The sequence below is a fragment of the Cryptomeria japonica genome, chromosome 7 (assembly GCF_030272615.1).
Source record: "Cryptomeria japonica chromosome 7, Sugi_1.0, whole genome shotgun sequence".
In the NCBI taxonomy this organism is placed as follows: domain Eukaryota; kingdom Viridiplantae; phylum Streptophyta; class Pinopsida; order Cupressales; family Cupressaceae; genus Cryptomeria; species Cryptomeria japonica.
In genome coordinates this window covers 286280935-286425113 of record NC_081411.1, presented here as the reverse complement: position 1 = coordinate 286425113, position 144179 = coordinate 286280935, and the positions used below count along the sequence as shown (strand labels likewise).

General features: G+C 36.9%; 2 protein-coding genes across 5 annotated transcripts; one reads left to right on the top strand and one right to left on the bottom strand.

The window, feature by feature from the left end:
- Window positions 1-51797: 51797 nt before the first annotated feature.
- On the bottom strand, window positions 51798-119445 carry LOC131067288 (WAT1-related protein At3g02690, chloroplastic). Of its 3 annotated transcripts, XR_009358430.1 has the most exons (8): window positions 118597-119445; window positions 117963-118010; window positions 90161-90283; window positions 60402-60593; window positions 56023-56194; window positions 53624-53680; window positions 53427-53498; window positions 53241-53281 (listed from the first exon to the last, which is right to left on the bottom strand). XR_009358430.1 is itself a non-coding variant. In XM_058002241.2 (7 exons), exons 1-7 carry the CDS (start codon window positions 119251-119253, stop codon window positions 52512-52514), a joined length of 1368 nt encoding a protein of 455 aa, XP_057858224.1. In that variant the 5' UTR covers window positions 119254-119444; the 3' UTR covers window positions 51798-52511. The 3 variants fall into 3 exon arrangements, 2 of the variants coding, with proteins under 2 accessions (XP_057858224.1, XP_059063954.1); XM_058002241.2 differs by lacking the exons at window positions 53427-53498; window positions 53624-53680 and adding an exon at window positions 51798-52626 and having other exon boundaries at window positions 53221-53281; window positions 118597-119444; XM_059207971.1 differs by lacking the exon at window positions 53241-53281 and having other exon boundaries at window positions 53432-53680.
- LOC131060732 (uncharacterized) lies at window positions 63635-67240 on the top strand. 2 transcript variants are annotated; one of them, XM_059207970.1, is made up of 7 exons: window positions 63635-63937; window positions 64219-64864; window positions 64960-65192; window positions 65287-65439; window positions 65540-65940; window positions 66094-66499; window positions 66623-67240. In XM_059207970.1, exons 2-7 carry the CDS (start codon window positions 64251-64253, stop codon window positions 67108-67110), a joined length of 2295 nt encoding a protein of 764 aa, XP_059063953.1. In that variant the 5' UTR covers window positions 63635-63937; window positions 64219-64250; the 3' UTR covers window positions 67111-67240. The 2 variants fall into 2 exon arrangements, with proteins under 2 accessions (XP_059063953.1, XP_059063952.1); XM_059207969.1 differs by having other exon boundaries at window positions 64216-64864.
- Window positions 119446-144179: the final 24734 nt, after the last annotated feature.

Genomic DNA, 144179 nt, shown 5'->3' with positions numbered 1-144179 from the left:
GAGGGAAGACCAGTAGCCTTTCATAGTGAGAAGCTAAGTGATGCCAAGAGGAAATATTCCTCTGATGATCTTGAGTTGTATGCCTTGGTGCAAGCATTGATAAAATGGAGACACTGTCTCCTACCCAAGGAATTTGTGGTGTATACAGATAACCAAGCATTGAGTTTTCTGAATTCCCAAGACAAACTCAGTCACAAACATGAAATGGGTGGAGTATATGCAGGCCTATACATTCACCATTAAGCACAAGAAAGGGCAGCTAAACTGGGTAGCTGATGCACTAAGTAGGAGGCTCTTGACAGTCCAAGAAATTCAGTTGAGAAGCATAGGTGTGGACAGTTTTAAAGACTTGTATGCAGAGGATGAAGACTTCTCAAGTGCCTACCAAGTATGCAAGGAGTATCAAAATCATTTCCATAGTGAATACTCAGATTTCACTTTACAAAATGGGCTATTGTTCAAGGGTGGGCAGCTTTGTGTGCCTAAAGGCTCAATGAGGGAAAATCTTATACAAGAGAAACACAATGGCAGCCTTAGTGGTCACTTTGGAGTCAATAAGACTCAAGAGTTGGTTTAGAGGTTCTATTATTGGCCGAGGATGAATCAAGATGTGAAGAGGCATGTGGAGACTTGCATAGTTTGCCAAAAAGACAAGGGTACTTCAACAAATGCCGGTTTGTATCAACCACTTCCCATACCAAGTAGACCTTGGGAATGCATTAGCATGGACTTTGTGGTAGGTTTACCAAAGACAAAGCAAGGAAATGACAGTATTTATGTCATTGTGGACAGATTTAGCAAAATGGCTCACTTTGTGCCGTGTAAGACCACTCATGATGCATGCCACATAGCTCAGTTTGTTTTTTAAGGAGATAGTAAGGATACATGGTTTACCATTGAGAATAGTTTCAAATAGGGACTCCAAATTTATGAGTCATTTTTGGAAAACATTGTGGCAAAAGCTTGGCACAAACCTCTCTTTTGGATCAGCCTACCATCCTCAAATAGATGGACAGACCGAGGTGGTGAATAGAAGTTTGGGAAACTTGTTGAGATTCCTTACCAAGGAGTATGGGTAGACATGGGATCAAGTACTTGCTCAATCTGAATATGCATACAATGACACCATCAATAGGACTACCGGTAAAAGCCCTTTTGAAGTAGTCTATGGTGTGCACCCAAGAGGCATTTTTGAGTTGAGGAATTTAGGAAGTGCAGCAATCAGAAGTGGATATGCAGAGGACTTTGCTCAGTCCATGAAGGAGGTCCATGAATCAGTTAACAAAAGTAAAATCAAACAAAAAGTTGATGAAAAGAGGAGAAATCTATAATTTTAAGTGGGGGATCTTGTCATGGTGCACTTGAACAAAGCAAGACTATAGCAAGGAGTTCCAAACAAGTTGCAGATGATGAGGATAGTTCCATGTGCCATTTTAGCTAAGTATGGTGAAAATGCATACAAAGTGGATCTTCCTAGTGACATAGGCTTGTCACCGGTTTTTAATATAGCAGACTTGGTTGCATACAAGGGGCTAGTCCAAGGTGTAGAATGCAGTCCCACAGAGGTTTAAGATGATGTGCCTAACCTTCAGTTACCGTCCAAGCCTAATCCTAAGGCCAAGAAGGTATTAAGTTCAAGAATTGCCAAGAAGACTAGGTATGAAGCCTATTGGGAGCACCTCATTAAATGGCAGAGAAGGGATGATTTCGAGGCTACATGGGTGATGGATTCAGAGTTCCAGAAGCGTGGCATTGATCCAACATTGATTCCTCAAGAGGTGACATGATCTCTTTTTGTTAGGGAGAATGGTGCAGGAGCACCTAAGTCCTAGTTTTCTTGATTTTACAAATTTTGGCTTGTACTGACCTTAGGCAAGTCAGTAGTGAATAAGGACTCCAGGAGGGTCCAAGAGTGAGTATTTTGTCAATTTAGGTCTAGGTGGAGTTCATTTTACCTAGGTTTGCATTTTTGTGTAAATAGTGAGTTTGAGTAGGTGTTTGACCTTTATGTTGGTCAAAAGTGCTAAAAGTTGGAAAAAGATTTAGAGAGGGTTAAATAGGCCTTATACATGTTTGAAATGTCATATGAGATGATTGGATATAGGTCTCTTAGGTGGGAGAGTTCAAAAGTGCAAAAATCATAAAGTTGCAAAAAGTTGTCATGACAATTTTTGTCCTGAAATTGGTTAGAGGTGGATTTAGGGATTTCCCAATGCCATGGAAGGACTCCACATGTGGGAAAGCTATATAAACCCCCTCTTGCACATTTATCAAGGTTGGTGTACTTGTATTTTGAAAGCAATAATCAAAATACAAGATTTTGGACTGCATTTTTTATTGTTTTAGTCAATTTTTGCATTCTTTGAAAGTTTAATGGATTGAATCCATGAATCCAATGATGGATTGAGGTTTATTAGTGTGTTTCAGGGTAGGATTTTCATTTTCAAGCTTTGTATTTAGCATTTACTACTATTTAAGTGATTTGATTCACAAGTAGCCAGTTTTGGCTTGTAAATAGCAATTTCCTTGTAAATATGATTGCCCCATGAGTCCCACACGTGTTGCCATCACAAATAGTTGGGGTATGGTTGGAAACCTCCTATACATTGTAAATATGTAGTTTCAAGTGCTGGAGAAGTGTTTGGATATGACTGTCACCTCATTCTTGGCGAGTCCAAGAGCAACCCGGCTAGAGAAGAAGAGGTGAAAAAGTGGTGAAGAGTGCAGGGGTGGATGCAAGATCACCATTTCTGAATTTGGAGGAGTCCATAGGGTTGGGGAAGAATTTTATGTACAAGGAGGAGTCTTGAAGAATCCATTTAATAGTAAAACCCCAAGTTGCCTACTCACTGCCGGTTAAAGGCCTTTAAAACCCTACAAACCCTCATTTTGGGGTTCAAACCTTGTACGGTCAGACTAGGGCCTAAAACCACAAAAATCTATTAGGCATGGGTGTATCATTGAAGAAAAGTTAAACTTGTTTGGGGGTTCTTTGATTCATTTTCCTCCAAGCCCTAGAAAACCGGTCTTGGAGGCCTAATTAGGCCTAATTCCTTGTAGCCCTTTTCCGAGCAAGATTGTGAAACCGGTAGGAAATCTTAAGGTTGCAACCCACCAATGGACTCCATATGCACTAAAAAAATGTTAGAAGACCTTATTACACCTCTGCAACATCTCATATCAATTGGGGTTCATTATGACATGTTGAGGCTAAAAGGCTAGAATTGAGCACCTGAGAAGCACAGTGAATTGATAGGGTTCCTAACCAAAACACCTAAAGCAAATACCCTATTAGGGACAAGAATCAAGCCCTAGAAGAGAGTGAGAGGGAATTGAAGGCCTAGAAAGAAAATAGGCTTGGTGATTTGGTGGAATTGAGCAACATCAACTTAGGGAAGTGTTGAGCAGGCTAGGTTAATCCTATCAATTTTCCTTTAGGTGTCTGATGTTAGGATTCATCGCATTCATAGGCAAAACAAATAGTTTACTACCAGGACCTTTCCTCTTCCAATTTACATTTGGTAGTCTTGAGCCATAATCAGAAACAGTCACAAAAGGAAGGCCCTTCCAACCCACCTTCTTTCCATTCTTTCTAAAACATTCCTAGCCTTGTTTTCCAATGGAAGTGTTCTGGAAATTGTTTTTGAGGCCTTTTGCTCCAGTAAGGCTAGAATAGCTCGGTTTTTCCAGAGTTTTATCATGATGAACACTGTCAAGATCTTTCACATTGGCTCATTGAAGACTGGAAGATTCCTTCGCCACTAAAGGGTGGACCCCCTTTACTCAATTGGGACTTTTGTTAGCCCAAGAGTTGCCTCGGGACTGAAGGGGAATTCTATTTGCCCTAGTAGCCACCCTTTTTGCCCAAAATGAGAAGTCATTCATGCTCTTTTGACCATTTGAAGAGATCTTCAGATTGTTCTCGTGCTTAAAGAAATATTTCCACAAGCGGATATTAAAGCCAGAGGTATTCTCTCTGAAATGCCAATTGGGATTCTCTCCGAAATACCGGTTGGGATTTGTCGGCTTATTCCGATCATAAGAGAAAAAATTAGGCCCGACATTAGAGTGGAAACCATGAACAAAGGAGAAGCGCAAATGGAGTGGACACTAAGAGCTCCTCGTCATTCTCAGTTGGACCTACTATTCTATCTTTCTCATTGACATGCATTTTTTGACAATGTATGCTCATTAATAATTAGTTCAAATGTGAATTGTGTTGATAATGTGGATCGGGAATCAATATCAAGATTGATTAAAGGTTTTAGTGATTTAAAAAATATCTTTAGGCTGTGGATTTTTAGATACGGATGTGGACAACTCAAATGATAAAATGAATAATGTTGAATATGGTTATTTCCTTGTTGACTTTGATTACATAGAAACAAATCATAGTTATGAGTCTAAACATATAAGTGTTGCTAATTATTTAGAGACACTGTTGGATCAAATGAAGACCAATGCCACTAATAGAGTTCTTTGTAGTAGGGGTCCAAATCAAAAAACCATTTATGACAAGGTTTTCATGAAGATATTCATAATGAGATGTATTTAGATTTTCTTGAGCCAATTGTTAAATTTATTCATGTGGTAATTAATGAAGGATGGAAGTATAAATCAAGTTATGCAATTGAACTAGAGATGAAAGCATGTGTATATACATCAAATGCTAATGATGCAATTATGTCTTGCTTGCACAATATTGGAAGGAGTGAACATGTGGTTGGGATAATATGTATTGATGAATGTTCTTACTAGCATGTTGAAGTGTGCAGTCTCAGAATGCACCTATGTATGATTGTTTGCATTGTCATACACATGAAAATGGTTTGCATGATTTGTAGCAATGTTCTCTTGAAAACTCTATTTTTAAAGTGCAAATCAAGGATGCTAGCTTTGTAGTGGATTGCAAATGTTTCTATATTCAATCCAATCGAAAGTGTTTCTAGTGAAACATGGCAATGAGCTAAACAATAGAGAATGTTGTATTCAATGTTAATGTGTTTTACACAATGAATATTGCATGTGTTTGTCATGTGATAATGATGCAGCCATAACCGGTAAAACCCTCAAAGAGAATCAATCGGCTTATGCAGCAAGTAACACAATGAAAGAAACAAGAAAACATAACGAGATCACATAAACAAATCATATTATTGCTTTATAACTTTCGGCAACCATCTGATTGTCATCATATAATCATCAAAGAACATCTGGCAATTAATCGGTTATAAGCAGGCTATCAGTTAGATACAATCTAATCTAGGACTCTAAGAATCAACCGGATCACAAAATGTGAATCTCAATTCTACTTTCTCTCTCCCTACAAATGATTACATAATAACATATTTATACCCACCGAAACATATTTGGGTCGGCCTCATAAGATTACATTTACCAATGCAGGAAAATGAAACATGTAACTAGGTCGGGCCTAAGAATAATAGAAATCTTTCCGGAAAATAACAACCACGAAGTGCGGTTCACCAGGAAGGTCGGCCACATGCCAAAGAACATCAGACAAGACCCAATATATATCCACACGCCAAGAATCATGTCGTTAATGAAGGAAAACCAACCGGTAAGCACAAGAACTATCCTGGAACCCAAAAATAGTCAACCGGAAGCGATGACTGACCAAAAAAGAACCCAAATGAATTGAAAATCTGGAATTAAGCACACAAACCAGCCTGGAAACCAAAAATAAGTTCTGCCATGAAAAGAAAACAACTACCAGTACCAACCGATAAGAACACAGAAAAACTACATAAAGAACTAGACAAGAACAAAACTGAAAGGAAATATTTTTGGTTGATGCAAGATTGCTCATCGACCGAGGATGCTCCTGCATCAGATAATGAAATTTTTTAGCCAATGCTTATTTTAAATTGTAGATTGATAAAGAATATGATGAGAATACTGATTGTAATAAACTGATGTATGATATTGGAGATTGTGTATGTAATCAAGCTCAATGTAGTGATATTTGCAGATTGAATGCCATGCACTCAAATGAGAATCAAATATTTCATAGAGGAAAGTATTGGTAATTAATTCTTGTGGCTTGGGGCCACCAAATGAAGTTTGAGTTTGGTTATCAAAACAAAGTATACATTGATTGAGTCGCCCAATGGACTAGCCACTTGGTCTGCATCCCAAAGATCTACATTCTCACCATGCCCACAAGGGGTATGCGTCCCCAAGCAAAAGCCAATGTTGGAATCTTCAAATTTTTAGAATTTGATGTGCCTATGCATTTGCAATCTGGTTAGAACCTCCAGGATTACCCTTGACAAATCTACCTAAGTGGACCACTTTGGTGATTGATAATTTGCAGCCCATTGATTTTCATGAAAAACCCTTTGGTATTCATAATTTTGTGACATATGTTAGTTCATTGGTTTAGTTTCACAATCCCAGGATTAGATTTGATACATTTGCAATGCTTAAAGTTGTTAAGGTTAGGAAGAGATTTAATGTCTGCACTTTGCTAAATCTACCTCGGGGCCCATCTTTGACCTTTAAAATTGTTCCACTCAGATGGAATCATGCAAATATGTTTGGTAATCAGATTTTCATGACATACGTGAATGTGTCTATCCAATCTTGCAACTCTCGAATGAGGTTTGACATATTTTATAATTGCTTTCCTATTGCAGCCTGGCCTAAAAAGCCCCAAAAAGGGTTCAAATTTGCAAAATCTGAGAGCAATATTTGACAAATGATGAAAAAGGTAGAAAATTATGCAAATATTTTTTAATGATTTAAATGTATAATTGGATTAGTTGATGATTTAATTTTAATGGTATTTGAAGATTAAAGGCAAATCTTTTAACTTCACATGGCAAAAGGCTTTTCTTCGATGGAAGTTAGAGAGGGTTCCAACGATGCTTATTGTATTGATCGGGGAAGACATCTTTCGATTGCTGGAGTAACACAAATGCTCTAGCGATGCTTCATACCTCCATCGATATGCGAAAATGGAGCCCTAGATTGCTTGGTGCAACATCTGATTTCGTTGTGGAATTTGCAGTGATAGGGAGATGAAGTTGTTGTTTAGAGGGGCGTGGAAAAGGTCTATGTTAAGCACATGTCGTTGGATTGGTGAAAGCCTTGGAAGCCTCCAATGATGACCACAGTTCCAATGATATGGAAAAACTATGCCAATGTACAATATGCAAGCTACTTCTGGCAGCAATTATACCTTTGGAGAAGTGTTATGATTTGAGTTGCAAGATAAATTGAGAGGAACGAGTAATATGTCAAAATCTCGAATGACTAATAAGTATGATGGAAATAAGTCATACATTCTATTAGTATTAGCCGCACAATATATGAGAGACTTTGTTATGACTGGTATAAAGATTGAGAGGATACTGAATTGATTTTGAGGGCATCTCAGTTTACCAGTAATAGTTGACTCGACAAGTAAAAGACAGTGGTATGCATTATTATGGCCACAGTATGAGTACATGGTTTTTGTCTAAGCTTCTGGGTATTTGAAAATCGAACCATATATGACTGGTTTGAATGCTTGTACATCTAGTAAACTTTTGTCTTGAACCAGAGTGACAAAATCTTATGCTGCAAATTTTAATGATGGGTCACTGGTCACTTATGAGTACACATGGAAATTTTGGTTGTAGATTTAAAATCTAGGGTTTTCTATTTCTTGCCAGTAGTGATTGAAACATGGGGATTGGGGAGCTATCAGATATGTCCCTTTCAACATGTCCCTTTCAAGACTCTGAAGAGTTGAACAAAGTGTAAGATTAGAAAGTTTGAGGTAAGCATATTATAGTTCCTAAATCTGCATGATTGAAAATATCTAAAAATAAAGGTTGTAAAAATGGAACTTATTGTTCTTTTGAGGACATAGGATAGATTAAAGGATTCAAACAATGTCAAATGACCATTAAGTTGTGAAGCAATCACCGGTGAGGAGGGACCTCAAGGAGATCAATCTAGACCAGTCAGCAAGAGTAAACACAACGGAAACACACAGATATGATGGAGGCAATGAGAATAGATATTTTTATTGCATGAAACTTGATTACATCCAACCGGTAACAATTGGGTTACATCATACCGACACACAGGCTTGGTAGGATAGGTCACAACCGGGACCTTGAGTCGAAAGATCTATCTTCTAGGCATAGTCTATCTATCCGATACTCTGATTGATTCTAATTGATTACATTCTAAAGCACGATTACAATATATATATATATATATATATATATATATATATATATATATATATATATATATATATATATATATATATCCAAAGGATCCAATCAACCCAAAAAGGATCAAAACCCGAAGAACAAGACCTAACGTGCAAAATGAACAAGGTCGTCCTCTGCCAAGAGATTCCTCCGGAAAATCCAAAGGATGAAACGTAGAAGGTCGTCCACACACCAAGAAACATCAAGATCAACACTCAAGGCTCTGCAAGCTTCGGAATGGGTTCTATTAAATCACCAGAATAGGTCTCAGGCAACCGGTAACAAAGGAACAACCGGTAACAAGAAATTGTCATGGAAACTGGTAGTGATATCTTGCCGGAAAGTAATCCAAATGAGATGTGGTTTGAAAGAAAGAAAGATGATCAAGTTTTCGAGTAGAATCCAACTCCACAGGATCCGGTGAGCCAAAACCGGGGCACATAGAAAGGAAAACTGAAACTACAAACAGGAAAACAAAATAGAAAGGAAAATGTTTTTTTTTTTTTGGTTGATGAAAGATTCATGTGAACCGGGGATTCTCCTACATCAGACATCTGAGGTTAATGAAAAAGTGAGCCTCTCACTTTGCTGGGGTCAAAGGGAAACCAAGGCGATCTACCTCTGCCTGAGAAATCCAAGATGAATCTTCAATTGGTTTGCTCTTCCACTTCACAAGATATTCTTTGTACTGATTGTTCTGGGTACTATGCCCAATCCTACTGTCCAAAATCTCTTCAATCTGATCTAGTTCCTTCTGGGGCAATTGTTTCTCCAAGTCTGCAACACTAAACTCATTGAATTCTGGTCCATGGTACTCATGAAGATATGCAATATTGAATATAGGTGAAATACTTAGACTATCTGGTAGCTCCACTTCATATGCATTTCCAGAATTGAACTTTCTCAAAATCTTACAAGGTCCAAAATTCTTCATCTGCAACTTATTATAAGTTCCAACTAGGAATCTCTCTTTTCTCAAGTATACCATCACTTCATTGCCAACTTCAAATTCCTTATGTCTCCTCTTCTCATCTGCCTTCTCCTTATATTTGTTGTTCATGTCTTCCTAATTCTATTTAACCTGAATATGCAATGCTTCCATGTGATCTACAAAATCTTCAGCTTTTGAACTCTTCTGGTCTTTACTGCTAATGTGTCTCAATTCTACTATTCCTCTGAGATGTACTTCGGTAACAATATCAAAAGGTGTTTTTCCAGTACTTCTATTCATTGAATTGTTATAGGCAAACTCTGCTCGTGCAAGGATCAAATCCCAACTTTTGGTTTTATCTCCCACTAAACATCTCAACAAGTTTCGCAAACTCTGGTTAACTACTTATGCCTGTCCATCAGTCTGTGGATGAAAAGTAGAACTGAACTTCAAATCTGTCTTCATCTTCTTCCAAAGTTTTCTCCAAAAATAGCCAACAAACTTAGTGTCTCTGTCTGAAACTATTCTCTTAGGTAATCCATGCAATCTCACCACTTCCTTGAAAAATAGGTTTGCTACATGCAATTCATTTGATGTCTTCTTATAAGATATGAAATGAGCCATCTTAAAAAATCTATCCACTACCACAAATATAGAATCATTCCCTCTCGGTGTCTTAGGCAATCCAAGTACAAAATCCATGCTTATATCCTCCCAAGGTCTTACTAGTACTGTCAAAGGTTTATACAATCCCACATTCTGACTACTACCTTTTGCAACTTGACAAACTCTACAACTTTGAATATGAATCTGGGGCCAAAAGTATTTATCACTCACCAATGCAACTGATTTGTCAATGCTAAAATGTCTAGCTAAACCTCCATTATGTTTCTCTTTGATTAGGTTCTCTCTCATGGAACTCTTAGGTATGCATAACTGAACTCCCCTGAATAACATCTCATCCTGAATGAAATAATCCAACCATTTACTCCTATCAACCATAATTGGTTCTCTACATGCTTTCCAAGGTTTTGCAAAATTTGGGTCTTGTCTTCATCATACAAGGTCTTCAAATCTTCAAAACCTAATACTGTCACTCTCATTTCTGTCAGCAAATTTCTTCTCCTACTCAATGCATCAGCAACTTTGTTAGATTTCCCACTTCTATGCTTCAACACAAAGGTTTAACTCTGCAAGAATTCTACCCATCTCATATGTCTCTAATTCAACTTACTCTAACTGTTCAAATACTGCAAAGCTTGATGATCTGTATACAATACAAACTCCTTAGGCAACAAGTAGTGTCTCCATTTCTTCAAGGCTTGAACTATGGCATAAAATTTATGATCATACACTGAATATCTCTTGTGGGTATCATTCAATTTCTCACTGAAATATGCTACTGCTCTCCCTTCTTGACTCAAAACTGCTCCTATTGTTGTTCCTCTTGCATCACAATCCACTTGAAATACCTTATTGAAATCCAGTAAAGCTAACACAGGTTGCTCAGTTACTTTCTGCTTCACTTTTGTTTGCTCTGGTGGTCCACTTGAATTCCTTCTTATTTCCCCTCATGGTCTCAATCATAGGGTTACAAACTGAACTGAAATTTCTGATAAACTTCTGGTAAAAACTAGCCAATCCATGAAATGATCTTACCTCTCCAATGCTTTACAGTGTAGGCCACTCAACAATGGCTTTCACTTTCTTAGGATCCATCTTCAAACCATCCTCAGATATCACAAATCCTAAATATACTAACTCATCCTTCATGAAAGTACACTTCTTGATATTGATCAGAAACGTTTCTTCTCTCAACCTCTGTAAAACTTATCTCAACTACAACAAATGCTCCTCTTTTGTTCTACTAAAAAATCAGAATGTCATCCAAATACACAATAACAAAGTTACCCAAGAATTTCTTTAATACCTCATTCATTAGCCTCATGAAAGTGTTTGGTGCATTAGTCAATCCAAAAGGTATCACCAATCATTCATATAGTCCTTCATTTGTCTTAAATATTGTCTTCCACTCATCACCTTCTCTAATCCTAATCTGATGATATCCACTCTTCAAATATATCTTTGTTAAGTATTTTTCTCCACTCAAACAATCCATTATGTCATCCATCCTAGGAAAAGGAAACTGGTATTTCACTGTGATCTTGTTTATTGCTCTTGAATCAGTACACATCCTCCATTCTCCATTCTTCTTAGATGTTAATACTGTTGGTACTACACAAGGGCTCAGACTCTCCCTGATCAAAAAAATTTTCAATAACTCCTACACTTGTCTATTCAGTTCTTCATTCTCTGTCGATGTCAACCAATATGCACCTTTGTTAGGACAACTAGCTCCAGGAACCAAGTCCATGCAATGACTAATACTTCTAACAGATGGAAATCCATCAGGTACATTATCTGAAATGATATCCTCATATTCTGTCAGCAAATCTCTTATCTCTGTCAGGTGTTCTCCTTCTTGTTCTGGTCTCTCGGTCTTCTTAGGAATTAAGGAAAAACACACATTCTCATGTCTCAGTCCATCCATGAATTTCCTTCCATCTACCAAATAGATTCTGGTATTTGTACAAACTTCACTCTTCAAAGGTTCCTCCAAAGGTAACAAGGTTTGCTTCATCCCATTAGCCACAATAGTGTATATATTCTTCTTCCCATCATGTATTGCCTGTCTATCAAACTACCAAGGTCTTCCCAACAAAATATGACAAATATCCATAGGCATAATATCACACAAAAATTCTTCATAATAATTCTCAATTTTCAATTTTACCAAACATTGTTCACTTACTAACAACGTATGTTCATCTTGAATCCATGCTATTTGATAAGGCTGAGGGTGTTTCAATCTCTCCAATTTCAACTTATTCACCATCTCTTTTAAAACAAGATTATCTAAACTACCACTATCATTAACAACTTTACAACACTTACCGTATACCTTACATCTGGCCTTAAACAGGTTCTTCCTCTATAAGGGTTCTTCATCTCCTCTGGTATGACACAAAGCTCTCCTCATCATCAATAGTTCTCCATCTTATGGTTTATTGTCTGATCTGGTGGAGTTTTCTTCCACCATTGTTGCTCTTCTGGTAGCCTTTGTCTTCTTACATTCAAATGCACACTAGACTCCTTCTATCTCAAGTTCTGCAATTTTCGGAACAAATCCACTTGATAATTCGTCGGGACAAACTTTGATTTTAACTTAGCAATCATCTGATCCCATGTCTTAATCTTTTCTTTACCTCTCTTTTTTCTATCAACTTGCAAATTCTCCCACCAAAGAGATGCATGACCTTTCAACCGGCTACAACCATATTTCACCTTCCTCTCTTCTGCAGTGTTTTCAAAATCAAAATACTTCTCCATCTCCAAGATCTAGTCCATCAATTCATCAGAATCTAACTTCCCATTATATTTCGGTGGGGTAAAATAAGGTTTAGTGTTCACCCTACTCAAAACCCTTAAAAACCTTTCTTCATTCGGATCAACTGCCGGTAGGTTCACTTGTTCTGTCGAGGCTTCTTCTCGTTCATCTTCGCTCACATCCTCAATATGTCGACCTCTTCTTTGGGCTGTCTCCACGACTTCTAACTGGGCTTCTCTTCCTTGCAACATCTCCATCACAGCAGGTTCTACATTCCTACGCACTCAACCATTCCTAGTTCCTCTTCACGCCATTGATTCATGCTAGTCCTCTGCAATTGCAGGTCGGATCCACAATCTGCCACCCTACAACAAAATTCTGGACATGCAACCTCCAGAATAAAACTTCACTCTGATACCACTTGAAGCAGTCACCGGTGAGGAGGGACCTCAAGGAGATCAGTCCAGACCGGTCAGCAAGAGTAAACACAATGGAAACACACAGATATGATGGAGGCAATGCAGAACAGATAGTTTTTATTGCATGAAACTTGATTTCATGCAACCATTAACAATCGGATTACATCATACCGGCACACAGGCCTGGTAGAATAGGTCACAACCGGGACCTTGAGTCAAAAGATCTATCTTCTAGGCACAGTCTATCAATCTAATACTCTCATTGATTCTAATTGATTACATTCTAAAGCATGATTACAATATATATATATATATATATATATATATATCGATCCAAAGGATCAAATCGTCCCAAAAAGGATCAAAACCCGAAGAACAAGACCTAACGTGCAAAATGAACAAGGTCGGCCTCTGCCAAGAGATTCCTCCGAAAATTCCAAAGGATGAAATGTACAAGGTCGGCCACATGCCAAGAAACATCGAGATCAATGCTCAAGGCTCCGCAAGCTTCAGAATGGGTTCCGGTATATCACCAAAATAGGTCTCAGGCAACCGGTAATAAAGGAACAACTGGTAACAAGAAATTGCCATGGAAACCGGTGGCGATATCTTGTCGGAAAGTGATCCAAATGAGATGTGGTTCGAAAGAAGAAAGGTGATCAAGTCTTCAAGTAGAATCCAACTCCACAAGATCTGGTGAGCCAAAACTAGGACACGCATAAAGGAAAACTAAAACTGCAAACAGAAAACAAAGTAGAAAGGAAAAAGTTGTCTTTTTTTTGTTGATGCAAGATTGTTGTGAATCGGGGATGCTCCTAAATCAAGTTGTGTGCAGTTCTGCATTATAATATATATGTTCAAATGGTTTCTTGGGAGATGGGTGATCGATATTGGTTATTTATCAGTAGCTATCCTTGTCATGCTTTTTCTCTATGTCATGTGTGGAATCAAGTTTTGAGGTAATATGAGTAATGGATAATGCATTGTGTGATAGTAAAGTGTAGTGCAGAGGGTTGCTGACTTAAATATGTGAAGTTGAGCATTGCAAAGAACTTTTAAATTTTGGAAAATTTAGTTTCAAAAGTAAGAGGGCTATTATTTTCATTAGTGAAGATAGTGTGCAACCAAAAAGTGAATATTTTCGCCTAAAGTAAAATTTGTTCATGGAAAAGGGTCAAACAAAGGACCAATAAAACTTCACTTAAAAATAAAAGAGAAGGCAGATCAAAGGCAAAGATGAAAGGAAAGGGAAATAAAAGAAGAATCAGATGGGCAGGAAAGGTTAGGTGACAATTGCAAATTTTATTTTGGGTTTTATTTATTATTAATATTCTCCTTCTCATTCAGTCTAAAGGGTTTTGAAACTTTGTATTAGACATGTAGAATAGAATAGTGCTAATTCTAAGTTGTAGATAAAAGATGCAGGTTGTAAATATATGATTTTATAAGTAATGTTAGCCAATTTTTTAAGGTTCTATAGAGTTGTCTCCAAATTTTACACTCCAATTATATGAGTTCAATATATATACAAACAAATGAAATTGAATCAATCTTATACAAAAAGGGGAATTGTGGCGAGCGAAAATAGGGGAGCAAATGGACAAAGGGGTGGAACCCTAATATAGGGGTTCTCCACATGTGGTGTAGGAGGGCATTGACCTGCTCCACACAGGTAAGAAATTTGTCGTCTACCTTGGAACTCTACATTTATTTCCCTTTCTGAATTTGTTGTGTTTTTTCATACAATGAGTTAGTGCATTGGCATAGTAAATGCTCTGTACCCCTTCTTGACAACTTTGGCCATTATGGATGGCAATCCACTTGGAGCGGGCATTGATAAATTTAATAAGCAAGCATTTGATGTCAAATCATTCAAGGATGCATTGATTGATGTGCTAGTAGCAATTCCAAAGGCTGCAAATTTTGAAACCATTCCAATTTTCCTAACTAAAGGTAATGGACAACTAGGAGGAAGAGGTAAGCAACCTACCCTTGTTGTTTTCAAGCTTTCTATTGTCACTAATGCTAATATCAATATTGTTATAATTAAAGAAAAAAATAATCTTAAATAATATTGATATCTTTTTAGCGGTTGTGGATATTAGTAAGATCTTAGCCCATAAATTCTTAGATGAATGGTTAAAAAATGTACAAACTAAAAAGCTAGCATTTCAATTCTCATTTTTTAGAATGATATAGAAAGTGATTTTTCTCACCTTTTTCAAAGATGCAAAATCATCAAAGGTTGTGGTTGAGAGACAATATTGGTATGTTGGTGATTGTAAATTTAGGACTCTTAAATGGTTGTTTGAAGCGTCAATGATAAGATTATGGCCCTATCTTTCCCTCATTGGATTGTCATCGAGAACTTCCACCCTCTACTCTAAAATTTAATCTTGTAAATATTGGAGCTAGTTAGGAAAGTACTAAGGATTGATAACACCCAGTATATCCTACTACATATGGATGCCAAAGTTCTCATCTCGGTTAATATTGGTTATGACCTTCTTAGGTTCATTGAAATTCTCACAAACAATGAAATTGTTACTTTCATTATACAAGTACTTGGTGGAATTAATGCTTGTTTTTTGTGTCATTGTGAAGGCCACATTAGGAGAATTTTCCCTATCCTTGCACAATGTAAACTGTCCACCAAAGTTGCAAAAGGGGTCAACCCTTAATCAAGTGAAGCTACCTTGCCTATTCAAGAAAATATACCTCCACCATCAACCTCTGACACTTCAACCACCGACAGTGATCAAGGGCCTCTCATTGATAAGCTTAAATCACTACAAGACACTATTTGAGTTGCATCTAAGGACCATCCTACTAAGATACCCATCTTTCACAAGTCTCTATAGATTGGAAAAATCAATGTTGATCTTCCTCCCCAGTTTTTTGTATGTATCTCTCTTTCCTAGATTAGGGGAGCCCCAAAAGATAAACTTGGTCAGTTTGGTATGCCCAAACCTAATAAGGTTAGGAGAAGAAATGCTCAACAAATTTATTTGGAGAATATAAAGAAGAATATGGTTATCATAATGGATGTGACTACATCAAATAATATCGATATAGACACTTCCCCTACCAAAAGTGACACCACCCAGTTGGATGTTATCTCTCATCTTCGGCCAAGTGTGAATAATGTGTTTGAAAATAATAATGACTCTTTTGTTAAGTCTATGGTTAGGAATTTTGAGAACAAGGATCATAATAGTATGGGGTTGAATGGGTTTGATGGTCTAATTAACCCCAAAGGGAGAACCTCCTCATTGAAGTTGTCCAACAATTTCAATTCTCTTGTGGATTATTTTGCTGAGGAGACCCACCCCAATGGTTGTTGATGTTTTATAGCTTCGGTTGGAGAAGTCTCATATGTATACGTTATGCATATTATCGTTGACATATATATATATATATATATATATATATATATATATATATATATATATATATATATATATATATATATATATATATATAATAAGTGTCATTATTATTATTATATATATGAATATCTATATATACATAATGAATATTTATTACTGTTTATACAAATCAAAATATGAGCGTCGTATCTATAAGTATCGATTTTATTGATCATTTCATTTGATCAATATGAATCGACTCTCTACATAAAATAAATCCTATATATATTTATCATTGTGCATATCGACTTAAGTCGATCTCTTTTCAAAGATGATTATGAAAATCATTCTTGCATCTAACAATAATGATTAACAATTTGAAGAATCGTTAAACTGCTAAACGATAAGAGGAATCGGTGTTTGATTATTAGTCGAATGAATAACAATTAGATATCATTGTCTTGCATTACCTTAGGGTAGAGACATCTCAATGAAGAGACATGTCTCCATGTATGTAGAGGCATGTATGTCCATTGACATGCCTATACCGTAAGGTATATATTATGGTGCAGTTTGACTTTAATAGGTAAGTATAGTAATTATAAGTGCAAGCCTTTTAGATATCGATATGCTTCATTTCAGCAGACTCTCATTTAAATTACGCATTAAGTTGTGTTCCCTTCATATGTGTAGCAACCTACACTCAAGAGTTCATTGTCATATAGTTTAGTAAGAACTAAGTATTAAAAAAAAACTATTTACAAATCTAATCTGATCCAAACATTAACATGGTATCAGAGCTAGTTTGAAGAAAATATCTGATCAGATTTATAAAAGGGAAACAACCAGACTCCATTAAAAGTTCAAGATTTCTATATTTGTTAAAATGATGAATGGAGTTAGGCCTGAGGACCGACTTGAAGGAGCTGCGGATTTTGTATCTTGGAAGTTTAGAATGATGCTCGCATTAAAGGAACATTAATTAAACACCCTTGTGGAAAAGGCCTTACCCATGTCTGATGAAGAAGACAAAAAACTCCTATGGACAAGAAATAATAATAAAGCTATGAAACTATTGGTGGATGGAGTAAAAGATCACATTGTTCCTATTATCTCAAAATTAGATACTACTTATCTAATGTTTTCAACGCTAGAGAACATGTTGGAGATAAATAACACTAGTAGGGTTCTTGCTCTAAAACAGCAACTACACCACATCAAAATGAACCAAAGTGAAACCATCACTTCATATTTCATGAGGATAACAGAACTAAGAAACCAATTATCTACTGTTCGTCACACATTTGATAGCAAGGAGTTGACTATGCTAGCACTCAACAGACTTCCGACTTCTTGGGAATCGTTTATTCAAGGAATTAGTGCTCGATCCAATTCCCCAAATTTGATGGATTAAAGAATGATTGTATACAAGAAGAATCCATATTGATCACTAGAGGGACTGGAATTAACTCCCAAAACGAAGAAATGCAAGCCCTAAATTCTCAATCTCACAAAAGAGGAAAGAGGAATAACTTCAAGAAGAGGAGAAGTAAAGACTCAACTAGGAAGAAATCCTTCAAAAGGAAGAGGGACCTATCTAAAGTACAATGCTTTAGATGTGATAAATATGGTCACATTGTTGTAAAGTCTCCTGACAAACCTAAGCCTCAAGCCTCAATTGCTGAAGTTAGTGAGCCCAACATGGACTCTAAAAGACTTGTATTCTACTCTGCTCTATCCAGTCAGGTATCAACCGGCCTCAACATTTGGGTAATAGACAGTGGGGCATCTCGGCATATAATAGGGTTCAGAGAGCATATAATAGAAAAATATGATGAGGAAGTCACAATTGGGGATGATTCAAACTACCCAGTGAATGGGATTGGAACTTGTACTATTCAACTAAAATTAGGCATTGGCCTTCAATTAACAGGTGTACTATTCGTGCTAGGCATCAAACACAACCTAATCTCAATATCAGCTCTTGAAGACAAAGGATATAGAATCACCTTCATGGATAGAAAAGTCTTAGCCTAGCCTAAGACCTCAACCATCAAGAAGGCTCACACCATTCGAGTTCAACATGGTTGCCTATACAAACTTTGCATCTCTTCTTCACAAGAACTTATTCATGAATCTTCTAACACTTGTGAACTATGGCATAGAAGATTAGGGCATCTTCATTTTCATCTTTACCTTCTATAGAGAAAATGGTGACAGGGATACCTAAGCTGACTCAAGAACATGAAGGAATCTGCAAAGGGTGTGCCTTAGGAAAAAATACCAAAGTCGCATTTCATAATAGTGAAAGTAAATTCAAAAATGTATTAGAAATTATTCATTCTAATTTATGTGGACCCATGTCAGTACCCTCCTTAGGAGGATTTTTGTATTATAATTTTTGTAGATGATTACTCTAGGAAGACATGGATATATTTTCTAAAGTGTAAAGAGTCTAATGAAGTCCTTAAAAGGTTTAAGGAATTCAAGGCTTTAGTAGAAAACATATCAAGTAAAAGTATAAAGACTCTTAGATCAGATAATGAGGGGGAATACATCTCTAAAAACTTTTTAAAAAATTATAATAATGTTGGGATTAAGAGGGAGTTCATTGTTCCTTACAACCCTCAACAAAATGGGGTTGCAGAAAGGAAAAATAGAACTATAGTAGATTCAGCCAAAACCATGATGCATGACCAGAACCTTCACACCTCATTCTGGGTTGAAGCCTCTAGTGTTGTTGTGTATATCCAAAATATATGTTCACATTCCTTTCTTGATAACAAAACTCCTGAAGAAGCATTCATAGGAATAAAACCAGACATAAGTCACTTAAGAATTTTTGGTTGTCATGTTTACATTCACATCCCTAAAGAGAAAAGATCTAAATTAGAACCCTCTAGGAGAAAGGGAATCTTTGTTGGGTATAGTGAAACTTCTAAAGCCTATAGGGTCTATATTCCAGGTAAAAAACAAATTGAACTAAGCAGGGATGTAATATTTGAAGAGGATGTTGCATTCAAAAGATCTAAGGATGTTAATGAAACAGAAGATGAATCCCCTCAATACAGTGAAAAGGATCACTCCTCTGAGATTCAAAATGAGACTCACAAAACAATTGAAGGAAACACTCACATTGAACCTATGTACTATATGATTGAACCTAGGGACACTAATGTGACAAAGAAAAGACCACTATGGGCCAAGAAGATGATTGAGGAGGCTGAAAATTATGCAGCTCCAAAAGGAACTTTCAGGAAAAGTAAAAGACCTAATAGATTCTCTAGCTACATTGCTCTAATGAGTGAAATAATTAATTCAGAACCTTCTACTATTGAGGAAGCCTTCCAACATCAAGCCTGGAAAGAAGCCATGATAGAAGAGTATAAGTCTATTCTCAAGAATGATGTCTGGGACATTGTGCCTAGGCCTAAGATCAAATCAGTAGTGTCTTCTAAATGGATTTTCAAAATCAAATATGTTGCAGGTGGAAGTATTGAAAAATACAAAGCAAGGTTTGTCGTCAGAGGTTTCTCTCAGAAAGAGGGAATTGATTATCAAGAAACTTTTGCTCCTATTGCCCGATACACTTCTATCAGAGCTGTGATTTCTATTATTGCATCTAAAGGATGGAAAATCCATCAAATGGATATAAAGACTGCATTTCTAAATGGTGTAATAGAGGAGGAAGTCTATTTGGAACAACCTAAAGGATTTGTAGTATATAAACAACATTCTCATGTTTGCATATTGAAGAAAGCCTTATATGGGCTCAAACAACCTCCTCGAGCGTGGTATGAAAGGATAGATCACTATCTATCAGGACTTGGCTTCTCAAAGAATTATGCGGATCCGAATCTTTATTTTAAGGTAATAAATGGAGATATTTTAATTCTTATCATTTATGTTGATGACTTTTTAATAATAGGCGAAGAGCATCTCATCATCAAATGTAAACAAGACCTTGCAGTTGAATTTGATATGAAGGACTTAGGGCCTCTACACTATTTCCTCAGTTTAGAAGTGTGGCAGCAAACTAATGAGATCATTAAAAAAGGTTTGGAATGATGGATTGTAAGCCTATGTTCACTCCCATGGAAACAAACACACACAAATTAAGAGAAGCAACTACAAGTTCTGAATCAGTAGATTTCACCCTCTACTGGTAGATGATTGGATCATTGATGTACTTGGTCAATACTAGACCAGATATTTGTTATGTTGTGAATGAACTCAATCAGTTCATGTGTGAGCCAAAGCAGTTATATATAGTTGCAGCAAAACACATCTTGATATATCTTCATGGGACAATTGGATATGGCTTAAAATATAAAAAATATATATCTAAACTTATACATATATACAGACTCAGATTGGGTTGGAAGTGTGGTAGATCGAAAAAGCACATCAGGGTGTTGCTTCAGTTTAGGATCAACCATGATATCCTGGTTTAGCATAAAGCAATCCTCAGTTGCTCACAGCTCCATAGAAGAAAAGTACATTGTGGCATCTATGGGAGCACGAGAAGCAGTATGGTTGAGAAAACTCCTTGTAGGGTTGTTTGAACAATCCTTAAGTCCTATTGTTATCCATTGTGATAACCAGAGTTGTATAAAGCTTTTAATAAACCCAGTATTTCATGACTAGTCCAAACATATTGAAATACCTTATCACTATGTTAGAGACATGGTGGATAGAAAGGTAATTCAACTGAGATATATTAGTACTGAAGATCAAACAACAAACATTATAACCAAGCCTCTAGCCAAAACAAAGATAGAACACTTCAAAGGTAAGCTTGGTATGGTTGAGATGTAAATTCTGAGTTTTGAGTCTCAACATTATTATTGTACTAATATATTCTAAAAGATGTTTAATATAAACTCAGTCTGTCATTTTGGGCACCTGTTTACATCATTAAGAAGTGATGACCTTAATGATAATCACTTGTATTTCTAGTAGTTATTGGAAGGTGACGACTTTACAATAACTCTACAATCTATCATGATAGATATCATATGGTTGATATCTATGAACATGTCATGATAGTGCATATCTCTTAGAACAATTTTTATCATAAGGTTGATATCCTAAAATTGTTGAGATATGTCATGGAGGATATTAAGTGCTTAATATCTGTGAGTATGCCATGATTTTGATACATCCCTATGGTAGGCATTATATGGTTGATGCTAGTGCACATACCATATTGGGCATGTTGAGTTCTGGTAAGTATAATAAGTCTTGATACTTGTAGACCATTGCTCCTAATATCATATAAAGATTTCTACTACACTATGTGTAGTTTCTTCTATATTAAAAAAACAACTTGTAATCCTCCTCCCTAGCTAAGAGGGAGTGTTGATATTTTATAGCTTCAGTTGGAGAAGTCTCATATGTATAAGTAATGCATATTATCATTGAGAATATATATATTAATATATGTAATAATAATGAGTGTCATTATTATTATATATATGAATATCTATATAGACATAATGAATATTTATTACCGTTTATACAAATCATAATATGAGCACCGTATCTATAAGTATCGATTATATTGATCATTTCATTTGATCAATATGAATCGACTCTCTACATGAAATAAATCTGACATATATTTATCGTTGTGCATATCGACTTAAGTCGGTCTCTTTTCAAAGACGATTATGAAAATCATTCTTGCATGTAACAATAATGATTAACGGTTTGAAGAATCGTTAAACTACTAAACGATAAGTGGAATCGGTGTTTGATTATTAACCGAATGAATAACGATTAGATATCATTGTCTTGCACCACCTTAGGCTAGAGACATCTCAATGAAGAGACATGTCTCCACATACGTGGAGGCATGTCTATTCATCAACATGTCTCCACGTACATAGAGGCATGTTTGTCCATTGCAATGCCTATATTGTAAGGTATATATTATGGTGCAGTCTGAGTTTAATAGGTAAGTACAATAATTATAAGTGCAAGCCTTTTAGATATCAATCTGCTTCATTTCAGGAGACTTTCATATAAATTATGCATTAAGTTGTGTTCCCTTCATATGTGCAGCAACCTGCACTCAAGAGTTCATTGTCATATAGTTTAGTAAGAACTAAGTATTAAAAAAAAAACTGTTTACATATCTAATCTGATCCAAACTTTAACAATGGTTTTGGTGAATACTACTCCTCCCCTTCCCATGAGGAGAATCAAATCGTCACCCTTAAGCAATCTCATAGTATTATGACCCCTGGTTCCATTCTCCATAACTTTAGAAATCAAGAATTTACCCCCTGGGCCTCCTAGAGACTAGGGATGCAAAGAATGAATGTTATCCCAATATGATCAATGTAAATCTCATTGTGAGTAATGAGGATGTGAATAGGTAGATTGATCTAGCCATTGTTCCTTATGAAAATGATATCATGAGCTCCAACATGGATATGAAAGAATACCACCCTATAGAACCTAATCAGAAAGCATAGATAAGTTCCTATGATTTTATCAATAGGAAGGGATAGCTTCCTAGATGAAACATTTGTAAGCTCTCCAAAAGGAGAACTTTGATAAACTAATTCCTACTAGAAGTGGTCAGTTTGTTATGTTCAAGAAAAAGAGAGGAAGACCAAAAAATAATGTCTCCTCTACCAAAGAAATGGGATAATTACAAAAGAGGGGGTCTACCTTTTAAATGGAAAAGTAATGAGAAATTCTATTGGACCAAGATGAAAGAGAAGCCTAGACTATTTGATCCCTTAGAAGTAAAAAAGAAAGACTATAATTCTATCTGGTATACATGGTGTAACTTTAAACAATGAAGAAGAAGGATATATTCCAGGCTTGACATAAATTATGCCAATAGGGATCATTGCTCCTTCAATAAGGGGGAGGGGGGGCTGATGCTACAAATGTTAAGAGTGTGTCCATATACTCTCTTTGATCACCACCCTATCAAGGCTTTGGTTACTATGAGCAGTTCTCTCAGTAAGCCTCTTGTTAGGAAAGATAAATTCATTCTCAACATCAACCTACTTAAAGATCAAGATATCATGTGTGCAATCTAAATGATGAGATAGGTTAACAAATGGGATAACAACACCCCATCTTCCACTAACAAATAAAACAAGAATGTCAATAGTTGGAAAATATTATATCAATAAAAAATAGATTAATGATAATCTTTTCGCTCTTGAATCTGAAGTCCAATCGGATCCTACCAATCTAACAATTTTAGAATCTTTGGCTCTTACCAGAAACCAATTGAGGAGTTTGCAAACTAAGAATATACAAGGCCAAAAGGTAAAAGAAAGAATAAATTGGTTGCATCAAGGAGATAATGGATCCAAGTTCTTCTTCAACTTGTTGAGACAGAAATATTTCAAGGATTGAATAGATAGAATATGGGAGGAAGGTAGAGAATTGGCAGACCAAGATGACATCAAAAATGCCTTCCTTGCATATTACCAAAAACTTTTCTCATCTGAATGATACTCGCCTAACAGCCAAAAATCTAGAGAGATATGTAAATCACTCATTCCTAGGAAGATATTTGAGGAAGAAGAAAGTGTTCTTAAGAAATCAATTGCATTGTAGGAAATCCTCAAAGCCATTAGCACCCTTAATATATAGCACCTAGCCCTGATGGACTACCTATTGAGTTCTACAAAGAGTCTAAGAGATGGATTGGTAATGATTTGTTTCAAGTATATGAGGGAGTTATTAGAGTAGGTTCATTGAGAATTAAATTTAATAAATGGGTCATCAAACTCCTTCCTAAGGATGGGGACAAATCGCTCATCAAGAATTAGAGACTAATAACATTGTTGAATGCATCTTACAAGATTCTTGCAAAAATTATGGCTCTAAGACTTGTTAATATACTTCCCAAGTTTGTTAGTAGCACTCAAATAAGGTTTATCAAAGGCAGTTACATCCTTAAGAATCTCATTCCAAGTTGGGAAGCTATGAGCTAGGCTAATAGAACTAATCAAAAAGAAGTCATGTTCTTGTAGACTTTTAGAAGGCATATGACTAGGTCAAGTGGAGTTTTTTTATCACGATGCTGGAAGGATTTGGTTTCCCCTTGAATTCTACCAAGTGATTTGGGTCTTGTTGAAGGATTCTTTTGCACAAATTAAAGTCTATGGATTTGTACCCACAGCTTCACCCAAGGGAGATCCATCAAAAAAGGATGCCCCCTTGCACCAACACTATTTTCCATTGTGTCAAATACAATTTCATACCTTCTTAGAGACTCCTAATATTCCCAATAATACAGGGTATCTATCTTCTTGACAATGAAGACTTGATTAACATACAATTTGCAGATGATATTGGCCTCTTCTTGGAGCTTGAGGAAGAAAATATGGACTCCCTACTTAAAAAATTAGATCTATTTTGTGAAGCCTCTAGGGAAAAATCATCCTCATCCAATTCTATTTTGTTAGAATGGGATGAATCCCCCCCCCCCCCTAAATGGTGCAACAAATATAACTATCAATAGGGTGGTCCCAACAAGAAAATAAGATACCTCGGTATCCTTTTTGCATTCAACCCTATATGAAAGACATGTGGTTATGGATTAAGAGTAAGATTGACCACAAGCTTAGCAAATGGAACAATCCGTACTTATTAATGGTTGGGAGGATGCAAGTGTTTTAGAAAATTTTATCATCTTACAATATCTCTATTCTTTGGTTTGGCTATTTAGTAACTACCAAATTATTGACATTCAGAAATAGATTAGGAGGTTTGTATGGTCTTATGGAAAAGGTAACAAGAAATGTCATTCAGTCAAATGGTAGTGGGTGTTGCTTAGAAAAGAATATGGGAGGCCTAGGACTTAAGGATATCAATTTACAAGAGATTTCCCTTTTTGCCAAATGGACTTTTCATTCTTTGGATGGAAATGAGCCATGGAAGGTGATCATTAGAAACAACATCAAGTTACTTGCTCCCAAACAAGCCAAGACTTGGAAGTTGCTCCCCTTTAGTGACTTGATAACTAGAAAATTTATTGTTTCCCCTACAAGTTCTAGTGCCTTCAAGGCCATATAGAAGGCCTATGAGGTCATTCATGACCTGATTTCTCACACTGATATCTAAATTAATGATAACACCTTATGTGGGGAGAGGTCCATTTGGCATAACCTTACCTACAAAGGCAGGCCTCTTGCCCTTATTCGAGGTTGCTCGGCTAAGAGTTGGAATATGAAATGCATTAGTTGCTTTAATAATATTATCCATGATGGATAGTTACTGTCTTGGAACACTCTTAGTTAGCATTACCAACTTCCCTCCTCCAATTGGAGAACTTACTTCATTCTGAGGGAGGCGTTCTCTAGTCTCTTGCTCCCCAAGACATGTTCTTGAGTAGATGATATATTTAAGTTACTCAAATGGAAGGATGGTACTCCTCTTCTAAACATCAATGCTAAAACTATTTATGAATCATTGCTACTATAAGGAATTAATATCTCACCTTAATAATGTGTGGAATCTCAATCATTCTAACAAATATTGGCAATATATTTTTACTACTTTATTGGGCATTAATGTTATGCCCAAGAAGAAATGTTTCAAATGGTTGCTTCTCTTACAAAGGTTTCCTATGAAAATAGTGAACAGGGCACATATATCTTTAACATTTGCAGGGTTTCTGAATCAACTACTCACATTTTTTTTAATGTATTGTGGCTAAAGAATTTTGGAATATATTTGGTATCAATATTACTAATACTATGTCCATTCACGATATTGTTTATGGCTTTTTAAAAGGGCTTAAAAAGAACTGTAATCTTTTCTGGTTTATTTTATCTTGTGAGATCTTATGGCAAATTTGGACTCTTAGAAATGAGAAAAAATATAAAGGTAAGGGTAGGTTGCTTACTGAGTCTTTAAGAAGACTCATATTTTTTAATGTTGATTCATAGGCTACCATTGTCATGAAGTTGGCCAAGAATAAGTTTGAAAGATTTGTACAAGATGGAACTACAAGAGTATATACCTCATATTTTTCACATGGATACACCTGGTCACAATATAGGGAAGAGAGGACTCCATTCATTGGAGAACTTGATACTTTCATGAATGAACTCAATGAAGGTAGAAAAATAGATAGAAATCAGCAAGAGACCCTGATAGAGGAAATCCTAGGCAAACCTACCGGACCCACACTAGTACCAAATCTGGAAAATTGAAACAAGACCATAATGTGGATGGAAGGACCACTAGGATGGAGAACTTGGATGGAGGGGATTTTCTACCAATTAATTAGATATTTTTAGTTAATATTTTTTTGGTATAGTCCTTTAATATAAGAATTTTACTATTGTTAACCCTTTGTACAATTTTTGTAAAGTTGCAAATCATTGTAATTATGTAGTATTTCTCTAGTATCTTAGAAGACCTTCTGATACATTCTTCGTAAAGGCCTCAAGCTATGATGTATAACATTATTTTTCTAGACTTAATATATAAAAATTATATACAAAAAGCTAGTGAAGAAGACTAGAAACAAAGAGAATTTCCAATACTTAGTCAGGTGGAAAGATCATCCACTTGAAGGTGATATGTGGATGAAAGCTTCAAATATATCAAACCACGATGGCAACATAGAGAACCTCATGGGTAGGAGCCCATGAACAAGGTTTTTGTTCCTTGGAAGTTTGATTCAGGTGCATCATTTAAATATATTTGTTCTATTATTAATGTTCATTCTAGGTACCTCTAGAATCATAGTTAGGAGTTATTTTATTATAATGTCTTGATAATCTCTCAAATCAACTTTTTTTAACTTAATTATAGAGAGATTAAAGTAATTTTGGGGGTTGTTTTTATTTCATTAAATAACGAAATATTTTTAACAAGTTAATTTTATCTTTAGTTGATGTATACTTGTATCCAACATTTGCAACAAGAGAGCTTTGTGAAATAGAATCATATGTACAAACTCTCACTACTTATATGAAGTTGTATTTTATGAGATTGGTTAAGTGTTAAGTGATTTTGTTCCATTATTGTGGCATTAGTTCTTACAAGTCAATAAGGACGTTTCATATCTGCATCAGATAGTGTTACCAAAGCTAGATGGAGAGATGATAATCATCTCGGATGTAGATTTAATTATATAAACACACACAAAGAAATTGAGGACTAGAATGGACTTGCATCTCCAAGATGCCACATAGTAAGATGAATATTTTATCTAAAAGCATCCATAATTGATCAATATTGAGGACAACACGTGTACAAAAACATAATGTTATACCATTAACATAGAGTGTGCATAGGTATGTTTATAGTAAACTTGTGGATAACATTAACTCTTAAAAGATGTTATCATTAATATAGTTTTATATAGGTAACTTTAAGTAGATCTAGGTGGCATCTTTGGCATAAGTATGACATATATAGGAGGTAGTGGTTAGTTTATAATCATTAAGTTCCAAATTGTATTCTTGTTAGAGACTTTTGAAGGTTTTCCCCCTCAAAGTGACTTTTTATTTTTAATTATTATCAAGTATTTAAAGAATACATCCTACTATAATATTTCCTTGTACATGTTATATCATTACATAAGAAAGGTGTCTTACTTATGCTATAGAAAAATATATGTTGTTGACGTTGCAAAAAAAGAAAAAAGAAAATGGACGACCAAGTGGAAAAATTAAAATAGCACATGGATTACATTCTCACAAGGATAAACATGTGGACCAACTAATGTGCCACTTGGATTTTTCTTTCAATGAGTTTAAGGGGTTGATTCCTAAAAATTCTATTGAACAACAAATCTATTTGTTGCTTGCTTCCCCATTTGAAATATAGGTATATATTGACAAAGCATACTAGATGTTAATGAGATGAAAGACCAATTGCAATAATTTTTGGAATGTGGTCATAAGGCCTAGTACGTTACCTTGTAGTTTTACAATCATGATGGTGCCAAAAAATGATAGATCAACGCAAATGTCCATCAATGATGGAGCTTGAAACAAGATTATAATAAAAAACCAGTGTATTTTCATACATATATGATTTAATTGGTCAATCATAGCATAATAGATACTTCACAAAAACAAAATTGAGATCAAATTGTCATTAAGAATAGAAGAGGATTTTTATAAAATTATGTTCAAGAGTATACAATGTTTGTCTGAATGGTTATGGTGTGTTATGTAATTCACTAGCAACATTTTTCCATTTTATGAATGAAGTGTTGTGTGTGATTGTTTACTTGGGTGATATCCTTATTTTCATGCAATTGTATGAAGATCATGTTGCACATGTAGAAATATGTTCCATATTTTGAAGAACAAGCTTCAATTGAATGGTTAGACATATCAAAAGAAGAAGCTTCATTGGGTAGTGAACTATTTGCGTAATTTGAAAAAAAAATATCTTCTATTTCAAATGTAACGTGCAAACAAAATTTATAGTAGGGGCTTTAGGTGGGGCAACATGCAACAAAAATATTTTGAGGAATTAAAGAAGAAAATCAACAATGCAACAAAGAAGATATATCGACTATCATACCAAATTGTTTCATGGGTCTATACTTTGGTGATGCAAATATGACAAGAAGCTTTATGGAGTGGCACAAGTCATTTAGAAGTAAAAGCATTCATTTTTATTTATTTTTTAGCAATGAGACTATAATGAAACAAAATAAAGATAAATGCACTCCAATACAAAAACATGAAATTTAACATTTCTAAAATTAACTAATTAAACCAACAAGTTCAATTGACTTAATTTAAGAAAAGAGTGAAGTAAACAAGAATCTTAAATAAATTTAATTAAATGCTATTTTTTATTTTAAGTATGAAAAACAAATTATTTAAAATAGAAAAGAAATTGTGATAAGAAAAGAAATTGTTTAAAATAATAAAGAAGACAAACAAAGTGACCCTAATTATAAAGCTTACTGATTTGGATGCCAAATAAGGACTCTATAGATTTATAGAGTGGGAACAGGTTCTAATACAAAATAGGTGTTGATGACACTACCAATATAGTAGATTATGTCTAGTTGTTGTCATGTCCTAAAGTCATACAAACATGAAACTTTCTTAGCAAAGATGTCTCGACCTATAGAAACTTGCAAGAGTTGCATAAATGAAATCTAATATGTGCAAAGATAAATGTATATTGGAGTTATATGTCTAGGACAAGAAAGTTTCTTGGGAATGCTTGGGATCCTAGCTTTGGTTAGAATCTTGTTTAATTTTTCAAGCCTATAAGATTTGAAGTGTATACTTATCCTAGTTAGAGCAATATTTTGTGTGAGGAAGGATTTATGAAAATGAATGTTACCAAGATATTCTAAATGGATAGTGGAAGAAATAAGGGTATTAATACTATACAAATTTGCAATAAGAAATATAAAGAAGAAACTTGCACAGAATTATATTCATAGGAAGAAAATGAAAAAGTAGACAAATGAATATAAAAAGAGATTGATTTCTTGTGGTTTGAATACGCAAGGAAAAAAAAAATTTAATGAATAGACCATCAAAAAAGTTTAGAAAAGTCTACTAGAAAGCATGAACATGAGATTTTTCTTTTACAATGGATTTAAATGTTAGGGGTACATCCATGATTATGGTGGAGTCTAAGACACTGCCACATTTGAGGTGGAATTTGGATAAGAAAATTATATTGAATTATAGAAAATATTTAGGCCAAGAAAAAGGTGTATTTTAACATCTTGGTAATGGTAAATAGGCCATGGATTTTGCTAAATATTAAAAAAAAACATGTTGATGAAATGCACACTAGAAATGAGTGTAATAGATAGAATAAAAATTCATGAAGTAGGCAATTTTCTAACTCTAAATATAGTTCATACATATGATTAACTACTCCAACACCTTCGATCTCAAATGAAACTTAGAAAACAACACATGGCAATTAGATGGGATTTCTACAACACATCCACTTGGCTATCAAGACAAGAAAATAAAACAAATAAACATCTTGATTTATTGATGAGGCTACCATTGATTTCAACAATTTCTACTATCTTCTTGAATCTTCTAGAAAGGAGATTTGTGCATATAATTATGAGTATAATAAGGATTTTGGATATTTGTATCAATAGAAAAAGACATCAAGAAATGATGTGGAAGATTTTTCAATTTTGAAACAAGATCATAAAAGTACCTTTTTTCTTCATTTTCCATTCTACATGAAAGTGTATTTGGTGGTCAATGTTTGAACCTTCTATGTTGAACAAGGAAGAAAATTTATACTTGTGATGCATGGAAGATCTTAGTCCATGTACATTGGAAGAGCTTGATTAGTATTTGGTCCTACAAAAGGAAGAAAAATAAACATCATGGGGATTGTAAGAAACATAGTTGGTTGAGTTGAAAGGAAAGCTCCCAACCAAGGCAAAATGGTACCCTTAAGATGATGTTGCAAATAAATTTGTACATCTTATGAGTCCTTGAGCTTTTTGGGACAAAAAGTATTTTAATTGGGAAGGAGTGATCTTAAATGTAGGTCTTTACTACAATCATCGGGTCATTTTTCTCCATTAGAGCAAAATAAGCTCAATCAAGAGTTCTTTGATGTGGATAGGTTGTTTTTCGTCAATGTTGGCATATTAAGGGTATATGTGCAAGGTTGATGATGACATAAGGTGATTGGAGAATCCTAGGAATCAAAATTGACTTACAAGTGATTCTACAAGATATCTTAATTTGTTACTTTTGGTGGGTTTACTACTTATAATAATGAATACGCGTACCTTAGCGAACATGTTGGTCCTACGAATCAATGAATCTAAAAGTAATAAACAATATAATGAGAATTGGTGAACTCATTATTTGCATTTTGACATGGAACTTGGAAGGTTTTGATTGTATATTTCTACTTTATAGCATCAAGATTTGTGTTTTCATCCTTGTGGGATGTATAAACACTTAGTTAAGAATGCTTCCAAATCTTCATTTGTGCTAACTGTTGGATATTGGTTGATTTGTTATTATCAATCAATGTTAGCATATTAAGGGTATATATACAAGGTTGATGATGACATGGGGTGATTGGAGAACCCTAGGAATCAAAATTAACTTACAAGTGATTCTACAAGATGTCTTAATTTGTTACTGATGCTCTGTGAAATGGACAAGTGTTAGAGTAAAGCCTGTGGTGGAATAACACACAAAAACAACAAGAAACAAGGATCAAAGGTAGTATTATTCAACCAAAAACTAATCTAAGCAGGCATATCAAAAGAGACACTAAAAAAATGCTAAAGTATTTAACTAGGGAAACAAATATCACAAGGCATCTTCAAATGCCTTCTAACATGCTCTTAGCTCTTTCTCCTTTGTTCCTCTCCTCTCCAAGTTCCAAATTAGTGTAGCTCTCAACAGCTTTTTGCACTATGGATGCTTGTGGAGGTTCAAGATTGTAGATGATTAACTATGCTATGCAAGTGTAAAACAAACTAATTAGATATATTATGAAATGAACTAAGATTTATTTTAGTCCAAAATGACAATATATGTGATTTATGCTAAATGCTCTCTCTAAAATTCACTATAGATTAAATGCATACAAGTTTTCAAGATCTGGATTATGAAGAAATGGGCTCTATTTATAGGAAAAATGAAGCAATGGATGGTTGAGATTGAGTAAACTCAACAAGGGTCGGGATTGAATGATATTCAATCCATGTGAGGGCTTTCAACCCAATCCCAGGATGACAAGTGTCAATATGAGATAGGTTGAGAGGAGAGGGAATAAGCATTAAATACTTGACATGACCTGAGAGTTAATTTGGGAGTTAAGGTCATGGTTGGGTTGAATGAATAAATTCTTTATTCAAAGAATAAAGCTTTTATCCAATGGACAAACTCTTGTGCAAAGGTTAAAGAGATAACCATGGTCAAAGCAATAAATGCTTGAGGAGACACATGGGTCACATGAGGGTTGAGTTCAGGGTTAAATTCCTTAACCATGGGTGCAAGTGGAATTAACCATAAATGGTCATGTAAGAGCCATTAGTGGTTTGGAAGACCTTGGAGGTTAAATTGTTGAACACGCAAAGCATTTAATGCTTTTCAAAGACTTTGAAGTCTTTGAGAAGTGACTCCAAGTTGATTAGGAATGTGCCAATAATTAGGGGATGGATTAGGTTAATTAGGAAGGGTTTAGAAGAATCTAGAAGGGGGTTTAGGAATGCAAGTGGGTTTGGTGGGTGAGGGAAAATAGGATTTTAATTAAAATAAAATTAATTTATTTCAACTTGTGGTTGCAACTTGCATTTGTAGGAAAATACAAGTGGGGGGGATTTATGATTTAAAATATGTTTTATTTAATTTATTTAAAAGAGGAAAGAGGATTAAATTGAATAAATAGAATTTATTCATTTAATTAATTGTGAATTTGGTTTAATGAATTAATTAAAATAAATTGAATAATTTATTTAATTAATAGGAGAATGTTTGAAGATGAATTAATTAAATATTAATTTAATTAACTGATGGCTAGTGGATTTTTTTTAATTAAATAAATAGCAAATATTCATTTAATTAAAATGGATAGATTTATGTGACTACGGTTACTTTTGGTGTGTTTACTACTTATAATAACAAAATACACGTACTCACATACCTTAGCGAACATGTTGGTCCTACAAATCAATGAATCTAATAGTAGTAAACAATATAATGAGAATTGGTTGATAGGTTGTTTTTCATCAATGTTGGCATATTAAGGGCATATATGCAAGGTTGATGATGACATAGGGTGATTGGATAATCCTAGGAATCAAAATTAACTTACAAGTGATTCTACAAGATGTCTTAATTTGTTACTTTTGTTGGGCTTAATACTTATAATAATGAAATACACGTACTCACATACCTTAGCGAACATGTTGGTCCTACAAATCAATGAATCTAAAAGTAGTAAACAATATAATGAGAATTGGTGAACTCATTATTTGCATTTTGACATGGAACTTGGAAGGTTTTGATTATATATTTCTACTTTAAAGCATCAAGATTTGTGTTTTCATCCTTGTGGGATGTATTAACACTTAGTTTAAGAATGCTTCGAAATCTTCATTTGGGATCATTGTTGGATATTGGCTGATTTGTTGGCATTGATGTCAACATATATGAATTCAATATGTATTTCAATATTGCAGTCAAATTGGTTGAGTTGGTTGAGCCTGTGTGTTGTAAATGAGTTGATACAGTTTAATGGGTTTTGAGATACTTATCTCTCGTTGATTCAATAGAAGTTTCAGTCATCTACATGAAGAATTGATCGAGTTATGAGATCTGGTGTTATGGTTGGTTATTCAGTTGCTCAGTTTTGGTCGTTTTGGTAAATCCATTTATTGTGCTCTGGAATTGTGCTATCTTTAGTTGTGGATGTGTGGGATGTATTTTGGACATTGATTTGTGTCATCAGTTTGAGCGGTTCATGATTTGGAGATCCATAAGCAAATCTTTTAGTTTAACAGTCAGTTATGTTGATGTTCTTGAGCTCCGATAGAGAGATGATAATGTTTCTAGTAATGCGAGTTGTTGCAGTATGATTCAAGCTGCGTATGGATGTTTCTAGATCGTGTGCTATGCATATTGGTGGTTCGCATTGATTTTTGTGTGTTTTATTGAATATTTTCTTAATTTGATGATGTTCTTCGTGTTATGCGACATTCACTATGATGTAGCGTGTTGTAGAAGATCGAGGCATAATTCTTGGAGGTGTTTCATATTTGCGGTGGTAGTTTAGGTCTGTAGTATGTCTTAGCCGACATTGTTTTGGTCTCCATGCATTATTGTAGCGTGTGTAGTTATATTTTTGTAATATGTAGCGTGTGGTGAGTTGACCTATTTCATAGGTTGATGTCTTGTATAAATATATGTAATAGTCATTGACAATAGTATAGCTATGTGTGAATATTATATCAATCATTTTGTAGCTGGGATATTGTGCAAAATTGTGAGAATTTGTGAGAAGAAGTGTTGCAAAGCATAACTGACACTGAGCTTAACCGGAACTGTACTTAGGCATGTGAAGATGTTATTTCATCAGTTCGTGATTCTCTAGATGTAATCAGAATTTTTTTGTAAGTCAGTGAGACTTCTTGTAAGGTAGTGAACCTTCCCTAAAGGTTGTAGCCTTTCTCGGTTTCTTGTTTTGAGTAGTGAGCTCTAGGCAGTGTGCCTAAATGCATGTTCATTCCCAATTGTAATATTTCACTTACTCCTAACAAGGTATTATCTCATTGTGGGTAGGTTCCCACCATGGTTTTTCCCTTAGCCATGTTTTCCACGTCAAAAATCTTGGTGTTATGTGTGTCATTGAAGTAGTGTTGTTTTATGCTTTAACTATTAATTATCATATTAGAATTGTGGTTTAAGTTGTAGAAGTTTTTGTGCAAACTGATCCACCCCCCTCTCTCAGTTTGTTGCATTGTTGCCAACAATTGGTATCAAAGCCAAATCCTCCGAAAGAAGCTTGACCACTTGAGGAGATCTGATATGGAAACCTTTGCTTTCAAGAAGGATAGTCCAAGATTTGATGGAACGAACTACACTCTCTGGAAGAGATGGATGCAATGTCATTTGAGATGCATTGGAGAGGAGTACTGGAAGATCACTAAGAATGTATATAATGTTCCTCAGAATGGTCCTACTACTCTAGATGAGATTAAGAAAGTATAACTTAATATTAGAGCCAAGGAAGCATTGATAAGTGCCTTGACAGATTCTAAGATGACTAATGTGATGGATCTTGAGACCGCTCATGAGATCTGGGTAAAGTTGGAGACCTTGCATGAAGGTGGCAGTCATGTGAAAGTTGCTAAGTTGCAGAGCTTGAAAGGAAAATAGGAGAACCTAAAGATGAGTGAAGATGAGAATATTGTCTATTTTATGTAGAAAGTGAATGAGCTTGTGTGTGGAATCAAATGTGTCGGTGGAGTTCTTGAAGAATCTGAGATTGTTACTAAAGTGTTGGTATCCTTGCCTCCTGCTTACAAACATAAGGTTGTTGCTATTGATGAGATCCGGACTATGACAAATGTGACAAAAGACATGCTGGTTGGTAAACTTGTTGCTTTTGAGTTGAGTGAGTTTGGTGACGCTCTTCCTAAGACTGAATCTACATTCAAAGCTATTATATCTGGGAAGTAGAGATATAATCTAGGAGAAAGTTCTACAAGAGTGTCTAGATATGAGAAAGAGATGAAAGATATGGAAGATGAAGAGAAAGAGCTTGAGGAGCTTGAAGCACTTATTGCCAGAAGACTACCTAAAGGTGCTAGTAAATATGAAGGGAAGCTACCTCTTAAATGTTTTTCATGTAATAAGATAGGACATTTTGCATCAAGGTGCCCGAAAAGAGATAGGAATCCTAAGAAGCCATTTAAGAACTATAAGCCTAAAATTAGAAGAAGTGTTATTATGTTGTTGATGAGGTGTGATGGATGATGAGTCTGATAAAAAAAAATCTGGAGATGAATTTGTGTTCAGTGCTATCAAGGGAGATGATCTGGTAACTATAGATTCTACAAGCTGCATTAATGAGGAGAAATCTCTAGCTGCAAAAGTTGAAGAGAAAGATGAATGGGTTATTGACAATGGTTTCTCTCATCATATGACAAGTGATAAGAGTAAGTTTTTAAATATGGAAAAGTATGATGGCGTTGTGGTAAGATTTGGTGATAACAAATCTTGTGTAATCCTTGGTAGAGGTTCTATTTCTCTTGATGGTAAGCATAACATTGATGATATCTTATATGTTGAAGGTTTAAAGCATAATCTTTTGAGTGTTGGCTACATGGTTGATAAGTTTTATAACTTGCAATTCAAGAATGGAAAATGTAAGATCTTGAGTAGCTCTGAAACTGAGATTGCATCAGGTACAAAGACTTAAGGTAATATCTTTCACTTGAATGTTGGTAGCAAAAGTTGCTCAATTGCTCAGATTGATGAAATTGGGTTATGGCATAGAAGGATGTGTAATGTAAATTTTGATAGCATGGTTAAAATAATTTCTACTCAAGCAGTACGAGATCTACTAAAATTAGTAAAACTCTCTAATCCGTTATGTAAGGAATGTCAATTAGGAAAGAAGACAAGAGTTACATATAAGAAAAAATAGTATAATTCTAATGGATTGTTGGATCTTGTGCATCCTGATTTGTGTGGTCCTCCTAGAGCGAGAAGCTTGCAGGGTGACAAATATTTCATGATGTTGATTGATGACTATTCAAGGATGATGTGGGTTACATTCTTAAGGGAGAAGTCTGAAGCATTGGAGAAGTTCAAGATTTTCAAAGCTATGGTTGAGACTAAGACTAGACTGAAGTTCAAATTTCTGAGATCTAACAAAGGTGGATAGTTCACTTTTGATGAGTTTAATGCATATTGTGAAGAGAATGGGGTTAGAGACAGTTATATGCTCCTAAACCACTTCAACGGAATGGAGTTGTGGAAAGGAAGAATAGAACAGTTCAAGAAGTTGCTAGAACCATGATGATTGAAGGAAATGTGTCGCATGTGTATTGGAGAGAAGTTATGAGTACTGCAGTATACACTCTTAACCGGGTAAATGTCAAAGGTGATACTGGTAAGACTCCTTATGAGTTATGGTTTGGTCATGCTCCTATTAGATATTTCAGAATTTTTGGAAGTAAATCTTACATTAAAAGAGATGAAGATCTTGGAAAATTTGATGCTAGATGTGATGAATGAATCTTTCTTCGTTATTCAACTAGAAGTAAAACCTACCGGTGTTATAACAAAAGGTTAAGAAAAATTGTTGAAAGTGCTAATGTGAAGGTTGATGAAGGAAATGAGAGACGGATGAAATCTTGCAGAAATGATTCAGATGATGAAGATGTCAGTGTGGATAAAGGAAAGCAAGTGCAGATTGATTCAGAAAAGATAGAGAATCAAGGAGAATTTGCAAATGCTAATACAGATGAAAGAGTTCTAGAGCCTGAAATTCAAGAAAATCCTAAAACTATGAGGTATGTGAGATTGAATCATTCAAAGAATCAGATAATTGGTGATAAGAATAAAGGTGCGATGACTAGAAGAAGACTTATAGAATAAATTTGTTTGATTTCTAAGATTGAGTCTAAAAATATTGATGAAGCATGTAAAGATGAGAATTGGGTTAAAGTTATGGAAGAAGAACTTAATCAGATTGAGAAGAATACTCAACATGAGAACTTGTACCTAGAACTAAGGATAGAAATGTAATTGGGACTAAATGGGTTTTCCACAATAAGCTGAATGAATAGGGTGAAGTTGTCAGAAATAAAGCTAGACTTGTGTGTAATGGATACTCTCAAGAAGAAGGAACTGATTATGAGGAGACATTTGCTTCAGTAGCTAGAATTGAAGTGTTAGATTATTTCTTGCATATATTGCTCACAAAGATTTCAAGGATGATGCAGGAGCATCCCCAGTTCATAGCATTCTTGCATCAACCAAAAATATTTTCCTTTTTGTTTTGCTTTATGTTTGCAGTTTCAGCATTTATTTCTGTGTGTCCTGGTTTTGGCTCACAGGATCCTGTGGAGTTGGATTCTACTTGAAGACTTGATCATCTTTCTTATTTCTAGACCGCATCACATTTGGATCATTTTCTGGCAAGATATTGCTATCGGATTCCTTGACAGCTTCTTGTTACTAGTTGCCTGGACCTATTTTGGTGATCTATCGGAACCCCTTCCAAAGCTTGCGGAGCCTTGGGCATTGATTTCGATGTTCCTTGGCATGTGGCCCGCCTTTTCCTGTAATCTACACTTCATCCTTTGGATTTTCCAGAGGAATCTCTTTGTGGAGGTCGACCTTGTTGATTTTACACGTTAGGTCTTGTTCTTCAGGTTTTGATCGCTTTTTGGGCCGACCGGATCCCTTGGATCGTATATATAATTATAATTGCATGTTAGAATGTAATCAATCAAAGAATCAAGTAGCGAGACTGAGCGTAGAAGATGGATCTTAAGTTTCAAGGTCCTGGTTGTGACCTATTATGTATGTTCTACAAGGCCTATGAGTCGGTTATGTTGTAACCCGGTTGTTACTAGTTGGTTGTAATTAATTTTCATGTTATAATACAATTTATTCTGCATTGCCTCCATCATATCTTTGTGTTTTCTTTGTGTTTACTCTTGTTGACCAGTCCAGATTGATCTCTTGAAGTCACTCCTAACTGGTGACTGGTTCAGCTTACCAGATGGATGTCAAACCAGCCTTTCTTAATGGTGAGTTGGAAGAAGTCTAAATTGAGCAACTGGATGGATTTCAGTTGACAGATGAAAAGGACATGATTTGTAGGTTGAAGAAAGCATTGTATGGATTGAAACAAGCCCCTAGAGCCTGGTATGCCAAATTGGATAAATATTTGATGAAGCTTAAATTTAATAAAGGTACTGTTGATAGTAATTTATATTTCAAGATTGACCAGAATAACATTTTGATTGTTGAAGTTTTTGTTGATGATATTATTTTTGGAGGAAATGAGTGCTTGTGTAAGAAGTTTGCTGAAGATATGCAAAATGAATTTGAGATGTCTATGATTGGTGAAATGAAATTATTTCTGGGATTGCAAATTACTCAGTTGGATAAAGGTATCTTCATATCTCAGAGCAAGTATGTGAAGGAATTGTTGAATAAATTTGGCCTAGATGACTCAAAATTTGTTGGTACACCTATGGTGACTGGATGTAAGTTGACAAAGGATGATGATTCTTTGAAAGCTAATAAGACCAGATATAGATCTATGATTGGTGGATTGTTATATTTGACTCAGACTAGACCAGATATTATGAATGTTGTATGTCTTGTTGCTAGATTTCAAGATGATGCTAAGGAATCTCATGTAACTATTGTGAAAAGATACTCAGATATTTGAAAGGGACAATTGAATTTGGTTTGTGGTATCCTAAGAATGATGACTTTACTTTGAGTGCTTATAGAGATGTTGATTGGGCAGGTGATGTTGATGACCAAAAGAGTACTTCTGGTGGTGCATTCTTTTTGGGTAAGAAGTTGGTGTCATGGGCAAGTAAGAAGAAGAATGTTATTTCCTTATTTACTGTAGAGGTTGAATACATTGTTGGTGCTAACAATTGTACTCAGGTAAATTGGATGAAATAGATGTTGAAGAATATAGGAGTTATTTATGATGAACCTGTTGCTATATACTATGATAATTCAAGTGTTATCAATAGCTCTAAGAATCGGGTAGTTCATTCTAAGACAAAACATATATCTATCAAGTATCATTTCTTGAGGGAGAAAGTGAATAAGGAAGAAGTTAGAAATTGTTGGTTTTTGGTTTTTGGCATTTCTGTTTTGGCACTTTGATGGTTTTTCCATCTTGTGTTGCCATCAATGCCAAAGGGGGAGATTGTTGGTATTTTGGTATGGTTTTGTCATTGATGTCAACACCTACTAAAACACTAGCACTTTGGCGATCCAGCAACATTCACCGGCAAGCAAGTAACTATTGCACAGATACTGGTATACAGTTCACCGGCAGGATATAATGTTCACTGGCACTTGGAATGATATGGGAGACACTTGGTAATGTTGAAGACATCGTGTGGACACTTTGTTTTGAAGAATTAATCATTGGTATAATCATATTTGCATATTTGCTTTTACCGACAAATAGGTCCAGGGTAACCTAGGGTTACACCGACGGGTTTATCTTTTCCAGATCAGCATGGCACGCTATGGAGATGATTTATTATTGTTGTAAATGCATTAAGCCGACATGTTTAATCGGTTATTGCATCGGATATTATATTGTTTGTAAAATGTTTTTATTGTAATATCTTGTAGAGCCGACCTACTAAAATTGGTCTTAGGTTATGGTATAAATGTAAGATCTTAGTTGTAAGATCGAATGTGGAATGCGAAAAAGAATTGTGAGAAGATATATATGAGATTAAGCAGAGCTATACATGAAGACATCTTTTGAAGGTGAAGTTAGGTTTTTGTGGAAGCATATCAACATTACACCGGTACTAAATCCAGCATATGAAGATGCTATTTTGTGCAGTACATTCTTATTGGATTTAACCATCCAATTGTAGTCAGTGTGACTCCCATTCTATGATTGAGCAGTGAGCTCTAGGCTGTTGGCCTTTCTGCATGTGCAGACCCCATTTATGTACACTTACTATCTGCAATAGTATCATCTGATTATAGGTAAGGTTTCCCACCGTGGTTTTTCCCCTTACAGGGTTTCCACGTACAAATATTGGTGTTATGTGTTGTGGATGACTTTATGTTTATGTTTCATGCATTAATCTTTACCAGTATAGCAATTAACTGTTAACACTGTCTACCGGATACTAAACTAGTTTACCAGTATTAAGCATTAAGTTGGTTAAGTTGCTTTTGGTTTAAATTTATTTGACAGCTGATTCACCCCCCCCCCCTCTCAGTTGTCTCCGGGACTTAACAGTATCCACAAAGGAATAGATTGCAGATATCTTTACAAAACCCTTGCCTAAAGATACTTTTGAGTATCTCAAGGAAAAGTTAGGGGTAATTGCCCCTCCTAATGAAAACCAAGATGCATAGATTTGCATCAGTCCAGTGAACTTAACAAAGATATCTTGTAATCTAGATTGATGTGTTGTGGCTACTACTCAGGGGGAGTAGTCAGTGTGTTGTGATTCAGATGTTCAGACTTGTGTGCTACTTCATAGAGGGAGAGAATTTTGATTTCCCTACCTTTGTCATTAATGTCAAAGGGGGAGGAGAAGCATGTGAAAAACCCTGAAGCGATTTTAGGGGAGAGAAGCAGTGAATCAGAGATTTGTGATTTGAGTTGTTTGTGAAAGGGGGAGCTGATCTTTCTGATTTTGGGGAAGATTGTCGAGAGTTGATTTCTTTCTTTGCATTGATTATTTTTCACATCCATATGTTACCATCAATGCCAAAGGGGGAGATTGTTGGATATTGGATGATATGTTGTCATTGATGTCAACATATGTGAAGTCAATATGTATTTCAGTATTGCAGTCAGACTAGTTAAGTTGGTTGAGCTTGTGTGTTGCAGATGAGCTAATGCAGTTTAATGGGTTTCGAGATATTTATCTCTAGTTGATTCAGTAGAAGTTTTAGTGGTTCGCATGAAGAATTGATCGAGTTATGAGATCCAGTATTATGGTTGGTTATTCAGTTGTTCAGAATTGGTCGTTTTGGTGAATCCGTTTGTTGTGCTCCATAATTGTAATATCTTTAGTTGTGGATGTATGGGATGTATTTTGGACATTGGTGTGTGTCATCAGTTCAAGTGGTTCATGATTTGGAGATCCATAAGAAAATATTTTAGTTTGACAGTCAATTATGTTGGTGTTCTTGATCTTCGGTAGAGAGATGATGATGTTTCTAGTAATGCGAGTTGTTGCGGTGCAATTCAAGCTATGTATGGATGTTTCTAGTGTTCAGACATGGACTAGTTAGGACTTGAACCTAGGACCTTCCATACATTATTGGAGTGCTCTACCACTGACCTATTGGCCCCTCTTGGACCAGTCCATCGTCGGTCTAGGTATGGTTTATTTCCAACACCAACACCCCCCCTTAAGCTACACCTCTCGTGTGCTTGGGGCTCCTAGCCTATACCTAGCTCTGATACCATGTTGAGACATGGACCAGCTAGGACTCGAACCTAGGACCTTCCATACGCTGCTGGAGTGCTCTACCACTAGGCTACTAGCCCCTCTTGGACCAGTCCATCGTCGGTCTGGGTGTGGCTTATTTCCAACACCAACATCTAGATCGTGTGTTATGCGTATTGGTGGTCCGCATTGATTGGTGTGCATGTTATTGAAGATTTTCTTAATCTGGTGATGTTCTTTGTGTTATGCGACATTCACGGTGATGTAGCATGTTGCAGAAGATCGAGGCATAATTCTTGGAGGTGTTTCATATCTGTGGTAGTTGTTTAGGTCCAGACTATGTCTTAGCCGACATTGTTTTGGTCCACATGCATTATTGTAGTGTGTGTAGTTATATTTTTGTAATATGTAGTGTGTGGTGAGCCAACCTATTTCATAGGTTGATGTCTTGTATAAATATATGTAATAGTCATTGAGAATAGTATGGCTATGTGTGAATATTGTATCAATCATTCAGTAGCTGAGATATTGTGCAAAGTTGTGTGAATTTGTGAGAAGAAGTGTTCCAAAGCAAAATTGACAATGAGCTTAACCAGAACTATACTTGGGCATGTGAAGATGTTATTTCATCAATTCATGATTCTCTGGATGTAATCTGAATGTTTTTGTAAGTCAGTGAGACTTTGTGTAAGGTAGTGAACCTTCCCTTAAGGTTGTAGCGTTTCTGGGTTTCTTGTTTTGAGTAGTGAGCTCTAGGTAATTTGCCTAAATGCATGTGCATTCCCCATTGTAATATTTCACTTACTCCTAACAGGGTATTATCTCATTGTGGATAGGTTCCCACCATGGTTTTTCCCTTAGCTGGGTTTTCCACATCAAAAATCTTGGTGTTATGTGTGTTATTGATGTGGTGTTGTTTTATGCTTTAACTATTAATTATCAGAGCATAATTGTGGTTTAAGTTGCAGAAGTTTTTGTGCAAAGTGATTCACCCGCCACCCCCACTCCCACCCTCTCAGTTTGTTGCATTTTTGCCAACACTAACATTCTTTCTTAGCTTTAGTACAAGTGATTTGGTATATTATATACTTATAAGAGTAAAGTGTGGAGCCAAACAACATAGAGATGGATATTTGGCTATAATGTGTTAAGAAATTGTATTGATTGTGTTTAGACTAACATTCATAACCATTGGTTGAACTTGACTATCGATAGTGGAGTTAGAGAGCAATTTTCACATCCAATTGGGTGTTTTCTCCCTTCTAGGATTTGTCCTAACTAATCTTTTGCATATTAGTTATTGCCAATGTATGTTATTCTATTTGCATGATTTTGTTGCTTTGTGATATTGTTTAATTTTTGTGAATGATAACCCATTCTTTCTGAGGATTGTAACACATTTTTTCATGCACAATTTGGAGGTTGTTTAAGTAGTCAATAAGTTAGAATCCATAATTGGTGAACTATTTGAGAGTATCTAAGTAGGGATAATTCAAAGGCTATAGGCTCTACACAATATTTACAAAGTTTGGTAATTACATTTTGGAAAAAAAAAAAAAAAAGATAATTATATATTTCCTCTTTCCTATTTAAATTTTTTTCTACCTTTCCTTGTATCTCTCTTTTCCCTTTTTGAAATATCTAGTAGTTTATAGTTTGGCATTAGAATGAATTTACGTTAGATTTCATTTCTATGTATGCACTTCCATGATAAATTGCTCAAGTTTATTTAAAATTACAAATACACATAGAAGAATTGAACTATAAACCATTAGAATACATATTTGATAAACAATTATACTCACATTTTTTAATAATAAGAACAATTTAGATACATTAGATTCACATACACCTCTAAACTACATGTTTTAGAAGGTGGTTTTCCCCTTTGCAAGAGGAATGAAATGTTCCACAAGTTGATGTATCAAAACAAGCATCAACAAAACTTGGATTATATCACTTAAATTTCATTAAGTTATGATAATTTTAACAAAGAATTTACATTGAAACATCCCCAAACTATAATCCTTTAAACTATGTGAAAGATGATTTATCATATCAATGATATCAAAGCCATAGTGCTTTTTTTTTTCAATATGTCAATTCTTATTAAAGGCAACTAACGAAGATATCATTAAGGCAAAGTTAAAGTTACCATTATTTGGGTAAACTTCTTTGTATCTTTATATAGGTGTGTGATCCAACAACACGATGATGAAATGGCAATTACATGGTGGAAGGCTCCATCCTTGCACCATCCTTGCTAGTTTTGATTGTTGAGACATGAGAAATATTTGCTTGATTCACATCATAAGGGTCAAAGTCAAAAAAATGGAAGATGGAGAGAAGAAAATAAGATTTTTAACTACATGAAATGACTTTCAATCTCCTTCATTCATGGGAGAAGAAAACACTCTTGTAAACTACAAGAAACTTCAAAGAAAAATATTGAGGATGACAAGAGCATTTGGACTCCTCGTCAAGGATTTATTAAGTTAAATTTTGATGAGGCCTCCAAAGATAATATAAACAAAGTAGATGGCAGATTGGTTTTGAGAATTGTGCATGTTAATTTCTTTGTATAGTAGATATTTGGTCTGTGGCAATAAAAGTAGTAATAAGTTAGAACAAGAGGCATTAATAGCTAGGATTGGTATACAAATAGCTCACCATTTCAAACATGTAGTAGTAGAGGGAGTTTGCCTAATGTTCTGAAATGGCTCTAGCCCTAACTGATGCTTTGATTATGTTGTAGAAGAGGTGCAAAATTTAAAGGACAATTTTTGAGCTATAAGTTTAATTCATTATCAAATAAGTGAAAATGTTGTAATAAATTATTTAGCAAATGTGGGGATGGAGCAGGATCCTTGAATGGTTGTGAGTATAGCCTTAATGTTGATTGTTGGCAAGATTTAGAAAAGCATATTGTTAGTCATTATCGAACAAAAGCAAATTTTGCAAACAAATTAGTTAGCTAATGTAGGGATGGAACATATTCCTCTACTCGCTTTGAGTATTCTTCACCCAGACTCTCAGCAAGATTTAGAAAAACACATTCATCAACTCCCTCAATTAAAGACAATTGTAATTTCGGATGGTTGTGCGTAGATGTTAAAATATAGTCTCAGTCGTAACACACAGAAAACTAATTTTGTTCTCTAATTGTCTCAGCACGCAGAATAATAATTATGTTATTTGTGATTTAATTAAAGATTGGAATTTAGTTAAGAGTTAAACTAACAAACTTGTTATCCAACGTCATTAGTTTGATTAAGGTAATAGCCAGTGTAGAAGGATCGTGGCTCCACACAGGGGTCATGACCCTATATGAAACCACGTGGTTCCACATAGGATCACGACCCCCTGTGGAGGCACGATCCCATGGAAAACAAACAATATATATACGCCACCCTCCCTCATGAATATATAGGGATATACATAGCGATCAGTGGAAGATATATTCAGTTGTTTTTCGTATCTACAGAGGCAAATCGATAAAAGACACAAATCGGTTTTACATTCCTTCAATCATATGCTAACATTCTAAACTTGACGTCATAGCAAATCAGATTGCTCAGTAAATCTATAATAGTCTATTTACATTTGCATGGTATCAGAGCCCAACTATTTAAAGATCCGAATAGACTAAAAGAAAAGTTTTACAAATTAAAATCGAAGATTTCTCAAATGGCGAACACAATCAGATTCGAGGACAGACTCAAAGGAGCAACAAATTTTGTGGCTTGGAAAGTCAGAATTATGATCGTATTAAAAGAGAACAAAGTAATCAAATTCATAAAAGAAGACAAGCCCGAACCTGCAAACGAACCTGAGAAAACTGTGTGGAATGAAGGAAATGATAAAGCTGTAAAAATCATGATAGATGCAGTAAGGGATCACATAATACCACTTATATCAAAATATGACAACGCATATGAAATGTACAAAACCCTTGAAAGGACGTATGAGATAAACAATCCGAGCAAAAACCTAGCTCTAAAAAGACAGTTGAACCACATAAGTATAAATAAAGGTGAATCTATAAACTCATACTTCATGAGGATAGGTTCACTCAGAGATCAACTGCAAAAACTTGATTATCTTGTCGAGAAGCAAGAACTATCAATGATTACCCTAGACGGATTACCTGAATCCTGGGAATCATTCAAACAAGGCATAAATGCAAGGGATAAATTCACAGAATTTGATCGACTAAGGGATGACTATCTCCTTGAAGAATCAAGGCAAATGAAAGGGGGAAATCATAAAACCAAAGATGAGGACCTACACATTTTGAATACCGACTCCCGTAAGAAAGGCAAGAAGAGAAACTTCAAGAAAAGAAAATCCCACCATGGGAAAAGCTTTCATAAGAAAGACATGTCAAAAATTCAATGTCACAAATGTGATCGGTACAGACATATGTCATTTAATTGTCCTGACAAGGTAAAACAGCAAGCATCATTCGCCAAAGTAGAGAGGAACACAAAACTTGAATCTGAGAAGTTTGTATTATATTCAGCACTATCAAGTCAAGCTTCAAACAAGTCTAACACCTGGGTAATAGACAGTGGATCGTCAAGACATGTCACCAGATTCAGAGAATTATTAGACTCAATGGAAGAGGGATCAAATGAAGAGGTAACAATAGGGGATGACTCTGCACATCCAGTAAAAGGTGTCGGGACATGTACAACCAAACTAAAGTCTGGAATCTCAATTCAACTAACCGGAGTCCTATTTCTACCAAGTATCAAAAGGAACCTAGTCTCTATATCTGCACTTGAGGATGATGGATACAGAGTCTCATTCATAGAAGGAAAGATAATGGCATGGCCAAAAACATCCACCTTCAAAAGAGCACAAGTGATTGGTTACAAACAAGGAAACCTATATGAATTGTGTAATGAGCCAAATCAAACCTTACTTCATGAAGTCACAGATCAAACAGAAATTTGGCATAGAAGACTAGGGCACTTACACTTGTGCTCTACCCTCTATGGAGAAATTAGTCACAGGACTACCTAAACTAAGCCAATTCATTCAGATGTTTGTAAAGGATGTGCACTAGGGAAAAACACTAAAAGCTCTTTTCCCTACAGCTCTAGAAAAACTAAAGGAGTACTAGAACTAGTTCACTCTGACTTATGTGGGCCTATGTCTGAACCATCACTAGGAAACGCATTATACTATGTAATCTTTGTAGACATTTTTTCTAGGAAAACTTGGATTTATTTTCTTAAAAGTAAGGAATCTGAAGATATTCTTAGGAAATTTAAAGAGTTCAAATCTATTACAAAAAATCACTCTGGTAGGAAAATCAAAACTCTAAGGACTGACAATGGTAGGGAATACACATCATATGTATTTAAAGAGTTTTGTAAAGATGTTGGGATTAAGAGGGAGTTCATTGTACCCTACAAGCCTCAACAAAACGGGGTTGCTGAAAGAAAGAATAGAACAATAGTAGAAGCGGCAAGGGCTATGTTGTTGGTTCAAAACCTTGAAACTGCACTTTGGGGAGAAGCCACTAACACCGTTGTATACATTCAAAACAGATGTCCTCACTCTCATATTGGTGACAAAACTCTTGAAGAAGTCTTTACTAGAATTAAACCTGATATTAGCCATCTCAAAATATTTGGATGTCCTGTTTATATTCATATACCTAAGGAGAAAAGAACTAAACTAGAACCTACTGGGCAGAAAGGGATTTTTGTAGGATATAGTGAAACATCTAAAGCCTACCGAATATTCATCCTTGGACAAAGACAAATAGAATTAAGCAGAGATGTCATATTTGAAGAAGATGTAGCCATTAACAAAACAAGGAGTTCCATCACACCTGAGATCCCAACTAATTCCATGAATTTGGAAGAAGATTCTCTTTCTGAAACTCAGAGGGAGCATCCTAAGGAAAATACCTTGGAACTTGAGAACACTACAACAGAGAATCCTAGGAAAAGACCACTATGGACCACCAAAACAATACAGGAAGCTGAATCCTTTGCAACACTCAGAGGAACATTTAGAGAAAGCAAAAGACCTTCAAAATTTGCTAGCTATGTTACTCTAATGACAGACCTCATAAATGTTGAACCCTCAAATGTTGGAGAGGCTCTTAAACAACAAGTATGGAAGGATGCCATGATAGAGGAATATCAATCTATCTTAAAGAATGATGTATGGAAAATTGTGCCTAGACCTAAAGGAAAATCAGTTGTATCTTCTAAATGGCTCTTTAAAATTAAGCATGATGTTGATGGCAGTATAGAAAAACATAAGGCAAGATTTGTTGCTCGAGGCTTCTCACAGAAGGAAGGAATTGACTATGAAGAAACATTTGCACCTGTTGCACGATACACTTCTGTCAGAACAATCCTGGCTATAGCAGCATCTAAAGGATGGAAAGTTCATCAAATGGATGTAAAAACTGCATTTTTTAATGGAACAATTGAAGAAGAAGTATTTCTAGAGCAACCTGAGGGATTTGAGGTAAATAATGCAAAAACACATGTATCCAAGTTAGAGAAAGCATTGTATGGGTTAAAACGGGCTCCCAGAGCATGGTATAAAAGAATTGACAGTTACTTATTAGGGATAGGTTTCTCTAAGAACATTCCTGATCCAAATTTGTATTTCAAAACAATCAAAGGTGAAATGTTGATACTGATATTATATGTAGATGACTTATTAATTACAGGGGAAGATCATCTCATTGCAAAATGCAAATAGGAACTAGCTTCAGAGTTTGAGATGAAGGATTTAGGTCTACTCCATTATTTCCTTGGATTAGAAGTATGGCAAAGATCAAATGGTATTTATCTAAATCAAGGTAAATACACCATTGACATTCTGAAGAGATTTGGAATGATGAATTGCAAGCCAATATCATCTCCTATGGAAACAAACCTTCATAAACTAAAAGAAGCTATAGCAGATTCCAAATTTGCAGATCCAACATTATACAAACAAATTATTGGATCACTAATGTACCTAGTCAATACCAGACCTAATATATGTTATGCAGTAAATGCACTCAGTCAACACATGGTTGAACCCAAAGAAATACATTTGGTTGCAGTAAAGCATATATTGAGATATCTACAAGGTACCTTGGACTATGGACTTCATTATGAACACAGTGCATTGAACCTACATGGATACTTTGATTCAGACTGGGCTGGAAGCGTGATAGACAGGAAGAGCACTTCAGGATGTTGTTTCAGCTTAGGATCAACTATGGTATCTTGGATCGGCAGAAAACAATCATCCGTAACTCAGAGCTCCATAGAAGCTGAATATATAGTTGCATCCATGGCAGCTAAGGAAGCCGTATGGTTGAGGAAACTGATAGTAGGACTGTTTGGTGAAAGTCTGAAGCCTACAATCATTTATTATGACAATCAGAGCTGCATTAAACTTTCAGTGAATCCAGTTTTCCATGATAGATCCAAACACATTGAGATCCCATATCACTATGTGAGAGACATGACAGAAAGAAAAGTAATAAGACTGGAATATGTCAATACAGGAGATCAGACAGCTGACATTCTCACCAAACCTCTAGCAAGAGTGAAAATTGATCACTTCAGGAAGTATCTTGGTATGGTTAAAATGTAATTGATACATATAAAGATGTTTAATTTATGTAAACTTCTTGGTCATATAATCAAGTATATGAAGTATGTAACTTTTCCCTGTGTACATTTCTAAAGGATGACGATTCTTTAGTTAATGAACACTTGTAGTTCAACATTGTAAGGTGATGATCTTATAAATGTTTGGAAGATCATATAAACTGAAAATCAGACAACTTGAATATCAGTAATATGATAAGTTATAGTAGACATTATATAAGCGAATTAATGTCAGTGCACATACTATAACAGGATATCAAAGTGAGTATATCCTTAGTATCATAGGCCGATACTTAAACTTGGATATCAAAGTGAGTATATCCTTAGTATCACAGGCTGATACTTAAACTTGGATATCAAAGTGAGTATATCCTTAGTTTCACCTAGGTGATGTGATTCTCATGAGCTCAGTTAAGTTTTAGGTCTATACTCCTAAGGCTAAGAGGGAGTGTTAAAATATAGTCTCAGTCGTAACACATAGAAAACTAATTATGTTCTCTAATTGTCTCAGCACATAGAATAATAATTTTGTTATTTGCGATTTAATTAAAGATTGTAATTTAGTTCAGAGTTAAACTAACAAACTTGTTATGCAACGTCATTAGTTTGATTAAGGTAATAGCCAGTGTAGAAGGATCATGGCTCCACACAAGGGTCACGACCCTATGTGAAACCACGTGGTTCCACATAGGATCGCGACCCCCTATGGAGGCACGATCCCATGGAAAACAAACGATATATATACACCACCCTCCTTGATGAATATATAGGGATATACACAGCGATCAGTGGAAGATATATTCAGTTGCTTTTCGTATCTACAGAGGCAAATCGATAAAAGACACAAATCGGTTTTACATTCCTTCAATCATATGCTAACATTCTAAACTTGATGTCACAGCAAATCAGATTGCTCAGTAAATCTATAATAGTCTATTTACATTTACAGTAGACGACTCCACATTCCAATTTTGTTTGAAATTTGTCTACAAATGAAGTAAATACTACATTTACTTTAATGTCTTTTGGTGATTATATTAACTAATCTGTAGCTTATTGGAGAGGGTTTTGACCCTAGTAGGTCAAAGTATGCTACAACTATGCATGGGCAGTAAAGGATCTTTCGGTAGTGAATTTGCTTGGCTCTTATATAGTGCTCTCAGCTTTATTGTGGAGTAATGAGGATCTGGTTGTTTGCTATGAGGTGGAGAAGCCTTGTTTTATGAAAGCATGGGCAAAAAGAGGTGTAGACAAAGGCGAGGGATTTATGAATGGAAGGTGTATCTTTCATTGTGACAATAAGTGGCACTAGTATTTGTTCAAAAGGTCTTAGGAAAATGCAGATTGGAGGCAATAAATAGAAAGAAAATTACTTTGCATGGCAATTTTATCACAAATTTGGCACTCCTTGTTCTTGACATCAAGGGATTCTATTTGTTGTAGATGTTTATCACCAATCAATTCTATGATATGGAGATCGCTAATTATACAAAGGATCCCAAAGGAGGTATGTGTAACAAAGCATTAGGACTAATGAAAGCAGAGTCAGTAGACTCATCTACTACTATGGTGTATAGGAATGAAGAAATGGAGGAACTTTGTCAAAGAATAAGCATTCTACAGTCATTTTGCTATGATACTAGTAAGGTTTGCAAACGTACATATGACCTATCACAACGGCTATGCAAAAGAAGAGTGACTTTTCCAACCAATCTGTGGTGGCAGTTCTATCCATTGTGCTTGACTTCACTGAGATATGCATTTTTGTATATGTTTTCTACCTCTTTTAGGAGAAATTCAACTCAATGTAAATGAGGACAGTGCTCCAAGAGCTTTAAATGAGTGGAGAATAATGTAGTTGATCAAGAGGAGGTTGAGTGAAAGAGAGGGGTGAGGGTTTGTGAGATTGTTCATCATTGCGTGTTTTTTAATTGTTACGAAATCATATATTGGCAATTGTGCCTTTTGTTGTGCATTTCCTTATAGCTTGATAGTATGTACTAGTGCTTTTTAGTATATTCTTCAGCTATAGTTTATAGTAATCATGGCCATCTATAGCAATATTATATGAACAGCTGTTATGCTTTAAGGTTGAAGCCCCTATAGAAAGTCCAACTATTCTATCTTAAACGAAGCTTTTAATCTCCTTTCAGAAGTATGTCTCCAAGAAAAGCATAAGATACAAGAAAAAATCTCTAACTAATCAAATGCACTGGCCAAAAAAAGTTGTATTCAAAGAAACAGATCCACAATAAGTTATCCTTCAATACAAGTTCTTGATCTTATAATAGTTTCTGTCATCATCTTTCATAAAACAAGTTTGTGAGGTTCATATGCATTCATGGCTGCTACATTGCTCAATGCCATTGTTCAAATGATGACTGTTCAAGGATCAAAGCCTCAAATTCCCAGCCCAACTCCTGCATCTTTCCTGACAAATTCCCAGTCCAGCTCCTGCATCTTTCCTGACATAAATTCCTGGACCAATTCCTTCATCTTTCCTGACAGTATGACTATGAACTAATCATCTTTACTTGATGCAGAAATCTAATTAATAAGCTCTATCAGAAACATTTTGTGAAACACCATGGACTACATCTGTAATAGAAATATATCCTTAGGACTTATATATACATACTTCTGAAATAGAAATATATCCTTAGGACTTATATACACATACTGGTAAATTTTGAACTCAATTTGTCATTATGGTATTACTGTTTTGCATGCAGGTTCAACGACTTTGTGTATGTGTTCCTCAAGCATAAGAAGTTGCATGATATAAGGGTATTGCTTCTTCTATTTCTTTTGTAGATCTCCAAATGCAAGTATATAAAACATGCTCAAATGCTGTCAATGAATTTGAACAGTTAGTCCCAATCTGGAATTAACCTGCATTAAATTTCTTGGTTATTCACTTTCTGCTTGAACTTTAGCCCGTGAATTAACCAGGTAGATGGCAACAACTGTTATCAGTGCCCCTAGCAACTGAATTGGAGAAAATGTCTCGTCCAAGAAGAAATATCTGTTATCAAAAAACAGTAATAAAGGTCAGTCAGAATAATAAGCTCCATTCAAGCCTTAAGCATTATACTTGTAATTTTTAATATCTGCCTTAGGTTTGGATTAACTGGATAATTTTAAAATTTAAGGAATAGAAGGGAAAGAAAAGAATGGTGAAATGGAACCAAAGAAGGTGGGAAATGGTGCAAAAGATCTTAAATACTTCAGCAGTACTAAAATTCCAACCACCTAATAAATTTTCAGGAATAAAAGAAAAATAGCCAGTGTTAAACTTGGAGGTTGAAACATGCAGACTCATTCAGGAAATTTTCATCCAAGGAGATCACATACACTTAGTATCTGAAGAAATATACTAACTAAAAAAAATTGTAGTCCATACCTGAGAAACTGTATAAGTTTATAGCCATTAAAATATTGTATACAAAAGCTTGAGTGATGGTTTCAGCTATTTTCATCTTCAAATTACTTTTAAAAATAACTTCTGATCAATGGAAGTGGAAAATTCATTTGAAAGGAAAGTGGAATACAATTGGCAAAAATATTAAGTATCAAAGACTCAAAAAAATCCATCACCCAATAAGGTTTAAAGGCTTACCCAAATATAGAAGCAAACATTGGCGTAAGAAATGTCAAGGAACTCAATTTGGTCAAGCTACCTGCACGGTTCAAAAAGCATTTCAAAGCTTTAATAGTATCAAAGATGTTTCAGATTTTTGCACAGCTACAAAGCATTTCAGAGCTTCAATAGTATCAAAGATGTTTCTGATTTTTTGCTCTTCTTTTTAGAAAGCAAACTATTACTTTAAATTAATAAAGTCTCTATGAAGTCAGAAGATGGATCCACTGAGACTTAACATCCACGCAAACCATCATCTGAGATAATCACAAAAACCAAAATTGTAATATTGTAAAGGACAATGCCCCAGAAAGCATAAAGTGATGAATAGATAATTCCAGATGGGAAAACAGAGAGTGACAGAAACTCTAGGAGAACTCAGATGTATTAAGGACCTAAGATGAAAGTACACTGTCAAATATTTTGGACTTCCAAAGCCCTGTACCAGAGATTTGAAAAACAAAATAAGAAAAGACTCCAGACTTGTAATCCAATATTACCAAATGATTTCCAACAAAATACTGGAGCATAAGTAAGAAAATAGTAGACACAGTTATCAACTTTTCCAGCAAATGTTTTATCTGAAAAATATGTTTTTGTAAAATTTAGCTGTACCTGATATTATGTCATTTACATATCCAACAGAGACGTCATCTACAAGTTTTATGGTTGAAAGACTTAAGAGAAATTTGTGTTGCTGATAAACAAGGTCAAGCTATGCATACAAATTCAGTAACTCCTGCCACATTGACAGTCAGATTGTGCATAGAAGGCTTTAATTAATAATTTCTAACATTCACAGCATTCGATGGGCATATGCAGACTCTCTCATTTTTGGGACAGTTCAGCAAGTATTATTTGGAGACAACTGAGCTACATTTTCTCACGCAACATGTTCCAAAGATAAAAAGAAATTACCTTAGCTTGCAAGATGCATAACATCTTCCTAATGGCACCTGATTGATTGATGTGCATCACAGGAGCCATCCAACAATGCTTTGTAATATTGTATCATAGTAGCTTCAATTCAACAAAACCAAAACACTAAGACAACTTGGACATACAAAGACAAATAGATTACTTGTTTTAATCCTTTTATTGGAACATTATGCTATCATGAATTGATACAGGAACATACATGGGCTAAACAGCAATCTTGCTTCACTCAAGAAAAATTGGTGAGTTGCAGAAAGAACCAGCAATGGGATTTGTTCCATAGCGGTGACTTTATCTGTAGAAATTCAGTGTGTGGCAGCCTTCCAGTTGTGGAAAGCCACCTGCAAAAACTCGACTCTTTACAAAGAGGAGCATCATGAAGATGTCATAGGCAGGGTAATGATAACATAGAAAATACAAAACATTTTCTATTAGTTAATATTTAAACAAGTACATAAATTGTTATGTATTACCTCATTTATTCAACTAGATAACAAATACTATTATTGAAATACTAGAAAAGCAACTACTACATTGCATTTGTTATATTATAATATACTCTTTATTATTTTTCAATTAAATATTAAATATAGACTTAAAATTAACTACAGATTTAATAATGTTTTTAATATTTATTGCACTCCCAACGAAAAATTAACTGTATTTTTTAATGGTTAATGTTTGCCCTAGTTTCAAGTTCAACTATCTTAACTGTGTTTTTTAATGTTCATGCTTACCCTGGTTTAAAGTTGCAATTAACAAGGAAAAAAATGGCATGAAATGTTTGTGTTTAATAAAACAATATCCATAAAAAAATGAACTTGAATCATCAACCATTCACTGCTGCAAATAGATGAAATGCGTCTTTCGCTTAACCACAAAACTAGAAAAAAACCTTTTGCATTCGCATCTCGTGGAACAAAAAAATGAGGAAAGTCATCGAATGGGTCGGTGAAATGCTTCATTTTAGGTTTTTTTTTTTTTTTTTTAAAGTCAGACCAAACTTAGAATAGGATTGGAAACGCCACATCACTACTCAAATTGTGTGGGTAATGAGAAGATTTTGACGGATTTGTTTTGGCAACCAATAAATTAATTCCTAAACGGATCCACAGGCATTTCAGTTCAGATTCCAATTCTGGGATGTTCACAACTTCACATATGGAATCGCCAAGGAAGTACGCCAATTCAGCAATGTAGCTATAATAATGAGAGAATGTTGTGGGTGTTGTCCAAAGTGACAACACACCCTAGGGGCCCCAATATTTAACTTTTTTCTTGTTTTTCCAGTTTCTCTAATTCATAATGTTGTCTCTTTTGTGAGGGTTAGTGCACCCAATGACTATTAATTATGAGATACATGAATGATGGTTAATGATGATATTGCTGTTAGAAAGTGTATTACTGGTAATTCTGTTAAACACTAGTGTTTCTGATTTTCAGATAGGGATTTAAGGACTAATGTAGTGTTCCTTTTAGGGCTATTTGGGTTCGGCTTTTCCTTCAAATCCATATTTAGCTCCAATGTACTGTTGGAAAGCCTCAAGACATCTGTTACATTAGTTTGTTTTTTCTTATATATATAATATAAATATTGCTTTTAACTGTTTTTCAAAAAATATATCATTATTATGACATAATGATTGAAAACCATAAGTAGGCTTAATCATTGATATCCATACTTAGACCTAATCATTGAGAACCATACCCCCTCAAACTAATTAGTTGCCAAAACATTTTGACACATCCAATGTGTTTAAGTTGCATAATCATGTAGTTTATATATGCTGAAAAGCAGCACAGTAAGAATTTACACATGCAGACAATCAAGGATGAGTAAGACACCTCTAGTTGCATTGTAAAAGTAAACACCGTAGCTAATGGCACTCCCAAATATAGAGGTGTATGTGAGAGCCAACCAATCACTGAGTTCAAGTTCTTGAATGCTTCCGTTCAAGGCAGGATCATGTTGAATTACTGACAATGCCAACAAAGGAAGCCCTCCTATAATCATGTGCTGCAAGTCAGAATCAGAATAAATCAACCCAATATACATATGTAGACTTTATTTTACAATATATTTTCTAAGAAAACAATTATATCAAGACACGCATGAACAAAAAGACAAGGATAAATTAGATATGTGGTGCTGAAATACAAATAAAATTGTTGTCAAGATCAGGAAGAATTATTATGGTAAAAAACTAAAAATAAAAAATGCAAACTAAACTCCACTAAGGATGCATTTATCTCACTTTCAAATTTATTAGGAATTAATAGTTGTTACAGAAGTGCTTTGACATAAATTTAAGACAAAAAAACATATGGCGATTTGTCGTTAGCATATTGTTTCCACTAATCAGGTTTGTCAATTGGTATTACTATTTCCACAGTGTTTGCTAAATTTTTCTATTAAACATATACTTGAATTGGCCATATTTACAAATTTACAAATATTTATGGTTGCATTGATTAACCCATTACAACTCAATCAAACATTAACAAATAACATGAATACCCTATTGCAGGGCAAGGAAAGAAGATATGGGTGGCATTGATCTCTCAGGTGGGTGCTGCTATAGGGTGCTGTGGGGGTGTGGATGAATGAGGAGACTATCCACTCTAATGTTTTCTTTCTTTTTCTGGTTCCTGGCTGCTTTTGGCTTCTCTTGGCCCATCAGTTTTTGACATGTTTTTGGTAGTTCTGTTTTCCTCACTGCTTGTTTTACTTGTGTTAGCTTCATCCCTTTCATTGTCGTTTTGTTTTACCTAGTAAGATATTGATGTTTAGTTAGTCCTTTGGTCTTGGCTGGCCTTGGGCTGGTATGGGCTTTGTCCCTTGTCATAGGCCTTTCACTGTATGGTGTTATTATCTGCATGGGTGTCAGCTCAAACAGAATCCCCCCATAAATTATCAAAAAATCAGTTATTACCCATTAATTTTTAACTCATCGGTTTTACTTTGTGATCTGCACTGAAATACTTCAAGTATGATTCCATACAACAGAAATTAACTGTCAGACCTGCTACAAGGACCCTACAAATCTGCTGTGCTGGCCAAAAAAATAAAGCTTTACGTTGTTGACCATTAAAGGTTGCTACATCCATTCAATTGCCATACAAGCTGTTAACTGCTGACTGAAAACTCTGCTACATTGACTAGATTATGTATACCATGACTTCCAACCTGGAGAATAAATGAAATGAGATAAAAGAAATTTAATGAATAAAAGAGTTAAAGTTAATAATTATGTACAAAGAGTTGGATTCTTTGGATGAAGATAGTAAATTTGAAAGATATAGAAGTAACCCTAAAGCATATTTGCAGCTCTGCAATCCACTGCCACTGGAGCACAATACAGTTGTGGAGCTTGAGCAGGAAAAGTCAATCGATAAGGAGAATGTATTTCTAATATACGGATGGGGAGGATCATAGCTTGGCAAAGGAAGACAATAGTGTTGGTGTTGGAAATAAGCCACACCCGGACCGACAATGGACTGGTCCAAGAGGGGCCAGTAGCTCAGTGGTAGAGCACTCCAGCAGCGTATGGAAGGTCCTAGGTTCGAGTCCTAGCTGGTCCATGTCTCAACATGGTATCAGAGCCAGGTCCAGGCTAGGAGCCCCAAGCACACGAGAGGTGTGGCTTAAGGGGGGGTGTTGGTGTTGGAAATAAGCCACACCCAGACCGACAATGGACTGGTCCAAGAGGGGCCAGTAGCTCAGTGGTAGAGCACTCCAGCAGCGTATGGAAGGTCCTAGGTTCGAGTCCTAACTGGTCCATGTCTCAACAAATAGCATTCTCCAAGAGGTACCTCTTGTTGGTAAAAAATACGGTGCCAATTACTCCAAACAAGATGTAGGGAGGAGGGAAATGCAAACAGGTGTCAAGGCAATGTATGGGCCATGTTATGCAGAGATAGCGAGCAAGCATGCCAAAGGTAAGGAGAGAAAGATGCCATGGCCACAACATAAAAGTTTGGAGACAAAGATAGGGTTTGGTAATCTCAAATAGCAATTCTCTGGAACTCAAATAGGAAGAAATAGAAGAGATGGAGCATTACTCAAAAATGGGATTAATAGGAAGGTTCAATTCTCTATGGCCTATAGGAGTGGATTTCTCATGAAAGGTTTTGGATGGTCATAACTCTTTCCTTACCTATGTGTTTTGGGAAGACATGTTACCTAATGACTCATAAATACATAGTTGAGTAGAGCAGGATAAGATAGCTTGCATTACCTCTAGCACAAAATCTCATTCTAGAATTTTGATCTATGAATGGTTCTTTTCAATGATATTCTTTCCACAAAATTGTTCAAAGAGGTATGTATCTATGGGCACATAAAGTTGTTCCTCTAACACAAAATCCACTTTAAAGACTAACAGCTCTTGCAATTCCAAATATTTTCACCTATAATTGTACTCTTTTAAGAAACATATATGCAAATTTAACCAAACAATTGCATATTACATCAGGTTCTTGAGAAGGATGATCATTTATTTGTATATTTGATTAATTTGCTAAAAGCAAAATCTTGATTATGTCCTTTGTTGTGAGCATTCTTTTCGCGTTATAGCTATCACAAATGAACCCTGTATAAGGAAATTGTTCCCCATACCCTAAGTAGAAGATAGACAGCTTTTTACTGCACTTATTATTCTTTCAGTCTATTGTTGAGGGGGGGCTGAAACGGCTATATGTAATCAACACAAAGTCATCTCATTTCTCAATATTTTTGCACTGAATTTTCCATGCTTTGCTACCATTCTGTAGGCATCTTCATCTTTCCATGTTATATTAATGCATCTTCTATATGATATTTTTTACCATAAATTTTAAAGATGATTTTAAATCTAATTATTATCTGAGTATAACCTGAATGCATGCATTGTTGCAGCTTGCATCATATAAGACAAAGGACCTATTCTATAGTACGACTAAACCTATGCATTACGGAAAAATTATGCTTGTTGATAAAACAAGGTGAAGTGAAGCATTTGCATGACATAAAAGGTCCGATGGCCTTTGCTGGTTATTTATCACTAGTTTGTGTGTGCGAGGCCTTTCATACCAATGGTAAAAAAACTTTGATTATATAATTCTAACTTCTTATAAATCAATCACCATTGGACTTGGCAAAAATGTTATACATATGAAAATTTATATGTTTAAACATTGTATGCAATTTATCCAGAAAAAATGAGAAACAATAATAAGCTGCAAAGATTACGAAAAACATTGATATTTATGTATATATCCATTTTTTATTGTTTTTGTAGATACATGTCAGTATCATGCAAGGTCAACATTGGTTTGTTACCAGGCATAAAAAAATGGCTTCGGTAATGAGAAAATTTGACTTGGGATGAGGGACAAGCCTCTCTCCGACATGAACTCCACTATAAATGCATGCATATTCATGGGCATGCGTGTTTCCCTTTGGGTAAGGGGTCAGGGACACTAAGGAGAAGAATCATGTACCCATAAAATTACAATATTGTGATGCTGAGAGTAAGCCACTGCTAGTTAGAGGATGGTAATATCCATAAGGTGTAACGATAGGTGTAGCGGGTCATGAAATGCATTTTATAAGACCTAGGCCACCATGATAATAGTAGGAGTGGAAAGACAATACATTGTTCCACTCAATTCTGCACAGTATTTTACTCTTGTACTGTGCGAATCATGCAGTCTTAAAAGCAATTTTTGCTTGGGCACTAAACTTTCTCAGGGAAGTCACAGAAGTAGCAAAATAGTATCATTGTTAGTCCATTTAATTTCAATTGTTATTTTGATTACTCCAAAAGAAAGAAAAAGCCTTTAATACAGTTGGTATTAAAAAAATGTAGATAGCCTTTGACAGTCAATAGGGAAACAAAATATCCACACATTCAAACATAAAATAAAAGGGAGACGAAAAGAAGGGTATTGAAATGTATAGAAAATACAACAAAGAAAACTGAGAGATTGAAAATGCAAATGTCATAGTAAGACACTGGAGTAGGCTTTGTGTTACAATTATATTAATCTTTATTCTCCTATTAATGAAAGGGCTTCCCTAGAATATAATGCCTTTAATTAATATCTTCAAAATATAGTTGCACAAACAACAACACTCATTGCAACTTCACGAAGTTCATTCTCCCATATAGATCCACATAGTTTGGAATTGCTATAGTTTTTAAGTATTTAGATGATTTTATTGGTACAGCTTTGAAACATACCCATCCTGTGGCCATAACAGGATCAGAATACTTGCACACCCAACGGACCATGACAGTTCCTACAGCCATGCTTTGAGCTGCAAGAAGCATCCACCACTCCCCACTTCCCCAAAGAGATGAAAAATTTTGTTCAAAAACTGCATTTTGAAATGCCATTGTTTCAGAGAAATCAATACCATTAAGTGTAGGAACCTGCCAATGAAACAAATCAATAGTTAGATGAATATGAATAAGTACAGATATAAGTTAAATGGTCTACATAGTTTATGCTTTTAGATCTATTTTTATATTCTTCAGGGTTCATCAATCTGTGTGTAATGGTATTAACTGCTCTGCTGAATTACTAATTGTCGAGATTCCTTTAAAAATTGCGTAAAGCAAACAATGTGAAAAATCAGATACAGTGGAGTGATAGCATGATTTTATTTCAGAATCAGCTCATTATTGCAAAATGATATCTTACTAAAGCATATATAGAATGAATCAGCTTTTGTGCTTCAAGTATGATAAAGAGCTTCACTATTCCGTAGCCTTTTCAATATTTTTATCTTCTTAACAAACCCTGTAGAATAGTTGAGAATGTCAACAGTTGCCTTCTTTTATATAGTGCAGGAGAAAAATATTACATGATGACACATGGAACAGTTTTCTTACTATCCATCCATATATTCTACTGCTCTGTAAATTCGTAGCCTGAAATAGAGTTTGTCCACATTATCACTAACCCAATCAAAGTTGGGCAGCTCTCAATATTTAACTTATCATTGTTAAAATAGGATTAAATTTATATCAGACTAATATTATTTGTTCAATGCGCAGATTTAATATCGAGAATTCTAATCCTTCAAGATGAAAGTCAACAATATTTAATGGTGCTGGAGTTTAATTTCTAACACTGTATTTGCTGATTCAATGGAGAGAGCATAATTTTCGATTTCTATTATTTTCTCCTTTGAAATCAGTTTGTATTTATATCTTCAATAGGGGCACGTTATGTGGGGACATGACTCCACAACGTGGAGGCATGTCCACACACAACGTGTCCCAAGGGATGTGTTTGCCTAAAGATTTGTTAACTATCATTTAACTAATTCACAAACACAACCGCCGATTTATTTATAAGTTCAATACTAATAAATGCGAACATGAATGTTTGATCAATCAATACGATCATGCAACCTTGAACTCGTTGGATGCCTTGGATATCCTTCCACAATTCAAGGCAGGAGAAAAGACAAGGATCTGATCACATACATATCAGAATGGAGATTCGTTCAGGCATAGAAAGACGGCATGAAATATGATTATGTTTTATTCACACAAGAATGAAGTATGTGTGTATGTATGTCAGTTCACATGGTGGACTGACATACATACATACATACATGTTTATGTAGGATTCATATTAATTCGTCATTCCAACGTCTGACCAATGCTATCATTCATCAACACTCCCTCTTAGCTAGGGAAGATGATTAAGTATGGAGATATCACCTAACTCGTGATATTGAAAGATGAATTAAGAACATCAAGTCACATGACATTCTTCACATAAACATCCTAGTTATGATATGTGCACTGAAATCACGTCTCGTGATGTCTATCATAACAGGTCATGGCGTTTCGATGGATATTACGTCACATAATACCCACCATGATCATCTCACAAGAAGCATAATGATATTCAACTGACATCAAGTCTCGTGATATCTATCACTAAGCCCAAGAGATATAAACTATCATGACATGTCCATGAATATCAAGTCACATGATATTCATCATGATAGTGGATAGATCCTTGTAAAGTCGTCACCTTACAATAATCAATACAGGTGTTCATTATTTGAAAGATCGTCACCTTTCAATAATGTACACAGGGCAGGCCCATAAGTCATCGAGTCACACATATGACAAAAGAGTTTACACTTTAAACATCTTTATTTATATTAATACAATAGAAATTTAGAAATTATTTCAATAACTTACATTTCAATCATACCAAGTTTCTTCCTGAAGTATTCAACTTTTACTCTGGGGAGAGGTTTGGTAAGAATGTCAGCCGTTTGATCACTTGTATTAATATACTCCATCTGGATCACATTCCTTTCTACCATGTCTCTCACATAGTGGTAAGGAATCTCTATATGCTTCAATCTATCATGGAACACTAGATTTACAAACAATTTGATGCAACTTTGATTGTCACAGTGGATGATAGTAGGCTTTAGAGGCTCTCCAAATAATCCCAAAAGTAGTTTTCGAAGCCATACTGCTTCTCTAGCTCCCAAAGATGTTGCAATGTATTCGGCTTCTGTTGAGCTTTGTGCTACTGAAGACTGTTTTCTGCATATCCAAGAAATCATAGCTGATCCCAAACTGAAGCAACATCCTAATGTGCTTTTCCGATCAGTCACACTTCCAGCCCAATCGGAATCAGAGTAACCATGTAGATTTAGATTATCATTTTTATATTTGAGTCCAAGTCCAATAGTACCTTGAAGGTACCTTAATAACAAGATGTATTTCTCGAGGTTCACACATAAACTGGCTCAAGGCATTCACCGCATAGCAAATATTTGGTCGAGTGTTAACCAGGTACATCGATGACCCAATTATCTGTCTGTAAAGAGTGGGGTTAGCAAGTCTGGATTCTGGTACTGCTTCTTTTAGTTTATGTAAGTTGGTTTCCATGGGTGTTGACATAGGTCTGCAGTCCCACATTCCAAATCTTTTCAGAATATCTATGGTGTATTTCCCTTGATATAGAAAAATACCATCTGGTTTCTGCCAAACTTTCAATCCAAGGAAGTAATGTAAATTGCCCAAGTCTTTCATATCAAATTCTGATGCCAGGTCCTTCTTACATTGAATAATATGATCTTCTCCAGTAATTAGCAGATCATCAACATATAGGATAAGTATCAATATATCACCATTAATTACTTTAAAATAAAGATTTGGATCTGCATCATTTTTGGTGAACCCTAGACCCAACAAATAGTTGTCGATCCTCTCATACCAAGCTCGGGGAGCCTGTTTAAGTCCCTATAAAGCTTTCTTTAATTTGCACCAGAGTCCCCAAACTCGCCGCGAGTCAGGCGAGTTCGCCGAGTTGGCGAGTCGAGCCAACCTCGGCGAGTTTTGCCGACTCGCCGCTCGGACTCGGCGAGTTTTGGGCAAAACTCGCCTGACTCGCGAGTCAGGCGAGTTTTGCCAAAACTCGCCGAGTCCGAGGTCCAGGACTCGGCCGCGCGATAGGCATAATTCGAACTTAAAAAAACAAAAAAAAAAAGAGCTTTTTCATTTGTTTTTTTTTTCCATTCTCTTTGGTATAACCCTAAAAGGTCTTTTAATTGTTATTTGTGAGAAGAAGAGAGGAAAAGTGAGAGAGAGGAAGGAAAACAAGAGGCCATAGGTTTGCAATCAGCAAGGAAGAAGAGCATCAAGGAGACCACAAATCACATTGGGGAGGCCATAGGCTTGCATTGAGAGCATCAAGGAGTCCAAAGCAAGACTTCTCAACTCATTTGAAAGAGGTAAGGTAGATTTTGCTTGTTTTTTTAAGTATGTTAATGGATTTTTTTCATTTGTTTGTTAATTTTTTTTTAGTTTAACAGTTAACTTTCCAAATCTTGAATGTTTTTATTTTTTTAGCTTAATTACAATGAGAGAAGTAGAATAATGGCAAAGTGCAAACCCTACATTTTTTTAGAAAAAAATTGTGAACATGTATTTACAATTTTATTTTTTTTTAAAGTAGGGTTTCCTGATTTTTTCTATTAGTTTATAACTTTATTAAATTTTCTTATTGCAGCAGCTTTCACGTTTAAAAAACATTCATTTTTCACAATGCCTAAAAAGGATGAGGCTTGGAAATATACTGAAGACTTTATTGGCAGACAAAAAAATCAAACAAAATGTTTTTTTTGTAAAGAAATTAATTTTGGTGGCATCAATAGATTTAAATACCATATTGCCGGCATACCTGGCCATGATATTGAGGTATGCAAATTACAAACTCCTGAGGCAAAACGTTTCTGTTATGTCCAATTAGAAACACATGAACAAGAAAAGTTAACCAAGAAGAGGCAATTGGAAGAGTTAAGTGCTATTGGCTCCCATGCACCCACATCCGCATCTGCATCCGCATCCGCATCCGCATCCACATCCGTAGGCTGTGTTGGAGAGGGTTCTTCCATGCCTCCCTTTCACCCTAGTGCTTTTGCTAGTGCTAGTGCTTCTGCTAGTGCTAGTGCTTCTACTTCTACTCCTCCTGGTGGCACTATTACCTTTGGCCCTAGAGTTCGGAAATCCAGGTTGGATAGTTATTTTGTGCCGCGTAGTACTCCTGGGGCACAACCCTCGCTTGAGGGTATGGGTTGGAACAAGGAGGTTCATGATGCTGCAAGAAAACAAATTTGCAAGTTTTGGTACTTTTGCAACATTCCATTTATTGCAGCCAGGTAATTCTTTTTGATTTGATTGCTTTAAGTTTAAAAGTAAATTTATAGTTTGAAGTTGAATTTTACTTTGTCTAATCATAATCTATTTGTGACAGGTCTCCTTATTGGCAAGGCATGGTAGATTCCATAACCATTTGTGGTGCGGGGTTTAAAGCCCCTACCGATGCTGAGTTAAGTGGCCCCCTCTTGTTACAAATGGTTGAGGATATGAAAGTTGAGCTAGAGGACCACCGACAGTCTTGGAGAGAAAAGGGTTGCACCATCATGACAGATGGTTGGACGGATAGGAGGAATAGAACACTCCTAAATTTTCTTGTTTCCTGCGGAGGTGATTGATTATGATTCATTCTAATTTGTACTTCCCTAAATGCATTGAATAAATTAAATTTTGATTTGTTGAAAGTTTGAAACTCTATTTTCAGGATCTACCATGTTCTTGAAATCTATTGATGCTTCCTCACATGTGAAAAATGCCACATACTTATGTGAGGCTATTGAGGAAGTCATACAAGAGGTGGGGGAAGAAAATGTGGTGCAGGTGGTGACAGATAATGCAGCAAGTTATGTTGCTGCAGGTAAATTTTGAACTTTTCAAGTCTTGATGGAGAGGCATCTATGATTATTTAAAATTTTCTTAACACATCAAAATTTCTAATTAACTTAAAATTGCTGCAGGTAAACTTTTGATGGAGAGGCACCCGAAAATTTTTTGGTCTCCTTGTGCGGCCCATTGCCTTGACCTCATGTTGGAGGATATTGGTAAGCTTGAATGGGTGAAATCAATAGTTGAAAGGGCCAAATATATCAGCAAGTTTATCTACAATCATGCATTGGTCCTTAGCATTATGAGGCAATACACGGGGCAAAAGGAGTTGGCTCGTCCAGGCATCACGAGGTTTGCCTCAAACTTCCTCACACTGAAATCCTTGATAAAATCAAAGGCGGCTTTGAGGCGTATGTTTGTTGGTGAGGAGTGGACTTCCTCATCCTATGCTACAACCACTGCAGGGATAGATGTGGTAAATTGCATTTTTGATGAGTCAGGTTTTTGGACCCCCTGTGGAGAAACCGTGCAGGTAAATTTATTACAATTTAACATTTAGTATCTACTATCTAGTATCTACTATTTAGTAATTTAATTTTAATTTATTAACAATTTAACTTTGCAATTTTTCTTTTTTTTTAATTTAATTTGTGACTTAATTGTTTTTGTTTAACATTATGTGTAGGTCACTGAGCCCCTCGTAGTTCTCCTACGAGTTGTTGATGGGGAGAAGCCCTCTATGGGCTATATATATGAGGGTATGGATAGGGCCAAGGAGGCCATTAGGTCCATATATGCAGGAGATGAGGATAAGTATGGCCCCATTTGGGAGATTATTGATAGGAGATGGCAGAACCAGCTTCACAGGCCCATCCATGCAGCAGCCTATTACCTCAATCCGGCATTTCGATTCCGTGATGACTTCAAGGCAGATGAGGAGGTTCTTAGTGGCCTGTATACAGTGGTTCAAAAGTTGTGTACTGATGGCACAGCCTCAAGAACAACGCTCCAGCTGGATAAATATAATAATCGAGAAGGGGCAATCTTCTCAAGCAGCATGTGCATAGAGGCTCGAACACAATTGCAGCCAGGTAGAAATATATGTAAACTTAAGATTCTTAAGTTTATGGCTTATGCATTTTAATTTTTGATTTTATAATCTAGCCTTAAAGTTGGAAATGAGTTTGATTTTTTTTTCTTTTTCGTTATTTCAGATAGATGGTGGCAAATGTTTGGGCCCTCAACCCCAAACCTTCAAAAAATTGCCATCCGTATTTTGAGCCAGCCATGCAGTGCTTCTGGATGTGAGCGCAATTGGTCAATGTTCGAGCACATCCATTCGAAGAGGCGTAATAGATTGTCTGTGGAGAGGTTGAATGATCTTGTTTTTGTTCATTACAACCTCCGTCTTAGGACCAGACAGATTTTGGACACTGACTCCTCTCCGATCACTTTAGCGGAGATCGATCCAGAGTCTGAGTGGATCACTGAGTCTACCGATCCCGTCTTCACTGAGGAGGACCATGAGTGGGTTGACCAGGCAGACAGAGAGGCTGAGGCTGTGGCTATGGCAGAGGAGGAGGATAGAGCACGATCCGGCATAGGCACCTCACAGGCGGAGACTATGGCTTCTCAGTCATCCAGGACCTACCTTAGACGCATTTGTAGGAGGCAGACAGACTACTCTGAGGCTCAGGATTAGCTAGAGCCTGAGCCATAGACTTGTTTTTGTTTACAGTTATATATATGTTTGGGAACATTTGATGTCATGGATTTTATATACATTTGACAACATTTATAACTCTATATATCTATGTTTTCTATTTCCTTCAGCTACAATTTACATTTCTACGCATGTGATGGATGTATGTTTATGTATGTGATCAAATCAGCTTCTATTTGATGATGTTATAGTGTCTTTAAGCTTTATTCAATAATGGGTGCATGAAACAAGTTTTAAATCGTTAAAAATCTCTAAATTTCAAGGGTTTTTTATTTTGCCGAGTCATAGCCGAGTCGTCGCCGAGTCATAGCCGAGTCACGAGTCGAGTCGGCCTTGCCGAGTCCGAGCCGAGTCCGAGTCTGGGAACTTTGATTTGCACACATGTGAAGCTGCATTATGAATCACAAAGCCCTCAGGTTGTTCTAGATAGACTTCCTCATCAATAGTCCCATTTAAGAATGCAATTTTCATGTCCATCTGATGGATCTTCCATCCTTTAGCAGCTACAATAACTATGATTGCTCTAACAGAAGTATACCGGGCAACAGGTGCAAATGTCTCTTCATAATTGATACCTTCTTTCTGTCAGAATCCTCTGGCAACAAAATGTGCTTTATGTTTCTCTATACTGCCATCTGCAGCATGTTTGATCTTGAAAAGCCATTTGGAGGAGACAACAGATTTCTCTTTTGGTCTAGGAAATATATCCTAAACATTATTCTTTAGAATGGATTGGTACTCTACTATCATAGCATCCTTCCAAACTTGATGATTGAGGGCCTCTATAACACCAGTAGGTTCAGAATTTATGATTTCACTCATTAATGCATCATATGTCAATTTTTGAGGCCTCTTGTTCTCTCTGAATGTTCCTTTGGGTTCTGCAAGGATTTATGCTTCCTGTATCATCTTTCTGGCCCAAAGAGGTCTCTTGTGATTATTTTTTGGTTCCTCTTCTTGAGTCTCAGGTGGAATCTGACTTTCATTTGTAGTTTCATCTGTATACTCCCTCTAAAACTCAAGGGAAATATCTTCTTCCATCCTTTTATGTGAATCAGGTGTTTCTACCTCATCTGATCTCCTGGCCTTCTTAAAGGCAATGTCTTCTTCAAAGATGACATCTCTACTTAGCTCAATTTGTCTTTGTCCAGGTATATATATTTTGTAAGCTTTTGAGGTTTCACTGTAGCCTACGAAAATTCCTTTTCTCCAAGAAGGTTATAGTTTCAGTCTCTTCTCTTTGGGCACATGAATGTAGACTGGGCACCCAAATATTCTTAAGTGACTAATATCTAGTTTTACACCAGTAAAGGCTTCTTCAGGAGTTTTATTTTCCAAATGTGAGTGAGGACATCTGTTTTGAATGTATACGGCTGCATTTGAAGCTTCGGCCCAGAATGAAGTTCCTAGGTTTTGATCATAAAGCATAGCTCTGGTTGCTTCTACTATGGTCCTGTTTTTCCTCTCAGCAACTCCATTTTGTTGGGGATTATAGGGTACAGTAAACTCCCTCTTAATCCCTGCATGTACACAAAACTCTTTAAAAATTTTAGAAGTGTATTCTTTTCCATTGTCAGTTCTAAGTATTTTAACTTTCTTTCCGAAAGAATTCTCAGTGATAGCTTTGAATTCTTTAAACCTATTAAGGATCTCTTATGATTCTTTGCACTTTAGAAAGTATATCTAGGTCTTCCTAGAGAAATCATCAATGAAAATTACATAATACAAAAATCCCCCTATGGAGGGTACGGACATGGGTCCACATAAGTCAAAATGAACTAATTCTAACACAACTTTAGTTTTACTCAAACTATTAAGAAAAGTACTTTTAGTATTTTTACCCAAGGCACATCCTTTACATGCCCCATTGTGAGTTTGATTCATTTTAGGTAGTCCAGTTACAAATTTATCCATGGAAGTTAGGGCACGAAAGTGAATACGGCCTAATCTTCGATGCTAGATCTCGTTAGAGTCAGAAGTCTCATGTATGAGAGCTTGATTCGACTCAGTGCAAAGTTTGTAAACGTGTTCTTTCCTTATGCCTATAGTTTGAGCCTTTTTTATGGTTGAGTTCTTTGCCCATGCGAGGACTTTTCCTTCCATGAATGTAATTTTGTATCCGTCATCTTCAAGGGCTGATATAGATATTAAATTTCTCTTAATACCTGGCACATATAGTACTCCAGTGAGTTGAATAGTGACCCCGGATTTCAATTTGATGGTACAGGTTCCAATTCCTTTTACTGGATGTGCTGAATCGTCCCCAATTGTAACTTCTTCGTCAAATTCTTCCATCATGGTCTCTAGGTGATCTCGGTATCCTGTAATGTGCCTAGATGATCCGTTGTCAATTACCCATGTATTTAATTTGTTTGAAACTTGATTGGATAATGCTAAGTAGAAGGCAAATCTCTCAAAAACATGGTCTATATTTGTCTTCCCTGTTTTAGCAAATGAGGCTTGTTGTTTTGTCCTATCAGGGCACTTGACTGCATAGTGTCCGTATTGGTCACACCTAAAACACTGAATTTGAGATAGGTCCTTCTTCTGCTTGGATGAACCTTTTCCATGATAATTTATCTTCCTTTTAAAGTTCTTCTTCTTCCCTTATGAGAACTTGTGTTGAGTACATGGATATCCTCATCTATGGATTTCTGCTTTCCCTTTGTTATTTGCCTTGACTCTTCTTGTAGGCAGTCAGATCTTAATCGATCAAACTTGGGGAGCTTGGATCTTGCGCTTATTCCTTGAACAAAAGATTCCCATGAGTTTGGAAGACTACCTAAGGTTATTAGAGTCAATTCCTTGCTATCAATTTCATAACCAACTGTTGATAGTTGATCCCTTAGTTCAGTGATTCTTATGAAGTATGCATTGACAGATTCTCCCTTGTTCATACTTATATTGTTGATTTGTCTTTTTAGGGCAAGGGTTCTGCCTGTATTGTTTATTTCAAATGCACTTTCAAGAGATTTGAACATAAGGTATGCAGTTTCATGTTTTGCCAATATAGGTACAATATGATCTCTGACTGCATCCACTATAAGTTTCATGGCTTTCTCATTGCTTTCAATCCATTGAGTTTTCTCAGGTTCATTTTCAGGCTCAATTTTCTTTTCTTTCACGAAGGAGTCTAATTTATTATCCTTTAGAAGCATCATGATTCTTAGCTTCCAAGAGATGAAATTGTTGGCTCCTTCAAGTCGATCTCCAAATCTGACTTGACATTTTGAAGAGTGAAGTGTGACTGTAATATTGAATAAATAATGGTCTGATATCTCAAACTTAATCTTGGATCTTCCTTTACCAAAGCTCTGATACCATGTTAAAATAGGATTAAATTTATATCAGACTAATATTATTTGTTCAATGTGCAGATTTAATATCGAGAATTCTAATCCTTCAAGATGAAAGTCAACAATATTTAATGGTGCTGGAGTTTAATTTCTAACACTGTATTTGCTGATTCAATGGAGAGAGCATAATTTTCGATTTCTATTATTTTCTCCTTTGAAATCGGTTTGTATTTATATCTTCAATAGGGGCATGTCCACACACAATGTGTCCCAAGGGATGCGTTTGCCTAAAGATTTGTTAACTATCATTTAACTGATTCACAAACACAACCGCCGATTTATTTATAAGTTTGATACTAATAAATGCGAACATGAATGTTTGATCAATCAATACAATCATGCAACCTTGAACTCATTGGATGCCTTGGATATCCTTCCACGATTCAAGGCAGGAGAAAAGACAAGGATCTGATCACATACATATCAGAATGGAGATTCGTTCAGGCATAGAAAGACGGCATGAAATATGATTATGTTTTATTCACACAAGAATGAAGTATGTGTGTATGTATGTCAGTTCACATGGTGGACTGACATACATACATACATACATGTTTATATTAATTCGTCATTCCAACGTCTGACCGATGCTATCATTCATCAACAATCATAACTGACGATGAGGTTTCCAGATATGATAGTGCTATTTACATATCTCAGAATTCCTTTCTTAGCCTTACAATGATGGATGGAGAGATCACAACTGACATCAGATCCAGTGGTAGTCAAATAAATAAGGCTTCTCACAAATTGCTATTCAAATTACTTTATGCCAACTTCCGAGGAGTAGATATGAATTTACAATAGAATATGAAAGTTCTTCAATAACAAGCCAATTGATACAGATGGAAATTCAGAACCAAATTATAAAAACATATCCAATAAACTTGTGGGTCACCTTGTCAAGGGCATAATTTATATACTAGTATGCAGAATCCAAAACAGAGATACGCATTAAGAAGTTTAGGATGAGCTACAAATCTAAAATGAAAAGCATATTAGAAGGAAAGAAACCCTGATAATACTCCGAAGAGCCCAAAATTGTGGGGTACAAAAATATAGAAAATTCAAAAAAAAAAATTGGAAATTCAAAGTATTTTGTTTCAATTGTTTCATGTTGTAATGTAGCTTTTCAGATTCTTCGGTCATGTCGTTGTCTATTTTTTAGCTAAGAATATAATATGTTCCACCAAGTTTCGAGGATGGGGATGGCAGGAAATGGGAGAATGCATTTCTGGGATGACAAGGGGAAAGAAACCTTTATATAGAGGACGGCAGGGGATGGGGCCTTTTTTAGGGGATGGCAAGGGACAGTAATTACAACATTAGAGATAATTTAAAAAAATGGAAAATTGCAAATATTCATATGATAAGGCATTCACCTTATTCATTATATAACAATATTATAAAGCATTAGAGCTAAAATAGAATTCACAGGAATCAACATGCAAATTAACAAAAAACGAGTGTCTAATCATTTAAGTTTTCATTGCCAATGTTTAAATATGACAAAATGAAAAGGTCGAAGGCCTCAATTACAAAATGACAAAATATAGACAGCTAGCTTCTACAATCTCTTCTTATAAAATCCCATTAGGATGTGTCTAAGCAGATTTAAGCTACAAATTTTAGCATTCCCCAACCCCTCCGTCTAGTTCTTTTTATTACTTTCTGAAGTTGTGGACCACAAAAACTAAGTAATATTTTTCTAAGCACCCCCACCTTTTTGTAGTTACCTTTTTATTCTTTTTTATTAATATTCTTGTTTTCATTCTATACCCAACCTTAATCACATCTATAGACCAGCATATACAATTCCAACATCCATCAATCACTCCGCTATATTGTTTTATCACTGACAATATATCATAGTTTGATCCAAATCTTGCTGCTGTTTGCACAACACCTCTTGTACATGCCTTCATGGTCGAAACTCCGGCAAAAGTAACTCCCATAACTCAAGGGACAGCAATTCTGCTGTGGAATTTTCTTAAGGCTTCCACTGCTTTCTTCCATAGCCATAACATAATTGAAAATTGTGAGTGTGTCGCTAATGAGCTGTGTGAGATGATCCAGCATCTGCTTCATGTTTGCTGGCCTATTCTCATCCACATTCTAAAACCCTTCAATACACGTGAACAAATATGTGAGCAATGACAGTTGGGTGATGTCTTTACCTTACCTACAGTTTTCTGCCATTTCCAAACAATTTTAGGAATATTTTCCAATAGATATCAGGGTGAGGGGACAGCTTGAGGATGTTTCGAAGACTTTCCCATGTCCCCAAAATGCCCCAGGTACAGGGATGCCTGAAAAAGTCCTAGGGATGTGTCCCCAGGGAACATAGATATAAATGATTTATCATCCAATCGAAAAATCAGTGTTGTAGCTTCACATCTCTTCTAAGAGATTGTTACCCTCTAATTAACTTCAATCTCAGTGCATATTTCATTTGCATTGCAGTATGATATGTATTTATTGGGTTTATTTCCTCCACTTTGGTTCATTGCTTTCATGGCACATTATTTTCTGCAATTTCGAGTGTTGTTCACTGGATTGCCAATTAAGCCTGAATCAGTCATATCTAACTGGTTTTATCCATGTTTGTATGTCCCATTGAACAAGGTCAGACTACAGGAAGTACAGTCCCAAGACAACCCTTCAGATTATCTTGTTGGTCCAAAGGATTTTAGAAGCCAGAAAAAGGGGATAAATAGATGCTTTCAAACTATATCTTGATGAGGCTCTTGAAAAGCAGAGAGAGATGATGTAACAATTTGCTTATGTCCTTTTACAAATCATACCTGAAGCATCCACCTCTTCCACGTGTACATTTTGGAAGTTCAACATTCTTTAGCATACACATGAAATTTACAATCCATCTCTTTTTAGTTAAAGTTGGTGCAGATGAGCTAGACAAATGGATTAATTAATTGGAATTATATTTCTCTACAGCTAGTTTTTCTGACAATGAGAAGGTAAGAATTTGTACTTTTAAAAGTTATTTTCATGTCAAAATATTAAAAATCCTATTGTCTTCAAAATAGCCAATTGTAGGATGAAGATGAGGACAAGGTAATGCTTAGCAACAAAGATGCTCCAATTAAAAAATGGAGAGCATTTGTAGAGGCTAACAGAAAGGAGTACAACCATGTGGAACATTATGATCACTTGTACAAAAGATGTAAAATCTGCATTAGGAATGAGAAAAGAAAGTGCAAGATTATACAATATCATCAAAGAACACTAAAACAAACTGCCTCAATGCTTCCTGAAAATATGATTCATACATGATTGAGATTAGCTACAGCATTGGTTAACCCAAAAGGCGTAACCAGGAATTCCAAATGACCATAATGACATCTAAAGGCTGTTTTGTGTACAATGTACATCCATAAACCTAATTTTTTTTACACTTTGCATTTTGAAACAACAATAGATTTTATTCCAAACAAAACAATACAACTTGACCATGACACATGTATCTCCTTATAGACTAACAATAATTAGACAATAAATAGTAATTTAACTTAAAAACTATAATTAATCCACAAACGTAGACTAATGACTTGACTCGATGCTAATCAACTTTACAAAAGCTAAACTCACCCTAGTTAACATAATGTTACATTCCATGCCACCTAGTTAAATTTTGACAAGGATAGAGTTTATCATGCACATCAAGAAGGTTCCATTCTTTGTTGCCCTAGCTAAAACCCTAAACCCCTGGTCTTTATTGCTTTTGTTCTAATCTGTTGACTTGCTGGCAACCATTCCCGGTCACTTAAGATGTAACTTAGGTTTTTATACCGTCAAAGTGACCAGCCCCTTTTCCTAGTGCCACTACGTATCAGCAATTGATTGCGTGCCCTAATAATTCTTAAGTCATCTAGGTAGGCAGCCAAACTATTGTTCCCACTTTGTTCTAGTTGGCATCCAGTTGTCAAGTTTTGATTCTAGTGCGTGTTGTCACAATATGGTGGGCTTCAAAGGGTTGGCCCAACTCAAGGTTGTGACATTGCGGAATTGTGTTGGGTGTCCCTTTGTCAAGGCCAAGCCCTAATGTTCCTTCTTTCTTTGGCCAAAGGAAGCAGTCCCTACTTGTCCACGTGGTTCCTTTTTGCATCATTGCAAGAGGAAAGGGGCTAGAGAAAGTGTTCTAAGGAGATTGCCTGTCGTGTGGACCCACACCAATGAAGTGTAAAGTTGACTTCTGTGTAGTGATTTCTGATTAGTCCATTGCTCCTAACATGTTGTGTCCTCCAAGCCAAGATATTCAATTCCAGTCAAGACACATTGCCATTGATCTTGTGCCAAATTCAGTTTGAAGGACCCCACTCAAACTCAAAAAACGGCTACGTGCAAACCTTCTATTCATAGGAATAAGCTCGAGAACATAATTCCAGAGAATAGGGATGCCATAAGTGCCCAACGACCCATTCAACCATCGATTCCTCAAGCCTTGGGAGTTGTAGAAGGTCTTATATGTGCCCTGACATAGATCAATCAAAAGGACAAGACCCATGCCCACCTAAGGTTCATAGATCTCTCCATTATATAGGCCTGAGGTTGTAGTGTAGCACCATAATTGTCCCTGGATGCCCTGCGAAAAAATTTGCATGCCATCATGCCCATTAATTGTTGCAAGGTCCACTTAGTAATGTCGCCGGCATCTTTCTCCTGTCAAAGGACATTCTCTACACTGTTCCATCGGATTGTATGTGCAAAGATCAGATTTTCTTCTTCCTATGTGGGCAGCTAGGGTTAGGATTGGTTGCGACATGTCCTATCTCTTTCTAACATCCAATAATGATAAATACGTTGGTAAGCCACATTGTAAAAGGTTCTTTCTAACATCCAATAATGATAAATACGTTGGTAAGCCACATTGTAAAAGGTGGTTTCTTCCCACTTTCTTTGGCAGACACTATAATTTTATACTCTACAACTATAAATAGGCTTATGCCTTTGTATTAATAGAAGACAATCATTTACCTCTTCTTGTTGTTGGATGTGTTGTGTATTTCATTCGTAGCTTTATTTTTTATTATGTTTTTCCATTTATTATGTCTATATGCTATGTTAATTAAATTTGTAGCTATCGGCTATGAATCTCTTCTTTCCTTCCAATGCCCTCTCAAAACTTAACCTCCATATATACCTCTAGAAGCTAGTAGGATAGAGAACTATGTAAGTTCTGATGGTTTCATTGATGCATTGTGTTGTTCCATGCAAGACAACAACCATCTGATCTTGGTGCATCACCTCCCCTTTTATTTTTTTGCATTTTGCCTCTCCCTTTTTCCTTCAAAGTTCATAGAATAGGATTAGAGTACGGTTTCTAAGTGTTGGGTTGGACAAGTACTCTACATCTAGATTAGAAAGGAAGTTGTCCTTCTTGGGAGGTTCAACCTCACTTGCAAAGGTCCCACACTTTGAGGTTGTTTCCATTGTGTCATTAGAATGTTGTGCTTGGCTCCAATAGGGTGCAATTTCATATGACAACAGTTTCTAGTATGCCTGATGGGACCAATCAGAAGATTTTATTTCAGAATATTGAGAAGGTGGTGTTGTTCTTAGCATATATAACCTTGAAGAGGCACAAAGCAAGTTACTTCTAGAATGCCTGATGGGACCAATCAGAAGATTTTATTTCAGAATATTGAGAAGGTGGTGTTGTTCTTAGCATATATAACCTTGAAGAGGCACAAAGCAAGTTACTTGGCAACTTTGCACGCTACCATATATCTTGGTTCTAGACCAGATTGCAAAATTCAAGCCCAAAATCCACATGAGCATCGTTTAGAGGTATTTTTCAATACACTGAACTATCATCCTCCAATTTTAGCAGTAGACATTCTTTATCACCACTAAGGAGAGTCAAAGATTCTATAAGTCCATCTCCTAGATCTCAATCTACACCTTCATTCAATATACTATCACAATCTAGATCTCCTACCATTCATATAAATAGAACATTATTTCACATGATTATTCCTAGGAAACAAGTGTTTGTCACCTTTAATGGTAGTAGTCCCCTTATATTAGCCCAAAGAAATGATATACCACTAGCTGCACTAGTAAGTATACCTTACTTCATTGGTGAAACAACCACTACCCCAACAGAGCATACCAAGATATTGCCAATATTTGCTCTATTCAAAATGTTATTGAAAATGATGTTGCAATTAGGCTCCTTGCTACATCCTTAAAAGGAAAGGCATTACAATGGTACAAAGGTTTACAACTTTACAACCTAAATACATTCACAACTAGGATGGGCTAGGTGAGAAGTTGTGTGAACAATTTGAAGACAAAAGTTAACACCTATCACTTGTTGATCAATTAACAACCATCAAGAGGGTTCCTCATGAATTCATGGGAGATTTCAAAATTAGATTTTAGAAAGCTTGGGATATAATCCCTACTTTGGTGAAACCAACTCCTAATCACATCTTCTTATACTATCTAAGAGCACTTGACAGTGATGTGGCAGTTATGATATAATCCATGGGTGGGGTGACCCTGCTAAATGCATATGATATTGCCCTCGGTGCGGAAAATTGTCTAATACAAGTTGAAAAAAATAGCTCCAAGACTAGCAATACCTCTATTCTCAAATTTCCCTCCCCAACAACTTGTTTTGGCACCTATCCCTATTGTATCTACCAATTATCCATCTACTTATGCCATACTTTCAAATGATTTGCATGAGGTTAAGGCCTTACTATAAATTTTTGGTAATGACTTGGTAACAATAAAGAGGCAACAAGCATAAAATAATAGACCCTATCAGTACCAAAACCAAAGTTACCAACAAAACAAACAACCATATCAAGGGTAGAATCAGTGGAATTATGCCAAGTCCTTGAATAGTGTAAATTCAACTGCCAACAATAATTCAAAGGCTCTTGTTCCAATACAAAACAATCTAGCTCAAGAGAATGATTGGTGTCATCCATGCAACCAACCTCATAACTAGAATATTTGCCAAAATGGAGAGCTTACACAAGCTCTAGTGGTGCAAATGCAAATCAAACGACTGCTGATAGGCAAGATCACATGTCAGGAGACTCCACTTTAGTCAACTGGTGAGGCAAATTTATATGGTTTAAATCAACCAAATAATGATGTAGTGGCACAAAACACAAGATCAAAGAAAAGAGCAATGGAGGATGGAACATATTCTGTAAGGCATCAACTTCATAGTCAGCCCAAGACACCACAATTCCTAGCCCATGAGATAAAACAAGTGCTTTTCAACCAAATCAGACTATTGCCAAAAGCAATAAGACACAAGGTGATACTCAGGGCAACCCATCAACAAGCTCAAATACTCCTTATTCAAAAGGCTTCCTCAAAGGTTAGTAGTGTTCCTTTAAATATAGTTGACCAAATGAAAAAAAGCTAACCTATATGTGACTATGTGGGAGGCACTTTCTATCCCATCTTAAAAGGATTTGCTCCAAGAAACATTGAAGGGCATCAATCATTCAAATGAGGTAGTGTTGAATAGACTATTCTGACCCGCTTGGTTCAACATAAGGAGGAAAAATATTCAAGTAAAATCAACCTCCTTTTTATATGTCCTTGATCATTGGAGATCACATAATGCAAAATCGATCTATGCCGCAAGACCAATACACAAATCATGCAACTCAACACCAATAAGTTGCCTAAGGGTCTTATCACCTATGTCCGAGTGGATGGCGTACTTTTAAGAAAAGACTCCAATGGAGTACTATTGAGATGTATTGAACAAAATCAGGTAAGCAGAATATTAGGAGAATTCCATGATGGCTCCTCAGGTGGCCATTTCTCTACAAGGACAACTACTATTATAATGAGGGGTTGTTATTATTGGCCATTTTTGTTTAATGATGCTCACAAATGGTTGAAGAACTGTAGGAGATGTGCTTTCTTTTCTAGAAAGAAAAGGGCGGTTGCCCTCCCTCTTCATCCCATCCAAGTAAAGCAGCCATTTACACAATGAGGGTTGGATTTTATTGGCATGATAAATCCACCATCTAGTGTTGATCATAAGTGGATTTTAGCAGCCACCCATACTTCACGAGGTGGATAGAGGCAATTGCAATGAAAGATGCCACTGAGGTTTCAGTTCTAGAATTCTTTGATGGAACTGTGACCAAGTTTGGTGTTCCTACCACCATCATCTCCAATAACACCAAAGCATTTGTTGGCACCCAAATCAGCATTTGGGCGATTAAGCATGATATATACTTGGAAACCTCATCGAATTATTACCATAAGGGTAATGGCTTAGCTGAGTCTTCCAACGAAAACCTCATCAAGATAATCAAAAGAACCATAGAAGACAATAAGAGGTCTTGGCATAGCAAGTTAAAGAGAGTCCTTTGTGCCGATAGAATTACTCCCAAGAGAGCTATCAGCAACTCCCCATTCATGTTGGTCTATGGAAATGAAACAAGACTTCCATTTTCACTAAAGTTACCTTCTCTTGAGTTAGCACATCAGCTAGAATTGACAAAAAATGATGCCACGACAGTGAGGCTAGTTGAGATAATGGAATTAGAATAGATAAGGAACAAGACCATGCAGACCCTTGAAATTCACCAAGCACGGGTCAAAATGAATTTTGGCAAGAAAGTTATCGACAGGGTCTTCCAGGAGGGAGATTTGGTGTTGAAATGGGATGCAAACAAAGCCAAAGTAGAAAAGCATACCAAATTTGATGCTATCTAGAGTGATACATATATCATCACCAACTGCAACAAGGCAAATGCATTCCATCTCTCTAGACCAGATAGTGAAATTCTTCCAATCTCAATCAATAAGATTCCTCTTCTCATCCAATTTTTGACTTCTTTTCTTGCCGTTGGCGAAGAAGAAGGGGAACAAGTACACTTGGAGAGCGCAGTACAGCGAAAAATTGTATGTTGTGATTCACCTTAAACCCTAATTCTAAGAGGTTGTTGTAAATGTATGTAAATATTAATTAGTTGCTCTCATGTCCATGAAGAGTTGCTACACATTTTGCATTCCCCTTAAGGGAATGTATGCTCTAGGTGTTGTCTTCTTCCAAGTGCAAGCCTATACAAGTTTTTTGTGTTCTATTTTGTTCCAAGGCAAGCCTTAGTTCTTGCAATTCCCTTCCTGACTCTATGCCCAATGAACTGCTCGGGCTACTAAATTCCATGTTTAGCAAGCAAACAACTCGCAAAGGTTGCCAAAATGTTGACATTCCATGCCACCTAGTTAAATTTTAGCAAGGCTAGGGTTTATCATGCACATTAGGGGGGTTACATTCTTTGTTGCTCTAGCTAAAACTCTAAACCCCTAGTCTCTATTGCTTTCACTCTAATCCACCGTTGACTTGTTGGCACTCATTCTTGGCCACTTAAGTTGTAGCTTAAGTCTTTTATACCTTCGAAGTGACCAACTCCTTTTCCTACCACAACCACCTATCAGCAATTAACCACATGCCCTAGTAATTCTTATGTCATCCCTTTAGGCACCCTGACCGTTGTCCCCGCTTTGTCCTAGTTGGCATCCAATTGTGAAGTTCTAATTGCAACGCACACTATGGCCATATCACAAGTGCCAAAGGGTTTGCCCACCTCAAGGTTTCGACATTGAAAAATTGCATCATGTGTCACTTTGTCAAAGGTGAGCCAAAACTTTCCTTCTTTCTTTAGCCAGAGGAAGTAGTCTCCATTTATGCACATGGCACCTTTTCATCTGATCATAAGAGGCAAGGGGCCAGCCCAACTATTGTTGTTATGGCACGATAGACCAACGTGTGTCCATCCTACTCTGAGGAGATTGTTGGCCATTTGGACCCAGACCAATGAGTGCAAAGTTGACTTCCACGTGTGATTTCTAATTGGTCAATTGCTCCCTATGTGTTGTGTCCTCCAAACCAAGATATTTCGGCATTGTTTGGGGGTTTGGTGCAACATATTGAGCTCCAATCCAATTTTCAAACATCCTCCAATTGGAAGCTTCCAAAGAAAACTTCACATCCACAAGGTTTTTATTAGAAGAGGAAATTCCCTCCGTACATTTCATTTGAGCACAATCATCATTTGAGAAGTCATCTATGGTGATCGTTGAAGCATCACAAGCCTTGGATAGCAAAGTTAGAGCCGCAAAGATTTTCCCGGTATTAAATAATTTGCCATCAAGGCCTTCAATGAACAACTCTACCTCTATCATGAATGAATAACTAATATACGCATAACCTTTGGGTCGTGTAGAAGATTCATTTGAGATAGATTTGAATTATCAACCTATAATGAATGTTAACCATGATGGTAGAGAAAATAGATAATAGCTCATACTTGAGATCCACTTGGAGTAAGTGCACCTCCACAACACAAACATTTTATCATGCCCATGATCAAACCCTCATCAAAGAAGAGAAACAAAAATCCTCCCACTCTAAAACTTATTGCAATGTCTGAGTTGTACACATCATAGTTTAAAAACTCGTGGACTTGTTGGTGTCTGTTTTATCATCTACCAAACATTAGGATAGGATACCCGGAGGTATTCTATCCTCTCCTGAAAAATCACTTCTGATTCCAAGGTCTATATGTGCGAACAAGCGACTTTAGTGGAATAGCTTCTTGGGTAGTGTATGCTGAAATTTCAAGGGGGACTTACGTTTAACAAGTATCTTGAACTGCTGGACTTAGATGGATTTAGCAATTTTAGGCTCTTCTTTTTGGGGGAATTTTCTGGGATTTAGACTTTCAAAAGAAAGGGAAAAAGAGATAGGGTTTAGGAAGGCTAATCTAATCCTACGAATTCTGGAGACGGTATCAACTGGTTGTTCTCGAGAAACCAAACCTTGCTTCGCCACACTGGGGACAACTACACAAGGCCGGTGCAATCTTCGATGGGTTGTGCTTATGATCGAGATGTTGGGATGCACAGGGGATGGGCTCAGACTAACTTTGCACGGTAAGATGGAAATCATCCATTTACCAAAAGTATGAGCGGAGATACACCATCAATTGACACTTATCAAATCCTTCATTCAAATTAACAACAATGAAAGCAAATCTAGATTAATTTTAACTAAGTGTTGAGGCAATTGAAACCATGCAAATCATTCAAATAATAGAGATTACAAAGCAACGCACATGCAATATATTATCTGGAAATGACCTTAAGCAACAATACATCAAAAACCTCACACCCTCCAAATGAGAGGAGGTAGCCTTATATAGTTTCTCGAAAATAAATGAACGACCGAGATCAAACAGTGATCAAGGGCCCAAATTGAAAGCTACAAACCCTAATTAGGGTTTCCCAAAACTAACTACCCTCGACCAATGAGAAAATTACATTTGGGACACTTGTCCTTCTTGCTAAAAATGAACCATCAATGAAAATAGAAGGTTGTTGCATTGTGAAGTGTGCCCTTCTAGAAGCTTCTGGATAAGTCAGGTTCATCAAACCTGGACATGCAAACTTGAAGCGATCTGATTGGTTGGAAGATGACAAGGCGCCACCTCAACGTGTTGAATGTCTTCCTTGAATTTTCCAATTTGTGTCAAGAAATCGCCTAAGTATGGAAATTTGATTCCTTCTTGTCACCATTTGATTCTGCTTGGGAGCTTGTCTTTTTCTAATTCCTTCAGGAGATGAAATCCTTCAAAAAGTTGGAAGTTTATCTAACTTTTCCATATTTTCACCAAGTCTAAGAACTTTTCTTTCTTGATGCCTTGAGATTCTTTCAAGTGCCTCGAATTTGGAGAAGAAATCTCCTCGTGAAGTTTTTCTCATACTTAGCCAAATTTTGGCCCTCTCTATACTCAGACGAACCTTGCTCATGGTTCATCTTCAATTTTGAATTTGGCTTGAAACTCCATTTGTGTTTTCTGTGATGATCTTGCCTTCAATTGCCAATTTACGTTGCGTGGGAGGAGGGTAAAAACTCTAGATAACCCCTTGCAAATATGAAATGATGGGATCAAGTTGTTCAGGCATTCGCTGTGATCATGTCCTTCTCGATACCCTGACATGCCTTCATCATAATTGAGGAAATTGGAATTTTCTTTGTGAAACATTTCTCATACTTAGCCAAATTTTGGCTATCTTCAAGCCCAGATGAACCTTGCCTGTGAACTTGTCCTCAATCTTTCGTTTGGCTTGAAACTCCAACTGCAATCTCTATGATGATCCCGCTTCTATTTCCTCCTACGACCTGTAAAACCAAAGGAAAATAAGTTAGAAATCTATCTTGGATTAAAGAAAATCGAGGCTGCGAACAGCTAAGTGTTTGGAAAATTTCACTTCATTTTCATACTTAGCCATGAGAATGGGATTTTCACATGTAAATTCTCCAACCTTCAAGATAACTGTGATCACAATCCAACACCAAGTGTTATAACTCCGAAAAATTTCTTATAATTAGCCAAAAAAATGAATTTCCTCCCTTAGAAATTTGAACAAATTCACTAAAAATCATTTCTCAAACTCTGGAAAAACTCAGAAAATACATAAATCTGCATCATGAATTTAATTTCACCTTCAAAAATACTCAAAAATTCAGGAGAGATTCAATGATTTGTCCTTATACTAGATGTCTTTCTCCAAAAATCTATGAAACTTTTGTCAAAAAAGTTTATCCAACTTCTAGCAACTTCCAAAACTTTCTCCAGATGAACTCCAAACTGAAAGTATTTTACTATGCTCTCCTTAATATTTTCGAACTTCTTGGTGTAGAAATGAGGTTTACAATGAAGTATTTGTAAATAAAGTTAAATCCTCAATCAGAAACCCTTAAAATCTTCCAACTCATGTTTCCAATTTTAACTTCATTCTTTTGGAAAGTGTTATCATGTTTCCAAATTCGAAGAAAATATCTTCCAAAAGTTTCCAATTTGGCTATAAGTTCGAAATATTTATTAATCTTCCAATATTCTCTTTAAAAAAACTTTCTATTTTGGATTTAAGTTCGAAATCTTGAAGGATTTTCATGACATCACTTGCATTTTTATTGATTTTGCTTGACTTTCATGTTTAGACGGACTTTTGGAGGCTTACCTTCACATCCATCAAACTTGGGCGGACTTTATACCTCTTCAAGGCATGGCGGAGTTTAGGAAGGTCTCCATATAGCGGACTTTGATGCTACCTCCACCAAGGCGGACCCTCCCTTTCCCTCTTCAAGGCGGACTTTGGGAGGATGACTACTAGGGCGGAGTTTGAAGCTCTGGCAACTTGCTTGGAGGGCGGAGTTTCTTGAACCTCTCTCACAACCTTTTCAAGGCCTAGGGCGGAGTTTTCTTAAGGCTCTTCAACATTATGCTTAGCACCAAGGGCGGAGTTTGAAGACTTCTCCTTCAAGCATAGCGGACTTTGGACATTCCTCTAGCTTAGTCATGGTTAAGTCAAGGCGGAGTTTGAGGGCATCTTCCCAAGACATGGCGAACTTTTGCTGGTCTTCAACCAGCATGGCGGACTTCTAGAAGCTCTCTATCATCTCCTTTTGGATAGGGCGGAGTTTTGATGCTACCTCCACCAAGGCGGATTTTGGTGTTACCTCTTCAACATTTGAAGGCCTAGGGCGGAGTTTTCACAAGGCTCTTCATCATCATACTTAGTATCTTGGGCGGAGTTTGAAGACTTCTCCAACATGGGCGGACTTTTGGAGACTCTCCCTTGGGCGGACTTTGGTGACTCTTCATCAAGAGCGGACTTCTAACTTAACCTCTATATGGCGGACTTTATGGAGGTCACCATCATCTTGCTAGGATAGGGCGGACTTTTGAGTGTTGGCCAAGGCGACTTGCACACCATCATGGGCGGACTTTTCACTACCTCCTCAAGGCGGACTTTAGGCATCTCTCAACATAGGGCGGAGTTTAGAGCTCTCTCTTCAAGGCGGACTTTTTGAAGGCTCTCAAGAGGGCGGACTATATATGAAATATAACATTTAAGTATAAGAAAGAGAATCTTTCTTATACTTTAAGTTATATTTCATATATATTGTCAGGATGTTTGAGAGTGGTTTCAGATCTCTAGGACTAATAATGCAAAATCAAGTTTTTGGAGGATTCTCCAATTTTCCAGACAGTCAAATTTCAGGATCAGGATGACATTCCAAACTTAGCCAAATTTCAGGACATTTGAGGATCAAGATGATTTTTCGAGCTGATTATCCTTTGAATGTGCCATGACCCCCTAAAATATAGGAACTTAACTTTTTGGGTCAAAACTTGAAAATTTTCGATCACGATCGGAGCAGGTCAGTGGTATCAGTGCAAACCCTAGGGTCCCATCCCGAAAAAGCAAGGAGCCTAAAATCTAGGGATTTAGCTTTTTAGGTCAAAACTTGGAAATTTTGAGTCTCGGTCGAAGCTGGTCAGTGGTGCAAGTGTAAACCCTAGGTTTGCATCTCGAAAAAGCAAAAAGCCTAAAATCTAGGGATTTAGCTTTTTTAAGTCAAAACTTGGAATTTTCGAGTTCTGGTCAAAGCTGGTCAGTGGTGCAAGTGTAAACCCTTGGTTCACATCCCGAAAAAAGCAAAAAGTAGGCATCCCTAAAAAATAGGAAAAACTTTCTAAAAATAGCCATACCGGGGATCAGGCTGAAAATGCCAAAAACCAAACTTCCTAAAAAATAGGAAAAAGCAAAAAAGCAAACTTTCTAAAAATAGAAAGTTGTCCAAATTCGTCCAAATCAATTGCGATCTTCGTCCTTTGGCCTTTCTAAGCACTCTGGTGGTGTCTAAACTCTGGTATCACTTGGCTTGCAAAAACTAGCTTTCAATCCTTAGGACTCAAACCGTTCAAAACTGAGCAAGGCTTGGCAAAACTGAGGCAGAAGGCCACGAGACACTAACAAAAACCCTAGAAAGCAGGAAAAGAGAGGGTCCCCATTTGCAATGGGGCGATGTGTGGAAAAGGTCACAACAGGACTCACCATAGACTCACGAGTCCAGTGGCGCCACAAGTCAACTCACCAAGGACTCCCGAGGTGAGTCCTGGGGAGTCTATTTGAAAGACTCACGAATCTTTCTGATGGACTCGCGAGTCAATTAGACGGACTCACGCGACCCAAAAATTACGCCCAGCAGCGTTATAAAGTGTTTTTTTTTCAATTTTTTCATTCATTTGCCTTTGTTTCTTGGTGAAAACAGGTTTGTAGGGTTTGAAGGAGGAGAGCAAAGAAGATCAAATCAGCAAAAGAGATCTAGGTAAGGATTTTTCCTCTTTTTTTTTTTTCATTTCCATGTTTTGAAAATCCAAAAAATCTTGAAAAACAAGGGGATATGCTGCCAAAAAAAATTCTATTTCCTTTCCTAACTTATTTCTTTATATTTTTTTCTTGTTTTTGATAGCTATTTTTCCCAAATGATTCATTACCATTTTTATTGTTGATTTTCCACAAAACCCTACTGATTTTTTTATTTTTTCATGTTAAATCAGCAATGGCAAGCTCAACTGCAAGGGCAGCCCCAAGGCCAGGAAGACAAAGAGTTAAAGCATGGAAATATGGGATTCCTGGAAGCAAAAAGGGGGAAGTCACTTGCACAAAAAGTACAAAATGGATGACGGGTGGAATCAATAGATTAAAATACCACCTTGCACAAATACTTGAATATGGTGTGGAGATATGCCCAAAAAAAACTACTGAGATTATTATAGAGATGAAGGCCCTTCTTGTTGAGCATTATATTAAAAAGGAAGAAAGGCAAAAAACAAAAGAAGCCATGGCAGCTGCAATGAATCCCACATTGTCGACTTCTGGCCCATCGGTCACACTCGTGGTCGTCAGTCACATTCATCTTTTGGTGGCAATGAGGGTGAGGCCAGTGCCACTCCTGTTAGAATAGACCCTATTTTTTTTGTACCACACAATGTTCCAAGTGCACAACCTTCACTTGAAGGTACAGGATGGAATAGAGAGAAGCATGAACAAGCAAGGATAGCAGGATCAAACTTTTGGTTTTACAATAATATACCTTTCAATGCAGCAAACAATGTGTATTGGGAAGCTTTGATTAATGCATTTACAGTTGCGGGTAAGGGGTTTAAGGCCCCAACAGGTTATGACTCCAGTGGGCCATTGCTAGAGCAAGTTGTAAGAAATACACAAGCTGTGGTAATTGATTAGAAAAGATATTGGAAGAGGAAAGGATGCAGCATTTTATCCGATGGATGGACAGATGGACAAAATAGGACTCTTCTCACCTTCTTGGTGGCTTCAAATGGTCCAATGGTATTCCTAAAGTCTGTTGATGCCTCGAATGAAATAAAAATGCAGAGACTTTGTGTAATCTATTGGATGGGGTGGTTCAGGAAGTTGGAGTTGAAAATGTTGTCCAAATTATCACGGAGAACGTAGTTGTATATGTATTTGCGGGTAGAATGCTTATGGAGAGGCATCCTACGATAACATGGAGTCCTTGTGCTACACATTGCTTGGACTTGATGCTAGAGGACATTGGGAAGATTACATGGGTGAAGAAGGTAGTTGAAGATGCAAGAAGTGTCACCAAATTCATCTACAACCATACTTGGGTGCTTGCTTTGATCAGGAAACGCACAAATGGCAAGGACCTTGTGCGACCTAGAGTGACATGATTTGCTAGCCAATTCATCACTTTGAAAAGCATTCTTAGCGCCATTCCTCATCTTAAGCAGATGTTTGTGTCTAATGCTTGGTTGGGGTCTACATACGCCAAAAACCTTGAAGCAGAGAAGATTGTAAGCATTGTTTTTTATGAAAGGTTCAACAAAACTAGATAGGAATTGACTGTGGTAAGTAACAAATACAAAAGTAAATTTTATACAAGATAATCTATTTGCTGATTTTATTTTTTAGGGGTTAATTTTGTACTAATTTAAAATTTGTTTTCATTTCTTTAGGTGACAGAACCTTTGGTAAGGGTTCTTCGTATGGTGGATGGAGAGGGCATGCCAATGGGTTTCGTTTATGAGACCATGGATAGGGCCAAAGAGGCCATTTCACATTACAATCATGGAAATAAAAGAAAATGTGAAATCCTTTGGCGCATCATTGATCGTAGGTGGACAAACCAACTCCACCAACCAATTCATGCTTTCGCCTACTTCTTCAACCCGAAGTTCTACTTCTGCGATTCATTTAGGGCTAATGAGGAGGTCATGGCAGGTGTTATTGCATACATTGATAAGATGACACCTGATGCTAAGTTGAGAGACAAGGTTCTTAATGAGTTGGAGGTGAGATTTGGCATTTGCAATTGCTCTATCTTTATTTATGAATTTGGAAATGTTCATTATTGAATTTGAGTTTGACACTTTGAATATCTATTTATGAATTTGGAAATGTTCATTGTTCAAGATCTACAAGAGTGTAGAGGGGAGACTCTTCTCATCACAACTAGCAATTGATAGCAGAGGAAAACAACAACCAGATAAAAAATTAACTTAGTTCAATATTGCAAGAAAAAAACTACAAACTTGATTGTTACATTTATTTCTCAATTCTACTATTTCTAAATGTCTTTTGTAGATTTATGGTGGGAGAAATATGGTGCTAACACACCTAATCTTCAAAGGATAGTCGTTCGTGTTTTGTCTCAGCCATGCAGTGCTTCTGGGTGTGAACAAAATTGGAGTGTATTTGAGAGCATTCACACAAAGAACGGAAATAGATTGACACAAAAGCGGCTCAATGATCTTGTCTTTGTTCGATACAACCTTCGCCTTCGAGTTAGAAAGGTGGAGGGTGTTTCACATGAGGCCATTGACTTGGATGAAATTGATCCATATGGTGATTGGACCGTGAATGAACAAATGATGGTGATGATGTCCTCCTTACCGAAGAAGAGCTTGCAGAAATAGAGAGAGGAGCATCACAAGAAGCAAAAGGAGCAAGATTGGAGGAAATGGAGGAGGATGAAGATGAGGACAAAGATGAGGACTTTCATTTAGAAGAAGAATTATCTCACCATTTAGATACCACAACACCCACTACTACTACTTCTAGCTCAAGGCCTGAAAAATTGAGCTATATTAGGAGAAGTGCAAAGAGGAAGATGTAGACTTCTCTTTAGTTTGTTTATTGTTGTTTTCCACATTTGGAGTTGGACATATCATTATATGTAATTTTGTAAACATTTATAAACTTATGCTGCTATTATACATTTTAGAGTTTGAAACTATGAGTAATGACTATGATTCTATGAGTATGAATGATGAAATTTCAAATATTGAGTATTTGGAGATCATATGACATTTGTAATGTTTCAATTATGGCTAATATGTTCTCTAAATGCATTAATTTTTTTATGTTTTTTTTGTAAAACTACAGTTTTTTTTTTTTTGCCGAGTCTTTCGCGAGTCTTTCAAGAGTCCGAGTCCAATTTTTTGGTTTGCCGAGTACGTGGCAAGTCCGAGTTTTAAAACTTTGGTACACATAGTAGGTGACATCGACTTGGATCCTATCAAGATTATGTCCAATGCTTTTCTATGTTCTGTAGCTATGGCAGAGGAAAATGCAATAAGTTGAAGCGCAATTAGAAGTACAAATACCAACATGGATGGCTTCCTGTCTGCCATTTTTGCAATGCAAACCACTAGATTGGCTTCTCTATGCTCCAATTGATTGGATATGACATCTCCTTCTCATTATAGATCTACCCGCCTGGATATGCATTTATCTCTCCACAATTAATATCAATTGCTCCTTGAATATTCTATCACTGCCTACATAGGAACTTCATTATCTCTCTATTTCTTGAACTCACACAGTTGAAAATCTCATCCTTGTGTAGAGAAATGATGGCTACTACAGAACATAATCAGCTAGAAGATAAGCTCACCAACCCATCTTTCCAACCTGCTCTGATACCATGAAAAGAACAAAAATTTTACATGCAAATATTATTCTTTATTTTCCTTTGTTTTGTTCAATAAGCTATTACATATTTATAGGATTTTTATATCCTATATTTTAAGAGAGTTGTTGTATTTCCTAAAACTACTTCAATACATAGACGAGTTGTTCTAACAACTCATAACTAAAAAATACTTATTTAATTATTTACAAATTATTTTATCTAACACACTGACAAAACTAATGATGTAACACCCATAATAAATACATGAGTTGTTATTACTACTCACCAAAAACCTCATTCATTTACACAATATTAACCCATGTGAACACTAACTCCTAACAAATTGTTCAACCAAAAATAAAACTATAAAAGCAAATTTTATTTAATCTACACCAAGGTCGACTAACAAAACTTGTGATTCTGACAACCAAAACCTGATTCAATTATATAAGGAAAATACTTGATTTCTTCAAAACAAAAGGGTTTTCCACATAGAGAACAGCATAAGTAATTTTATCCTACATCCTGCAAATACAGAAAGATGGAGAGCATTTGCTCTAGCCAAAATGTTCATCCAAAGATGACGATCCCTCAATCTACAATATAGATGATGCCAATCAGTTGTATGTAATATGTCCACCAAGGAACAAAACATAATTGTGGAAAAAGCCTGAAAAGAAACAGTGAAACTAACTTTATGGCACAATCTTTATGGTAAATGAAGTGAAAACTACTAAATAATGAATAAAGAAGACCCATCATATTTACACCTAAAAACAATATGAAGTGTATGTAACCATTTAAATCCAAATCCCATTCTGCATTTACAATTATGTAGCATGCTTACCTCCAGAAGCAAGAGACCTATAACTCCTAGCACAAGGCCTGCAACACCAACTCTGCCAATGGATTCCCCAAACAAGATTGCTGCAAGTATAGCAACTGTCAAAGGCTGGGAATCAATAATGACCTGGACATAAAATGTCGGTAAGGAATTAGTTATGAATAGTAATTAGCAATAAATACAATGTCAAATTTCCGAAGCCCAGTAGCCGATGACACATCCATCCAATCAATCACCCATAACATCCATGCAACCTTATCATGTCACAAGACTAACATTCATGGTGTTCAATATTTGTAACAAGTATCTACACAAGCATCTTACAAATTTAGATTACTGATTGATATCGAGAAAACTATAGATACATTTTAGATTCATAAATCATGTTAACTGCATATTCAACCTTTCTCATCAACCAGTGGATGGTCTAAATAACTGTCAAAAGCAGATTAAAGTCTACAAAATACAATTCACAAAGGTTCTATCAATTTTGAAACCTAGAAGTTTTCTTATTTTGACCTAGAGCTTTTTCTTTTAATTATAGCCCTTAAAAGATGAGACATATAACTATGGTTCTTCCCAAGTTCAATCAACAGGAGTTGGGAAATACAGAATCCTCCTTTTCCTTCAGAGTGAAGTAGAAGCAGAAATTTTACTCAAGTGGCATTGAGACATATATGGCAAACTCACAAATATATATTTGAAGCCAGAAAAGCATAAAGGTAAAGGTGGTTCTTTAGGGCACCACCAAGTGAGATACCAATTTAGTGTATGACCCCCATGTGAAGGCCTACAAGGGAATGTCTTTTAATTTACTTTATGTCATTCAAAAACTCAGCATATTAAAAAAAAAAAAATCATTTAATAAATTTAGATGGCATGTGAAATAATGAATTTAAATAACTCATAGGTACTGTTTCTATTAGATTTAAACCAAATAGTACAATGCACACCATAGTGTCATATGTGTTGAGATCATCCATAACCCCCTCATCATCCTTTAAAGAATCGAAGGAGAAAACTTTGTTGACTCAAGTAATAAGTTGTTACATGTATGTGTTGGTAAAGTTAATTGTTCTACCTCCAATTTATGTGTCAAATGGGCTCATATTTTCTTTCATTGGATCCATAGTAACACTATATGGCCTCCTTCATCTTGTTCATGGCATCACTCAAATAATGCATAGAGTCATTTTACCCATTTACCAAGTCATGAGATATCAATTTAGTGTATGACCCCCATGTGAAGGCCTACAAGGAAATGTCTTTTAATTTACCTTTTGTCATTCAAAACCTCAGCATATTAAAAAAAAAAATCATTTAATAAATTTAAATGGCTGTGAAATAATGAATTTAAATAACTCATAGATACTGTTTCTATTAGTTTTAAACCAAATAGTACAATGCACATCATAGTGTCATATGTGTTGAGGTCATCCATAACCCCCCCATCATCCTTTAAAGAATCAAAGGAGAAAACTTTGTGACTGAAGTAATAAGTTGTTACATGTATGTGTTGGTAAAGTTGTTTGTTCTACCTCCAATTTATGTGTCAAATGGGCTCATATTTTGTTTCATTGGATCCATAGTAACACTAAATGGCCTCCTTAATCTTGTCCATGGCATCACTCAAATAATGCATTTTACCCATTTACCAAGCCTAGGAACCGTAACCAAAGATTCTAATACCCAAAACAAAATATTATGGCTTTTTTTAGCTAGAAATAAAAACAAAAAAACCAACATCAACAAATGAAAAGTTTATAATTTTCTTGAGCAATGGAGTTGATTACCATGTGAGTTCATACGTATTGATTCCAAAATTACCTTGAGGATCTCATATGTGCTCTTGGCAAACACACCATTAAACAACCTCTTTAAGACCCTTTTCTCTTTGGCTTCTTTGAATATAAGACTCCACTTACCAAGTGCTCACAAACATCTACTTAAGAGACATTTATGAGTTTGTAATGCTTTGCAACATGCGTTGGTATGCATCAACAATGAAGAAATGAGAATAAGAAAAGAATGTGGCATTGCCCAATGTATGTGGACCTATTTATTTATTTTATTATATCAAATGGGGATTACAAAGTGTTTATGTTGTTTGCAACATGTCCATAATTTCTCATGGAATTAGAGGCATCCTTCTCTTTCACTTAGGTGTTTTCCCTCGTTGTTGCCCTAGTCCCTTTGAGTGCCTATAATTGATATCCGTTGGGAGATTCTCTTAAATGGGTCCCTGTTGATGTGTATTTTGTACACAACCAAACACAGAATTAAATACCCAAAGGTATCTTACCCTCTCTTGAATAAAGCCTCCGAATACTGAAGATGTCGCGAAAAGGATCAATCAGGATGACTTCAAGGTTCTTCGTTGCAGGATCTCTACGTGTGGATAAGCACCAATGGTCGTTGTATATGCTGTTCCTTCAAGGGGCCTTACGTACTTTCAGAGAAAGCTTGTCCGTGTTACTCTCTTTTCGACTGCAGGAACAGGATTTTCCTAACACTAACAGATTTTCAAAAAAAAATGTCAAAAGGATAAGGGTTTCAAGGAAGGAATGCCAATCTAATCCTAAGAATGACTCAATGAAGGCTAGACTTGGTAAGATTCTACCAATTTCAGTATCGCCAAGAAATTACAACTCTACTGGAATTGATGCAATCTTCTAAGGTGATTCAGTAACTTTCAAATCATTAAGGATATAGATACTATCATAGAGATACATATCAATACTTCCAAAAATGATTGAATTTTTTTAAGCAATCTCAATATTTCCAGTTGACCACACAAGGCGTCCTTACAATCAGTAAGAAGCTAGTGGTTTGGAACGTGAATCTCACCAAAGATCAAGCACAACACTTAGTCCTTCAAACTTAAACTTAAATACTACTTCAACTGAGAGTAATTCAAGAAAATAAACAATCATGAAGATAGCCACAAGTATTGCAATAAAACACCATAACTTCAATATTTTATTGATCTCAAAGCCAAATAGACAACAATTGTTCAAAATTATTTCTTCACTACTCAAGTTTGCTACACAATTACTTTTTCTCTCTAAGCTCTCTCTCCTTTTTTCTAACTTCTAACTATCAAAATGAAAATGAGTGAGGGTATATATAGCACCCTCAAATACAATGAAAGGCCTAGATCGAAAAAAGATCAACGGCTGAGATTTTGACACCTAAACCCTAATTAGGGTTTGTTACAAAAAGGTCCCCATTTAGATAAACATCATTAAATGCATAGCCAATAATTAATTGGCACAAAAATCGAGGAAACATAGACCAATAGGAATTAAGCTGCCACATCATCCTATAACAACTTTTCATCTAGAATTTTGTTCCCTTTCCTATGCTCTTTCTTAGCATATTCAATGAATCTGGACACAGCTCTCTCGATCTCAGCAATGGGAATCTCAGGAAGATTCTTCATTCGTTCTTCCAAGTGAAGGACTTGATCAAAAGCAGTGAGAAGAGCTGTCTCCCATCCCGGTTCAAGTTCTTTGGTCTTCTCAATCAGAAACATAGTAGTGTACATCTGATCTCGTTGCTTATCTGTGATGATGTTCTCCTCTTTGCAAAAGATAACCTTGACTCTCTCCTCCAACTCTTGGATGTCCATATCTGTCTCAATCTCGATCCGCCTACCAAGAATGGTACATAACACTTCAAACACCTTGTCTTGAATTGGATGAATGATACCTTCAATTTGACTGCATCTAGTGTTGATGTCTTCAAAAAGGACCTCTTTCATCTGGAGCAGAGCTGACCACTGTAGGAGATTATGGGTTCCTCCATCCATTATCTTTTCTTGTGCCAGAATCCGGCTTGGTGTTTGTCTTATCACTTGTAAGACAGGAATGATAACATCTCTAGTGTGAGTGAATGCAGCTACAGTTATCATTAGATTATGGATAATCTCAAGGACCTGGATAGCTCGATGAACTGTCTTCATCATTCTTGTTGCAAATTCAACAGCTACCGTGTGGGATTTATCAATCCAAGAGCTCATAAGTTGAACCAAACTCTTTACCCTTTCTGCCTCGCCTACTGATTCAAGAGGGAGTGCCTGTAAAGGGGATACTGCTGGATCCTGACATCTCAAGGATTGATTGAGATGACTAAAATAGCTTCTCCAAGCACTGACCTCTCTCTCAAGCTTCTTAGTTTTTTCCATTTCTTCTTTAAGTTTGTCTTTAAGTGCTTCAAATGAATCGGTTGCATCTTCCATTGCTTGTTCGGAGGTAAGTGGACCAAGCTCAAATGTTTCTAAGTCATACTCATCTGCAAGAATCTCACCCTCATATTTGTCCACTACTGGTGTAGCTACTTGCAATTTCCTGGATCCTGTCTCATCTCTAATTATCTTGGACATCCTTGTGGCTTTCTTCTTTTCCATTACCTCTTGAGAGTTTCCTATAAGGCTTTCCAAATCAAATACATCTTCTTCCTCTTCAATCACAACTACCCTTGTCAGTCTCTCTTTTAACCAATCCGGAATGGCAGATCTTGTTTCCTTTACTTGTATTTCTTTAAGCAGTGGTCTATCCTCTCGGAAAGGAGATGTCGCTTCATCACCATTCTTCTCTTCATGTAGCTCATTAGCATCAACTTGGGGAGATTGACTCGTCGACTGCTGAGGTGTCTGTCCCTTTTCTTGCTTGTCATTTTGTACCATTGATTCCATTCATCAATTTCATATACCATCTTCCCCTGATCTTCTCCTTGATTTGCCTTCTTTTCATGTCGAGAAGATGTTCTTGGTGGGTGATCAGGGTTTGTTTTCTGCTTCTTTCTGGAGGATTCCCTTTTCTCAGGTCTTTCTTTCCTCTTTGAGCCTTTGGAATGAGAAGTATTCTCACTCACGCTTGCTTCTCCTTCCTCTGGTCTTGCCTCCAAAGTGAAAGTCATTGATACATTCTGCTCTCTCAACTTCTGATGTTGTATATCCACCCATCTGCGAGTGCATGATAAAACGGGAGCCATCAAAGCTCTTAGGTCTAAAACCTCGGGCTCATTCCAATCTATTTTCACTTCCTTGTCCTCTTTCTCATAAGATGACTGGGGGTATCTACCATTATCTTGGGCTTGATCGGCTACTCTATAAACTTTGCATTTCCTGATGAGATCTAAGGGTAGCCGGGAATGCATCTTTCTCTTAACCTCCAAATCACCTGGGAGATTCATCCAAAAGTCCTCTACCTGAAACTCATGCTTGTACTTCCTGTCGACTGTCTCCTCCATCTAACCATGAGGATCAAAATTCTCCCACGAGGCAAAGAATGAGAATGAGTATAAAGATAATTCCTTCTCTGCATCTTCCGAGGCTTGAGTGTTAGGACACACCTCAACTAAATTCCCGAGTATGATGGGCATGGGAATTCCATTTCCATGCTTGTGTCTGGATGCCTTCGCATAAGCTGCCAACTGTCTAGTCACCTCAAGTAGTACTATCCTGTCTGTTGGGTATCTTGGCAACATGTAAGGTGGTGAAGGACACCCACGAACTCTGATGTATGTGAACTTTTGAAACTGGATGAACCAGGCGCCATACTTCTTCACAAGGTCCTGTGCATCCAGAGACAGACGATTGTGAATCCCACCTTGCAATATCCCGGTAATGTTCATCGTGAAGGTGTCATTGACTAACTTGTAGTCACTTCTAGGCGGATGATGCAGATGAACATAAGAATCACAAACCCTCGTTTCTCCGAGTCCTCTTCCGATCACTCCTCTGTGAGGTAGCCCTGCATACTCGAAACTCCTGATTAAGGCATATATAACATATGAGCTCATGTGGAATGATTTGGTGGGTCTTAGCCTTCTCAACTGCACGTCCAAACAATTGCTAATAATTCTGGCCCAATGAAGCATTCCTTTTCCTTGGACTATCATTTGAATGAAGACGAACATCCATTTTTCGAAGAAGAAGGCTTGAGGAGCCCTTGTAACTCGATTGATCAAAGTTATCAGATCCCTGTACTCCTCCTGGAAGTCGATCCTATGTGGTGTATTGGGAATCTTATTCAGGCGAGGCCGACTCTTGAGCAACCAATTCTTATTGATGAGATTCAGACAAGTCTCAGGATCACCTTCATAGATTGACCTGGCTCCTTCTAAGCTTTTGTAAATCATATCCTTATGGTCTGGAAGATGAAGAGCTTCACTTATAGCTTCCTCTGAAAGGTAAGCTAAGATGTTCCCGTCTTTGGTTACGATCGTCCTTGATTGTGAGTCATAGTGGCAGGCACACTCGATCATCAACTCATGACACTTGACTGCGGGAGGGAAACCTGCCTCCTTGATGATACCACTCTCGATTATCTTCCTTGCAATAGGTGATGGCTTGCCAATGTAGGGGACCTCTCGAAACTTCTTCACATGGAAGTTTCCCAAGTTGGTGTCTCCGATATTACTCCACTTGGACACGATCCTGGTCTCCAATTCGTCACTCTTCTAATCCTCTTTGATGAGAGCCTGACGACTTGTAGATCCTCCGGCCTTGGGAGTCGCCATTTGATGCCTACACAAAAATTTCAAAATTAATCCTTAAGCATTATATCTTAAAGTATAGAAATTAAGACTCTTCAAAGGGAAGATTCAAGATATTAATTAAGAAATTTCATGATAGATCTAGAATTCTTCTAGTTAATTAATCAACAAAAATAAGACTTAGACACTTTCCAAAAAATTGCTATGAAAACAAGTCTTGAATAAGGACATCAAGATGATTCCCCATACCTTCTCTTGAGCACTCAACTAAAAAAATCTTTGAAAATGATGAAAGAAGACTGGATTTTGATGGACAAGGTTTAGATTATAGTCCTCCCTTGGATGAATTACGCCTTCATTAGCCTTCAAAAGAGCTTCACCCTCTTTAGCCTCCACACTTAGCAAAATTTCGCCTCCAATCTGTTGTATTTCGCTCCTCAATTTCGCACTTTAGAAAGGATGAATGAATGATTTGAAACTTGAAGCAATACTCCCCTATTATATAGAGCGCTCACCCTCTTTCCTCCAAGGCCGACTTGGCTAAAAGGGGGAAAAAATAAATAAAAACTCCTTAAAAAAAGGTGGCCGACTTGCCTATAAAGGCAAAATAATGTCTTTGAGCGCTCATGTGTATTTTTTAATTTTAAAAATTAATTTTAGTGCCTCCAAGGTAAATTTTTTATTATTTCAAGGCCTAAAAATTAATTTATTAAATTAAAAATGCCTTTAATTAATGCGAATTTAATTTAATCCTCCCAAATGTTTCGAACTTAGCAATTTTGGTGATTTGGAGAATATCAACGTTTGATCAAGGCCTAATGAAGATTGCTGAATAATTTCACCCTGGACCCTCTGGAAGGGTCAGGAGCGATTTTTTCAATTTAGTCCTGGATATCTCATACCTTGACTCTAAAATCTCTTGGAGGGTGAATTCACATCCAATTAAAGTCTTGCATTTCAAATTTTGGTATTTCGCATGAGGAATTCAGGTGGAAATGTGGATTTCGCCCTGGGCCCTCTGGAAGGGTTAGGAGCGATTTTCTCATTCTAGGCTATAATCCACCTTAGCTTGATTGTTAAACTCTCCCAATGCAATCTCCAGGGTCCATTTCCTTGCATCACTGAGTTATTTCATCAAAATTTTGAAGGAAATAGTGCTTTTAGGGGAATTTCGCTCTGGACCCTCTAAAAGGGTCAGGAGCGAAATTCCTAATTGGACTCAAAATTTACATTTTTTCAAAGTTCGAGACCTCTTCAAGGTATCCCAAATAGGCCTTTTCATTGCATTCCAGACTTAGTTTTATTGAACTTAGGAGGAAAAGTGTGATTTTAGTGTTTTTCGCCCTGGACCCTTTGGAAGGGTCAGGAGCGATTTTTCCTCCTTAGGTTAATTCCTTCATCATCTTTCGTTGAATCCTTCACTCATTGTTAGGCAATGTTCATCTTTATCCATTCCACCCAAGTTTGTCTTGTTTGTGCAAGATATAATAGGGGTTTTCAAATTTTCGCCCTGGGCCCCCTGGAAGGGTCAGAAGCGATTTTTCTTCCCTGGCCTAGAATCATCAAGTTTTTGAAGCAAACCATTACTCATCATGGTCTTAAAGGTTATTTCAACCTTAGTGCATCCTTGCCTTAGCAAAACTTCAAAAGAAATAGGTTGATTTTATGATTTCCGCCCTGGGCCCTCTGGAAGGGTCAGGAGCAATTTTTGAGTTTTTGGGCACATCCCTTCATTCTTTTAACTTCAAATCACCTCTAAGGCATAAAATATTATGTCCTTCTCCCATTTAAGTTATGAATAGCAAGATTTTGTCTTGAATTTGCAAGAAAAGGGGAGAACTTGGAAATTTCGCTCTGGATCCTCTGGAAGGGTCAGGAGCAAATTTTGCAACTTTGAACAAAATCCTTCACTTTTCACCTTGAAACTTCCTGGCTAAGTAAGATTTCATCTTGTACTGTGCTATGAATAGGATTTCATGTCCAAGAAAAGCCAAAAAATGTGTCTATAAGGGTTTTCGCTCTGGACCCTCTGGAAGGGTCAGGAGCGAAATTGCCCTTCCTGGGCAAAACTCCTTCATTCTTTCATCTCCAAACAGGTCTGGGGGCTTCATCATGTTCATTTCACCTTTCATCATGCCTTTGATACTCCAATTCAACCAAGGTTACGCAAAAACGTCTCCCATAAAGATTTTCACCTTGGACCCTCTGCAAGGGTCAGGAGCGAATTTGCCTTGTCCAAAATTCATCATTTTGCATGCTTCCAAATCTTCAAATGTATCAAGTGACGTCCAATCTTCATTCCAAGAGACCCTGCACAAAAAGTTAGCCAAAATTAGTGACAAAATAAGCTCAAATAAAATTTTCGCCTTGGACCTTCTGGAAGGGTCAGGAGCGAAACTTATAATTCCAGGCTAAATTGCTCAATTTTTAAGTTTCAAACCATTTCACAAGGCAAGGTCAGATCATTTTCAAGGCCAGGAACCAGATTGCAAGTTTACTCAAGGCAAGAAATTGTGTTTAGAATGAAATTCGCCCTAGACCCTCTGGAAGGGTCAGGAGCGAAAATCCTACTTCAGGCATCATCTGGCTCTCCAAAATCGGTCAAATTCATCCTTAGGCAAGAACACATAAATCCATCCTCGAACATGTCAAAACTTAGTCAAAATTGTGAAGGAAATCGAGTCTACAAAGAATTTCGCTCTGGACCCTCTAGGAGGGTCAAGAGCGAATTTGACATTTTCAGGCCCTTGATTCATTTCATTCTTCACTTAACTTAACCAAATCAACTCCCTTTCTTCACTGACCATGCTTAGCTGACTCGGACTCAAAAACAAACAGGACCTTACCCAGAAAAACCTTCCTTCAATCTAGACCTGACCTAAGACCTATTCATCCTGCCCCTGACCTAACCAATTTGACTCTCCTGAAAGGCACGTTTCATTCTGGCAATCTTGAATCTTCAAGCAGACGATTAACGATCTTCCAAAATTTGACTAGACTTAGCTTGAAAGAAACCCAAAATGAGTTTCCAAGGTTTAGCCTTAGTCCAACCAGCTCAATCAGACCACCCACCCACTCAAAATCCTAAAAGCAGAGAGAAAAACAAAACCAAAAGCAAAAGAGGGGGTCCTGTTGTGACATTTTCACACATCGCCCCATTGCAAACGGGGACCCATGTTTTTTGCTTTTTAGGGTTTGTTTTCTAGGTCTTTTAGGGTTTTGTTAGCTGGCCTTTGCATTTTGAACGTTGCCCAGGGGGATCACATGGATAAGTAAGTCCGGCTTGAGTAAGGTCCTGATCCTGAAATTTGGCTAAGTCTGGAATGTCCTGATCCTGAATTTGACTAAGTCTGGAAACTGAAAAAACCTCCAAAAACTAGATTTTGCAATATAACTCCTGGAGGTCTGAAACCACTCTCAAACATCCTGAAAGTATATATGGAATATAACTTAAAGTTTTCTTATACTTAAATGTTATATTCCATAAAATTTATCCTGATAGAGAGTTCGAAAAGTCAAATTTCGCTCGTGTCCTTCTCCAAGGGTCCAGAGCGAAAAGCGCTCCTGTCCCTCTCCAAGGGACCAAGGCGAATCGCTCGTGTCCCTCACTGAAGGACCAGAGCGAAATTCTTCATAAGGTACGATCTGGGCAAAGATCAAGCAAGTTTTATGTTTTAAGGCAAGGAAGGAGGCGAGATGAACGCGTTTAAGACAAATTGAAGATTATGAAACGCCAACAAGGGACCAAAATGTCCTAGTTCGCTCCTGTCCCTCAGGAAGGGACCAGAGCGATTTTTGTTTTAGATGATTTTCTTGCCCAGTTTGGATGGATCCCAAGGCATAGATGAATGGAATGGAACATTGCGAATCCGTTGAATATAATTTTTGAAGGATATGAAGTCAAGTGAAGCCTACAAGAGCAAGATCGCTCCTGTCCCTCTCCAAGGGACCAGGGCGATGTAATGAGTATATTGCTTCTTATTCAAGTTCAAGACATTCCAAGACGGAGAACAAGGTGGCAAGGACATTTCAAGACATCTCCATCAAGCGCAAAGCATCAAAAATTGCCAAAGATGAAGGATTTGCACCAAGACATCTAATTCGCTCCTGTCCCTCAGGAAGGGACCAGAGCGATATTTCCATAAAGGCATAGATTTCAAAAGTTAAGCAAGTGTCAAGCGACCAAGGGGATCAAAAAGACTACGTTTTACACGATGAGGACAATTGCAAGTTGGAGAACGCAAGCATGAACCCAAAGACTTGAAGTTCGCTCCTGTCCCTCTCCAAGGGACCAGAGCGAAATTTGCATAAAGGCATAAATTTTGAAAGTTTATCACGCATCGAGAGATCAAGGGGAATCAAGAGACTTTGTTTTGAACAATAAAAGTAATTGCAAGTTGGCCGAAACAAGGACAAGCTCAAAATGTTGAAGTTCGCTCCTGTCCCTCAGGAAGGGACCAGAGCGATGTTTATTATATTAGCCAAATCCCTCAAAAATCACGTTAAGTCAAGGTTTTACGGGGTCATACAAGGTCTAAGATGTCTTTTGAAGATGATATACAAAGGTTTTTGACGTCAAAATGTTATCAATTGAGCCAAGGAGCCTATATCGCTCCTGTCCTTTGGACAAGGACCAAAGCGATTTCTATTAAAACACTCATGCTCCTTCAAAATCAAGACAATGCAAGGGTGGGCAAGATCGAGGACGCCATTTGAAAGATAATGAACGAGGAACAAAGGTTGAAAGGTAGCAAATTCTAGCTAGAACACATGGATCGCTCCTGTCCCTCTCCAAGGGACCAGGGCGATAATACATCCTAAGGCACTCATTCACACATGCAAGTCGACCTAGCTCGAAGGACTCAACGAACATGCCAAATCCAACGTAGAGATGAAGATTTTTGGACGTAAAAAATGCAAGGATCAAGACAAAGTTGATGGATCGCTCCTGTCCCTCAGTCAGGGACCAGGGCGATGAGGTACGTATTATTTCATTTTCAAAATTTGGCGTTCAAACAAGTTTTTTTGAATTTATTTTAAATGCTAAAATTCGATATGTTTTGAAAATTCAATTAAATGGCATTTAAATATTGCGCTTGATATTATTAATTATTTTTTGCCTTGTGAAAATCGAATTTGATTAAATTAATTTAGAACGATGGCATTTAATAATTAATAATTAATTAATAAAAAAAAAATCAAAGGGAGCGCTTGGTTTATAAAAGTCGGCCTTGTTATTTATCAAAAAATCGTTTAATTTGCTTTATTTTCACAAAGTCAGCCTAAGATCAATATGAAGGTAAGCGCCTATAAAGGGAAGGTGGTTTATTCATTTCAAATCATCATTTAACATCCTTCATTAGCATGCGATTTGGAGAATACAAAGGAGGTGCGAAATTGTCATTCAAGAGGAGGGCGCAGACATCATCAAAGGAGTGCGAGCTTAGTCTCAAGTTGGGCGAACTTGCCAAAGACCACGTCAAAGATATCCTCAAGGGTGATGAATTGATAAAGGGATTGTTCATTTAAAGAAGATCACGTTGAAGCCATCTAATTTTGATTTTGCCTAGGCAAATTCCTTGTTTTGCATTCTAGAGTTAGCTCTCAACTGAGGTATGGCGATATTTGTTTTATTGATTTTGAATTTTGATCATCATTGCCTTAATCTTAAATTTTGAAATTTTGAATTCATAGCTCAATAGTCGTTTTTAGGAAATGATTAATAAAGGACTTATCATTAAGTTTCCTAAAATTTGCTCTCTAATTTATGTTATGTATTGCAAAATCATGTTACTAATTTTGAAATGTTGTGTAGGCATCAAATGGAGATCTCATCAAGGAAAATCAAGCCGGATCAAGGACGGTCTTCGCCAGGACGATCAAGTAAGGACATGGGCAACCTCTTTCAATCCAACGTTCCAAGGCGAGGTACATCATCCTGCACATCAAGGACACATGGAGTTAGAACAAGGGCTCGTTGAAGAAGCAAAATAGTTCCAGATAAATTAATTAAAGCAAACTTCTCAACAACATCAAGTTGAATATCTACCAAGTTCCAAGTGTCAAATGAGGTGGCGTCCTAGTCATCATTTCTCCAATCAGTGAGGTCCACCTCAGCATGTCCAGATTCAATGTACTTAACTCATGGAAGGTGGCACAAACTCCGATGTACCTACCCCGGCTATCCATTGGTCGATTTTTCTAGAGAGGACATGTGTCCAAGCAATACAATTTTATCATTGGTCAAGCATTAAATGTTATGTAATGGTTGTAACAAACCCTAATTAGGGTTTTCATTGTAAAATCTTGGCCATTGATCTTGAATTGATCTAAGCCATCAAATTGTATTGTGGGTACTATATAAGCCCACGCATTTCATTTGTAAATTTTAATTTTAGCAATTGTTGGAGATAGTATGTAAATAGTTAGAATAGTTAGAGAATAGTTGGAAGTAATTAGAGTATAATAGGAGGACAAGGCAAGAAATTGTTGCCATTGATTGTAAACAAACTCCATTTTCATTGAAGTAATGGTGAAGTGTGTCGTTTCTTGCAATTTGCATGGTTTCTTGTTGAGTTTTCAATCTTAGATGGTAGATGATTAGATGAATGGAGGAAATGTGATTGATTGATGGTGGAATTCGTATATCCATACTACTAGCAGTTTGTTGATTGCAGACTCGCCTTGTGTAGTCAACTGGAATCATTTAGCTTAAGCTCAATTTCAATTTGTCGCTTCTTCATTGATATGCATCAACTTGGATGGTGTCTATGCCTGCGGTGATGATTTGAACATCATAAAGCTTCCCTTAGAAGATCGCACTAGTCTTGTGTAGATGTTCCATTGATGTCAAAACAAGATCTAGTTAGAGTTTCATCAAAAATCAAGTCATTGCTCCTACATTCTTAGTATTAGGATTAGATCCTCTCTCCCCCCTTCCCTTTTTCCTTTTTTTAATCTAAGTTAGTGAGAGCTTGTGTTCTAGCAAAGTAGATCGGAAATTCAATCACCAAATGTAAGTCCCCTTGTGATTCCAGCAAATCACATCATACCACGGCGAGCTTATCCACATGTAGAGACCCTACTAAAAGGAACCTTGGAGTCATCCTAACTGATCCTTTATGCGAATCTTCAGCAGTTAGAGACTTTTTCTCAAGAGAGGATAAGATACCCTTAGGTATTTTATTCTGTGTTAGGCTGTGTACAAAATACACGTCAACAGGTCCCCATTCTAATGGGGCGATGTGTGAAATGGTCACAACAGTCCCCTTGGTGAAGTTAGCCTTGATAGTGTGCTTTCCTTTACCCTTGGTTAAATTTGATGGCCTACTCAACAAAACAATGACATCTCTGGGCACATCTGCGGCTTGTCTACCCACCCAAGCCCCTATTTAACTTACCAAATGCATGATTTTGACCTAATGGCATGCATGGATCCTCCTATGACCTAGTAATCTGCCCATTTGATATTGATAAAGCCCTACAAACACATTTCTAATTGGATTTAGCCTACTCCTTCACATTTTGACTACTTGATCTCTCTTTTGCAAGATGTTGATGGCGGACTTGCTCTAAGATCATGATTCAATCACAATGATTTGGGCTGATGAAAAAGTTATTACACATTGGACTTATGGCACCTTTGGGATTCAAAATGAAATAGAAGGCATGGGCAGATTGTTCTATTCTCTATACACGGCTCTACACCCTCCTAATAACCCCTATGCTCCACCAAGTTTTAGGGACGGGAACAGTAGGGGACAGTAATACGTGTTTCTGGTGTGGGGGTATTTTTGGGCCATTTTTTAGGGGACAGTAGAGGACAGCTATTAAACTATAAAAAATTCCAAATAATCATATCAGAATGTTGTTGAAGCATTCATCATAGACACTGTAGAAGCTTAATACATAACATTAGACTTGAATTGAGATTTAACATGAACATTGACAAAGAAATTAACAAAATGCAAATGCTTTCATTGTCAATGTGCATATATATTATACAAGAATTATAACAAAATGCCCAGAGGCTCCAAGTTTCAACAATAAAATAACAACTTAGAAAATATGTGGCTGTCCTTAATCAGCAGATGCAATTGGTAAGTCTGTGTAAAAATCGGAGCTTGAGTTTGATTCACTACTACTCCAAAGGGCTGTCTTAGGCAATAGAACCCCAAGTCCTCAAGTCCCTGAGTCCTCAAAATGTTGTGGGGATGGAGAGGAGGATACCACGGCAGGGTACGGGTCCCCATGGAGCACAGAATAATTCATTTGCTCCTCCCTTATGGTCAACCTGCACATTGCAAGCTTATTTCAACAAGGTGAAAGTACTCTATATCATAGGCACAAGCCTCGGACTTGGCAAGCTGATTTTTGACTTGGACTCGACGCCCAAACTCGGCCGAGACTCAGCAAATTGAAAAACCCAAGAAATTCAAAGATTTTTAACGATTTTAAACTTCTTTCATGCATTTTTTAATAAACAAACATTAAAGACACAATAATCTCATCAAATAGAAGCACATACACAAGTTTACATTGATCACATAAGTATAAATGCAAATTTTAGGCTTGCGCTAAAGGAAATAAGCTAAACTAAATAACACATTAGAAATATAGATAGTGTCAAATGTCTACAAAATTCATTGAATATGAAATCCATGTCATCAAAAGTTCAAAACATATATCAAGTTCAACATAAAAGCTAGAGCCTAAAAGTCTAAGGCTCAAAGGAGCCAATATCAGTCGACCCCGCAACTATCCTACATGTGCGCCTAAGATAGGTCCTGGAACGTTCTGTAGCCATGATCTCTACCTGTGACTGAGGCTCAGGCTCAGGCTCAGGCTCAGGCTCAGTGGCATCCATATCCTCATCCACATCATCCTTGAGGAACAAAACATATTAACCCTTTTTCTCATTTAAAATAATGTCATTTTATTTTTTTTTAACTTATTATTTTCTGTCTGCGCAGCATAGTCTGACCCACGGGACTCAGCGAATCTGCCAAAACTCGGCCAGACTCGGCCGAGCCCGAGTCCAGAGGCCATGGACCTCGGCAAGGGCAACCTGCCTATGGACTCTACGAGTCTTCTAACACTGCTCTATAATGCAAGCCTGTTCAAGGACATTATTGTAACAAAAATGCAATTTCTCATTCATTAGGACAGATAGAATAGCATTGAAGGTAGAGGCTAGAGGTAGAGATAGACTGTGCAGAAATTTCACTCAACAAGGAGTAGATAGCAGAACAAAGGTTGAGAAAAAGGGGATGTTTTCTTCCTTTGGGCATTCACATGGTTGGGCTGAGAAAAAGGGATATTTTCTTCCTGTCCTTTCCCTTGATCTTTTTTCTTTTCTTATGAACTGATTAGTGTAGGATTTAGATTAATTTTTCCCTCGAATTGAGCTTCCCAAATTATGCATCCAACTGAACTTAAAACATTACCAGTTCCCTTGTTATAACAGCATCTCATAAGCAATTGAGTGACTCTTGCAAAGCCATGACCTGGCAGCTGGAAGACCTTAGGGTGATTACAAAATCTCTTTTCAATAGAGGAATGATACCATTGATTTCTAAATGTTGGATGCATGCCGTTTTGCAACCCAACAATTCTAACACTAGGAAGGCAGTCTACAATTTTGGAGTGCAAATACCCTTGGGCATGTGTCATGACCCCTGATCCAACATAGGAGGAACAGAAAACCAAGCAATGAAATTGTCTTAACCGCATAAGTCTTCACCACTTCATTAATCCTGAAGCATGCAACCATCGTAATCTCCAGGCTCAGGAATGACTGCAGACACAATATAATCATAAGATTTCTACATGTTTTCTACTCCCTTAGAGACATGTGATCTTCTCTAAGACACGTTTAGGAATTAGTTATGATGGTAAACAATATTTTAAGAAGCAGTTAGTCATGAAGAGGCAAGAGAATCAATAAAAAGCCACTTCTCTTCCCAAAGGTTACCACCATAAGAAAGGTCACCACTCGATGGAGGAATATAAAAGGACAACACCAAGCAGTCAAGGGGAGGCAGGGAATACCAACAGATCAAAGGGAAAGAGGATCGATCAGCAATCTAATACAATCTGTAAAATTAATCTATATAAAAACAGTAATCAGCAATATATATATGCATATATATAAATCTGATAGTTGGGCAAGAAGGAATAGAGTAAGAATTGGAAATAAGAAACCCAAGCATCAAGGTATTAATAAATTAAGCAGAGATAAGAAGAATAAAAAAGAATTATAAGATCTGACTAAAGTTCATAAAGGGCAGAAGTTCTGATCCAATACAGAGGAGATATGATGAAATAATTCATCAAGCATCGCATCACACTTAAGAATCATCAATCATCGAATCATCATCAGGAATCATTCAAGCAGTTCGAACAGAAAGAAGAACCATTCCTCCATACGATAGAGGACAGCAATCAAGGAAGAAATAACTCCAGTCAAGGATCCAATCACAGCAGAACACTGGGTATTTCAGACCATTATTCTGTGGTATCCATAACATACCTGCCCAAATCAATCATGGTATACAAATTTACATTTTGCTTACACATAATGAATGATGTTTAAGCGTATGTTCATGTTTGATTGCCATATATATATATATATATATATATATATATATATATATATATATATATATATATATATATATATATATATATATATATATAGAGAGAGAGAGAGAGAGAGAGAGAGAGAGAGAGAGAGAGAGAGAGACATACATATACACACACACATATATATACTCTTGGGCTTAGTGTAGAAATGACTTTGGGCTGACCCATCATGCCACTTCCTCCAAACCCTGATATGCTTGTATAATATTATTGATGGTATATGAATATATTATGATTTTGTCTAACCCTAATGACTGAATATATATATATATATGTGTGTGTGTGTGTGTGTGTGTTGCTTATGTAATGATTGCAGGATTCAAATCCAGGATTGCATTATTAAAAAGATATTTACTTGGTAAGATGTAACCCTAACCCTAATTTGTTGCAATTGTGAATTTAGGGAAAATTCTAGGGCAAATTAGGGAAGGGACATTACAGTGTGGCAGTTTGCGTAGTTTACCCCAATCAAGCTAGGGGCTGTTCCATTCTCAACAGGTTATCCCTTTGCTTTTGAAGAAGAGTTCCTTGGAGTACATGATGCTTATATCAATTCAAAACGATTTTTACCCTTTAAAAATTGTATTTTTTCAGTCGTGTCGACCAGCAAAAGAATTGTTGAAAATCAAGTTTTTTTAGCATTTAAATCATTATTGTGGGCAAAATATAAGGCAATCCAGAAAAGGGGCATTACACAGGTAGACATACCTCTAATTTGAAGGATACAACATACATCTAACTTTTTTTCTCAAGCATGGACCCATCAACATCAACAAGCAATCAGTCTATTCAAATCCATACATTGTAATGTTCAGTTGCATCCAAATGGAGCCACCGGAGGTCCTATGATCTATTTGTTTCAAAGCTAACAGCAATGGAAACCATTACTTTTCTGGAAAGGGTGCATAATCTAAGGTCACATAGCTTTCAGCCAGGTTCATAACAACCTCACTCACCCCCCTCCCCCACCCCTCCTGTAGTATCCCTTGCTTATGTATGGAAGAATTGATGATTTTGATTCAAGGAATATTGTCCAACAAGTTACATACAATCTACAACTAAGCACTTTACTGATTTGCAAAGTATATAGGAAACATATATCAATTTAACTACCAAGGGAACAACTCAATTTTTCATCAATACTAGAATTGACATTATGTCAAATAGATGTCATACATGCTTCAGAAATATGGGAGTTTGAAGTATACAACTGTTGCAATTAATTTCTGATCACTATTTCAGACTTTCTAAGATAGACAATGACATTCATTGATACATGAACAAAGATGTAAGTTTGCAACTGATCTCTAAATCGAACCCTGACAAGATAGCATTCCAATTAAGCACACCTGAATTGGCTGAGTACCAATTCCGAAGAGCAACCCTTCAGAGGATCTTTCACCCCCTCAGTTATGCAATCACTTGGGAGGTATCGTTCCCAATGATTCAGCTGAATACTTGTAGACCTTCAAGCTCCACAAACGCTCAAGTAGATGCACTAGAGAAAAATAAACTTGGATCCAAATGAGAGACCCATGGGGTCTATTTATACACATAATAGAATCTTCTAGAAGCCTCTTAGTCTTTCTAGAAGTATCCATAACTTTCTAGAAGTAGATTCTAGAAGCCTCTTAGTCTTTCTAGAAGTATCCATAATAGAATCTTCTAGAAGCCTCTTAGTCTTTCTAGAAGTATCCATAATAGAATCTTCTAGAAGCCTCATTGCACTTTTTTAGATAAAAAGTTACTTCATAAAATAAAAAGTGCACCTCAATATAACATCTTGGCCCCAAATAATAAAATATAATGTCTCCAAGAGCATAATGAGCCATCCATTCACCAAATAAACGCCAAAATGACTCTCTCACCACAACCATCTGCCTACGAGAGTCTGGAATAGGCAAATCCACGTAAAGTGTCATGTCATACTAAAGAGGGGACATGACAGTCCGCCCCTCCTGAAATTGCTTGGCCTCAAGCAATCTCAATGCAGGATGCTGCAGAATGGCTTCACCCTCCCAAGTAGCATCCTCAACAGGTAGATCCTTCCACTTAATCAGGTACTCTCTGATCACTCGCCTGCGAAGCTGCTTCTCTCTGCTATCCAAGATGGATTCTGGAACCAAGATCAACTTCCCCTCATCATCCAAGGGAGGTAATATTGCAGAAGGCACCACACTCTGACCCAACGCCTTCTTGAGGCATGACACATGGAATACATTATGCACTTTGCTATTTGTGGGAAGCTCCAACTCATAAGCCACCTCACCAACCTTCCTGATAATCCTAAATGGTCCATAGTAACGTGGCTTGAGTTTCTCTGCACCACTCTTCTTGAGAGTGGACTGCCTGTATGGCTGCAACATGAGGTAAACCATATCATTCACCTCAAAACTGCGCTCAGTCCTCTTCTGGTCTGCATATTGTTTCTGCTGGTTCTGAGCTCTAGCAATATTGTCTCTGAGAGTCGCAACTATGTCCTTACTCTCCTGTAGTAACTCACCTGCACTAGGTACTCGACTGTCACCCAACACTAAATCCAAAAAACTGGGTGCCTCATAACCGTAAAGTGCCCTGAAGGGTGTCATCTGTATGGTCATGTGGTATGTAGTGTTGTAGCAATACTTACAGAGATATATCAATCTGATCCAAGCTCGCTGCTGAGCTGCCACATAATTCCTCAAATACCCTTCCACCCATTTGTTCACAATCTCCGTTTGACCATCGGTCTGTGGGTGATAACTGGTGCTAGGTGTAAGCTCAGTGCCACACAACCGGAATACCTCCCGCCAGAAGTGACTCATGAAGCGGCTATCCCTGTCACTCACAATGTTCTGAGGCAAACCGTGTAATCTGAAAACCTCCCTGAAGAAGACCTCTGCCACCTGAGCTGCTGAGTACGTAGTAGTGATAGGGAAGAAGTGAGCATATATTGTCAGCCTATCCACCACCACATAGATACAATCACGCCCCTGGACCTTGGGCAAGCCCGTGATAAAATCCATGGAGATGCACTCCCACTTCCTGTCAGGAATAGGAAGTGGCTGTAGGAGCCCTGCTGGATAAGTGTGCTCTTGTTTGTTCTGCTGGCAAACAAGACACTCACGCACATACTGCAAAACATCAGCCTTAAGCCCCTTCCAAGTGAACCGCTCCCGAACTAACCTGTAAGTCTTGAAATACCCGGGATGGCCTGCTGTAGGTGAATCATGGAGTGCTCTCAAAATCAACCGCTTCACTTTCGATTCTAGGACTAAGTAAATTCTGTTCTTGTAAATGATCAAATCATCTACAAGAGTGTCAATTGCTGTCCCCTCCACTATATCAGAGGCCCATGTGTCTTTGGCATATTCTGCTACAATCAAGTGTCGCCAATCCTCTGATATCTGAATCATAGAAGTGAGGTGTGGCCTACGAGATAAAGCATCTGCAACAACATTCTGTGTCCCCTTAACATATGTGATATCAAAATCATAGGCCTGTAACTTACTCACCCACTTCTGTTGACGATCATTCAGGTCCCGCTGTCCCAAAAAGTGCCTCAAACTGTTATGATCAGTTTTAATACAAAATTTGCTGCCCACAAGATACTGTCTGAATTTGGCCAAGGCATGCATGATTGCCAACATCTCCTTATCATAAATGCTAAATGATCGCTCAGGCCCCCTAAGTTTCCTGCTCTCATAAGCAATAGGGTGCTTGTCCTGCATGAGTACAGCACCAACTCCCTCTCCCGATGCATCACATTGAAGCTCAAATGGCTTCGTAAAATCAGGCAGTGCTAGAACTGGGCATGTAGTCATTATCTCCTTGAATCTCAAGAAACAATCCTGTGCCTCCGGAGTCCACACAAATGCCCCTTTCTTCAACAAAGCCGTCATGGGTGCTGCGTGCCGTGAGTAGCCATTGACGAATCTGCGATAAAAACCACATAGACCAAGGAACCCCCTCAACTGTGTAAGGTTCTCTGGTGGAGGCCAATTAACAATAGCGCGGATCTTTTCAGGATCCATCCGCACTCCATCCGCACTAATGATGTGTCCTAAGTATAGAAGCTCAGTCATGCCTAAATCACACTTGGACTCCTTAGCATACAAGGACTCCTTCTGCAATATGCTCAATACCATCTCCAGATGCTCAAGATGTTCCTGCCATGATCTGCTGTATACCAAAATGTCATCAAAGAACACCAGTACAAATTTCCTTAGTTGATGGTGAAAAACCTTGTTCATCGTGGACTGGAAAGTGGCAGGTGCATTAGTCAAACCAAAAGGCATGACTACAAACTCAAAATGTCCACAGTGACATCTGAAAGCAGTTTTCTCAATGTCCTGCTCTCTCACTCTGATCTGATGATATCCTGATCTCAAATCAATCTTTGAGAAATAACAAGCCCCATGCAATTCATCTATCAACTCATCAATGCGTGGGATAGGATATCTGTTCTTAATGGTTCTCTTGTTTAACACCCTGTAATCAATACACATCTGAAGAGTACCATCCTTCTTTTTAACCAAAACAACAGAAGATGCAAAAGGTGACTTACTGGGTCGGATGTGTCCCATTGCTAGCAACTCCTTGATGGTCGTCTCGATCTCATCCTTGAGTCGCTTTGGGTGCCGGTATGGTGTGATCATGACAGGCTTAGCGCCTTCCTCCAGCTCGATAATGTGCTCAATGCCTCTGTCTGGTGGCCTGCCTGGTGGAATCTCGCTGAATACCTTCTCATACTTGATTCTCAATTTCTGAATATCCGGATGATATTCAGTCTTATGTTGCCCCTCCTGGGGAGGCATCAAGGTGCATATTGCCGCCCACTCTATATCATCATGCCTGGCTAATCTCTCCATCCGCCTAAATGAGATAGTCCTGATATCACCATTACGGATAGCCTTCAGCACGTGAGTCCTGCCATCCACCTCGAATCGTATCTCCATATCCTTCAGTCTCAGGGTAACCTCCTCCAAAGAATGTAGCCATTGCATCCCAAGTACTATGTCCATGTCACCCATGTTGACCATATGGTAATCCGCCTTGAACTCATAGTTGTTCAGGCGTAGGGGTAGATCACACACCATCCTGTCACATCGAAGTGTATATCCATCAGCCACCTTAACTCTCAATCCCTCAAACTCCTCAGTGATGAGTCCACGTCTCTCCACAAAGCGTGCATCAATAAAATTATGCGTGGCACCTGTATCTAATAGTGTAATAACCTTCTGTCCAGCCAAGACACCTCTAAGTCTGAAAGATCCCTCTCTCTGAATACTAGATAGACGTGCCTCTGGTTCCTCCTTCTGTTCAGCATTATCTACCTCCTGTTCCTGCTCTGCATCATCAGGATCATGGTATTCTGAGCTATCTGAGTCTGAGCCCTCGTAATAAGCCCACATCACCCTGTTGGCCTTTCCCTTAGGCCTCATAGGACAGTCATGTCCAAACTCATAGGGACCCTTGCAAAAGAAGCATAACTTCTTCTTACGCAAGTCATTAAGTGTCTCCCTATCCAGAGGTGCAGCTGACTTGCCCTTTGTGTCATCAACCTTTTCCTTACCTTTGTTGAATCCCCCTCTATTATCTCTGAATGATGAAGAGCCCTTCGAACCAAACCTATTTGCTGGCGCTGCAAGTTCCATGCTACGAGCTTTCTTCATGGCTTCCTGTAATGTGAGAGGATCAAAGGCCTTAACCCACCCCTTGAGTGGTTCAGTCAACCCTTCTGTAAATAAAATGACTAGCCTCCGCTCTGAAATATCAGGTACCATTACTGCAAGCTTTTGGAAGTCATTAATAAACTGCTCTAAACCTCCTGTCTGTCTGAGCTGCGCTAATTCCCGGAAATATACCTCAGGATCCTTCTTATCAAACCTTTCTATCAGCTTATCCACGAACTCCTGGTAAGTGGTTACCTGATTGTGCTGCAACGTGATCATGTCGTGCATCCACCAATCATGAGCTGCCCCGTCCAGGTGTAAAGTGGCATACTTGAGTGCTTCGAATTCTGTCATAGTCTTCAAAGATAAAAAGGTATCCACTTTATGAATCCATGCCCGAGCAGTCATTTTCCCCACTTCCATCAAATGTGGGTAATGTCAACTTGTTAGTGACCTGTTGCGATTCACTCTGTTTTTCCACCTGTTTCTGTCTGTTAGCCCTATAATTCAGATACCTGTCAAAAGTCCACCCATTCTGTACATATCCTGGTAAATCTTCCCACTCTTGCCTTGCCAGTCTGAGCTCATCTCTAATATCTCTTTCCAAATCATTAGGTGTGGGTGGTGGTGTTTCCGGACGGAATGTAGGACGTGTGGGTCTATTTGTTGTGGTAGACCGTGTTCCCTGTTCGTGTTGTGATCCTGCTATGCTCCTGTCATCACGGTCATCATTATGGTCATTTCTCCTATTCTCCCTAACCAAATGGCGCATCAAAGCTTCAATGTTCTGTAGGGTTCTATCCTGGGTTGTGGCCATTTGTTCCAAACGTTGCATAATCTCATCATCCCTCCTGTTTCTAGGTGGGCTTTGTGATTGCCTATCACCCATGTCCTTACCTGGTGTAAATAGAGCCCTGCTACCTCTGTTGTAAACTTGATTGTACGGTGACCGCATAAACCCTATCAGGCTGGCAGGAAACCGCTCTGATACCACTGTAGTATCCCTTGCTTATGTATGGAAGAATTGATGATTTTGATTCAAGGAATATTGTCCAACAAGTTACATACAATCTACAACTAAGCACTTTACTGATTTGCAAAGTATATAGGAAACATATATCAATTTAACTACCAAGGGAACAACTCAATTTTTCATCAATACTAGAATTGACATTATGTCAAATAGATGTCATACATGCTTCAGAAATATGGGAGTTTGAAGTATACAACTGTTGCAATTAATTTCTGATCACTATTTCAGACTTTCTAAGATAGACAATGACATTCATTGATACATGAACAAAGATGTAAGTTTGCAACTGATCTCTAAATCGAACCCTGACAAGATAGCATTCCAATTAAGCACACCTGAATTGGCTGAGTACCAATTCCGAAGAGCAACCCTTCAGAGGATCTTTCACCCCCTCAGTTATGCAATCACTTGGGAGGTATCGTTCCCAATGATTCAGCTGAATACTTGTAGACCTTCAAGCTCCACAAATGCTCAAGTAGATGTACTAGAGAAAAATAAACTTGGATCCAAATGAGAGACCCATGGGGTCTATTTATACACATAATAGAATCTTCTAGAAGCCTCTTAGTCTTTCTAGAAGTATCCATAATAGAATCTTCTAGAAGCCTCATTGCACTTTTTTAGATAAAAAGTTACTTCATAAAATAAAAAGTGCACCTCAATATAACATCTTGGCCCCAAATAATAAAATATAATGTCTCCAAGAGCATAATGAGCCATCCATTCACCAAATAAAAGCCAAAATGACTCTCTCACCACAACCATCTGCCTACGAGAGTCTGGAATAGGCAAATCCACGTAAAGTGTCATGTCATACTAAAGAGGGGACATGACACCTCCCCACCCAAAAAAAGAAATTTTGCACCATTCACACCACAGGCAACCTTGTAATCTGCATATCACAGCATAAGAAGCCTTCTATCTGCACCTCCTGTGGAATGTACGATCGGTGCAAGCTCTTTCAGGTCAAGTACACACCTCCCCAAGACATGTTCGCACCTCTCAAGTACCTTCTTGTCAGGTCTGCACCTCTCAAAAAAGGAGTCATAACTCATGCAGCTGAATTTGTATCTTACCCAGCATTCAGAATCCATCTTTGTAACTTGTGTAGGGTTCCCATACTACAAGCCTCTTGTAATCAGTTGTAATATATAATCATCACCATCATCCAAACATTTTTCATTTGAGAGAGCTAGTTGTCAGCTATAAAAAATTCTGTCATCTAGGTGAGTTCTTCGAATCTGAGCAAACCCAAACAAGGCTACATGAGTTTGTGTCAAGTCTGAATCTCATAATGCCGGTACTTATAGATAGTTTCTAGATATCATTTTTGGGTAACCATTATGTGCTTATTGTGTCTGTGGTGAGTTTTTTCCAAGTTTTTTGCTGAGATCAAATCCAAGTCAATAAAAAGCTTGCTAAACTGTGCCGAGTCCAAGTATGACAATACTGCAGAGGGTAAACATGGAAAATGTAGAGTTTTCTTGAAAATTAAAAGAGGGAAAGATGCTGGTTAAGGAAAAACAAAGAGCCAATACAAAAGGAAATATAGATTTTCAAACAGATTCAAAAGTGACTCCAAATCAGGAATTTAAGCACACTGGTGAAAGCACAAGCTTTGTTAGAGAAGCAGTTAAGAAAATGTTCTAAATTCCATATACAACTTCAATAAGTTGTTAATCAATGGTCTGCTTTCTTCCCCACTAAAGAAGCTACCTCAATTTGTTTAAATAGGTAAGTGAATTGAAGACAACAATACAACTAAGCTATCAATGAGTTGTTAGAGCAATATGGTAATGGAACTATGTTTTTGGAAGACTTCTAAATCAAGAATATAGACCAGATTGTGCAATGATCGGATTTTAGGTGCAACATGTGCAGGTAAGAGTTTTTCTTTCTCCTTGTTGTATCATTAACAAGTCTAGTGCCAAAACAGCACCACACATCTGGCCTGTACAGCAAAAAGTTCACATGAAAATTTAAGAAAGCTATGGCAAAAGTTTAATTAATGCAAACAATCAAGTAAATTTCTAATTCATATTAGGAACTTGTGTTACAGCATTCCCTTTTGCATACATCATACATGATTTCTTCCCATTTTTATTCTATTTTCTTTGATGATTTGTTTGGATCTGTACTTTGATTGATAGATATAGGTGTTATATGAGGTGCCACAAAACAATACTTCGAGATCAGAGCACATCCACTTACACTGCATAGACTACTCATTAATAACTAACATCAGATGTAAATCAGAAAGTTAAATACAATGTTTCCCTTTTATCATATGTACTGAATAACATAAAATCTCATATTATGTGTAGGATGGAGTTACGAGAAATGCAAAAAAGAGCCATTCATATAGACTTTCAAAATCACCTAAAGTACAACAAATCAAAATAAAAACCACAAAGCATTTAACTTCATTAAACTGAGACTGAACCGTGATGTGGTTGCATTCCCCAAACCTAGTCCCATTTCCCTGTACGCAAAGTTGCTCCAAAGTTCAAGTAAAGTTATAGAGATGGAATCAGAAGCAAACACTACAACTAAGATCCACCCCAAGGTGCCTCTCATTAAATAAATTCACAAACTAGAGCACACAGATTATCCAAGAGGAGAATATTTCCAGATGAGAAAATAAAATAAAAAATTATTCTCCCAGTAGACGAAGTTAAATTTCATCAACTAAATTGCTTGCATTCCATCAGCATGTCAATCTTAACTACCAGGCCGTAACTTCTTAGGCTCATCTATCAATCCAACAGATAAAAAAAAGGTAAAACAAGCTCTTGCTAGGCACGTCATCAGGAAAGACTACTGCATCCAAATACATCCTCATAGTGATGGAGGAAAGTCTCAACCCAAAAATGGGAATGAAAATTAAATTGAGGCAAGGAAAAAATAAGAAAGCTGTGACTTTTGAAATGAGATCATTAGATCTAACACAGACATGATTTGTGTAGACCTATTTTGCACAAAACACAAAAACAGGCATTATTTCTGAAAGAAAAATGCATTTGGTGACATAAGTCCCTAGACCACTGCCCCTCCCCGTCGCTGAAAGTGGCTAATTTAAAGCTATAAAAAATAAATATTTTAGTTATATACGCCAATAGTAAGTAAAGAAGATAAAAAATACATGAAAAACACAGTTTTGTATTTTATCCCTTAATAGAAGTGCAATGCTTAACTCAAATTATAATTTCAATAAATAAGGCCTAAACATTTTTAGTAGGTGATGTTTTTGCAATATGTGAAATTATGTTATGTTTTTTCTTTATCAGATTCAACTGCTTATATTAAATCAGGCAAAAACTTGAAAACAGACACTCATAAAGGCAATCTTCTAAACAAGTAGTTATTGATTGGTAGGTCTGTAAACTAGTCTCAAACCCATAACTAGCTTCTCACACGAGGAATATGATGTGATCCTTAAAAAAATTCACCTGAATATAGAAGACCAACACCTAAGTCGCACAAGCAATCTCCAAAGTATCAATGAGAAAGGAAGACTCAACTGAGTCAAACAAAGACTCTAGAGCATTGTACATGCCTTGTGCTTTATTAAGTATCTACGTGAAGCTTTTGTGAGATGAATAAGACCAAACTATAAGAATGGAGCATCTAAAGGCCATGGAAATCATTAGCAAATGAATATATTTCTAACCAACAATTAAAAATTACAAACTTTAGCATTCAATAAAAGGATTTTTGACATCCTAAAACCATGGAAACTTCCCCCAGAATTAAAGAAGCGCTGCTAATAGCATGATAAGATATATTGGCTGTCAGGTACTTGATGCAAAATAACTTCATCTAATGCACAGAAAAGTAAAGCATATAATTGAATTAGAAGTACTATTTCAAAAATCAGATTCATCCATTTAAGTGTAAGGATACCTTTTTGATGTGCCAAGCAAGTACTGAAAAAAGGGAACTCAAGGTAAACTCAAAATGTAAATTGACTTACACTTCCGAGCCCTGCACTAGTCCTCTTTAAACCTTCTGCCAAGAAGCCCTTCACAAGCATCAAAGTTAATCTGTCAGGTATCAATCCAATTCAAAATTCCAACATGTTAGCCTGGTAATGCTCAACATTCTTGCCCCTCAAACCACACAATACCCAAACGTTCAAGCTACCCAGATGTATGATATGTTATCTAAGAATTCTATCTTCTTAAAATGTTGGAGTTCAAGGGATTTATCGTGTAAAGGAAACTCTTTCACTAATCAAATTTTACAGGGAACACACTGTGATTAGTTATCTGGAGAGGATCACATCTCAATTTCTACCCTTTAATAGAGCCAATAGATGGACACCCTCCCTGGCGTCGCTTGTCCCTGGAGTCACCGAAGGTCAAGCGACGCCAGGGACTCAGGAACCACACCTAATAGCATAAGAAATTACCCCAGCCCAGCAGAAGGTGGAGTCGAATATCATCACCTCTGCATTCCAAGCAAGAGGATTTCCTTAATGGATTAGATGTCTTCCTCGGAGTCTTCAGAGGCAGTGACCTTAAGTTTCAATAGTAATACACCAATTGATTTTCTAATGCCAGACTGAAAGAGCCAAATGAAATTTAAAAACAAAATAAAGTGGCCACCTGAAAACATGCTGCGTCCACCAGACCAAAGAGTGCCACAGCCAACCATGACATGAAACCGGCAGGCTGTTTCTTCCCACTGTACTGTGCAAAACCGATCAAAAGAAGCCCAGACGGAATAAGCCTTACAGCAGCAACAAAAAAAGACCCTGTCTTCGGCAAAACCTCCTTCATGGCCACCATAGCAGTACCCCAGAAAAAGAAAGGAGATATTAATAAAAGTGTATCCAAAATCACATTCACCATCCCATCAAATTCTTGTTTCTCTGATTTCTCGATGCTAGATGACAAGGGTAGCAAGTTTTCACCCTTAAAATCATCATCATCCGTAACATTAGAAATAACGCATTCCACATCCAATCCAGTCCCAATACAATCCATATCTGCTGAAGATCCCATTTTTGGGTCTTCATTTTGTGTTACCATTGAGCTTGTGGGCGTCTCTGAACTGCTTCTCCTACGCTGAATTGTGAAGTTTTTTCCAATAACTGAATGCAGCGGAGACTTGTTTTGCTTGGGAAACTTTGCGAGAGTGAATCGTGTTGTCCTGTGATGCTTTTTCCCATTTGGGTATAATGAGGCCATTGGATAATTGGCGTGAAAAGAGCATGGCCAGCTTTGAGTTGAATGATTATTTATTAACATGCATTTCTCCATGGCTGAAATGCTCTTTCAATCCTTGGCTGCTCAGTGCAGAACCGAGAAGTTGATATTACAATTGTTTTAGATGAGTTTATGGATATTTCTTCGGGGATTCAACTCTCGTTCGGAAAAATGTTCATTGTTTAGTATCATATAGCGCATATGGCTGGGGTTTAATACCGCATTCAGACAGTTCTGTTTCCCAATCATGCAGGAGAATTATTTTATACATATAATGAGAACGTGATAAAACATTAGTGGTTGATACTGTCTGATAAGATTTTTAATTTTTTATTAATAAAAAATATTTAAATTATCTTTTATAAAACTAGCACTTGCACTTCAAGGAGAGGTGTAATATTTAGGTTGATAGAAATAATAATTCAAAGGTATAAATGGAAGAAATGGTGATAATAATTTATAATATGTCATAGTAAACATAAAATCAATAATTATAGTATAAGGAAGTAAATTAATTTATGAAATAGATTATTGATTTGTTTTCTTTATTAGGAAGCGTTTATAGTATAAAAATATCTTACAAATAGGTGTGGCTGGGTTTAATCTAGCTCTACTGTCCAGCTAAAGGTGATGTAGAAGAGACCTTCAGAGGGATGGATAAAAGTTAATTTTGATGGTGCCTCTAAAGGCAACCTTGGTCCATCTAGTGCGGGTTTTATTGTTAGAGATTGGAAAGGGATGTGATGGTTCTAGGTGCGAAAAAACTAGAACCAGGGACCAATAATGTTGTTGAAGTTTCTGTTGCATTGACTGCAGTAAGTTTTTGTAGGAAGATTGGAGTCAAGAAATTGCATTTAGAAGGGGATTTGTTGATAATTATACAGGCAATCATGAAGGGGTTGATTGAGGCTTGGCATTTACATAACCCAATTTTGAATATTGTAGAGGAGCTTAATAATTTTGATGATTTCAAAGTGAGCCATGTAAAGAGGTCAGGAAATGTGGAGGCAGATACATTATCTAAATGGGCTCTAGCCTTCAATGTGATAGGTGAAATGAGAACTGAGGATATGCAGCAAATTAGTATGGAGGGGTTTTATATTTAATAGCTTTTGGAGGGGGTCAGTGTGAAGATTGTGGCTCATTTAATGAGTACTTGTGGAGTATGTTTAAATGCATATGTGAGGCTCCTGGATGATGGCAGGTAATAAAGCCGAGCAAACTCATTATTAAGGAGAGAGAGCTGAGGCAAGTTAGTTTTAATTGCCATCTACCTCACATTTCCTTTCTTGTGTTAGAAGCTAAAACAAAGTTGAAGGTGGAGAAGCAAGGAAATTGTTTTTTGCAGAAGTGAAGAGGTGGGGAAGTGGTGGTGTGTTGATGATCGTGGTGTGTAGGGTGGTAGCATGGAGGCCAATTTTACCCTGCGAACCAAGAAGCAGTTATGCCCCTTTCATTGGGAATTAAATCTAAGGAGAGTGCGGAGTTTTTTAAAGTTTTGGGATGAACATTTGACATCATGTATACTCCTTATTGTGGGCAAGGCGTTTGAAGGTACAAAACAAGAATGTATGTGTACTCCTTAGTAATGGTGTGGGGTTTGGAATGTGGCGAGGATACTGGAACGGTGCGGAGAATTATGGAGGCTCTGGAACCAGAGGATTACCTAGGAGAATTGGACTCATTGCTGGAATGGGTAGTACTTGGAGAGGAGTTTGATACAGATGAAGGAGTGGAGCAAGACAGTGAAGGGATCAAAGCAGTTATAATAGCATTTGTGAGGTGGTTGCTAGGGCAATGCAAATTTCATCACAGAATGGAGGCTCGACGGGGATGGGAAGCCTTGAAGCTTCTGGTGCAGATTAAAGAATTGGACGAAATTATAGAACGAGCAAAGATAGAGGAAGAGGGAGCGGAGAAGAGGGTTCTTTGACCAAGAAAGTTGCATGCATGCTCCGAGTCGGGTGGTGAATCAAGCTCATCAAGGAAGCGTTTATGACATGAATGATGTATTTTTTGATGATGTTAATTCTATTAATGGGTAGGTGGGTTGGACGGGATTATGTCCCGGAGTTGGTTTTTGAGGTGTCGGGTAGTGGTGTTATGATCGTAAGACTTTTGTACCTCTTTTTTGAAGATCTTAATAAAATAATATTATTACCGAGCAAAAAAAAAAATCTTACAAATAATTAATTTTAAAAATTAGAGATAAATTTTGTTATAATATGATTGCAATTATTATTTATAATTTTTTTTAAAATTGCAACATTTTTTTAACTAATTTTTTTCAAAATCATGTTAAAAAGATAATAATCTAAATTATTAGTTTAAAAAAAATAAGATAATTCAAATATTTTTATTATAACACATATATACCAATTATATATTATATTATAATTAAGATATTATTATATTTTAATTAATATTATAGCATTCTTGCATCATCTTAGAAAAATAATATTATGATTATGATATTATTTAATAATAGCTAGTATTATTGTATTATTATATTGATTTATGTTATCTTTATTATAATAGAAATATAACAATTAATATATTATACTTAATTATTGTTATAGTATCATTGTGGTATTATTAATTAATTATTAATTCTATACTATTATTATATCATCTAATACTATAGTTTTTTTATTATATTATCATGAATATTATCTTAGTATTATATTATATTATTATTATATTAGAATATTATTGAATTTTAATATTTTTATCACAGAATTTTATTATATTATGATTGTATTATAATTGATACTACATTATTATTATACTAATATATTATTTTTATAATATGACCTTGTTTTATAATTTTTATACTTTAAACAAAGTAAATAAATTAAGTTTTTTTAAATCTTAAAATCATATTAAATGACAGTAAATAATTCTAAACATTAAAGCTAGACTTTTTATAATCTTTAATAAATATAACGTTTTCACATAAACATTGAGCAAATTATTTTTTGACTTCAATATATAATTGAGAACAAATACATGTAAAACATAAAGTGAGAGTCATTAAATTGTGTCGGATATTGAGTCAACATTTCATATCTTAAAATATAATTTAAAATGTTAATTTAAAAATTTGCAAATGATAGTTACTAAAAGAATTACAACTAGCAATTGCACCTCGGTGTGTGATGGGTAAACTGAAGAGGTATGGAAGTTTAATTGGAAAAAAAATTGGTTTATTTTTTGTATACTTTTTTGTATTACATAATGTCATTTGGTAGGTGTTTTAGCAAATGATGTTGTTTGTGCAACAAATGTCTCAGTGGAGACATGACAACTTCAAATTGACTATGTATCCAGGGACTTACATGGATTGAAGAACAAGTAAAAAAGAGCCTTTGAATAAAAAAGATAATCACTTGCTCCATTATCAATAGGTTCATATTATGTTTACAATATGGAGAGGGGGAGGTGGAGATGTAGAAGAAGAGGGATGTGAGGAGAAGGAGAGTGAAGAATAAAGAGAGATATGAGAGAGGGGGAGATAGAGATGGGAGAGAAATATATAGAGAGGGAGAGATGGGAAGTGATATATAGAGAGAGAGGGATATATATAGGGGTAAGAGGAGGACTGAGAAAAAGAGAGATGAATGGATGGACAGAGGAAGACATGTCTAGATATAGAGGGGGAGAGAGGTAGACATGAAGATAAAGTGAGAGAGGAAGGTGACGAGTAGATAGAAAGGTAGAGATAGAAAGATAGATAGGGGAATAGGGAGGGAGTGAAGTAAGGAGAGAGAGGGGGATCAAATAGAGAGGAAGGGAAAGAAAGGGAGTAAGATAGGTAAAGGACGAATAGAGAAGATGTGTCTGCCAGATCTAGAGAGATAAAGGACCAAAGTGAGAAAGAGAGAAGAGGGGGAAGAGAGGGAGAGGTAGTTGAATAGAGAGAGAGAGGGAGCGGTAGTTGAATAGAGAGAGGGAGAGGGAGCGGTAGTTGAATAAAGAGAGAGGGGGGGGGGGCAATCAATATTTTTTTAGAACTTGAATACTAAGTGACCCAATAAGCACCCAAATACTAATGCACTAATATAGTAATTCTAGTAATGAGGAAATTCTAGAAAACAAATCTATAAGGAAAAATAACATGCAACTATGTTGTTTGACAAATGTATCCAATGTAGGATGTCAATTGTTGATCATATAAAACTCCCCATAGAGAGGAGAGAGAGAGAGAGAGAGAGAGAGAGAGAGAGAGAGAGAGAGAGAGAGAGGGGATTAATATTTTATAGCAATTCTGGTGATGAAAAAGATCTAGAAAACAAGTCTACAATGCAAAACAACATGCAACTATGATGTTTGACAAGTGTATACAATGTAAGACATCATTTGTTGATCATCTAAAACTACCCAAGTCTTATTTGTGTTTGTCATTTATCATTGGTTGATTATTTGTGTTCTCGTTTACTTTAAAAAATGAGTTTTCTACCTTAAGTTATGAGTTCTCAACTTAACTTAGGCAACAAACACATGGTCATCACAATGAGTTTTTTTAATGATAAATCAATAGCTCGACATAAAGTAGTGAAGCCATCTAATATGCAAACACATGATTAACTTAAGGAAAGTGAGTTTCTCTTGATTCTTCATCTAGTCGTGACCATTTTAGATATGCCAATTATGCCTTTGATTCCAAATTACTTGGGTATTTTTACAAATAAGCCAATTCTTTCCATTTCATGGGTTTATACATTGTAAATGAATCAAAGAACAACCCATGGTAAAGTTTTCCTTTCAAAAGATCATTCTTTATTTGTAAATTAGTCATCATTCAATGATTGTTTCATCACCATTAATCGTGTCCAAACATCCTTATCTTATCCTAGGAATCTTTCCCTTGCCTAGATATAGATCAAGCATTTGGCTCTTTTGAATACATTGAAAGACATTGTAGAGTGGCATCAATAGAACATCATGTCATTAACCATTTTGAAAATATATATTTAGAACCAACTTTAATTTAAAATAATTTTGAAAAAGGGTGGAGCTGCAATATTGTTAAATCCTAAATGGGCGAATAAAGTTGTCAAATGGGGACAATCCCCTTGTGATAGGGTAGTATGGGCTATCATACAGGATGAGAATTCTACATTTGGTCTCTACTCAATCTATGCATCTAATGATTACCAAGAGAGGGGGGCGATGTGGGAATGGATTGCAAACTTGGAAGACATCCCCTGGCTCTTGGGAGGGGACTTTAACATGGTAATCAATGCACAAGATATAAACAAGGAGGGAATAAGGTGGTGTTGGTGTAAATAAATATTCATTTTGGATATTATTACACTTACTTAAGTTAACTTAGGATAATGCATCTCTTCGTAGTTTGGATTTGAGACACTTAAGGAAGTGTGCACATAGGGATAGAGCTTGTAGGAGAAATTCCACCTTTTGTGGTCTTATTTTGCTGTTACACTCCACATTCGGTGGGTCATCCACCTCTTGTGGAATATTATATTATTTCTCCTACCTACCCTTAGTATTTCTTACCTACCCTTGTTTCTCATTGAACCACATGTCATATTTGTGTGCTCATACATCCATATGGCCTTGCTTATATATGCAGGCCTCTATTCATTGTATTAGTTAATCCAGTTGATCATTTGCATATTGATGAGAATATAGTTTGTTCTTGTCATTCTATTGTCTCTTTTATGCTTTTCATTGTGCCCTTGATCTTGGCAAAATCCTACATGGTATCAAAGCAATTGGGGCTTCATTGATCGGTTTTTGGAGACATCGTGGAAGGCTTCTATTTTTGGATTTGGGGATCTTCATTTCTTGGGGGCGTCATACAGCGATTTGGACATCACCATTGAATCCGGGAGGCCGTTTCCATAAATTTTGACTATAAAGTCGACCTATTTTGGTGAGAAATTTTTTTTCCCTATCTTGGTTATTATCGTACAAATTTCGAAAAAAAAAAAAAATTTAAAAAAAAAAAAATTTTTTTTAAAAATATTTTTCAAAAAAAATTTTCGAAAAATTGAAAAATTTCGAAAAAAAAAAAACAACAAAAAGTTTTTTTTGGGGGTTCGCAGACCCCCCCTGCTGTACATGAGTTGCAGGTTTCGCAGGCGGAGCGTACCTGTTAGTGTACCCGCCGCCCGTTGCGTCATGTACCCGCCGCCCGCCGCGTCGTGTACCCACCGGTCGCCTCGCTTCCCCGCCGGCCGTCTTGGTTCCCTCCCATCGGCTGCCTTACCTGCATGCCGCCGAGTCCCGTCCTCCCGGCTCCAATGCCGCCACCGACAGCCTTGCTCTTCCCACTAGCCCCTCGGCTCCAACAGCTCCCTCCGCCGACGACCACCAACATAGGCGGCCCTGCGTCCACCACATGGCAGGCGGCCACTGGCCCGCGGGCTAAACCGTACACACAGTCACCACACCACGCAGTCCGTCCGTACAGTGCCACGTCATCATCAGTACTACACAGTCATCAGCACGTACAGTACGGACGCCCAGTCAGCATATAGGCGAAGTTTTTGCGACGGTCATACGGTCGTCAAATTTAACACAGTGACTTGCTGACGTCAATACCACATCAACATTTTTTGAAATTTTTTTGACCCCTCTCCATTGGGCTTTTCAGTTTTGCGGTCCAACTTTGAAAGGCCATATCTTGCTCATTTTTGCTCCTTTTTTGGTGCAATTTTTTTTGAAATAGGCTAAAATTTTGTGATCTTCGTAGTGGTGTGGTTATTTTCTGATTTTGGTGCACAGGTTTTTTGGAATTTTTGGATTCTCTCAGCTGTACCTGTCCAATCCTTAATTCTGCAACTTCAAAGGCCTCGTTTGAGCTCATACGACCTCCTTTTCAAGTGCTGTTTTTTTTTAAAGTGCTTATTTTTTCGTCTACTTTCAGAATCTATGATCAAATTTCAAAGATTTTGAGTGGAAATTGTACTTTCAGATATTGGTCTTATTTGGCCTATTAAGTACTTGTAAATTGCTTGGATCTTAGTTAGATCTCTTGCATTATCAGTTTGAGACTCTTTTGGCCTTATTGAGGCAGTTGTAAAATTGTAATAAGAAGTCCACTTTGCCATTTTTTGCAAGTGGCCCATTGTATACGCACTACTTATAAAGTGCCAAAATCATCACATTTGGGTTGGGGGGGGGGGTTCTTTGATTGAGTGAATTTGGGGGGGTGTCTTGTGTGATTGTGCCTCTCTTTGTGCTCTTTCCATTTTTGTTACAATGAGTCCTAATAAATTTCCACCTTTAACTCCACATAATTATGCATCATGGAAAATTAAAGTATGGAGTAAATTAATGGAAAAGGGTGTCACACACTACATAGATGGAACAATTATAGCACCACCTGATCCTAAGGCTGATCCAATTGCTCAATTAGAATGGCTCACAAAGAATTGCATGGCTCTTGGAACCTTACGCAAGTATGTATCAGATGACCTCATTTTTCACATTGAGAAGTGTAAAACAATCAAAGAGGCTTGGGATATGTTTCAGAAATTGTATGGACAAGTTGATGAAATTAGAGGCTATCAGATTGACAGTGAGCTCACCAACTTGGATCCCAAGAGTTTTGATACAATCCAAGATTATGTCACCAAAGCAAATGAGCTAAGAGCAAAGCTTAAGGATTGTGGAATTGACAAAAAGGATGCTCAATTGATATTCAACTTGTTGGATAAGCTTGCACCAGAATATGCAGCATTTGTGTCTAGCTTCCAAAATCATCGTTTGATAGTGGGGAGTTCTTATGTTATGCCTTCATTTGATGCTTTCACAGAAATGTTAATATTGGAACAAACTAAGTTGTTGAACATGGTGTTTCTCAAGTCCTCAAAGTCCAAGGCTTTGGTGGCTAATCAAGGGAATCAAGGAAGTCAAGGCAAAGATTCCAACAAGAAGAAGAAGCACTCTAAGTCTAAGCCACACCAGGAAAAAGGACAATCATCCTCTCCATCACAAGGCGATTTTTCATCCTCTTCCAAGAAGGGGACACCACCTAAGAAGGATAAACCAACTTGTGCATATTGCAAAAAATATGGTCATGATGAGCATCGATGCCACGCAAAGCAAGTTGATGAGTTAACCAATCTTCTCAAGAAAAACAACATCAACTTGCCATCCGCCTACACAAAGAAGGATTCATCTCCTTCCTCTTCCTCACAGTCTAAGGGAAAAGGGCAAGCATTTGTGGCTACAACAGGTTCTTCACAGCAATGGATACTTGACTCGGGTGCCTTATATCACATGGGTTCTACAAAGGAGTTGTTTTCTTCATTGGAGCCATCTAAGGTACCCCACATTTACATAGGTGATGACACACAAGTAGAGGTTGAAGGGAAAGGTTCAGTTGACATGGATGATGGAACATTTGAGAATGTTCTCTATGTTCCTAACTTGTCTACCAACCTTCTCTCCATCTACCAAATCACTCACTATGGGAATGGGAAAAAGGTTGAGTTTACACCAGATTTAGTTGTGGTAAAGGAACTTGATGATGATGCCTTGGTAGCAGTGGGACAAGTCAATGACAACTCAAGGCTTTATTCATTCTCCCACTTTGTGCCAAGTTCACCTTCTAGGGCCTTGGTTACTCATTCAAATTCAGAAAGTAAGCTATGGCATGAGCGGTTTGGTCACCTCAACTACTGCTATCTTCAGCAGCTAAGCACTAAAGACATGGTCACAGGTCTACCTCGAATCAGTTTTTCAGAGGGTGTATGTTCAGGTTGTTCCATGGGCAAGCATCCCGAAGAGAAGTTTGATAAAGGGAAAGCTTGGAGAGCTTTGGAAGTTCTTCAACTTGTTCACAGTGATGTAGCGGGTCCATTTCCAACACCTTCATTTAGTAAGGCCCACTATGTTCTTACCTTCATTGATGACTACTCCCGCTTCACTTGGGTCTACTTTCTCATTCATAAGAGTGAAGTATTTGACAGATTTCAGGACTTCAAGACTCGTGTGGAGAAGCAATCAGGGAAAGTGGTCAAGATTCTTCGCACAGATAATGGAAGGGAATATGTGAACAAAAGACTTGAGGATTTTTGTACATTTGAGGGGATTGATCTTCAGCATTTTGTCGCATACACTCCACAACAGAACGGGGTTGCAGAACGCAAGAATAGAACTCTCAAAGAAATGGCTAGATGTATGATACATGCACATTCTCTTGATCCCGCCTTTTGGGCAGAGGCTATCAGTTGTGCCACACACATCCAGAATCGGGTTCCTCACAAAGCTTTGCAAGGTATTACTCCTTTTGAAGCTTGGGCTAGTAGGAAACCGATTGTGAGACATTTTAGAGTCTTTGGGTGTCCAACATGGGCTCACATACCTCCGCAGAAATGCAAGGCATTGGAACCACAGAGTCAGCCTTGCATATTTGTTGGATATCCTAAGGGTGTTAAGGCATACAGATTGATGGATCCGGAGACACGTGAGGTATTCATTGAGAGGAGTGTTCACTTTGAGGAAAGCTCTCCTAGCTTAGCCTCTCTACCTCCTCCACCTTCCTCCATTGTGGATAGTGATGTTAGTGATTCAGATGATGAGACTCCCTCAACTCCGACTCGCAGGGTTACACCTCCGCAGGGTCCACTTGTAGTTGAGGAGCCTCATTCTCCACCTCCACCTAGACCTCGTTGGGCTCAACAGACACTTGATTCCGCGGGTTCTCTTGTTGGGGATCCTTCAGATACACGGAGAACTCGATCACAGCATCAGGATCTTCCACATGCATTCATTGCTACCGCTTCCGATCCACAAACATTTAGGGAAGCATCAGGGGTTCCTAAGTGGGACCAAGCTATGGAGGAAGAATATAGTTCCTTGATGAGGAACAACACATGGGATCTAGTCCATCTCCCTAAGGGGAGAAAGATGGTTCGATGTAAGTGGATCTATCAGACCAAGTTTGCAACGGATGGTAGTGTGGATAAGTATAAGGCTCGGCTTGTTGCGAAAGGTTTCTCGTAGGTTGCAGGTGTTGACTATACTGAGACCTTTGCACCCGTAGCCAAGATGAACTCCATTCGTTTGACACTTGCTATTGTTGCAGCTCATGGTTGGGCTGTACATCAGATGGATGTGAAGAGTGCTTTTCTTCATGGTGATCTTGATGAGGAGATTTATATGGAGCAGCCACAGGGTTTTATCCAGGATACTTCCTTGGTTTGCAGACTAAGGAAATCTCTCTATGGCTTTAAGCAGGCCCCTAGGGCTTGGTATGCCAAGATGGATTCCTTTCTTCTCTCCGCAGGGTTCACCAGGTGTCATTCTGATCCGAATGTCTACATTTTGAGATAGGATGACTCTCACTTGATACTTGTGCTCTATGTTGATGACTTGATCATTACAGGGAGTACTTCATCCATCATTAGCAAGGTCAAATCTGATTTGCATGACAGATTTGCTATGACTGACTTCGGTCTTTTGCATTACTTTCTTAGGATAGAGTATTCACAGTCACCTTCCGGGATTACTCTATCGCAGCCCAAGTATGCTCTTGATCTACTTGCACGCTTTCATATGGCTAATTGTAAGCCTGCCCCGACTCCCTTTCTTTTAGGAGTCAAGCTTGAGGCTCATTGTTCTTCTCCACCAGTTGAAGCCACTTTGTATCGTCAACTTGTGGGTAGTCTCATCTACTTGACTCATACACGCCCTGATATTTCATTTGCAGTTGGCATGGTTTCCCGCTTCATGCAGGACCCACATGAGCTTCATTGGAAAGCCACCAAACGCATCCTTCATTACATCCAGGGTACACATCACTATGGGATTCACTATGCAGCAGGCATAGGACTTCGCTTGGTTGGTTACACAGACTCCGATTGGGCTGGTGATCTTGATGATCGTAAGTCTACTTCTGGTTATAGTTTTTACCTTGGTTCAGGCCCCATTTGTTGGCAGAACAAGAAGCAACATGCTATTGCTCTCTCTTCGACTGAGGCTGAGTATCGAGGCGCTATTAACGCAGCGACTGAGACCATTTGGCTCTAGCAGATTCTCACAGAGTTTGGATTCACCACTCCATGACCGATAGTTCTACATTGCCACAATCAAAGTGCTATTGCAATCTTGAAGAACCCGGTCCAACACCAGCGGACCAAACACATTGAGATTCATATGCACTATATCCGAGAGCTCATCTAGGAGCAGGTCATTGATTTGCAGTATTGTCCTACAGCAGAGCAAGTTGCTGACATATTCACCAAACCTTTCACCGAGAGTAAGTTCCAGCAGTTGCAAGCTCTCTTGGGGGTGCGGGATGTGTCATTAGGGGGGGTCAGCTGACTTCTCCTTCCTCTCTTATGGGGGGGACTTTTTCCTCTTTGAGGTTTTGTCCATCTTCTTTGAGAGTCTTTTGTACATTCATCTATCTTTTGGGGGGGAGTTTTTTCCCACTGTGTTTTCTCCCTTTCTCCGTTTGTGAGAGATTGCATTGCATAGTTTTGTTTGCATTTGCATATTGTACATGGGTACCTATCATGGCCTAGTAGCTGGGACCCATCTTGCATTGTTGACTTGAGTCTTCATTCCCCTAAGTTGCACTTAAGGGGGGGTGTTGGTGTAAATAAATATTCATTGTGGATATTATTACACTTACTTAAGTTAACTTAGGATAATGCATCTCTTCGTAGTTTGGATTTGAGACACTTAGGGAAGTGTGCACATAGGGATATAGCTTATAGGAGAAATTCCACCTTTTGTGGTCTTATTTTGTTGTTACACTCCACATTCGGTGGGTCATCCACCTCTTGTGGAATATTATATTATTTCTCCTACCTACCCTTAGTATTTCTTACCTACCCTTGTTTCTCATTGAGCCACATGTCATATTTGTGTGCTCATACATCCATATGGCCTTGCCTATATATGCAGGCCTCTATTCATTGTATTGGTTAATCTAGTTGATCATTTGCATATTGATGAGAATACAGTTTGTTCTTGTCATTCTATTGTCTCTTTTTTGCTTTTCATTGTGCCCTTGATCTTGGCAAAATCCTACAGGTGGAATGGAAAGGTGTTGAGAGAATACACTGGGAAAGGATGGTTAACAAAATGAGATTGACTGACCTAGTAGTAGGAAAGAAGGGAAAGCATAATTCAATATTGTACACCTGGTGTAACCACCAACAATACAATAAGAAGGTCTATTGCAGACTAGATAGATTCTACTTCAACAAGGACTTTTTTGAAATTGTCAAAAATAAGGAGGGTATTCAATATGTTGTCGTACCATATACATTATCTGATCATCACCCTATTATGATTGGGTTAAAGGTAACTAATGGTAGAGTGGCCCTACCAAGCCCTAGCTTGAACTTTAGAATTAACGCTAGTCTCCTAAAGGATGATGACCTAAAATGTGTATTGTGTCTGGTCATAATGTATAATAAGTATGGAAACAGCTAGCTAACAAACATTGATAGATGGAATCAAAATGTTACAACCTGGACTTCACTTTGTCAGGTGGTAGGTAAAAAGAAAGCTAAAGATGCCAGAGCATCTGAGATGCAATTGCACAGTGCCCTTCAAATGGCTGAGCTTGAACTTCAAGGGGACCCGGAGAATCTATCACTCACCAGACAACTAATTAAGGCCAAAAATGACCTTAGAAGGCTGCAAAATCATAAAATCAAAGGATGGAGAACTAGGGCTAAGTTAAACTGGTTAGATACTAGGGATCGGGGATCTAAATTTTTCTTCCAGATTCTTAAAATGAAACAAGCAAGAGAGAAAATAGACACCATATGGGAAGAAAATAAAAACCTCTCTGACCCAAATGAGATTCTAGAATGCTTTGCTCAGTTCTACAAGCAATTGTTCTCTGTAGAACCAATTAGGGAGAAGTAGGATAATGCAAGAAAGTTATTCATGTCTTTGGTCCCCAAACTTCTTGATGAGGAAGATAGCAGGAAGCTTGAAAGAACAATTTCTAAAGAAGAAATCAAGGAAGCTATATTGGCTCTCAATAATGACAAATCCCCTAGCCTTGATGGATTCCTGATATAATTCTACAAAGAAAATATTGAATGGGTTGTGGATGACCTTCATGCTCTATATACTGAGGCTATTCACATTGGGTCCCTGGGAGCAAACATCAACCAAGGTCTGATCAAGCTCATCCCTAAAGAGGGTGACAGAACCCTGATTAAAAATTGGAGACCCATTACATTTTTAAATGTGTCATATAAAATCTTAGCAAAGTTGACAACAAGCAGATTGGAAAAGATCTTACCTAAGATTATCAGTACTACTCAAACAGGGTTTGTCAAAGGACGGTATATTCTAGAGAACTTAATCACATGTTGGGAATCACTCCATTGGGCAAAGGAATCGGGGCAAAATGGAGCTATGTTACTCATAGACTTCGAGAAAGCTTATGATATAATAGAATGGGAATATATCATTCAGATGCTTCAATCACTAGGTTTCCCCCCTAGGTTTTGCAAACTGGTCAAAATACTATTATGTGATGCCAATGCCTCTATTGAAGTGAATGGGATGAGATCCCCCAATTTTACACTAACCAGATTGATCAGACAAGGATGCCCCTTAGCCCCAACCCTATTTGTTCTAGTTGCTGATGCAATGTTCTACCTACTCAAAGACACCTCTATCACTCCTCCTATCAGGGGCATCCCCTTACCTAACAAAAAAGATATCTGCAATGTCCAATTTGTTGATGACACTGCAATCTTAATTAAACTTGAGGAAGAAAACCTTGCTGCTCTGCTGAAAAACATAGATATATTTTGCCTAGCCTCTGGCAGTAAGATAGCTATGCACAAATCCAATCTTCTTGGCTGGGATGACGACCCCCCGAACTGGCTCTCAAAATTTTCTCTTAACTAGCTGGGCCCTACTCATATTGTAAAATATCTAGGCATCCCCTTCTCTATCCTTCCAAATTTAAATGAAATGTGGGAATGGGTAAGAAATAAGATAGAGAAGAAGCTCTCTAATTGGAATAGGAACTATCTATCTTTGGTTGGAAGATTTTAGGTCTGTCAAAAGATTTTGGCATCATATAACATCTACTTCTCCTCTGCTTGGCTCTTCAAAAACTATCAATTCAATCATATCCAAAAACATATTAGGGAATTCTTATGGTCAGATGGAAAAGGTATCAGGAAGCAACATGCAATAAAATGGGAGTGGTGCACTATGCATAAGCTTTATGGTGGGATGGGTCTAAAATATCTCAAACTACAAGGCAGGGCCCTCACCTCCAAATGGATTCTCAAGGCCATGGATGGGGATGAGCCATGGAAAATTTTGATAAGAAACAATATTTCATCCTCAACCCCTAAGAAAGCCAAGAAATGGAAGGATCTCCCCATGATTGATTTCCTTCTTGGACAGATAGAGGTGTCCCCAGCTGGGTCTAGGGTCTGTAAGTCCCTATGGAGAGCATGGGAGCAGGTGAAACACTTGGTACACTACAAGGTAAATGGAAGTATACAGGGGCAAATGGGCAGTAACAAATCTATATGGTGGAATCTATTTCATAATGGGAAACCATTAGCAGCTCTTCAAGGCTGCTTTGCACTAAAATGGCACAATATGGGAATTAAATGTTTTGATAAGATATTGGAGAATGGCCAAATGAGAACATGGGAGGATCTAAAACTTACCTTCCCTATCCCAATTTCTCAAAGTAGAACCTATAACATCCTAAAAATGGCCTTAGCTTCTACTTTTCCCCCCTCACCCTCTTCTCCCCCACACCCTCATCTCTACACTCTGTTGGGCTGATGGCACACCTCTCCCCTCCCTTAAAGACAAATGCATATATGCTTCACTTACTGAGACTGATACCATTTTTCTTCACCTGAATAGATGCTGGGATCTAAAATGGGAACCAAAGGAATGGAAAGATAGATTGGGTAAGTTCTGGATGGCTCAAAATGAACCAAAAAAACAATTCTTTGGCTGGCGCCTGTTGTTAAATAAACTCCCCATAAAAGATAAGGAGGGTAACTTCCTAAACTGCAAAATATGTAGAGTACCTGAAACTGTGAAACATATCTTTTTTGAGTGTCACTTTGCAAAAGAAATATGGAGTTTGTTTAGCCTCAATCTGGAATCTAATTTTGTTGAAATCATAAATGTTGTTTTAGGCTACATTAAGGGCTGTAGGAAAATTGCAAATATCTTCTAGTCTTGTTTATCTTTAGAAATTCTTTGGCTCATTTGGAAGTACCATAATGATGATGTCTTTAATAACAACACCAGGCACCTCACTGAGTCTCTTAGGAGACTCATCTTTTATATTGTTTCGATGCAGGTAACTATGGTAATAAAGCTGGATTCAAACAAGTTTGATAGATGGATAAAGGAAGGTGCCACCATGGTATACATCCAAGAGCTGTCTCATGGCTTCACATGAGAAAGAGATGAACCTGGAAAGGCCGCATCTGAACAAGCACTCATGGCCTTCATGAGACAGATGGACCGTAGACACCTACACATGGAGATCTCTCGGGAGGAAGCTGACCTGTTCCATAAACACACCTCACACCCCCACAAACAAGACATACTTGATGGCCGAGTGGAAGTATGGCAGGATGGAAACCTAGGTTGGGTGGCATGGATCCCTCCATTGGGAGCCAACCTTGCACCAGAATCTGAAATCTCTTTTTCCTAGTCCTCTAGAGCTGTATATTTTGTTTTTTGTTGGTATAACTAAGATGTATTTAATGTAATCATCTTCCCAAAAGTGGAGGTGTTCGTCAACTGTATATTTTTTGTGTATGCACCCTCCTTTAGTGCCTTGTTACTGCTAAACTCAGTCATTCCTGATGCTATGTAATGTTTTTATGATATCTAATCCAAAAAAAAAATTGAAATAAAAATAAAACTATCGAATAAATAATTTTTTTTTTGTTTTTAAATTGCAGGAATCGGGTATAGCACCCCCTATAAACTGCAATGTGTCAGGTAAACTTTTTAACATGATTGATGATGTTGGCACAACACATCCTCTGGTAGCACGTGGGTTGGGGGGAGATTTAGACATCGTGGCCTTGTGCTTCACCACTAGAAGCTCTCGCCAATCGAGCTAGGCCCCCAGCCCTAAATAAATTTTAAAATAAATTAAATTCATATCTTTCATTTTTAAATTAAATATATTAAAAATTAAATTAATTTTGTAATTTAAATTTAAATAAATAATTATTAATTTTTTTCCTTAAATAAATTTTATTCTTGAATAATCATAAAATAAAATTTAAAATAAATAAAATTCATATCTTTCATTTTTCTACATTAAATATAGTAAGAATTAAATTAATTTTGTAATTTTTTATTGTATTTTTTATCAGTGACATGGATTTTTAGCCTGGTCCAATCACCAGGTGAGGCCACAAATCAAGGGGCCTCATCCCCATCTTACATATCTGAGGTATTAACACCTCTAAGCATTAGTTCTATTATTAGCAGTCGTCTCCTCCTCCTTATCTCTCCAACAACTGCCATCTCCATATTGTTGCCCATGAGCAACCCCTTATCTCTCCACCCTTGAAGCTCAGGCCACCACCTTATCTCTCCAAGTCATGTCTCCTTATCTCTCTAGTCATTGCCACCATCATACTGGTCCGACCATCTGATGAGAAGCCTCATCCGCACACCTGAGACTACAAACAATGGGGCATTAACACCTCGACATAATCGCTAGTTGTCCTAGTCAACGAGCCACGTCTAAACCATCCGTCAGAGTCTCCATGTCATGGTCATACCTGCAGGGGTTCAAACAACAAGCGAGCTTGAAGACTCAACCACAAGACCTCCGTATTAACACGGAGTGTGCAACACCTTTGCACCGCGGGGTCATCCCCCATTAATTTTGTAATTTATATTTAAATAAATAATTCTTAATTTTATTTTTGCTTAAACAAATTTCATTTTTAAATAATCATAAAATAAAATTTAAAATAAATTAAATTCATATCTTTCATTATTCTAAATTAAAATATATTAAAAATTAAATTAATTTTGTGATTTATATTTAAATAAATAAATCTTAATTTCTTTTCCTTAAATAAATTTTAATATGAATACAAAATAAATGATAGAAATAATACTCCTCCATGAAATGGCCCATATTATTTTTATTTATTTTAGAGAAAATTAAATGATTATTGAACCCATATTTTTTAATAACAATAGCTCCATGATATTTATCCTAAAAAATAAGGGGGTAAAATCAAAATTGATAGATAAATTTAATTGCATTTGACGGAGGGTAGAAACGTGAGATTCTATGGTGAAACAAATTTTGAAAATGAATTTTCAATTTATATAATAATATAGGTTGTATTATATAAAATATATTTTCAAATATGGATGATCCATTAACAAAGCTTTCACATTTATTTTGTTTTTTAATATTGTGTACATTATATTGTGCTAAGGAGACATTAATAGTACTGCCAAAGCATATTTTCCAAGTCATTAAATGTCAAACACATGACTTGGAGGATACATTGATATTGGTGCCAAACTATGGGTGAGCAGAGTATAAAATAGTGTTGTGTTGTTCATCGGGAAGAAATAAACAACAAAAAACGTGAGGTAAATAGGTAAATAAAACAGTGATGAAGGAAAAAAAAATCAATAGGCAAGACTATTTTAATCGTCTTGCATAGGTTGTTGTCAACTCTCAACCATTGATTTTAAAAGTCAACCTGGCCATCTCAAATAAGAGACGCCTTCAACGTAATAAACTGTAGAAATCTAACATCTCTTATTGAATAAAATTTATTTAAAATCTAATGTTTGTCATTGAATGTAATTTATTTAAAATCTAATGTTTCTTATTGAATATTTGAATTTTCTTTATTTTCGTAAAATAATAAATGTTGCCCACTATCCCAAAAAGTAGAAGTTGTAGAGAGTAACTATCGACATTTGTGTATTCTTTTTAAGCACTTTGATATGTTGCCTTACATCCACTTTAAAAACTATAACGGGAGATCGATAAGCCTTAATTATTAAGATTGAACATTAGAAAAATAATTTTAAAAAACCCCTCACAATCAACTAATGAATCTGAGGGAAGTGACAAAAGATATTTCAAAAACAAACTACTTTAGTGACGTATAAATTAATAGTAAATCGAAAACTCACAACCTAGAAAGAGGTTTGGAATAACTAGAAAAGACTAGACTTATAATGTTATTTTGTGTGTTCCATGAAGCTCCTCTTATCTAAAAGCTATGTTATACCAATTTTTTTCTTGAATTGGAAGATTGTGCTCATATAAAATTTTGATTTGTTTGGAAGGGTTTAAACATGGCCAGCATAAACAAGTAGAAAATTGGTTTCACACTTTCTCACCATAAAGTCCATAGCCATGAGAATCTTAGATTAAAGTTCAACTAATGGTATAGAAAAATCTTTGTAGTCGCATGCCTTAATCTACTTTGACCATGCAGAGGTTGATCTTTATGTTGCAATAATGCAACAAATTGAGAGCGAGGGGGGGGGGGGGGGGGGTGAATCAGTTTGCACAAAAATTTTTGCAACTTAAACCACAATTTTGATCTGATAATTAACAGTTAAAACATAAAATAACACCACATCAATAACACACATAACACCAAGATTTTTGACGTGGAAAACCCAATTAAGGGAAAAACCACGATGGGAACCTACCCACAATGAGATAATACCCTTTTGGGAGTGAAATAATACAATGGGGAATGCACATGCATTTAGGCACACTACCTAGAGCCCATTTCTCAAATTATAAAACCCGAAAAGGCTACAACCTTTACGGAAGGTTCACTACCTTACAGGAAGTTTCACTGACTTACAAAAACATTCGGATTACATCTGGAGAATCATGAACTGATGAAATAGCATTTCAACATGCTTGAGTATAGTTCCGATTAAGAACACTATCAAATCCTCTTTACAACATATTTCTTTAAATAACTTTGCACAATATCCCAGCTACTAAATGATTGATACAATATTTGCACATAGTCATACTGCTCTTAATGACTATTACATATATTTATACAAGACATCAACCTTCTTTCAAGGTCGGCTAAACACATGCTACATATTACAAAAATATAACCACACATGCTTCAATAATGCATGCAAACCAAAATAATGTCGGCTAAGACATAGTCTGGACCTAAACAACCACCACAAATATGAAGCACTTCCAAGAATTATGCCTCGATCATCCACAACATGCTACAATATCGTGAACGTTGCATAACACGAAGAACATCACCAAATTAAGAAAATCTATAATAACACGCACAACAATCAATGCGGACCACCAACACACATAGCACATGATTTAGAAACATACATACACAGTTTGAATCACACCGCAAGAACTCGCATTACTAGAAACATCATCATCTCTCTACCAGAGCTCAAGCATACCAACATAACTAACTAACAAACTAAAAGATTTGCTTATGGATCTCCAAATCATGAACCACGCGGACTGATGACACACATCAACATTCAAAATACATCCCACACATCCACAACTAAAGATAAAACAATTCCAAAGCACAACAAACGGATTCACCAAAATGGCCAATATTGAACAACTGAATAACCAACCTTAATACCAGATCTCATAACTTGGTCAAATCATCATGCAAACCTCTGAAACTTTTACTAAATAAACTAGAGATAAGTATCTCAAAACCCAAAACTGCATCAGCTCATCTACAACACACAGGCTCAACCTACTCAACCAATCTGATTGCAATACTGAAATACATATTGACTTCACATGTGTTGACATCAATGACAACATATTGACCAATATCCAACAATCTCCCCCATTGGCATTGATGACAACATATGAATGTGAAAAACAATCAATGCAAAGGATCAACTCCCCCTATGATAAACAACTCAAATCATAAATCTTTGATACACTGCTTCTCTCCCCTAAAATTGCTTCAGGATTTTTCACATGTTTCTCCTCCCCCTTTGACATCAGTGACAAAGGCAAGGAAATCAGAATTATCTCCCTCTATGAAGTAGCATGCAAGCCTGAACATCTGAATAACACATTGACTACTCATGTTGAGTAGCAACCACCACTCATCAATCTAGATCACAATATATCTTTGTGAAGCTCACCGGACCGATTTAAATCCATGCATCTTAGTTTTCATCAGGAGGGGCAATTACCCTTAACTTCTCTCTGAACTACTCAAAAGTATATTTAGGCAAAGATTTTGTAAAAATATCTACAATTTGTTCCTTTGTAGATACATACTCCAACCTGACTCCTTCCTTATTCACCTTCTCTCTTAAGAAATGATACTTGATAGATATATGCTTTGTCTTAGAATGCAGTACCAGATTCTTAGAGATATTGATAACACTTGAATTATAATAGTATATAGCAATAAGCTCATTATAAATAACTCCTATATCCTTCAACATCTGTTTCATCCAAATTACCTGAGTACAATTGCTAGCAACAACAATGCATTCAGCTTCTGCAGTAGACAAGGAGATAACATTCCACTTCTTACTTGCCTATGACACCAACTTCTTACCCAAAAAGACTGCACCACCAGAAGTACTTTTTCAATCATCAACATCACCTTCCCAATCAACATCTATAAAGGAACTCAAAGTAAATTCATCACAATTAGGGTACCACAAACCAAAATCAATTGTCCCTTTCAAATATCTGAATATCCTTTTAATAACATTAACATGAAATTCGTTAGGATCAACTTGAAATCTAGCAACTAGACATACAAAATTCATAATATCGGGTCTAGTCTGATTCAAGTACAACAAACCGCCAATCATATATCTATATCTAGTCTGGTTAGCTTTTGGAGAATCATTTTCTTTTGTCATCTTACATCCAGTCACCATAGGTGTAACAACAGGCTTTGAGTCATCAAAACCAAATTTCTTCAATAATTCCTTCACATACTTGCTCTGAGATATGAAGATACCTTTATCCAATTGAGTAATTTGTAATCCCAGAAATAATTTCATTTCACCAATCATAGACATCTCCAATTCATTTTGCATATCTTCAGCAAACTTCTTACAAAAGCAATCATTTCCTCCAAAAATTATATCATCAACAAAATCTTCAACAATCAAAATGTTGTCCTGATCAATCTTGAAATATAGATTACTGTCAGCAGTACCTTTATTGAATTTAAGCTTCATCAAATATTTATCCAATTTGGCATACCAAGCTCTAGAGCTTGCTTCAATCCATACAATACTTTCTTCAACCTGCAAACCATGTCCTTTTCATCTGTCAACTAAAATCCATCTGGTTGCTCAATGTAGACTTCTTCTTCCAACTCACCATTAAGAAAGGTTGATTTGACATCCATCTAGTAAACCTACAAATCTTTGTGAGCAGCATATGCAAGAAATAATCTAACAACTTCAATTCTAGCTATTGGAGAAAAAGTCTCCTCATAATCAATTCCTTCTTCTTAAGAGTAACCCTTACAAACAAATCTAACTTTGTTTTTGACAACTTCACCCTGTTCATTCAACTTATTCTATAAAACCCATTTACTCCCAATTACATTTCTATCCTTAGGTCTAGGAACATGTTTCCATGTCTCATTCTTCTCAATCTGATTAAGCTCTTCTTCCATAGCTTTAATCCAATTCTCATCTTTACATGCTTCTTCAATATTTTTAGGCTCAATCTTAGAAATCAAACAATTTTCTTCTGCAAGTCTTCTTCTAGTCACCACACCTTTATTCTTATCACCAATAATTTGATTTTTTGAATGATTCAATCTCACATACCTGGGAGTTTTAGGATTTCCTTTAATTTTAGGCTCTTGAACTCTCTCATTAGTATTTGTACCTTCTCCTTGATTTTCGATCTTTTCCAGATCAATCTGAACTTGATTCTGGTTCTGCACTTGCTTTCCCTTATTTGCACTGATATCTTCATCATTTGAATCATATCTACAAGATCTCATCTATCTTTCATTTCCTTCATCAATTTTCACATTAGCATTTTCAACAATTTTTCTCAATCTTTTGTTATAACAATGGTAGGATTTACTTCTAGTTGAATAACCAAGAAATATTCCTTCATCGCATCCATCATCAAATTTTCCAAGATCTTCATCTCTTTTAATGTAACATTTACTTCCAAAAATTATGAAATATCTAACAGTAGGAGCATGACCAAACCATAACTCATAAGGAGTCTTACCAATATCACCTTTGATATTTACCCAGTTAAGAGTGTATACTGCAGTACTCACAACTTCTCTCTACACATGCAACACATTTCCTTCAATAAACATGGTTCTAGTAGCTTCTTGAACTATTCTATTATTCCTTTCCACAAATCCTTTCTGTTGAGGTGTTCTAGGAGCAGATAAATGTCTCTTAACTCCATGCTCTTCATAATATGCATTAAACTCACCGGAAGTGAATTCACCACCTTTGTCAGATCTCAAACACTTCAGCTTCAGTCCAGTCTCAGTCTCAACTATAGCTTTGAAGATCTTGAACTTCTCCAAAGCTTCAAACTTCTCCCTTAAGAATATAACCCACACCAGCCTTGAATAGTCATCAATCAACAACATGAAATATTTGTTACCCTGCAAGCTTCTCACTCTAGAAGGACCACACAAATCAATATGCACGAGATCCAGCAATCCATTAGAATTATACGATTTGCTATTATATGTAACTCTTGTCTGCTTCCCTAACTAACGTTCCTTACATACTGGATTAGAAGGCTTCATCAACTTAGGCTGATCTCTTACTGCTTGAGTAGATCTTGTCTTGACCATGCTATCAAAATTTACATGACACATCCTTCTATGCCATAACCAACTTTCATCAATCCGAGCAAAGCAACTTTTACCACCAGTATTCAAGTGAAATATATTACTTTTAGTCTTTATACCTGATGCAATTTCAGTTTCAGAGCTACTAAAGATCTTACATTTGTCGTCCTTCAATTGCAAGTTATATCTCGACCAACACTCAAAAGATTATGCTTTAAACCTTCAACATACAAGACATCATCAATGTTATGCTTACCATTAAGAGAAATAGAACCTCTATCACGGATTACACAAGCTTTGTTATCAACAAATCTTATACAACCACCATCATATAGTTCTATATTCACAAACTTACTCTTATCACCTATCATATGATGAGAGCAACCACTGTCAACAACCCATTCATCTTTCTCCTCAACTTTTGCAGCTTGTAGAATCTGTAGTAACCAGATCATCTTCCTTGATAGCAATAAACACAAATTCATCTCTAGAGTTTCCTTTATCAGACTCAACATCTGTCACACCTTCATCAACAACATAATAACAATTCTTTTGATATTTAGGCTTATAGGGCTTAAATGGTTTCTTAGTATTCCTATCTCTTTTTGAACACCTTGATGCAAAATGTCCTATCTTATTACATGAAAAATATTTAAGAGGTAACTTCCCTTCATACTTACCAACACCTTTAGGTAGTCTTTTGACAATAAGTGCTTCAATCTCCTCAAGATCTTTTTCATCATCTTCCATCTCTTTTATCTCTTTCTCATATTTGGATACCCTTGTAGAACTTTCTCCCGGATCATACCTCTGCTTCCCATAAATAGTAGCTTTGAATGCAGATTTAGTTTTAGGAAGAGATTCACCAAACTCACTTAGCTCAAAAGAAACAATTTTACCAACCAACATGTCTCTTGTCACATTTGTCACAGTCTGGATCTCATCAATATCAGCAGCCTTATGTTTGTAAGTAGGAGGCAAAGATCTCAACACTTTAGCAACAATCTCAGATTCTTCAAGGACTCCACCGACACATCTGATTATGTATACAAGCTCATTCACTTTTAGCATAAAAGAAGTAATGATATCATTTTCACTCATCTTCAGGTTCTCATATTTTCCTTTCAAGCTTTGCAACTTAGCAACTTTCACATGACTGTCACCTTCATGCAAGATCTCCAACTGTATCCAAATCTCATGAGCGGTCTCAAGATCCATCACATTAGTCATCTCAGAATTTGTCAAGGCACTTAGTAATGCTTCCTTGGCTCTAACATTGTATTCTGCTTCTTTTAACTCATCCGGAGTAGTAGAACCATTATGAGGAACATTATAGGCATTCTTAGTGATCTTCCAGTACTCTTCTCTAATGCATCTCAAATGACATTGCATTCGCCTCTTCTAGAGAGTGTAGTTTGTTCCATCAAATCTTGTACTATCCTTCTTAAAAGAAAAGATTTCCATCCTGGATCTCCTCAAGTGGTCAAGCTTCTTCTAGAGGATCTAGCTCTAATACCAATTACTGGCAACAATGCAACAAACTGAGAGGGGGGGTGAATCAGTTTGCACAAAAACTTCTGCAACTTAACCACAATTCTAATCTGATAATTATCAGTTAAAACATAAAATAACACCACATCAATAACACACATAACACCAAGATTTTTGACGTGGAAAACCCGGTTAAGGGAAAAACCACGGTGGGAACCTACCCATAATGAGATAATACCATGTTAGGAGTAAGTGAAATAATACAATGGGGAATGCACATGCATTTAGAGACACTACATAGAGCTCACTGCTCAAATTACAAAACCTAGAAAGGCTACAACCTTTACAGAAGGTTCACTACCTTACAACAAGTCTCACTGACTTGCAAAAACATTTGGATTACATCTAGAGAATCATGAATTGATGAAATAGCATCTCAACATGCCTGAGTATAGTTCTGATTAATCACACTATGAAATCCTCTTTGCAACATATTTCTTTACATAACTTTGCACAATATCCCAACTACTGAATGATTGATACAATATTCGCACATAGCCATACTCCTCTTAATGACTATTACATATATTTATACAAGACATTAACCTTATTTCAAGGTCGGTTCAACACACACTACATATTACAAAAATATAACCACACATGCTACAATAATGCATGCAGACC

Coding starts and splice junctions, on each gene's coding strand:
- LOC131060732 (XM_059207970.1), top strand. CDS start 64,251: ATGCCTAAAAAGGATGAGGCTTGGAAATATACTGAAGACTTTATTGGC. Junction 65,193..65,286: donor TTTTCTTGTTTCCTGCGGAG/GTGATTGATTAT, acceptor CTCTATTTTCAG/GATCTACCATGTTCTTGAAA. Junction 65,941..66,093: donor CCTGTGGAGAAACCGTGCAG/GTAAATTTATTA, acceptor CATTATGTGTAG/GTCACTGAGCCCCTCGTAGT.
- LOC131067288 (XM_058002241.2), bottom strand. CDS start 119,253: ATGGAGAAATGCATGTTAATAAATAATCATTCAACTCAAAGCTGGCCA. Junction 118,011..118,596: donor TGGACGCAGCATGTTTTCAG/GTGGCCACTTTA, acceptor ATGCTTGTGAAG/GGCTTCTTGGCAGAAGGTTT. Junction 52,627..53,220: donor ATGTTTGCTTCTATATTTGG/GTAAGCCTTTAA, acceptor TTTTGATAACAG/ATATTTCTTCTTGGACGAGA.